This window comes from Micromys minutus (assembly GCF_963924665.1).
Source record: "Micromys minutus genome assembly, chromosome: 1".
Lineage (NCBI taxonomy): Eukaryota > Metazoa > Chordata > Mammalia > Rodentia > Muridae > Micromys > Micromys minutus.
Genome location: NC_137969.1, coordinates 225,377,724 through 225,521,902, shown reverse-complemented (window position 1 = coordinate 225,521,902; position 144,179 = coordinate 225,377,724). Strand labels below are relative to the sequence as shown.

The 144,179-nt window shown below is 45.8% G+C and overlaps 4 protein-coding genes and 1 pseudogene across 5 annotated transcripts; 3 read left to right on the top strand and 2 right to left on the bottom strand.

Annotated features, from left to right (window-relative positions):
- Window positions 1-15,434: 15,434 nt before the first annotated feature.
- CCDC177 (coiled-coil domain containing 177) lies at window positions 15,435-17,567 on the top strand (the record flags this gene model as incomplete). The annotated part of the gene is made up of 1 exon (XM_080925375.1): window positions 15,435-17,567. Exon 1 carries the CDS (start codon window positions 15,459-15,461, stop codon window positions 17,565-17,567), a length of 2,109 nt encoding a protein of 702 aa, XP_080781501.1. The 5' UTR covers window positions 15,435-15,458.
- Window positions 17,568-40,958: 23,391 nt separating this feature from the next.
- LOC308434536 (ribosome biogenesis protein NSA2 homolog) lies at window positions 40,959-41,716 on the top strand (annotated as a pseudogene). The gene has a single exon. The product of its transcript is annotated as a ribosome biogenesis protein NSA2 homolog (transcript).
- Window positions 41,717-53,652: 11,936 nt separating this feature from the next.
- Window positions 53,653-82,187, bottom strand: PLEKHD1 (pleckstrin homology and coiled-coil domain containing D1; the record flags this gene model as incomplete). The annotated part of the gene is made up of 13 exons (XM_080933646.1): window positions 53,653-53,819; window positions 54,060-54,209; window positions 54,497-54,641; window positions 55,313-55,445; window positions 55,865-56,043; window positions 57,710-57,803; window positions 60,344-60,438; window positions 69,216-69,268; window positions 70,190-70,281; window positions 71,031-71,107; window positions 71,292-71,381; window positions 71,731-71,824; window positions 82,039-82,187. 13 exons carry the CDS (start codon window positions 82,185-82,187, stop codon window positions 53,653-53,655), a joined length of 1,518 nt encoding a protein of 505 aa, XP_080789772.1.
- Window positions 82,188-91,892: 9,705 nt separating this feature from the next.
- SLC39A9 (solute carrier family 39 member 9) lies at window positions 91,893-127,480 on the bottom strand. The gene is made up of 7 exons (XM_080930640.1): window positions 126,596-127,480; window positions 111,294-111,402; window positions 108,755-108,955; window positions 102,475-102,543; window positions 100,103-100,188; window positions 98,375-98,509; window positions 91,893-95,711 (listed from the first exon to the last, which is right to left on the bottom strand). Exons 1-7 carry the CDS (start codon window positions 126,689-126,691, stop codon window positions 95,481-95,483), a joined length of 927 nt encoding a protein of 308 aa, XP_080786766.1. The 5' UTR covers window positions 126,692-127,480; the 3' UTR covers window positions 91,893-95,480.
- A 233-nt stretch (window positions 127,481-127,713) lies between these two features.
- On the top strand, window positions 127,714-138,681 carry ERH (ERH mRNA splicing and mitosis factor). Its single transcript, XM_080910428.1, has 4 exons — window positions 127,714-127,799; window positions 130,464-130,551; window positions 135,418-135,538; window positions 138,182-138,681. The coding sequence occupies exons 1-4, from the start codon at window positions 127,797-127,799 to the stop codon at window positions 138,282-138,284; spliced, it is 315 nt and encodes a 104-aa protein (XP_080766554.1). The 5' UTR covers window positions 127,714-127,796; the 3' UTR covers window positions 138,285-138,681.
- Window positions 138,682-144,179: the final 5,498 nt, after the last annotated feature.

The window sequence follows — 144,179 nt, the reverse complement described above, 5'->3', positions numbered from 1 at the left end:
CGACATTCTAGGCCCAGATTGCACAGAGCCTAGAAAGTTCTGGGACTAGGCTTAGGTTAACTGATAGAGGTTTATTCACTTCAAGACAACAACTGCAAGAGGAGAATGAAAGTTACTTTAACAATATCCTGGTCTCAATAAAATAAACTAAGAATGAAATGAGGGCATTCCTGCAGGGGTCTATGTAACACAGGCTGGTCCTGGACAGTGCGGGGACAGCCTGTCTACCATAGACTGTCCCAGACTCTCTCATCTAAAATGGAGCTGGTGGCAGAACATACTGGAAATTAAATGACTGTGTGGAAATTAAATTTCAATTTATTAAAGCTAAAACCAGAGCCGGGCCAGCACACAGGAAGCAAAATATAAGTGCTTGATATTATTGTCTTGTCCTGGACCCCACCTGCTAAACACCAAAGGTGTCCTCATCATCAACAGCCTAAAACACTCCCCCTGGGTATCCAAAGAGCCTACCTTGGTCAGGCTTTCAATATGTCAGGTGGCAAGAACAGCAGGGAGCAGCATCTTGCAATGCATTTGCTCACAGGATGCTGGGGAGTGCTGGCACCAGGCCTGGTGCTCAAAGCACTGAGTAAGACAACAGCTAAACAACAAGACAGGTACCAGCACAGCCCAGCATAACGGATTGTGTCTCAGGCCCCAACTTCCCACAGAAGGCTTGGATACACTTTGTGATTTGCTGTTTGTTTAGTCTCTTACTTAATTGCAAGTAAGGGAAAATAGAAAGGTTTCACATTTTTAAAGATTTACTTATTTATTATTTTAATGAGTACACTGTGGCTGTCTTCAGACACACCAGAAGGGGGCATCAGATCCCATTACAGATGGTTGTGAGCCACCATGTAGTTGCTGGGAATTGAACTCAGGACCTTTAAAAGAGCACTCAGTGCTATTAACCACTGAGCCATCTCTCAAGCCCCAGGTTTCACATTTTTGGAATCTAGTTTTTCTACTTCTCATTAAAAAAAAAAAAAAAAAAAAAAAAAAAGGTGGGGGCGGGGTGTAGATAAAGGTTGAATTCTATGATCAGGAGCCTACCCTTGTTACAACTCCTATCTGATTTTTATCTGGACCCTGAAGCTTGGAGCCAACGTCACAGGTCTATCTGATGACAGCTATGGGACCTTGAGGAAAACCCAAAGCTTCTGGACAGAGCTGATAAGTGGGCCTAGAGTGCTGCACAGGAGGCAGATAAAGTGGGCCTCGTGCTCAGAGACCCGTGCTATGAAGTCAGGCGCATGCCCAGGGTCTAATCCCTCACTGCCAGCCTGATACAACATGGGCAGCCTGCCACCAAGTAACTATGAGACAGGACCGAGCCTGAATGTTTGCGATGGCTCTAGCCGCTTCTGCTTCTCTGCAGGCTTGCTTGACATCAAAGCACATTTAAAATCCAAATAGCAGGACTGAGAGGCTATGGGACATGGCTCACAGTGTGCTTGCATCTGGGCTTGCCTACCCATGCCTGGGAGGACCTTAGGAGGTGCACAAGAAACAAGGAACATGGCATACATAGTACAGTATGGTTCTTGGGGTCTGATGGTTAACAGTGGCTGTCGACTTGGCAGGATCTAGAATCCCCTGAGGAGATGAACTACAGCAGCATCCCTTAAACAACCAAAGAGAGCCCAGCGTTGTCTAGAGATTGACATCCCCTAGCTTGCTCTTCAAGCTTTGGTGACAGGGATCATGTTAAAATGCAGATTCTGAGAGGGCCTGAGATGACAACCCTCAGGTCCATCTCAAGCAACTCATCGTGCAGGCTGTACCACGTGGTACCTAGAGCAGGGCTCCCAATTACAACACTGTTGGCATTTTAGATGTGATGAACCACCCCCAGTGGAAGTAAATTAATTCTTCATACAAGTGGGTTTTATAGAGGCCCCATTGTGGGTGCTTACTTAGTCTCATTCCCATCCTTGGCTATTATTCAAGCTGGCTTGGAATCTACTCTGTAGCTCAGTCTGACCTTGATCCTTTTGGGTGTTGGGATCACCAGACTGCCCTGCCATGCCCTGTGTAGATTTGTGTTTGTTTGTTTGTTTGTTTTTAAGACAGGGTCCCTGTGTAGCTCTAGCTGTCCTGGAACTCACTTTGTAGACCAGGTTGGCCTCAAACTGAGAGATCTCCTCATCTCTGCTTCACAATTGTTAGGATTAAAGGCCCATGTCACCACTGCATATCGAATGTAGAATTGTTAAAAATCTAAACTATTGCTTCCCTGGGATAGAGAGAGATTTCAAAGCCTAAGGCAGAGCTGACTACATAATTTGCAAGGCTTAATCCAAAATAAAAACACGGTGTATTGGTTCAAAGAACAAGAAATGGGTGCTCCTGCCGGTACTAGATCACAAAATTTGGCCTTTAAAAATATTTCCTCCTTATGAAATAGTGTAGTTCTGCAGGTCCAGATCACTGCACTGGCTGAATTCAGCCATAGATGTAGGCTTACACAATGACATTTGAAAGTTTCTTCTCACAGTTTCTGTAGCCTGTAAAAGTCACACAAGAAACTAAAAGTAGCTTCTGCTTTGATGTATAATTTAAAACATCCACTTACGCATTCTTGCTGCGTCTTCAATTACAAGAAAAATTAATTTTCAATTTTTCTTGTTAATAGTTGGTTTGATGAGGGCCTTGTGAAATTTCATCCATTGGATGCAATGACATTTAAATTTAATTTCTCCTGTCCTTGAACCTGATGTATTATACAGCCAGAGACAGAAGCAGACTTCCCGTTGTGCATTCCAGCTCCTCCCTCTTGGGTAGCTTCCTCTCTTGTGGTTGCTGCTGTTGTTCCTACATATGCCATTAATCTAGGGCCAGTAGTTCTAAAGACTGCCTTGGACATAGAGAGCATGGTGGCACATACCTGTCACCCTAGCACTGAGGAAACAAAGCAAAGAGGCTTGCTGCAAACTCAAGGCTATTCTTCCCGGCCTAGTGAGTTCCAGGACAGCCAGGGATACACACTGAGAGTTTTTTTTTTTTCTTCAAACAAACAAGCAGAGACTGTCTCAAACAGAAGTACCTATAGGGCCCGCCAGTCTCTCAATCTCTGCCTTCTATATGCAGCCTTCTATATGCAGGCACCAGGTGTCTTGGCTGTGTTCATTCATACTGCTGGAACTTACTGCATTGCTCAGTAACTTTGAACACAAAGTTCAAAGATAATAATGGTTAAGAGTTGAAGCGTGTTGGGTGTGGTGGCACGTGCCTTTATTCCCAGAACTCTAGAGGGAGAGGCAGGCAGATGTCTGTGACTTCAAGGCCAGCCTGGTCTATATATAGTGAGTTTCAGGCCAGCCAGGGTTATGAAAGTTGAGATCCCATCTCAAAATAGATAAATAAAAAGAATCATTTCTGGCTGAAGAAAGATGATTCCAGGGTTAAGAGCACTTGCTGCTTTTCTTTTCCTTTTCTTTTTTAAATATTTTTTTTTTTTTTTTTTATTATCTATAAGTACACTGTAGCTGTCTTTAGACACACCAGAAGAGGGCATCAGATCCCATTCCAGATGGTTGTGAGCCACCATGTGGTTGGTGGAAATTGAACTCAGGACCTCTGGAAGAGCAATCTAGTGCTTTTAACCACTGATCCATCTCTCCAGCCCACTGATTTTCTAGAGAACCTGAGACCGGTTCTTGGCACCCAAATCAGCAGCTCATAAACACCTATAACTTTAGTTCTTGGAGACCCAATGTCTTCTTTTGGACTTCAAGGGTAACTACATATTCACATAGTACACACACACACACACACACACACACACACACACACACACACACACATAACTGAAAATAAATAATTGAATCATGCATAGAGGAGTGTAATCCCAACACTAGGAAGACAAGTGGGAGAAAGGGAAGCCTGGGCTATGTAGTGAGATCATGTCTCCAGAAAAGAAAATGCTGAGAATTTCAAGGCGGAGAGAATTAAAGCTAGACAGAGCTCTTCCGAGCATGTCATCTACTATGTATATGTAGAATGTCCGCCCAGATACTAGCCATTCTCAGTAATGACAGCAGTACTTGAGACAGGATTCTGTGAGAGAAATCAATGCAAGAGTCTGTGAGGGAGGCATAGGGAAAGTGGGGCAGGGAGACAGTAAGGGCTGATCAGGGTGGGTTTCCAGATCAACACAGGTATCTCCTGTGCAGACCCATGGAGACCAGCTGCTATGCATCCTGGCAAGAATAGAAAGCCCTGCCATCACCAAAAATCTGTCCTTAGGGCTTGCTGTTTCCTGTGATTACATATGCAGTGGCCCACTAATTCTATTCATACGGTCATTTGTTTTGTACTCTTTTTGTACAGTTTGAAAGGACTCCCTGGGATTCCCATCCCTCAGGGAACTGCCTGGGCTCTTCCAGAAGCGCCTGACCCCTGACCTTTCCTCTCTGCCTCTGTATAGTGTCTTCAAGTCTTTTTGTTCCGTGGTCTCTGGAGGCGTTCAAGGCCCACAGTCCACGCTGGCTACCCAGCCAGCAACACGTGCTCCAGCAGATTAAGCATTTAAAAAGCTTCCCTTCCAAACTCTCCAGCCTGGCATTCCCCCACACCCCAGTAGCAAAGGGCCACAATGGCTTCACCAGCGATGGCTTTGTACGGTCTACCTCGCCGCTTTGATCACTGTGGCGCAGGGGAGGGATAGGAATGAAGAAATTGGCACAGAGTTAAAAGGAAGGCCTGCGTGGACTTGTTCTGGATCCAGCCTTTCAACCCCGCACCTGATGGCTCTGTGCAGCCCAAGAAGCAACAGGTGTGATTTATACATCTAACACTCAGCTTTGATACTGACCCTCGGGCAGAATTCCTCCTTAGTTCCAAGCAATATACTGTGGAATTTGGAGTTCAAGAGGGTGTCTCTAGAATGTACTTGATGTCTCTGGGAGTGTCTAGGAATTTATCTTTCTATCTAGTTTATGGCACATTTAAATATTTGGGGATCAGACTAACACAGACAGGATTTCTGCCTGGGTTTCTTTGTGGGTTATTCTACAGCACGACCCAAGGCTTTTTTGACAAGCTATGGCATGAACACTATACTCAAAACCAAGTGACTTGGCTAGGAATGTGGCTCCATGGTAGAACACTTGCCTAGTATATGCAGGACTCTGGGTTTAATCCTAAGCATCAAAACAAAACCACAAAAGTAATTTGAGGACCTGCAAGGTGGGAAAAAATACTGGCCACCAAGACTGGTGATCTGAGTTCAAACCCCCACACGGCACTGAAGAAGACAGGAACTGATTTTTACAAGTTGTCCCCTGACCTCTCTCTCTCTCTCTCTCTCTGTGTGTGTGTGTGTGTGTGTGTGTGTGTGTATGTGTGTGTGTGTGTGTATGTGTGTGTGTGTACACATGTTTCCCTATCCCATCCACAAAGGGCATCCATCCATCACAGATCTTGTCTGTGACCTTCAACCATCCTCTGATTTGCCAGTCTAATAAAGACAAGAAAATGAAAACAGCCTAGTTCCATTCCAGGTGACTTCGTCCTGATCTTTTGAGGCTCACCAACTATTTATTTGCTTTGGCCACACCCAGAATTGATCTCAGGTTTATTCTTCGAACTTGGCTAATGGCCCAGCAATGGAACACCTCTGTGCCCTCACCCTACATGAGACCTGACCTTTAGCTACATCTGAGCATGAAGGGCAGAGCTTGGGCTGAAGAGTATCACAATGTACAGAGAAAAGGCATCACCCCACATAAGGGCTAGGATGTAACTTGGTGGAGGGCTGGAGAGATGGCTAAGCAGTTGAGAGCACTTGCTGCTCTTACAGAGGACCTACCTTCAATTTCCAGAACTCAGGGGATTTAATATCCTCCCAGGACCTCAGAGCACCAGGCATGCATCTAGACATACACCAAGGCAAACCACCTACACACAATGGAAACAAAGGAGTTGGCTTACTCAAGTGTGTGGCACAGATCAGTGATCCCTGCTGTGATATATATGCTTGGCCCAGGGTGTGTGTGGCACCATTAGGAGGTATGGCCTTGTGGTAGGTGTGGCTTTGTTGAAGCAGGTGTGTCACTGTGGACATGGGCTTTGAGATGCCACGTTCATGAGAGAGAAGAAGAAGGAAGAAAGGAAGGGTGGAAGAAAAGAAGGAAAAATAAGAAGAGGAAGGGCAAGGTGTTATGCACCAATAATCTCAGTACTTAAAGGTCAAGGTAGAAGAATCATAAACTCAAGGCCATACTGGGCAACATGACAAGACTCTCAACACATATACACATATTACACACATATACACAACACACACAGCCGTTTATGTGGTCCTAAAGCCAGGCTGTGTCAGTGGAAGGGTGGCCTTGACAATCTCTCCCTGGTCCCCATTGCTGGGGGGAATGTCAACAACCACTTCCCCACTCACCTCTCTGAGAAAAGGAGGAAGGAGAGAAATGGGACCAAGTTATTAGTAAATATTTGCTTTACAAACCTTTTCTGAATATGTCAAACATAAGACCTGGGAACAAAAGGACATAAAGCTCAGGGCCTCCCCTCTCAAAGCTCATCTTCCAGTTCTTGAATTTGACAGGAAAAATGGCTACGGCTAAACTAACATTAGGGAAGTATAGATGGATTCTCATTCATTCGTGTGTGTGTGTGTGTGTGTGTGTGTGTGTGTGTGTGTGTGTGGTCCTGTAAGATCAATAATTTTGGTGACAGCAGCTGGAGGATTAGTAATCCAGGCTAGCTGGGGTTACATAGAAAATTGCAGTCCAAGCTGGAGAGATGGCTCAGTGGTAAGAGCGCCAACTGCTCTTCCAGAGGTCTTGAGTTCAATTCCCAGCAACCACATGGTGGCTCACAACCATCTGGAATGGAATCTGATGCCCTCTTCTGGTGTGTCTGAAGACAGCTACAGTGTACTCACATACATAAAATAATAAATAATTTTTAAAAAATTGCCATCCATCTTGTATTATGTAGTAAGATTATATAAAAAGAAAAAAAAAGAAGGGAAGAAAGAAAGAAAAAAAAGAAACTGACATTATATCTTATATATTTTGGCTCACTCAAACAGGTGCCCAGCCCAAACTGAATTCCTAGTCAATGAGTACCTCTCTGGGACAACATCTGAGGGGAATTGTGAGTACAGTCAATTCCACAATTGGAAGAAACGGGCATTGTTATCGAACCCCCTCAGGAAACAACCTTTGGGTATGATCCTCATCCTTGAACTGAAGGATCTGATTTGGTGTTAAGCCTATGTTGTTATTTGGAGGATCCAGACCCTCACTATGCGCCGATGAGCAGAGGACTGTCGCCCCCTAGCGGTAATACTGCAGAGCGCACATTGCATTGAGGTCCCAGTCTCGATTAGTCCTGGGTAACCCAGCTGCCGTTCCACTCTGTCCAAAGAAATCTCTCATTTCCAGCAGCAGCTGGGAAAATAAAAGGCAACATTTCCAAACGGAGCAGAGGAACTGAGCGTCCAGCTAGAGACATGGCTTATAAGTACAAAGAAACTTACCAAAAGAGAGTTGGAAAGTTTGGATTTGCTCATCATTTAGTTCAAATTTAGTTAACAGTAATAATTGCCTTTCGATATGTTACCAGATACATGGTATTTTGTGTTATGTGTGAACATATTTCATCTCATTTAATTCTCGGTAACAACCATGTGAGATGCACTATAGCCTTCTCCTTTTTAAAAGATGGACAATCAAGTGCTGGGGAAATGGCTCAGTGACTGCTCTTCCTAAGGACTCAGCATCAACATGGTACCCCTCAATTGTGTATAATTCCAGTGTCAAGGGACCCCAGACACCATCTTCTGGCCTACTCCAGCACCAGGCATGCAAGTGGTGCAGACACACCCTCTGGCAAACAAACAAACAAACAAAAAAAAAAACACACATATCAAAAAAAAACTATTTAAATGGTAAGCAACATTTATTGACAAAAAGACAGATTCCCTATTAAAGACATTCTGTAGTGATCAAATGGCTATTCAGAGAGGCTACAGACAAATTTGAACTCGGTTATAGACTCTGAAGCACATATGCATATCCGTAGGCAACCGATGGGTACAGCCACCAACACACTGAAGGTGGAAGTCACCAGCCTTGCCTTTCATCCTTCATTCCCAGCCTGAGTAAACAGCCCTACCCCCCCTCCACCCCAACTCAGTCTCTGTTGTTCAAGCCAGAAACCTAGGGAGTTTTAAGCACCCTAGAGTCTCTTACCAACTGTGTGTGTTGTCTCTCAGATACATCTCTATTTCATTACTGAAGATTTGACCCAGGACCTCATACATGGTAGGCAAGTCCTCTACCACTGAGTTACACTCCCAACCTCTCACATATACTTTAGATGTTTCCCTCTGCTCTCTGTCCTCACTCCCACAGCCTTAGTTCAGGCCCGCCCAGTGCTTCCCTGATGAGCCGGCAATGTGGCTGACTTATAATAGATTGTCTCTCTGATAAAAGGCTCTGTCACTGCTGTCCCAGTGATTGGCACCCAGAAGACACTGAAATCTGAGCCACTGAGGGTAGCCAGAGGTCCTTCCTTCCGTGTTACCAATGTTCTGTTGAGTTGTAATGTTCATATTTATTAAATCCCTAGACCCCAGGCCTTCATGTATGACTGAAGTCAGAGCTTCTCAAACATCTGTGCGTCACAGTGGAATTCCGGGTGTGGTTCTGCTTCCCTAAAATGTGTTCTGATCAGTGAGGACTGCAGAGAGGAGGGCAAATCAGTACAGTGCTAGTCGGGATAAAAGCATTCAGGACCTGAGTTTGGTCCTCAGAGTCCATATTTTACAAGCTGGTCGTGGTGATGAGTTCAGAGTTAAAGAAGTGGGAACGAGGAAACTTGGGGCTTGCTTTCCAGCCAGACTACCCTTCTCGACAAGGTGCAGGCCACCGAGATAACCTGCAGCAAACAAAAACCACTGGGTTCATCGTAATGGTCCCTCTAGGTCTCCTTGCTGACAGCTCTATGATGTAGGCTTTTTTTTTTTTTTTTTTTTTTTTTTTTTTTTGTAAACTGCATGTGATGTTTGATGTTTGTACACGTATGTAAGTGCAGGTGCATGCGTGCCATAGCACACATATGGAATTCAGAAGACAACCTTGGCTGTTGGCCTTTGCCCTTTATATTGCTTGAGACGGAGTTTCTTGCCGTTTGCTGCCTATTTCAGCCATGCTAGCTGAATAGAACAGAATAGAGTTTGATGCTATTTTGATTAGCATGTTACTTAGTAACATAGAAAACATGTTCTTTTGCCAAATATTTCCTTTACCTGCTGGTTTACATCTGAGATTTCTTCCTAATGCTTTAATTACAAAAAAAATTAGGAATGGCCATACTTTAACCATATTTGTCTAGATCCACTTGAGAGACAGAAAGGACCCAATAGTTTGAACAGGGGAAGCTTAATTCAAAGAGCCATTAAGCTAAGGAAAGAAAACGAATGCACACACACAGAGAGGTCTAAAATCTTCCTCAGCCTCAGGTGCTCAGGGAAGGACACTGGAGGGAAGGTCCTCAAGATCAAGGTTCATGACTTCCTGGAGAAGGAAAGGTTGCCATCTTTGGGACAGGCTGATTCAAGTTGTTCCACAGTTGTTGAACAAGGAGGAAACTGTCTTCATAACTGCTGGTGAATGAGGCTGGAGAGGAAGAGTCAGGAAGCCGGAACAAGGCAGGAGGCCTAGGCAGGCAGTGTCTACCTAAGGAGGGCAAAGGAAGGTGGTTCTCAAACCCAGCCATCACCAAAGGACTATTCTGGGGGTTCTGCTGAAGGGCTGTGCCACAGGAAGTTCCACAAACCAAGTAGCAATAATAGGAAACAGTCAATATCCAGGAAGAACCAGGAGAGGGCCCTCTGCTGCCCCCCTCCACCTCCCTCTCCTGGTGAACCTCCACAGGAGGCTCACTGTCCAGTAGAAAGCACTTAGTCTGTTTTGCCAGGACAGGTGCTGCAAGGTGGATTTGGAGAGGTCAGTGACACAGCTGTCATCAGCCATTAGAACAGGGGTTGGGAAACAGTTCTATAATAATTAGTTAAATCATGTAGTGTCTGCCAAAACTACTGATGTTGGCCATTGTTGTACAAAAGCGGTGCAGACAGTATGTAAGCAAATGAGCGTGGCTGTGCTCCAGTAGAACCCGATTTACAAAAACTGGAGCTGGCATGGGGTCAGCCAGTTCCTGATGTGGAACCTCCAAGTGGAGAAAAATAAACAAAACAAAAACCTCTTCTCTGCAAACAGGGGCGAATTTTGAGGGGGAACAGGAGGGTGTACAGAGTCGAGCAGAAGAGGGAGACCCAACAAGAGGAACTTAGTGCCTTTGTAGGTTTCTTGCTTCTAAGATAGGATCCCACAGCCTCAGATCCTTAAGCCTCTTGCCTCAACCTCCCGAGTTCTGGGATTGAGAACACACCTGGCGGCAAAAGAAACTTAAATAAAGGTAACAATGTGCACCCATATGGCGGTTCTACTTCCTTTGTTTTGTTTTTCTGCTTTAGTCTACATCAATGAGCTAATGTATTGAAAGACTTAAGAACCCAATAAACTATTTTTAAGGACTGGTGTATGGCAAAATAAATCTGTATTTCAGAAGATAAAACGCAGGTTTAAAAAAAATAACAACAACAGCTTATCAGAGACTTAGAGAGACGGCTTGGGATTCAGGAACCCTTACTACTTTTCCAAAGCATTCCCCACCTATGTGGGGGGCGGTGCAGGGTGGGGCGCAACTGTCTGTAACTCTAGTTTCAGGGGGTCTAATGCCTTCTTCTGACCTCTGTAGGTACACACACACACACACACACACACACACACACACACGCACGCACGCACACCATATATTCACACACATAACATAAAGGATGTTTTAAACTGGCTGACATAATACAGCCTCACTACTGTGAGCAGGCGGGTGTTGCTTTCTCTACCATGTGTCACAATGAGATTGGGTGCAGCATCCCAATCTTTGGGAGGTGGGGGATCTCCCTGGGACGGACATCAGCCCTTCACCTCTGTGTGCTCCCAGGAGTTCTAGGGTAATTCTCGGTAAATTCAAGGCTAACTTGGTGTGTGTGTGTGTGTGCACACTGCCCACTGAAAACGTTTGCTTTTATACTTTGCACACAGTCTTTCTGGTTCTCCTAGATAATTTAAGGGGCTTCTCTGTAAAACCCAGGTATGGATATACTGATTTTTCCACTTCACCATCACAACCCGAATCTGTATCTCTCCAGACAGAATTTAAAGTGTAAGAAAGTACAAATCATGGCATTCAGGATTAGACCGAGCCCGGTCCAAATCCCAGCTCCACCTCTTACTAGTCATGTGACCATAGGCTTGTTTTCCATTTCATGCTGCATGTCCTATAAAGCCTTTTGTGGACTTTATCACACAGATGTTTGTTGAGCAAACATCCTTGAACTACAGAGGCAGTGGCTCACTCCGGGTCAGAGGGAGGACTTCTTTGCCAGTCGGGATAACTAAAACAATGCCTCCCTTGGGATACAACAGAGCATGTTGGATATTAGGAACTCTTCACATTGCTATGGCCAAATATCTGATACAAGCAACTTAAGGGGAAATTTTTATTTGGATTCCTGGCTTAAAAGGAGAATGGTTCATCATGATGGAAGACATGGTGACAGGTCACATTGTGTCCCTAGTAAGGAAGCAGAGTGCAAATGTGAAGGTGTCGGTGCTTAGCCCATATTCCCTCTTCCTGTTTCTTTTTGAGACAACAGGGTTTTTATAATTCAGCACAGGCTTGCCTCCAAGTCAATATGTAGCTAAGGATAATCTTGAATTTTCTGACCTTTTTATCTCCACCTCTTGAGTGCTGGGGTTAGAGGGGTGCATTACCATGCAGGGCTTTATATGGTGATGAAACTCAAGCCCAGGGCTTTGAACTGGGTAAGTATTTTAAAAATGGAGCCACACCCGCGCCTCTCACTGCCTTCTTTCATTCAGTCCAGGACCCCAGACCATAGGATGATGCTCCCATATTCGGACTGGGTCTTCCCTTCCCAGCTAAACCTAGAAATGACTTTACAGACACCCCTAGAGGTATATCTCTAGGTGATTCTAAATCCAATCAAGTTGATGATGCAAATTAAGCATCATGGCCTCTTTGAAAGATTACAGTGCCTCACCTGTAACGTACGCCCATTTTATGTGTACTATGCACCGGGTCCCACTCTGATCAAGAAAACGAACCCCATGTTCTTTCTGTACACGAGTAACAAAGTCCTCTGTTTCTGGCCCAGGAGTCCTCTAGCAGCGTCTATGCACCACGGGGGCTAACCTGCTAGCTTGTGAGCAGGTTAAAGTTCAAATCTTACAATTCTTATCATCGCCTAAGAGTTGCATCGATACCTCCCACTTCCTCGACCACCACTTTGGCATCCGCTCCCACTACAACATGCTGGGGTTTTCCCGTGTTGTTAGTTTCTTTGGATATTTGATTCCAGAAGAACTTGGACTTCTGCACAAGTACTATTCCTCTGAATGCTCCCCCCATGTAGCACACTCTCCTTCTGTTCCTTATTGGTCTTATCGATGGGTCTGCCTTTTCTTTGAAATCCTATCAGTGATAGCCTGTCATCAACCCATTTTTCTTCTCTGCATGATCTCACATATATTATTCACTTTAAGAACTGTCTTAGTTGGGATTTCTATTGCTGTGATGGAACACCATGACCAAAAGCAATTTGGGGTGGAGAGATTTTATTCCTGCTTACACTTCTACATCACAGTTTCATCTTCGAAGGAAGTCAGGGCAGGAACTCAAGGCAAGAAGATGCAGAGGCCTTGGAAGGCTGCTGCCTACTGGCTTGCTCCCAAAGGTTTATCAGTCTGCTTCCTTTTTTTTATATTTAAAGATTTATTTACTTATTTTATGTATGAATACACTGTCCCTGTCTTCAGACACACCAGAAAAGGGCATCAGATCCCATTACAGATAGTTGTGAGCCACCATGTGATTGCTGGGAACTGAACTCAGGACCTCTGGAAGAGCAGTCAGTGCTCTTAACCACTGAGTCATCTCTCCAGCCCTTAGTCTGCTTTCTTATACACCCCAGGATCACCTGTCCAGATGTGAAACTACCTCACAACAGTCAGGCACCCCCACATCAATCACTAATTAAAAAAAAAACAAAACAAAAAAAAACCACAACACAGTCTTGCCCATAGAACAGTCTGGGGGTACATTTTCTCAGTTGAGGTTACATCTTCTTAAATGATTCTAGCTTTTGTCAAGTTGACAGAAAACTAGCCAGCACAGGAACCTTACATAGAGGTGACATCCTCAATCTAGTTCCAGTCCAGACCCCTAAGACGACTTAACCTGCTGAACAGTCTTGGGTCCTGCTCTATATTCAACTGATGGAGAGGGGTAAGTGCCCCAATTTGGCATTTCATACCAGCTAATATTCCCTCCTAGATCCACTTTCTGTGAGACATACCCACGCACACACGAACGCGCACACACACAGAGACAGCATCTCACTGTTTCAGGCAGCCATCTTTGATCCTTCACACACCAGAGCTAGGCTTTGAGCGTTGTTCCTTCCAGTGTATTTACAAGACCTACACTCCTCTTTTCCCTCTTTCACTCCCTTTCTGGTTCCGACTCTGTTGGATAGCTGCAGTGCCTGGCTCCCTGCTTCTGTAGTCTCTTGGGCTTTGCCCTTCATTGCTAGAGTTGTATTCCCAAAAAGTCTGTCTGTGGCATTTCCTTGTTCAAAACCTTCACTTTCAAAAACAAAACAAAAACTTTACTTTCCCCTTGTGGTCCTGGAACTCTGTAGCTCAGGCTGGCCTCGAATTCACAGAGACCCACCTGCCTCTGCCTCCCAAGTGCTGGGACCAAAGGTGTGTGCCACAGCTGGCCAGCCCTTCGGATTCTGTAGCATCATAGCTCACCACACTCCCTAATGCTAACCCCCCATTCCTTGTAGGGTTCTAATCTGGAATGTCTTTGGCACTGCCGGAAGAGGTGGGATGTCATCGAACAGCGCTCATCACACAGTGCCCATCAGTTTGCATTATATCAAACTAGCAACTCAGAAGTAGCATCATAACGAGTAACCATACTTTGTTTCCTTTGAGAAATATACTGAGCGATTCCTTCATTTTTATATTTATATGCATACATAAATGTGTAGCTACTGTATTTTTAATTGCTTTGTCGGCTTCGAAGCAAACACATGAATACCCTTAAGCGGCCACGAGGAGGCGCCAGGAGCAGCGAGAGACCTGCGGTACCTCGGCGATAGAGGTGGAGATGGATGCAGAGGCAAGGGAAGAACCCAGCTTCCTTTTTTAAGAATCCGTGTGAGCGAGGGAGCAGAGCCACGTTATTTTAGGGAGACTTTGTCGCACTCCCCCTCCCCTGGATGGTAGCGTCTGGGATGTGTGCACCCTGTTCATAGTCTCCTATGGAGAGACGCTGGCTGCAGCAGCCGGCAGTAACCCGATTCTGCCGGCGCAGGGACTGAAGAGGCGCCGGGAAGAGCAGCAAGAGGTGAACAAAAGCCCTCGGCGTGGGGGCCGGAGCCCGGACCTGGGGTAAGTGAACCCGCTCTGGGACCTAGCAGCTCCCAGTATGGGGCGGCAGGGTTTACGGCGCTCCAAGAGCCCACTCCCGAGATGCGCTGCGGGAACGGGTGGGCATCAGCGGCTGGTGTCTGAGTCCACCATACTGGGGTTGATGGTGCCTTTAACTGCACATTCAGCCTTGGAGATCGGGTGCATCTGGGAGGATTCAGGTGCCTTGTGCATCCTGGGCAAACACCCGGGTGGGGGCTGGAGGAAGAGGCAGGCAGAGCTCCCAGCAAGCCCCGCTGGAGAGGCTGGAGAAAGAATCCATCACTCCACTCAGACGAGCCTTTGGAGACTCTCCTCAGCCCTTCCATCTCCCGGGGGCCCTGCGCCCCGAGTCCTTTTGGCAGAGAGAAATCAACCATAAACTTCTTCCTAGGCAACTGGGCCCTCGCAGCAATGCACTGTGGCATGCACAGGCCTTTTCCCCTTTTGTGTTCCTGCAAAGCTGCATCCCAGCAGCCCGCCTAAGCTACAAACAAATAGCTAATCCTCCTGGGAATCCTCCAGCGCCTCCCTCGCTGGCTGCAGCCTTGCGCCTCTATTTTTGCAGGAAGGGGATGCATCTAGCGGGCCTCACACCAATGTAGTCTCCCGAAAGGCCCTGCGTTCTAGGACTGAGGGAGACTGAGGCTGCTGTCTGAGGCTCAGCGTCCCCCACCCCCACTCCAACTGCCCTGAGTTTTAGGATTTAAGTTCCATTAGGCCCCTGGGCCTAATCTGAAATCGGATTAAGTTGGGAGGGGTAAATATGGCTGAGAAGGGAGAAATAGCTCACAGATCCTCTATGTCCCCCCGCCCCCCTGTCATCTCAGGGACTCCAACAAAGGACGAGGCTCAGCTATGGTGGACCCGGTGCCAGAAGAGGAGAAAGAGGGAGCGGAGCCCGGTGGCTCAGAAGGGGATGAGGCCACAGCGTCCGTGCCCCCCGATGCTCAGGGAGCCCAGCAGCCTGCTGCCTCCTCAGCCTCCGCGGCGGCGCCCCGCAAAGCCGAAGTCCCCTGCGGGGCAGAAGGTGGCCGTCGGGAGCAGTCTCCCTTGCTGCACCTTGATCTCTTCAACTTCGCCTGCCCCGAGGCAGAGGGCAGCCGCTACGTCCTGACCAGCCCCCGCTCGCTGGAGGCCTGCGCCCGCTGTGCGGTCAAGCCAGTGGAGCTGCTGCCTCGGGCCCTGGCCGACCTGGTGCGCGAGGCCCCCGGCCGCTCCATGCGCGTGGCCACCGGCCTGTACGAGGCCTACGAGGCGGAGCGCCTGGCTAAACTGCAGCAGTGCCGCACTGAGCGCGAGCGCATCATACGCGAGGAGAAGCGGCGCCTGTTCACGCCGAAGGGACCTGCAGCAGCCCCGGCCTCGGCCTCAGCCTCGGCCTCGGCGCTGAGCGCGGGGAGCAGCAGCAGCTGCAGTAGCGGAAGCAGCCTCCCGGCCTCGCCCGCCTCGCGGGTTGCTCGAAGGACTTCTCCCAGTCCCCCGGCCAGGAGCCGGCCTCCGCCCGCGGGGTCTCGGACAGGTAGGAAGAGCCACTCGCTGGACTCGCTCTCCCGCCGGCGGGACGGTGCCTTGAGCTCCGAGTCCGGAGCCTCGTCATCATCCTACAGCGGGGAGAGCCTTCGGGAGCTTCGCTGGCCACCTCGAGCTTCCGCCAGGAACAGCTGCCCTGCGGGCTCCGCATCCTCTGCACCTAACCCACTAGGCCGCCCTTCGGCCCTTGCCCTGGTTCCACTCACTGCCCGCAGCTTCAGCCTCGGAGACCTGAGCCACTCGCCGCAGACCGCTCAGCATGTGGAGCGCATCGTCCGCCAAGTGCGCGCCGAGCGAGGCCTGCGCGGGGTACCGGAGCGCGACCGGAAGATCGCCGCCCTCATGCTGGCCCGGCACCAGGAAGAGCGCCTGTTGCTGGAGCAGCGTGCCGCGGCCCACGGCCAGTGGGAGCAACAGCGAGTACGCGCCGAGCAGCGGCGGGAGCGCGAGGAGCGCGAGAAGCAGCGCGCGCTGGAGCAGGGCCGGCGGGCTTGGGCGGCGCAGGTAGAGGAGCGGCGCGGCCGCCGGGGCCGGGAGGAGCGCGAGGCCGCGCGGAGACGGCAGCAGCAGTGCGAGCGCAGCGAGGAACGCCGGCGGGAGCTGGCGGAGCGCCAGGGTGTGCTGCGGCGGGAGCGAGTTGAACGCGCCGCGCGTGACGACCGGCTGCGCAAACTGCAGCAGGAGCAAAACCTGAAGCAGCGGGAGGAGGGCCTGCAAGAGGGGCGGGAGCGCGCGGAGCAGGTCCGCAGGGAGCGCGCCCAGAGAGCGGCGCGCGCCCGACAGCGGCAAGAGGGCCAGCTGCAGCGCGAGAAGCGGGAGCTGAGCAGGGCCGAGCGGGCGCGCCACGAGGCGCTGCTTCGAGGCCGAGTCCGGCAGCAGCAGGAGGAGCGGGAGGGCCTGCGGAGCTCCCTGGAGGCCAGCTTGGGCCGCGCGCAAGAGAACTATGAGCAACTGGTGGAGCAGCGCGCCCGGGAGCTGCGGGAGCGCGCGCGGAGAGAGGAGCTCCAGGGTCGGCGCGCGAAGGAAGCGGCCGAGCGCAAAGAGCGGGAGCATCAGGCGCACTTGGAGGCGCTGGCCAGGGCGGGAGAGCGACGGCTGCAGCACGCGGCGCAAGTGGCCGAAGAGGCGGTGCAGCAGAAGGCCAGGCGTGTGGTTCAGACTCGCCTGGAGAAGGAGAGGACCCAGCGTGCCAATAAGGAGAAGGTGGAGAGAGACGAAGACTGCCGCCGCAAGGAGCTGCTGCAGGCCATTGGGCGCAAGTTGGAGCGCAGCGAGCAGCTCTCTCGAGAACGGCGAAGTGCGCTGGAGAGTGCTCGCTCCACAGCCCGGGCCTCCTTCCACGTGCGGGAAAAGGTGCGGGAGGAGACCAACACGCGCTCTTTTGACCGCATGGTGCGAGAGGCCCAGCTACATGCCAGCCTGGACCGCAAATGACAGCTGCCCTGTGCCGGCCATGCTGCTCTGTATAGCCAGGTGTGGCCTCCCTGCGTCGTTTTGACCAAACTCCAGGCATCTCCAATCCAGGTGCCATACCATGAACTATCCAGACTAATGAACCATGAGGCACCGAGAAGCCAAACATGGTATTTTTTTTTTTCATCTGCCACCATTGTTTTACAGACTTACCCTTCGTTTGGAAATGACATGGCACAATCTACCCACATCCACCTGTGTCTTTGGGTTGGGATAGAAAGTAGCTGGGGAGGGGAAGGGTCCCCGTAGGAGAGAGCACAGAGGACAACGTGGGGTTCTCTCACCTCTTTCTTTGAAAATACAAGTTGCACAGAACTTAAAAGTTTCCCAAGAAAGCACAGCTCTTCTAAGATGTTAGTTCATGCACAAGTGACTACAAAAGCTATTGCTGCACTATGAATCGGACACGAGAACAAATGATCCCATTCCCATAATATTTTCAGTTGACTCCCTAGGCTTTCTAGATAGACAATCATCTACAGATAACAATCCCTTATTCTCCCAAGTGGTGTAGAAAATGGGTTGGATCGGCGATGCTGTTTAGCTTTAATGGAAGCCCTCCCCCCCCCGTCCTCCGCCTCCTTAGACAGCAGTGTTCCACCCCATGAGGCTTCCATGGAAGGTGATGTATTTCAGTCCAGGCAGTGTCTGATGCCCACTTCCCTGTGTGGGGCCAGCTCCTGTAGACACAAGCCATTGCCTTACGAAGCAGAGCTAGCTATTATTCTGTGCCTGCCTGGGCCGCTCTTGCCCAAAGCGCCAGCCTTGAATGTGGTCTGAAGGGTGAGCCCTGGAGTGTGTAGGATTCCCTGTGACTTAGTTCAGTTCTCCTTGGCTACTTGCCTGTGGTGGCTGAAGGGCTAGAATTGCCTCTGTGTTGAGCTGTGCAGTTGTTGGTAGGGTATCACTCTTCCCTGGGGGGCAGGGAAAATGACTCTTCCCTCTTTAAATGTCTGGAACCCTCTCACTTAGACCTGAAGTATTTAATCAGTCTCTTGGTGCCTCACCTTTCCCATCTGCTAGATGGGGCCATCAGAACTCTTCTGGTACCTCAAGGTCTCCTGGACCCAAAGTATCACTTCAGTGTTATTTGTTGGTCTCCTTTGTGCCTTTCTTGACCCGGAGTTGGGAGGCAGGAGGACTGCTCTTAGCCTAGTTTGCTTCTGGTAATATGGATTGCTGGCATTAGACAGGCAGTGCATCACAGACAGATGGCCATGTAGCATCCAAGGTGTGTGTGTGTGTGAGGTGGGGAGGAATACTTGTAGTACCAAGGCGCTCCCTGGTCAGAAGGTTCAGTCATCTCTCAGCAATTTTGACCTGTAGAATGGTTCTTCCCCTAACTCATACCCACCTCTCAGCTTCACCGGGGAAGGTAGAAAGTCAACCATCCCCTTGTACATCACATCAAGGTCAGGAAGTCAAAAACTTACCAAAAAGAAAGGAATCAGGGTAGAGACGTACTGCATCAGATGTGTTTTTGTGTATACTCTGCTGGTAGAATCATCCCTAAAATGACTGGCTGTTAGCCATGCCTTTCATTTACCCTACCCCATGACACACTAGGAAGTGTCTTGTGTAGAAGAAAGCTGTGTTTAGGTGTCACATGTGAGATAATGTGGAACCAGGAAAAGAGCTATGCACCAAGGCTTGTTTCTTGAGTTCTCCCTTCAATTTCCTTGTCAGTGAGCTGTAATAATGGTGTTGTCTCTAAGACAAATGCATTTAACTAAAAAGTTCATGTGATTACAGTCCTTTGATCTTGTGGTTCCTGGGTTGCTTCTGAAACTTCCATGGAGCTCTCCACCCCTTAAAAGTCCTTACTTCAGAGTATAAGCATGTGTTTGAAGGGGCAATCTGATGTTCTGAACCTAGAAAGCACACGGGCCGTCTCCCCTGCTCTCTTACCCAGGTTGCTTCCCACCTTTCTTAGTTCCCACAGGTGTAGAACTGAGCTCTGGTTTGTGCACACTGAGAATAACGGTGACGTTTCCTGTTTCTGTCACTCTGGAACTGCAGGTGCACTTGTTATACACAGGATCTCATGGTTCCTGTGTCCTGCTATACAGTGTTATATACCATCATGATTTGGTGCAGAAGGAACAGTCTTGAGAAGCTCATTCAGATCCAGAAGCACATGAGATGTAAGGGCCCAGGCCTGAATGTTGCCAAACTAGACACTGAAAGAACCACTGTGTAAAGAAAACAGTTTAGATTTTTACTAAGAAGTTCATGTTGCCACGTATAATTAAAACAAAAACAGAATTCAGACCCTCAGTAAGAAATGGTACCGTCAAGTTCCAGACCATCTACTAGGATGCTCTACTAAAGTTGGACATGGTGGTTCACATCTATACTCCTAACCCTGAGGATGCTGAAGAAGATGGATATTATATTGAGTCAGCCTGGTCCAGATAGTGAGAATGTCAAAATAAAAACAACAACAACAACAACAACAAAAAAAAAAAAAAAAAGGAAGGAAGGAAAACCACCTGTATATTTTAAAGAAATGTTTGTGTTTCTCTCTAAAGATAATGACTGTCCAAAGTCTCTTTGGGGTCCCTAATTTAAATTTCCACAGAGGAGAAGTTTTCTTTTACTCTGACATGCAGCAAGAGGACATTGGGGGAAGAGCAGAGATGATGGATGGAGAATTGTCTCCAAACAGCATTCTAACAGGCGTCTAAAACTGAGCTGCTGAAATTTCTTGCAGTCTAGGAGACCCCAGCCTTGAAGTGGCCACAGCCTCACATTCACTCTAGGAGCATTTGCTACTTCAAGAAAGAGAGAATGTGAAGTAATATGAGAGGGGACAGGAAGGGTTGGAAACGCTTTATTTAATTCAGTGGAATACCAAGAAAACAAGCCGAAACCATTCCAGAAGAAATTTTGATGAAGCAAGTCCAACGCTCTGCTGTGGCAGGGACGAGAGTCTACCCATCTGGACAGGAAAATGTAAATTTCCTTTTGGAAGCATACAGGCTGGGTACCAATGGAACAATAACAAGGACTTGCCAAAGGCAAAAGGTTTGCAGGGTAATGAAGATAGAGGAATGTCTTGGTCTATTTTATGTTGCTCTAACATAATACCCAAGGCTAAGTTAAAAATAAAAAGAGATTTGTTGCTGCCAGTTCTGGAGGTCTAAGGGCATGTTGCCAGCATCTGCTTGCCTTCTTATGAGGACTTCAGGGGGACATCACATTTCAGAGGCACCTGGGGAAGGGACACATGAGACAGGAGAAGCCAGAAGCACTTGTATGTCAACCCACCCTTAAAGGAGCTCAGCCACTCCCACAAGAAGGATCCCATTCTGCAAGACCAGAATTACATCTGTAATGGAATTACTTTTCATTAGGCCCCACCTCTTAAAGTTTCCACCACCTCAATACTATCACCATGGCAACCAAGACTCCAGCACATGAGTTGTCTGAGCAAACAGTTCTCAAGGTATAACAATGAGAATGTAGTCTGTATTCTGGATATTATGTAGCCTTTTCAAGCCTCTATTGCACACCCCTTCCAGACAGAAGCAACTCTGTAGAGGGGCTACATCTTATATACCATCAAATCCCCTGTAGTCCATGCTATAGGATCTCACCTATATACATAAATATTGGAAGCTGGGAGGATGGATGAATGGGTGACTGAGAAATAAATGATGACCAGAGAAAAATCTATATAGAACAGTTTGTTTATGCAGGCCTCCATTCAACCAACAAATCTTCTTTAAGCAATACTACATGACAAATACTAGTCTGCTTGTTTGTTTTTCAAGAAAGGGTCTCTCTGTGTAGTCCTGGCTGTCCTGGAACTCAGACTCTGGGATCCACCTGTCTCTATCTCCTAAGTGCTGGGATTAATGGACACCATCACCACTCCTGACCCCAAATACTACTCATAATGTTGGCAAAATTCAGTCTCTCAGGTCACTGACTTTAAGGGTGATTTGTGCTACAGTGTCACAAATATGTCTTTGTTTCCCCCACTGGGCTTGCCTGCCTTCCCACTTGGACATATACATTCTCAGGTAGCCCTGATTGTCCCGCAAGGCACTAACCCCAAGCCTCTTTACTCTCCTAGAGACAAGCCATCTGCCAATCAGCCATCATATAATCATTGTTGCTGTTTTTCCTTCCCGAAAGGCTTGGTTAATTGGGTCAAATTTATAATGCCATATCCTTACAGTTATGGGGTAAGGAAGAGAGAAAGAGAAAGATTGAGACTGTTGCCTCCCAGGGTGTCATAGGTCATGTTAGGAGGGGGGGGCATAAATAATCACTGTAGATCCAGAAGACCAAGCCTCAGGCCATACAGAGTCCCCGTTCACCAAATAGGGTATCTGCTCCATCGTTCAGCTGTCCTTGCTAAGACAGTCAACATTTCAGAAATATTTCCAATGTGAAAGTCCCCCCCACAAAGAAATTTCTGGTTAGGCCTAAATTGATGAGAAAGTTAAAAATACCCCATTCCTAGAAACCTAAGAGCATCTAGGCAGGTGAGCATGGTGGCACATGCCTTTAATCCCAACACTCAGGAGGCAGAAGGTGGATCTCTGTAAATTCAAGGCCAGCCTAGTCTACAGAGGGAGTTCCAAGACAGCCTGAACTGTTACACAGAGAAACCCTGTCTCAAACAAACAAAACCTCACACTACCCACAGGTTGCTCGGTAGACTTGCCTTCTCCCACTGTGTAAGTACAGCTCTATCTATCTGTCTTAGAGAAGTTCGGCAAGAGCATAAAGAAACAGGTGTTGGTAAATGTGTTTTTGCTTTTTAGCATGCTGCCACCTACCCCTTTGTTATGTGTTAAATTGAGACATAGATCCTACTTGGTAGGAAGTTGTTAAAATGGTTCTTGCCTTAAAAGTTCTGGAAAACAGCCCTCAATTAGTGGGCAGTTTTGGCTGGTCTTGGGGTATGGTAAAGGAAGGAATTAGAGTAGGTTGAGTTTAAGACAGGTTCAGGGCAGAGGTACCGGATTTGGATGGTATCTCTCCTGAGGTTGTCTGTGTCAATCACGTGTGACAAGACCCTAAATCTCAAAGAAAGGGGACTAATGATTCTTTTGGGGCTATGCATTAGTGTCAAGTTGGCTGAAGGTAAAGGTTTGTTTTTTGAGGTTTGATTTTCTTTATCTTTTTAATTTTATACATGTGAATGTTTTGTTTGCATGCATGTGTGTCCACACTCCACATGTGTGCCTGTGCCCTGGCCCAAGAGGCCAGAAGAAGGTATAGGATTCCCTGGTACTGGAGTTGCAGGTGGTTGTTAGCTGTCATATTGATGCTGGAAATCAAACCTGTGGTTCTCTGGAAGAGCTCTTAACCACGAAGCCATTTTTCTGTCTCCACAGATTACATTTTTTTTTAAAAAAAGATTTATTTATTTATTTTATGTATATAAGTACACTGTAGCTGTCTTCAGACACCAGATTAGGGCATCGGATCTCATTGCAGATGGTTGTGAGCCACCATGTGGTTGCTGGGAATTGAACTCAGGACCTCTGGAAGAGCAGTTGGTGCTCTTAACCACTGAGCCACCTTTCCAGCCCCACAGGTCACATTTTAAAGCATGTAATTCTCACAATGAGATAAGCACAATTTGTCCCATTCAATAAGTGATAACGTTGAGCCACTAAGCCATTTTTTCAAAGTCACCCAGCATGTGCAGTGCAGTTAGCATGGCTAGACAATACACATAGTTATCCAGTGTGTTTTGTTGCTTCCTGAAATCAGTGGAAACGGTATTTTATTATTGCGGTAATAATAAGAATTGGTTGGCAGCTACCGGTTCCCATGCATTCTCACTCCACACTGATCCTCAGGAGTTCCTCCATCAGGGAGCCGCACACCCTGGCTGCTTCTCTTCCATGCTATCCATGAACTGCCCTCTTCCAGCTGTCTCCCTGCCAGCCATGAACTTTACTCACATTCCTTGGTAAAATCAATAATCAGTAATTTATCAATCAGATTCATATGTTAAATTCTCAATCCACAATACATCCATACAATAAACTTATAACCAATTGACAAAGATATAAACCACCCACCTAGATAAGACAAATTGACCGATAGAAACCCTTAAAATTATTTATATCTACCTATTGTCAATTAAGACCATCTGGATCTAAATCCTCCTTCTCTGGCTCCATCTTGATTCTCCTGTGCTCTCCTCTCTCTTTCCTAGACTTTTCCTCACCTACCTTTCCTTCTCCTCCAGTAACAGGCTGGACCCACCTTGATACATAATGACATTATCCTACATTTTATAAATGCAAAAAGGCTTCTTTAAAGTGTCCTGATCACAGCTCTTTTAGCCCATCAGCAAACCTAGAAGACTCTGGGTCCTGTTGACAATGAGTTGGAATGAAACTCTCTCCCAAGAGACAAGGAGCCAGTTTACTGGTGGTAAACCTGACCACATCTGGAATGGTGCACCTTCTATAGCAGAAGTACTCAAAGGGTGGTCCCTGGACCAGTAGCCCAGCATCAGACATAATGGGTTGGACCCTCAGTTTGGATTTCAGCTATCTCTAGATGATTCCGATATACACTGACATGCATCCACTGCTGTAGAACTATTCCTCCCAATCGAGTGGTCACGAGGGTATGAGTCTGTTTAAATTTAAGCTAACTACAGTTAAATAAAATTTCTGCTCCACACATACCAAGTGGTCAGTAGCCACGTGTTGGAGAGTCTGTAATTTTGGATGGCACAAATCTAGAACATTACAGAAAGTTTTGCTGTGGTGGTAGTCAACCTGGAGAATTTGACCCCTTTGGGGAGTTGAATGGTCCTCTCACAGGATCCCCTAAGGCCATCAGAAGACACAGATATTTACATTACAATTTATAATGGTAGAAAAATTACAGTTATGAAGTAGCAATAGAATAGTTTTCTGGTTGGGGTTGACTACAACGTGAGGGACTGTATTAAAGGGTCACAGCATTAGGAAGGTTCAAATCCACTGTTGCTGGGGAGCACTACTACTGGGGAACACTGATCCAGCATCTTCTGCTGAAAGACATCCACAGACCACATCATGGTATCACTTGGGAGTTGTTTAGATATAAATAACTTGGGCTCCATCCCAGACCTTCTGCCTCAGAGTCTGGCTTTTTTTTTTCCAAGATCCCCAGTTGTTTCATGTTATATATTCAAGTTGAACTATCTCTGTTGCCCAAGACAAACCCAAATAATGTTCCATTTGCCTCTATGGTGAGATCCCACTGGTACATTCTCCCTACCTCCTAGCATTAGCTATTTTTGTGTCTCTGTGACAGGCCATGATAATGGAGAAGAGATTCATCTCAGCAGTTTTATAGATTTCTGTCTACTGTCCTTGCTCTACTGATTCTGGGACTGTGCTGGGTGGAAATATTATGGCTACAGGAGCATGTGGATGCAACTGTTCACCTCATGGTGAACAGGAAATGGAAAGCCAAACAGGGATCAGGGACAGATACAACCCAGCTTCTTCTCAAGCTATGCCCCACCCCAAAGTTTCTACATTCACCCACACTAGCTCTACTAGCTGGGACCCAATCTTCAGCACATGAGAGACATTTCACATTTAAACCATCCCTCTACCTCAGTGTTTCTGTGTAACTCTTCCCTGGCTGTCGAATTGTGTCTTCTGGAGCTTGACTTCCATTTTCTGGAATTCTAGATATTTTCAAGTTTGCAGGGAAGCTGGTGCTATCTGTTCATCCACTTAACCCTGAGAATGCTAGGATCAAGCCTCTGCAGCCACATGTGCCTGTGTTGGGAATTCCCACCCCAGACACTCCATGCACTGTGATGTATGGGGTGGCTGCAAGGATCCAGAACTCAGATTCCAAGTATCTCTAAGTTTTCTGGAAGACTTTGTCCTACCAATAAAACAAATCAATTAAATTTAATTTTTAAAAAGTGGCTACAGTATTTTAATAAAGAAACCCCTTTCCTTTGTCTCATTATTTTCAGGCTTGCTAGTACTCCATTTTACTTATTTTCTGGGTACCATAAGTATTGCCAGCCATAATCAGTTACTCCTTTAGATACAGGTAAGCACCTGTTTCCACTGTTATGTGAAGCCCAGGGGGTCTAGGTGGAAAGGCCTGGTGGAAATGTTTGCTTCCTTCCTGAAGTGGGGCTCCACAGAACTCGTCTACACCTCACTTGAGTCACATGTGGTACTAGCTGGAGAAGCCCTTCCTGCTTCTTGCCTAAGATTCACAACAGAAAGGGATGGGGAATGAAGCCATTTCAGCTCCTTAATGTGGGTGTAACCAAAGCTCTGGGATTCAAGGTCAGACTCTGTTGCCACAGGTAAAGTGAGGGAAAGAAAGAAGTGAGCAAAACTTCTCTAGCAAGAAAAGGGCTAGCTATGAAAGGTTACTAAATCAAAGAAAGGTTAGGGAAAAGGAAGGAAGGAAGGAAGAGAGAAAAAAGGGCTGGAATAATGACCCAGAGGTTAAAAGCACTGGCTGCTCTTCCAGAGGACCTGGGCTCTATCCTCAGCACCCATAGGGCAGGTCCTAACCCTCCATAACCGCAGTCACGGGAGTCCTGAGGCTTTTTTGGTCTCTGAAGGCAGTTGGTACACATGCGTGCTGACAAAGCACCCACACACTTAAATATGAGGGCGGGGGAGAAGTATCTGAACTTTTTGTGGCAGTACATCAATTCCAGGGCATTCTGGCTTACATAGCAAGATCTTGCCTTTAAAAAAAGAGGTCAGAGGGACATAGCTCATCTATACGTTGTATAATGTGCAAGTAGGAGGACCTGAACTCAACGCCCCAGAGTCTTTGTGGGAAAGCCAGGCATGGTGATACGTATTTGTCATTCTAACACTGGGGAATGGCCACAGGAAGTTCCCTGATGCATGTTGGCCGGTCAGCCTTGCCAAACGTCAAGCCCCAAGCTAATGGGAGATCCTGCCTCAAAAATATATATAATGAATACCAAAATGACACCTGAAGTTATCTGATTTCTACATGCACACTCACAAGTGTACCAGCTTGCACATATGCAAACACACACACAGAAATGAGTAATAAGATCTGTTAGGATGTCTCTTCTTTATTTGAGCATTGGAATGGATCTCAAATAGCAGAAAAATACCTAACCTCCAGGTAAAGGCATTCAGCTCTGTAACTCTGGAGCCATGATCTTCAATGTGCACATCTGCTTGGCACATGTGCATTGTACCCGAATTTAGAATCACTTAGAAGGCAATAAATTTCACTCATGGAGCAAGAGAAAATCTATTACTAATTTTATTTAATGTTATTATCTAATCTTGATATAATAAAGGTGTCAAGTGTCTCAAGAAATGAGGTTCAGCTGTTCCTGGCCTACAAAGCAACAGGCATAGGACCATCAGATGCTTCAAATGGGCTGTCCCTGTAGTAATTCAGTCTTGAGTAGTACATGGGCTGTCATACACCAGAACACCCCGGTCCGGTGAGAACCTGCCACAAACAGCATCATGGAATGCTTGGGTGAAGGATTCTGCTTGGTGCTGCATAGATTTTTTTTTGGTGTACAGTTGGCCTAATCCTCCCGGTTGAATTGCACAGAAACCCATTTCCCTAGAACCTGCAAACTTACTGTGCAGTCTGTGCCCTTCTGTCTGACACCGGCTCCCAGGAATTCTGCAGAAACCGAGGTGATTAGAGTGCCTGCCCAGAATGTCAAGCAGCATACAGCCATGCAGGCTCACATCTCTGCACACAGCCAGCTTCCTTGGCACCATCCTCCACAAGCTCTTTCTCTCCCTCCATGGTGGTTTCACTACAAGCCCACATGTTTCCAGGTGGCAGAAATATGATTGCCATGTTTCTGAACCTTTTCCATGACAACTCAGTGTGAGCTAGCCAAGAGAGGCCCTGGGGGCAGACAATATGCAGAAGCCTAGGGAATGCTGAGATTCTGCATTGATAGCAAGTCAGTATGGAGGATAACACAGTGAAGTGGAGATTGAACAGAGCAAGAAAAGCCAGCATGTGGGTGTGCCATAAGATAAACTAGAAGCCGTAGGACAACGGGAACTCTTTCCTTTAGAAAACTATTGTGTGGTTGAGAGCAGAAATGGGCTGGAGAGACGGATCAGTGGTTAGGAGTGCTTTTGCTACTCTTCCAGCAGACAGGGGTTCATTCAGTTCACAGCCCCCACATCAGCTCACAACTGCCTGTAACTCCAGCTCCTGGGGACCCAATGCCCTCCTCTTGTTTCTCTGGGCACCAGGCATGGACATGGCACACATACATATTTGCAAGCACTCACAGAAATATATAATACAAAAGAAATCTTTAAAGGAGGAGGAGGAGGAGGAGGAGGAAGAGGAGGAGGAGGGCTGGGTGATGGGGGTTCATGCCTTTAGTGCTAACACTTGGGGGGCAGAGGCAATTGGATCTCTGTGATTTTAAGGCCAGTATGGTCTGCAGAGGGAGTTCCAGGACAGACATGACTACACAGAGGAACCCTGACTCATAAAACCAAAAAGAAGAGGAAGAGGAGGAGGAAGAGAAAAAAGGAAAGAAGGACAGAAGGAAGGAAGGAAGGAAGGAAATTATGAGAGAGCAGCAAAGAGAAGTTTCTAAATAGGCTGCCAGTGCCTTGAGATGATAAATGTGTGCATGCATGCATGTGGTGTGTTTGAGGGTATATGTGCATGTGAGTGTGTATGTATGAGTATGTATGTGTTTGTGAGTGATTATATGTGTGATAGATGCGAGTGTGCATGTGTGTGGTATGTTTGAGGTTATGTGTGCATGTGAGTGTGTATGTGTGAGTATGTACGTGTATGTGAGTATATGTGTGTTAGTGTGTGTGTGTGTGTGTGTGTGTGTGTGCGTGCGTGCACGTGTGTGCATGAGCTCGTGCATGAGTATGCTTCTGGAGATTAAACCAAGACCTCACACACGTTAGGTAAGCCCTACCCACATCCCTGGATAAATGTTTTATAAATCTAAAGTGCTATCCAGATGGTGTGTCTCAGATATTGCCCCCCCCCCACACTCTGCACACCCAACTGCAGCTGATCTCACAGTGGCCTTTCCAACACAGAGTCTCTCCTTTCCCTCCCCCCACTATTTATACCAACATGAATCTTCAGGACAGAATGTCAGCACAGCAGAGATCACTGTTTGACACACAGCATCTACAGAGAAGTATTTTTGAAGACTACTAATTCTTAAGGCTTCAAGAAGTGGAGGCTTGGAGGGGGGGTCACTAAGAAAAAGTTATAAACAAGTTAGAACACCAAAGGAATCAGGTTGGAGTGCATCTGCACGCTGGAGAAGAGGTAGACACGCAAGAAAGACTCATTCTGCTTCAAAGCGTCACTCTAGTGTGGCTTTCATGCTCGATCTATACAGCAAAGGCAGAGAGGGATCCAGACCTCTGGACTCATGGGAAGCCAGCTGCCCTTTCTGACTGCTTCCTCTTCCTTGCTAACACAGTGCCTCCCATCTTCACCCACAGCTAAAAGGAGTCTCTTCGAAGCCTTGGCTGCAGTCAGTACAGGGGCCACTGAGGTCTTGATGTCTGAAGGTGTCATGTTATTATTAGTCAGAGTTCTCCAAAGGAATAGAACTGGTGGGGAAAACAGGTATCTGTGTATAAATATAAACCAGTGGTTCTCAACCTGTGGGTCGTGACTCCCTTGAAGTCACATAATAGATATCCTACATATTAGATATTCACGTTATAATTCATTACAGTAGCAAATTTACACGTATGAAGCAAGCATATTTTATGGTTGGGCTCTATAGCATGAGGAACTGTGTTAAAGGGATGAAGTGTTAGGAAGGGTGAGAACCACGGATACAGACCCCACGTGTTTGAATACTTGGTTCCCAGTAAGGAGGGTAGAGCTATTTGGGAAAGATTAGGAAGTGGGGCTTATTGGAGGAGGTATGCCACTGAAGGTGGGCTTTGAAGTTTCAAAAGACCTCTGACATTCTCAGTATTATCTCTCCCTCTCCTCCCCCTTCCCCCTCTATCCCCTTCCCCTCTCCCCTTTTCCCCTCTCTCCCTCATCCTCCTCTCCTCCTTCCCCCTCCCCCTCCTCCTGAAGACAGTAGTTGTTCAGTCCTTGAAGCTCGATGTCTCAGAAGTCCCAGAGGATTCTTAAAGAGCTACTGGTCTTCAGTCTGGGTTGGAATCCTAAAGAAGTAGGTTCTAACAGCAGTGAAGAGATCCCTCGGGGACAGGATAGACGAACTTTCTAGGGAGAGTGAGGACAAGCAGGCCAAATGCTCTCTTCTATGTCTTTTTAGATGGGCTGCTACCAGAAGACGTGATCTAGATTTGGGGTGGGTCTTCCGATTCAAAAGACCCAGTTAGAGATGCCCTCCCCCTCCCCTGGTTTCCATGAAGGTGTTCCCTCTTCCACATGCATTTTTAAAAGTAGGTTGTTGAATTTGTTTTTGTTTTATTTGTTTGTATTTTGTTTGTTTTGTTCGGTTTGTGTGCTGTATTGTTTTTTTAAAGCAGAGTCTTGCCATCTTGCTCAGACTAACTTTGAACTTCTGGGATCAAGTGATCTTTCAGCACTTGCTTCTAGAGTAGCTGTGTCCAGAAGCACAACACCATATCTGGCTTAATGCAGATAAGTCTAAAATTGAGTTCCGTTGGAACAGAAGTGTCTTAGTCACTGTCCTAATGCTGTGAAGAGACACAATGACACTGGCAACTTTTATACAAGAAAACATTTAATTGGGTGCTTGCTTACAGTTTTAGAAGGTGAGTTTATTATCATCAAGGCAAGGAGCTCCGTGGCAAGCAGGCAGATGCTGAAGGAGTAGCTGAGAGCTACATCTAGATCCACGGGCAGAAAGGGAGGGAGAGACTGGGTCTGATATGAGCTTTTGAAATCTCAAAGCCCACCTCCTCAATGACACACTTCCTCCAATGAAGCCACACCTCCTAATCCTTCTCAAATAGTGCCTCTCCCAGATGCCTAAGCATCCAAATGTATAAACCATTCTCATTTAAATAACCATGAGAGGTAATCATAGCTCAACTGTTTCTCCTAGCATTAGGTTTAAAAAGGGGGTGGATGAAGAGAGGCGGGCTGGGTGTGTCCATGGTAAACGCAGATCACAGATCCTAACAGTCCACTAGAGACACACCATTAATTTTTTATTGAGCTCATGAGTTGCTCTCTACAAGTTGAATAAAGGCACTTTTCCTCCCAAATTTTAGACAAAATAACTATAAATTATATTGGTTTCTCCCAATTTTTAAGAAGACTTTGGTGCATAGTTCTGGATATCTATTACAAATAATGACTGTTTTAGAGTCTAATAACACAAATTTAGGATCTAGAGAGCTCAATTGCATGGACTGTTATAAAGAAGGTGATGGTGGACTGTGGTTTTGCATGAACACTAGGCAATGTTCACAAATGAGAGTGAGCAGAGGGCATTTGTGGCCCAAGAGGACACCCCTGCTTTTCCTTTGTTAACTTTCCAACACTGTAACAAAGAACCAGAGTAGGGGAATCTATTGATAAGGGGAAATTTATTTTGGCCCATGGGTTTCATTCATGGACTTGGCTCTGTTTGTATGGGGCCTGTAAGAGAGTGCCACATGCCAGGCAGTGGTGGTGCACACTTTTAATTCCAACACTCAGTGGGAAGAAGCAGGCAGATCTCTGTGAGTTCAAGTCCAGCCAGGACTACATTTCAAGTTCCAGGGCCAGAGATATACAGAACCTGGAGAGAGAGAGAGAGAGAGAGAGAGAGAGAGAGAGAGAGAGAGAGAGAAAGAGAGGGAGAGAGGGAGGGAGGAAGGGAAGGAGGGAGGGAGGGAGGGAGGGGGAGGGAGGGAGGGAGGGAGGGAAGAAGGGAGGGAGAGAAGGAGGATGAGGAGGAAGAGGAGAAGGGAGGGAGAGAGGGAGGGAGGGAGAGAGAAAGAGAGAGAGAGAGGGAGGGAGGGAGGGAGGGAGGGAGAGAGGGAGAGAGGGAGAGAGGGAGAGAGGGAGGGAGGGAGGGAGGGAGGGAGGGAGGGAGGGAGAACCACAGGGAACATTTGCTGGAACAAAGCTACCCACTCACATCATGTGGCACTCTGGAAACACAGAAATGGACAAGAGCAAGAAAGGGTCCAGATAATCTCTTCAAAGGCATGCCCCCAGCATTCTAACTTTTATCCACTAGGGCCCAGCTCCTGAAGGTTCCAAATATCACAATAGCACTTTAAATTGGCAACCAACCCTTCAGCATATGGAGCTTGAAAGTCATTCTAGATCCAGACTATAATACGATGCTCTCCAGAATCCATATGTTGAAATATTCACCCTCAAGGTACAGTACTGAGAGGTGCTAAGGTCATAAAGAGAGATAGTGTATGTCTATCAGGAATGAGTTCTCTTTCTCAGGACTGGATTGGTTACCTTAAGAGTGGATTGTTATGAAGCAGCCTGCCCCTTTCGTACATGCCCACTTGCCCTTCCACTTTCTACCAGGACTTAAAGCAGCACAAGGGCACCACCATCCAGAACTATGAGCTGAATAACCTTTCCCTACATAAACTACTTAGCCTCAGGCATTCTGTTGTGGCCTCAGAGAACTAAGACACTGGTCTGTGAGGATGGACTTCCTAATCTCTCCTCCTCCTGGGTTTCACTAGATAGAGAATTTGAGGTGACAATCAAGGACAGGGGGACAGAGAAAAGAATAAAAAGAGAAGAGAGAGGAGGGAGACGCAGGGGAGGCTGTAGAGAACAGGAGAGGAGAAAAGAGAGAAGAGTCACAGATGTGTGGGATTCTGGTCCTAATGCATAAGTCAGTTAATTCTGCATAATCCAATGGCTTCCACAGAGGGTTCCCTTGGTTCCTCACCCTCCTAGGCCGTGAGGTGACAGCTGCATTTGGAGGTCGGTTTAGGGGTGTGGGACATGCCATGCTTTGAATCTCTACAGCAGAGACTGCAGGACAGTGGCAGACAGATTGCTCTTCTGACCCCACCAGCCACAGTGAGATTTGCTGCGTGCGGAGGATGCCAAAGGAGGATCTGGCCAAGACAATGAAGCTCTAATAAAAAGCATAGCAACCAACGGCTGCCAAGGCCAATGTCTTCAACGAAAGGCTGGCTGGACACCAGACCCTGGAGTTGCTAAGATCTCAGATCTTGGAGGGTACATGGCTCCTCTACAGCAACCAGAGAAACCCACCACCACAGACACCCATCCCAGATTTGAAATAGACCCCACAGTTCTGTACAGTACAAGTTATAGAGTGCACATGTCTCTTTCAGTTAAATTTGACATATACAGTCCCCCTTCTCTTCTGCCAAAATTTGTTGACTTTTGCCTAGGTCTTTAATCTAGTGAGGGAAATTCAAATTCCCACTACTCACAGAACCCTACCTGACCTCCCATTGGGGTAATGAACAAACATAATATTTTGAGACAGGGTCTTATGTACCCCCAGGTTATCCTCAAACTTGTAATGTAGTAAGTGGTTAGCTTGAACTTCTGATCTTCCTTCTTCTACATTCCAAAGCCTGGGAATCTAGGCATGTGCCACCATGCCTGTTTTGTGCAGAGCTGGGACTGAACCTGGGGCTTTGTGCATGCTAAGCAAGCACCCTACAAACTGAGCCATACCCTAATCTGGAACTCTCCCTTTCCAGGCCTCTTTTGTGACTGGTTATGCAGGGAGAAAGGAAGAAGAGAATGATACTTGTTCTTTGGTGTTTGCACGTAGGAGCTTGTAAAAGTGCTAGTTCCTTTAGGCAAGAATGAAGGCAGTTTGTATGCACTTTTACTGGTTTATTCTGCATCTATTAAGTGCCTACTGTGTTCTTGATCCTGAGAAACAAGGGCAGGTGGGATTGCAGTCCCTGACTCATGGTGCTCCCAGCCTTGTGGGTTTTGCAGACCAATGATGCTATCTTTTTAGGATCCTGTAAATGGATACTCCATGCAGGACAGGGTGGGCACTCACAGGAAACCTTGATCAAAGGAGGGTCACACAACTGTCACACAGACCAAGGCCTGAGGGAAGACCAGATGGCTGGAATGAAGAGGCATGCTTCCTTTTACTTGAGTCTACAGGTGCTCCGGGCTGGGTAAAAAGCCCTAGCTGATCTGAGGTTTGACTTTAGCTCCCTTTGCCGTCTTCTGGGATACCTTCCAACTCACCAGCACCACCTGCTCTTCCTAGGAGAAAGGATGAATATTCAGGGGCAACCATTTCTTCTTGTAGATGGATGACAAACCACCCTTGCCTACATCCTATTGGCCAGAACCTTAGGACAGGACAACTCAGGGCTACAAGGTGGAGAAAGAATGCGAAAGCAAACAACCAAGCATCAAAGTACTTACCACAGAGCTCAGAGCCTAGTTCGTCTTCTGTTGTTCTGTCGTGTCTCTTGCCCTTTTGTGGACATTCTGATTCACAGACTTTCTCCCCCTCCTAAGGCCTAAGTTTCTAATTGTCTGCTAGCAACCACCTCCTGTGCAGAAAAATGCCTCTGGTTCCCTAAGGCTCTTCTGAATGGTTTGGCACTGGGAGGACAGGTCCCCATTAGTATAGTGGTTTGATGAAGCCCAGATGTCTGCCCATGTGTTAAAACCACCAATCCACGGGCTAGAGAGTTTGGGGAGGTCAAGGGTTCCCACTCAAGGCCAAGCAGTGCGAATAAATCCAGTTTCTTCAATGCCGTTCTTGTCCCAAAGCTGCAGGGGCACGGGGCCTCTGGACGGTGATATCAGACAGCATGGCTTACCTCTGTTGGTGTCAAGTGTAGGCATCACGCCTTTGCCTAAACCCTCACGACTACAACCTTGAGGGAAAAAAAATCATTCTGAAATTTGCAGTGAATCAGGCCTATGAATAATTCAGCAGAGCTCCTGACTGGGAGGAAGGATTCCGTTTCTGATGCCTCTTAAGCGGCAGAAACAGTAGATAGCACGCTGAAGCGTGGCATCTGCTCCGATTGGAGGCAGTGGATGGAGGAAGCAGGGAGGAAGAGAAGATGCTGTGGGAGCCGGAAGTAAAGATAGGGAATAAATAAAGAATCCTTCTTCCATGGGTCTTAGGCATCCCCAAGTTCTTTATCTCACTGAGAGATGCTCTGTGGTCTAGTTGACTGACAGGTCGCGTTACCTCCCACCCAGGCAACCACAGCTGGGTAATAGCTACGTGCAAAGGCCTGGCGGCCAAACAGAACCTTGATCTGAATGGAGGAGGAACACGGTGCCTGCGTGCAGAGACCCTCCCAGGTAGCACAGACCACCGGACCATCTTCCCCGTTCCTGCTCAGCATTGTTTCAAGACTCTAAGAGGTTAGAGAGGGGCAGGGGATATGCGGACTTCGGTTGGAAGCTCCAGCCCCAATTCTGCCTTTTGTGGGAGTAGGATCATGGTATGTCACCCTCCTATGGTGTGAATGGGGTAAGGATGGGGTCTGACCAGGGATCCCGAATTGTCCCAGCCTGTCCCATCTCAGGACAAAGGCAACACTTATTAGTAACGTTTGTTTCTGTTTTGTTTTTGTCTGTGTAGACCAGGCTGCCTTATGTAGGGGACCTTGATATATATGGGACTGACTGAGGCACCTTAGTTTTCTTTGCTGAATCCCAAACCTGTTTAAATTTCCCATCATAAGGAAAGGTGAATTCTAAGAGGAAGCAGGCTGAGAGAAATCCATCAGGGGCAGAACAGCTTCAAGAACTCATCTCATACTCATGCAGGGAGAAATGGCCCCCGACCTACAGGAGTAAGGATGCTTGCTGACACATGTCTTCTTCACCAGTCACACGGATGACTCATCTGGACTTTGCTCCTTAGGGCTAGGAGACGAAGGTGGACAGGGTGAGGATGGAGTGGTACTGAGGCTCTTTTGGAGCCAACATTCTGACCTCACCTTTCAAGTAAGAATTATAAAAGATAGTCCTGCTTCCTCAGGGGTGATGAGGAAGCAGAGTCTATGCAGGTTGAAGTGGTGTGAGCAACAGCAGGGAGCCCCACTATAGTGGTTATAACACACACACACACACACACACACACACACACACACACATACACACACCTGGGACTTACTGTATGGGTCACGGCTACACCTCCCAGGGACAAACTGTATGGTGCATGGTCCAAACCTGCAGGTTCCTAAAATGCTATTGAGAACAAAATGCCCCTGCAGCTGCCCGAGGGAACAACACAGAAAGTGGAGTCTAGGACTGGCTCACTGCAGACAGTGTGTGCAAGTCAATTTGGACACCTTCCAATCAGGTGGTGTCCTCCGTACTTTGGTGGGGTTGCAGTGACTCACAGTCTTGTCCTTCACTTTGTGGCCCATGAACCCCAAAAGACACTGGTCAACCCTGAGACAGAGATCCACACTAGTCAGCCCCCAGTCTAGAAATAACAGTGTGGTGTTTACCCAGGAAGCCCTTCCCCTCTTCTTGTGCATAGAAAATACCTCCTCCCCCCGCCCCCAGAATTAAAACCACCTCAGAGTGATTCTAAGAGACTAGAAAATCCCCCTATAAAGTGGATGAGACCATAGAGTATTGAGACACGAGGGCAGGGGGCTGCCTCCAACCTGTCTCATCCTCTCTTCTCTTTGGGGACCTTGGGGTCACTGGACCCTCCTGTGGATAAGAACACTCATATTCCTGACCATCTCTTGCCTTTTTTCCCCTTGTCCTTTGTAAGCCATCTGCCAAGAAACACTCAGCAAGTTAGTAGGCCTCAGACACTGGTTTCCCTGGGGAGGCCTTTGGATAGGAACCCCACTTTTGCCCCCTGGAGCAACATTTTCTCTGTGGATGAACAAATTGTGATCATAGTCCACAGATCAACCATGGAACTTGCTAGCAAATAGTCTCCAAGACTCTCTCAACTTTTGCATTGGGGGTGAAGCCCTGACTGGAGCTCAAACCCAGGAAAAGCACCAAACAAATCTCTTAATGGAACCACATTCCAGGCTTCAATTCTTTTCTTCTCAATTCTTGCCCACAGAGCTCTATTAAGATTTACTACCTGTGGGCTAGAGAGATGGCTCAGTGGTTAAGAGCACTGACTGTTCTTCCAGAGGTCCTGAGTTTAATTCCCAGGAACCACATGGTGGCTCACAACCATCTGTAATGGGATCTGATGCCCTCTTCTGGTGTGTCTGAAAGCAGCTACAGTGTACTCATATAAAGTAAAATTTTAAAAAGACTTAAAAAATTACTACCTGAAGTTTGAATGACCAAAGAAGTAAATAATATAAATAAGGTGTATTAATTCATAGTATTTCAAATTGTATTAAAACATTGGAGGTAGTTTCAAATTCTGTAGTGTGGGTCCCCTCCCAGGAGAATGTTTCCTTCACCCATCAAAATGGTCCTTTCTTGTACTATGGTGAATCAATCCCTTAGGCATCATGGGTGCAAGACTCTTAAGTGTTCACACCACACCGCCTGTTTGTGTATAAAATAATTACTATGCAATTTAGTAACTAAAGTGTAAATCTACCCAACAGTGCTTTGGGATTCTGAGGGTGATCTGGAGCAAGATCTTACTATGCAGGGAGCCAAGCCAATACCTGAAAAGCCTCGCCTAGCGCCCCCTAGAGAGCACAGACGGTACAACACATTTGTCAATGAGGTTTAAGCAAGCCCTTTCCCAGAGACAGCCCCAGCAGTTCCCAAGGCTTTGTCCATCTGGGATTGAGAGACAAGCGTTGAGCCTGTCTTCGTGAGGTAGGAAAGAGTCAAGTCCGTTTCCTGTTCCCCCAATTCATGTTAAGTCCTAACCCCTCACTGTGAAAGTGTTTGGGCATGCCTCTACAAGGTAATAACTAAGATGAAGGAAAGTCACGACCACTAGGGCTCGCATCCTTTAGGAGAGAGAACCTGACGTTCTCTCTCACATGTGCAGGCACAAAGAAGGTCATGGGAGCACCCAGTAAAGCGCCAGCCACCTACAAGAGAAAGGTCCGATAATGCACTCTACCTCACTGGCACCGTAGAACTCCAGCCCCCAGACCTGTGGCCCGCAGTTTCTATTGTTCACACAGCTAGACAGCGATATTTTATAGCAGCCCTGGCAGACTGACTCAAAGCAGACCCTGCTTGCCTAGATTCTGTTGCCATGGCTCACCCTCCCTTCTCAGAGTTCCTGAATGCCTTTTATCTACATTTTCTATTTGCCACACCTTTTAATATACTACATAATTACTTTTTTCTTACCCCTGTCCCTCCCCTGCCCACCACAGGAAGGAAGATAAACTCAATGAAAGCCTAAGGGATTTATTTTTGTTTCCTTTTATTGTTGTTATTTCTGCTGCTTCTGGGGTTTGTTTATTTTGTCTAGTTAGAACAGGGTGTAACTAAGTAGTCAGGCTGGCATTGAACTTGAAATCTTCCTGACTCAGCCTTTCAGGATTACACGTTAAAACATAACTCCCTCCCATTGTGACTGTTTGAATGAAAACGGCCTGAATACTGGTCCCTGTTAGTGGAACTGTTTGGGAAGGATTAGGAGGTGAGTCCTTGTTCAAAGAGGTATCACTTGGGGGGGGGCAGGTTTTAAGGTTTCAAAGACCATTTCACCATCCAGTCCCCCTTTCTCGGCTTCCCACTTGTGGATCAGGAAGCAAGCTCTCAGCTGTTCCTGATGCTTTAACATCATGAACTTGAGCCCCCTGGAACCATAAACTGTCTTCTTTTATAAACTGTATATTGTCTTATCACAGCAATGAAAAATTAACTAGGACACTCACCTTAGGACAGAAGTTTTAGCTGGTTCACTGTATGTCTAAATACTTGGTACATCATGGGCTTTCATTAGATGAAAGAGATAAATCACCCTCTGGACAGGGGCTTGTCTTAAAGGGAAAGCTGGTTAGCCAGGCAGGCAGAGGCAGAGGGTTGTGCACACTGGGCCTGGCTGCAGGCAATCAGGGGGTGGGGAGGGAACTGACTTGGGAGGCTTAGGACCAAGTCCTGTGGTTGGTATTCTGCCATCTGAGAGTCCTTACACTACTGGAGAGGTCACACGTATTGCCTGAAGAAGACACTGCACTGCTTCAGGGGCAATGGATGGGAAGATATCTCCAATATACAGTGCTTGTGAAGACAACGCTTCCCTGGAATACAGGCTATCAAGGTATGTAGGTGAAAGAGAGGGGTGGACAGCCAAGAGCCGCAGGGAAAGATGAGATCATGTGGCCAAAAAGGCCAGGCTCAGCACTTTCCTGAGCTTTCTTCTGCTGGGAATCTGGTGTCCTGAGGGACTGCAGCAGGAAAGCAAGGTGATGAGGTTCACTCTTAGAAAGATGGCTTGAACAGCTGCTGGAGGAGGCGCTGATAGGGGCAGAAAAGCCTCATAGGGGAGGTAGTCCACAAGCCTGGCACACCCATGTGCCCTGTGGCTGTGTGCTCTTCCTCTCAGCACCCTGTGAAACCGGTTAGGTGCGAAACACATCTTCTTTAACCCCTGGGACTCATGCACAGGCAGCTCCTCCAGCCTTGGGGGAAAGGAAGCCAAACACAACACTGTAGCACCGCCAGCTCTTCTCCCGAGCCAGCCGAGTTGGCCTAAGTAGTGGTGTCATCCTTTGTCTCAGCAAGAGAAAGATGGGTGTCCTTAGGTAGCATCCTTCAAAACACTCTCGCCCCAGTCTTTTTCTTGAGACCTTCCTCCATTAGGCTGTTGCCATGACAACCGTGGCTGGCCCAGCCTCCAGGAAGCAGCAGCTGCAGTCCAGAAAAGCCATGGTCCTGCTGCTGCTCCAAATTACTCAGCTTGTGATGCAACCATAGCAGGTTGCAGATCACACCACAACACACACACACACACACACACACACACACACACACACACACACCTTCTGTACCTATCCTTTGTACATATTTCTCTGGCAATACCCCACCCCCAGCAGTATGGGCAGATTGCTTGAGCAATTATAGCAGCTCATTCTCCCCACCCGCAGCAGTGATTTAACCAAGCAGTAAGTAAGCACAGGACCGACCCGAGGAACAGGGACAGTTCATTCCCCAGGACTGAAAACCTCAAAAAAGAGGCTTCCTTCCTCCCAGGGGGTGCCATACTGGGGCTTCCCATAACTGTGCCATCACTCCAGATGTCTGCAGTGGTAATGAGCAAGGTCATCACACAAAGATACAGAGGCAAACAGAGCCAGCATCTTCATGGTAGCCAGACCCTGCTTTTGAATCCTAAGCCCCAGTTCCTGTGGCTAACATTTGAGGTCTGCTCTGCCTCAGCTTCGGGAGCCATTGTGCTCTGTGAGCAAAAGCCCAAGTGGATTCATCTCAGTTAGCTGCCATCTGCTCCTCAGCATCCTCTGAAGAGATCACATCATTCTGTGTGTCTTCCACAGCCCGGACAATGGTTAGAATGCATCTTGGTTCCAGCTGTCTCCACTCTAGATGGGGTGAGGAAGCAGGAGCAGATGGTGGAAGGCTTCAGGTCAGCAGCAGATCAGGGAATTGTGGAATGAACAGTAGAGGCCGAAGGGACCTCTCTAGAGAGTTGGCCCAAGGCCAAGAAATCAAGACTGTGTTGCCACACCTGGAAGAAGACACCTCCTGGCACCGAGAGGCTGCTGCCAACAAAGAATGCACAGAGCTGGCCTGCTGGAGAGGACATCCCCACGCCAGCCTTCCTCCTTCCCAGAGAAGTCGGTGCTCATAGCAGGTCTCTGTTACTGAGCTCTGACTCACACTTTATTCCAAATGGCAAAAGGATTAGCCCCACTATGCATGTGTGTATGTAGACATGTGTCTATGTAGGCATGTGTGCATGTAATGCTTGTACATCTGTACAAACATATGAAGGGGCTCAGAAGGAGGGGAGAAAGGGTTTGAAACAAGTGGCTGATGGGCCAGGCAAGTCTTTGGGTCTAGAACTTAGGAAACAGAGGAAACTGAAATGCCGTGAGTTTGAGGCCAGAAAAGGCTATATGGTGAGTCCCTCCCTAAAACAAAACAGAAATAGATGAGATGTGATGAACCTGAACAAGGACGAGGTCACTGTATTCACTGACTGGTGACAATACTTGCAATCCCAAGATTTGCCATCGCAGCACTGGGGAGAGTGGCGGGTAGTGGGATTGATCTTGGGTACCAGGCCCTTCAAAGGATCCCCAGCTGACCAGCATCAACTTTTAAAAATTCCTGGGTGTTAGAACTGCTTGACCCTATCATCTTTGGTGTTGGTTGCCTTGTGGATTTCTGGGAACAGGATAGGATATAACAAGACATCTGAGGCTAAGAAAGGGGATGGGGACCCTTTCCTGTTCCGGCCCGAGCGAAGCAGGCTCGTGGGCCAGTGACACCCAGAAATTAAGAGGGTTTTGGAACCCAGGAGGTCGCGGACTGCTGTTCCCGGCTGTCATCATGCCACAGAATGAATATATTGAATTGCACCGCAAACGATATGGATGTTGTTTGAACTACCATGAGAAAAAGAGAAAGAAAGAAGGTCGGGAGGCCCATGAACGCTCAAAGAAAGCAAAAAAATGATTGGCCTGAAAGCTAAGCTCTACCATAAACAGCGCCATGCAGAGAAAATACAAATGAAAAAGACTATTAAGATGCATGAAAAGAGAAACACCAGGCAGAAGGATGAGGAGAAGACTCCACAGGGAGCAGTCTCTGCCTCTGCTGGACAGAGGGGCAGTCAAGAGCAAAAGTACTTTCCAACATGATTAAGCAGAAACAAAATGAAAAGGGAGGAAAATGGGAGGTTCCTCTACCCAAAGTTTGTGCCCAAGGAGAAACAGAAGTATTGAAAGTTATTCAAACAGGAAAAAGAAAAAAGAAGGCATGGAAGAGAATGGTTACTAAAGTCTGTTTTGTTGGTGATGGTTTTACAAGAAAACCACTTAATTATGAAAGGTTTATTAGGCCAATGGGTCTGTGTTTCAAAAAAGCCCATGTCACACACCCTGAGCTGAAAGCTACCTTCTGCCTGCCTATACTTGGTGTGAAAAGGAATCCATCATCCCCATTGTATACAACCCTGGGTGTGACCACCAAAGGCACAGTTACTGAAGTGAAGAGATACAAGGAGGCAGGTGATTTGGGAAAAGTACGCCCAAGTTACCAACAGTCCTGAAAACAATGGGTGCATAGATGCAGTCTCACTGGTTTGACAGTGACGTCATACAAGTCATTCCACTCACTACCAAAGACTACACACTGTCGGGAAAACACCGCTGCTGTGACCTTTTTGAACTACCAAGCAGCCTTACACCATGTGCAGTTATCAAGTATTTATTAAATTGTAAAGGAAAATAAAACACTGCCCAATTAAAAAAAAAAGAAAGAAAGAAAGAAAGGGGATTGGGCTAGCAGAGTGAGGAGAGAAGGCAGTTGGTGCAGAAGACATTGTTTGGGACTGAGCCAGAAGAAGCTGAGCTGAGCAGGTAGGCTGGAGTGTTGTTATAGTTTGGAGCTGCTAGTGTTGGGAAATGGGAGCAGGGACTGTTTAAGTGGGCTGTTGGCAGGACCACTCTGTTCTCCATGCTGGGGCTGACTGGCTAGAACAGCCCTGCACTGAACAAACAGTGCAGCCTCTCACAAGCCCTCTCTGAGCTGGCGGAGTAGGTGTCAGCTGGTTCGGACCCTGCTACTGCTGCACTTCTGAAAACCCTCTTCCACCCAAAGATGTCCCCAATAGAGATTCCTGGTTTAAGATAGACAGCGAATCTCAGGGTCTGTTAATCACACAGAGCTAGTTTTGTGAGTCTTGAGCATCTTATTCAGGACGCCAACCCCAAAGAGACCAACAAGATGAATAGGTTGGGTTTTTTCTCCTCTGGAACATTCCGGGTGTTGGGACTTCTCCGCTCCACAGAGTTGCTTCCCATGTGCATCACTTGTGTCTATCGTGTTCCTCGGCCAGACTACATTTCCCAAACTCCCCTGCAAAAAGATGTGGCCACGATTCAGCCAATTAAATGAGAACAGAAGTGCTCTGGGCCACTTTCTGGGAACAATGAACAGGAAAAATTATTATGAGCAAGATGGACCCCAGCGGTAACTTTGGAAACCTAAGGCTGATCACTGAAAAGTGACTGTTGCACAGGCCTCTGGATGCTGAGTCAAGGACTCTGTACAGTTAACTTGGGTGTGGCCTCATTTATGTAGCAGTGTTCAGCCCACAGAACTTACGTACCATCCAGCCCAAGACACCACAGAGGATATGTCACTGTTTTTATGTATCCATAAGAAATAAAAATGCTGGCAATTAAATTATAACATGAAATCTTCACTTAGAACTGTCTTTCTTTCTTCCTTCTTTCCTCTCTTCCTTCCTTTCTTATTTTTGTTTGTCTCTTTGTGTGTTTTTTCAAGACAGGGTTTGTCTGTGTAGATCCTGGCTGTCCTGAAACTCGCTCTGTAGACCAGGCTGGTTTCAAACTCAGGCCTGTTACTGCCTCTGCCTCCCCAATTCTGGGATTAAAGGAACCTGGCATATGAAAATTAAAACAGTCACGACTCTCTAGAGAAACCTGCACTTGGGTGTGGTTATCCTTTCCCTAAGAGTCTTTTTCTATTAGTGCCCAAGGTTAAATGCTTAAATCTCTTTTCATTGCACTGTTTCTAGGATCTGGAGAGGTGGCTCAGAGACTAAGGCATTTGCTGCTCCAGAGGACCCGAGCTCAGTTCCCAGCACCCACAGAGGACCCAAGCTCAGGTCCCAGCACCCACAGAGGACCCAAGCTCAGTTCCCAGCACCCATGTTGAGTGTCTCAAGGGAGACTCTATTTTTAGAGACTGAATTGCAGGGGAAATGGACCAGAACTCTCAAAAATATGCTTTTGATCCTCAATGAATATTCATTGAAGGAATGAGTAGATGTCGCTAGTTTCTAATCTGTGGTTGAAAAATGCTTCTTGACTATTTTAGGGCCAGAGCCCTTAGCTACAGGAACGACATCAGTAACTCAGCAATTCTGGAGGGACCAAGGCTCCCCACCCCTGTCTGGCCATCCTGCATGCAGTGGCCTGATCCTCAGGTCACTTTTTTTCACGTGCGATAGCTAAGTCAGGGCAGAGTCGGTGGGTAGAAGGGGCTATAGCTTCCCTTTGGTGTGCTTTGGGGAGAAAACCGTTCCCAGGAGTCCTCTGGCTGACTTGGGTCTTTGGCATCCTCTTGGCCCTGTGCCTCCTCCCGAAGCACTATCTCCAGCAGAGAAGAATAATTGCCATGATTACATTGGATCAATTAGGAAGTGTCACTGAGCTGGAATCGAGTTCACCTTCCTCTAGGGGCGAATGCTTGGAAGTCAGCCAAGGCTCTGTTCCTGGGAGAGAAGTGACCGCTTGGCGAGTGGTACCCATGAGTAGGCACCAAACGTCTGGCTGTAAAGTTGCTTTAGTACCACTCCTTCCTATACAAGGCCAGCCTGGCCTATAGAATTCCAGGACAGCCAGGGATGCACAGAAAAAGCCTTTCTCAAAACCAAACCAACCAGGAAAAAAAAAAAAAAAGGACAAAAAACAAAACAACAAAAGAATGTTCCTCACATGATTTTTGTTTTTCTTTTCTGAGACAGGGTTTTTCTATACATATACAGTTCAGGCTGGACTAGCACTCTCTAAGTAACCCAGGCTAGCCTTAAACTTGCGGCTAATCCTCCTGCTTCAACCTCCCAATGCTGGGATTACAAGTATGCACCATCCAAAGGATTTTGATTTAAAGAGAGCGGTGAGGGGCTGGTCAGTGGCTCGGTGGCTCGGTGGCTCAGGATACTTGCCGCTTCTGCAGAGGAGCAGAGTCCTGTTTCCAGCACCTACTCTGGGTGGCTCAGATCTGCCTGTGACTCCAACTCTGAGGGACCCAATGCCGACTTCTGACATTGCAGGCACCCACATAAGATCACACACACACACACACACACACACACACACACACACACACGGACATGACAGCCATTGTCAGGTGGAGAATGGCCATTAAGCAGCAGTGGGTTTGTGCCGAATGCTAATTGAGCAACATGAACGATTGTGTTAAGATCCTGAAATACAGAACTGAAGTGGTCACACCGACACATGATTTTAGTACATATTTGGAACACTGCAGCACACAAATCTACAAGGACAACAATGGGCACCTTCCTGTGGGTTCTTTTGTACCCACACTTAGCTTGTCATTGCTTGTTTTGTGGGGCAACTTCTCAGGTATGTTCCAGGTCAGCCTCAAATTTGTCAGGTAGCTGAGGATGACCTTGAGTTTCTGGACCTCCTGCTTCTACTTTCTGAGTCAGATAGCAGCCACTCACACCTACTTCTGGTTTATACCATAGTGGGGATTTGAACTCAGGGCTGTGGGCATCCTAGGCAAGCCCTCTTCCAGCTGAGCCACATCCTCAGCCCCCACAGGCACAGTCTAAAGCATCTGTTTCACACGAGGTCTCTTTAACATTGAAACCTAATGCTCCCTCTTTGCATCGATAATCATTCATCAGAAGCACACTCTAGGTAAAGTCAGAGGCCACAATGGAATTTTCAAATGAGAAATGTGGTCAGTATTTTCCTCTGCTACAGAAAGGGGGAAAGAGTGGGTTTTATTATACCAGCCTTCAACCACATACTCATTATCAAATGCTTAGCAGAAGGTGGCATCCTGTGTCTTCACCCTGGATGGCAAGCCCAGGAGCACTCAGCCACTTTGTCGAAGGGCTTATTGAGCTCATTTGAAGAGAATTAAAGGGTATTTCTCCTTCATTATATAATACAACTAACAAATTTACAGTATTTACCGTCTTAACACTTTACGCCCACAACAAATCATAGGCAGACTTCTGCCCTACGCCCTCTTGCCTCATGCACTCTCGACACAGTTAGGACAATTCAGGACGAATGGAATCCCTTGAGCTAGAGCCTGGTGTCGGTGACTGTGGCTGCTGTTTGTTTCCTGAGAAGGTGACATTTTCCCAGAAAGCATCTCCAGGGGCCAGAAGCTACAATCTACACCAGGACTGGGGGAGAGTTGAAAAGAGCATCCGCAGTCACTCACATCATAATAATGTTCTAGTTTGTTATAAAATGCTCTGTTTTCCAGGTGGTGCTTGAAAGAACACTGACCTTGAGCTCAAGCACCTGCACTTCCATTTCCAAGTCATGTGACCTCGGGCCAGTCCTTAGCCACTGTGGACCTTACTTTATAAACCCAGGAAAGGGATGTTGTGAGACCACAAACGGGAAGCCAATGTGAAAGAGTCTGGCTTATAATGTACTAGGTATTCGATGGTCAAAGCGGAGCCTTTGTTTTCTATTCTAAAGAAAGGCATGTACAGATCCATCCAAACCAATCATTCAACACCGTTCAGTCACAAAGCCCTCCCACTGCTGCGGGAGCCCCAGCTCACTTTCCCACCAGAATCTGCAGGCCTGCTCAGAGCGTGCTGCCATCTGCTGGGCAGAAGAAGGAAGTGACCTAAACCCGCAGGAAGCCAGAGTGAAGAAAAGAACTGGGCAGTAACCCCTTTGTTCTTTGAGACAGACAGGGCCCCCTCCACTGGCCAACAACCTGTCAGAATAATATTTCAATTAGCATTTTTTTAGTGATAAGATATTATTTTAGGAAAGAAATACTGACACATGTGAACCTCAAGGATATTATACTAATGAAGTAAGCTAGGGGAAAAATCTGGTTAAGAACATTGGGTGCTCTTGCAAAAGACCCTGGCTTGGTTCCCAATGCCCACATGGTGGCTCAAGACTATCTGTGATTCTAGTTCCAGGAGCTCCAATGCCCTCTCCTCGAACCTCTCTGGCACCAGGCATGTGCGTACTGTACACGTGCGTGTTCAGGTAAAGCAGCCATACACAATAAAATAAATCTTTAACAAGACAGACAAACGAAAAATGGGCTCACAAGATTGCTCACTAGTGGAAGCAAACGCAAAGATTGACAATTTGTGTTTAATCCCAGGAACCCGCGTGGTGGAGAGAACTGGTTCCAGCCAGTTAATCTCTGGCAAGTGTGCTGTACAGCATACATTAAACAAGGGTAAAGAAAAGGACAGATACTGCCTCATTCCACTTACTTGATCTGTGTCTAGAGTTGCCACAGATACAGGAAGTAGAATGCTGTTCGCCGGCACAAGGAGTGAGGAGAGGGAATTATTTCTTAATGGGTTTTGAGTTTTGCCAAAGGAAGCATCCTGACAATGGATTGCACAACAATGTGATTATATCTAAGGCACATAGGTAGAAATGGTTCAAGTGGCCAGGAGAGAGGCAGGCAGGTCTCTGAGTTTGAGACCAGCCTGGTCTACTACAGGGCAGGTTCAAGGGCTACACAGAGAAAACAAAATGACAATAAAAGAAAAGAAAGTAAGCAAAAAGGAGAGAAAGGGAGTTTGAATAATGTTATATTTAAAGTAATAAATTTTGATTGCATATTTTACTACAATAAAAAGCCCAATAAAAGACAATGGAGGTGCACAACTCCACACCACAGAATCATAATAAATCCTGACAAAATAAATATGGGGGGCACGTCCTCAGACATGGGGTGAAGGCGGCAATCGACATCTTCCATTGATTATTTTTCCCTTGAGCTGATAAATTGGTTGTCTTTCTTGTTCTCATCTTGAGGCCAAAATTAACTAATTAATTAACTAATCGATGAAGTTGGAGTGTTTCACTGTGTAGCTCTGGCTATCCTGGAACTCACTATGTAGACCCGGCTGGCTTCAAACTCACAGAGATCCACCTGCCTCTGCCTGCCCAGTGCTAACACCAAAGTCCTGTGCCATGCCTGGCTCAAACTTTCCTATTTCAGATAATTTGGAAGACAGTGTGGCACTTAGGAGCATCCTCTGAGAGGCTGGCTGTCCTGACCTCTAGTGGCACTCAGAGGCAGCTTTCTATAGGCTACAGAGCAGGAAAATCCTGGATTATGGAAGTCTATACTCTAGAGTCATTCGTGTGCACTTCTGAGAGTAAAGAGGCTTCTCTACTGCAATATAAACATACATGGACACATAAGTAACTACAAATAGTGGCTCTCCTATGCCACATTGCCAGCAAGGGACCAGATGCTTCACCTTCTTTATCAGAGCCACCTCTCTACAGGAGTGGGGAGAGAGGCACGGTACTCCTGAGGTCTTGTCAGTCTCTTTTGAGACACAAGCCCACCAACCATGGCTGGGATAGGGTAACAGGCGTCCTTGAGTGCTCACAGCATGACTAGCGGGTCTCATGTCCTCTGGGACCATGAATCTCAAAATGTAGTTTGCTCTTTGTTACCTGGGTAGCACCCTGGAGCCCTAGATGTACATACAGCTTGTCTCTGAGAAGCCCTTAGTCACCTTGGCTTCACCTGATCATCCCCAAAGCAAAGCCACAGAGACACAGGACAGGTTGCATTTCCAACTGTGAGGATATGGGGAGACAGTCACCAAGGAGTTTGGTTTATTAAGATCTATCCCAGAATTCCTGAGCTTGGCGTGTTCCCTGAACCTTAGAAGGACCTTTGTTCAACCCCACTGGATGAAGTGGCTTTCACTTTGTACCAGGCTGAACAAACCACTTTATCCTTCCTTAAAAGTCTTACTGCTCTACCCCCTTCATAAGAAGTGGGGTGAAGGAAGCCATTCACTCTTTCCTGAGTCAAAGCTGTGGGGTTTCTGACATTAGGGAGACTCTGCAGAGGGCTGGAGATCTGAGCAGCTTCCTCTGGCAGGAGCACAGGGCTCCACAGTCCACTGCTTTGCCCTGTGGTTTACCAACTTCAGTCTGGTTAGATTACAATGGACACCCTAGGCTGCTCCTGAGACTGGGGCATGTATCTGTCCTCCAAACAGGCTGCCCAGATCACACTAAGCTGTGAGTGATTAGTGGTTTGGGAGTATTGCCTCCTTCCAGAGATCGAGACTGGAGACAGGCCACAGGAACATTTGTGCTCTCCAAAGTCTCTTGCCTTCTTTAACATGCCTTTGGTGGTGGGGGGTGGGGTGGTATGCTGGCTAATCTTGTCAGCTTGCTGGGATTTAGAATCCCCATGGAAACAAACCTCTGTGTCTGTTCAAGGTGATGTAGATTAATTCACAGAGGTTGGAAGAGCCACCTGAATCCACTGAACGGTGGGTTGGGAATCATTTTACAGGCTGGGGTCTGGGGCTGACTGTATAGAGCCAAACTATAGTGATAGGAGCAGTAAAGACTTTGTGTCTGGCTTTGAGTGAAATGTTTCAATGAGCCCTTTGTTATGTTTGGGTCAATCAGCAGAGACTGATACATTGTTTTGAGACTGTTTGAACCTTGAAGAAATGTCTCTCTAGAGAATCTGCACTTGGTGCTACATGAGAACTCGAAGCTGTACTATTCTTGGTCCTAAGACGCTCCTGGCAAACCTGGAGCTCTTACTTTTGATTATGGCTAGATCTGTGTGGGTTATCTGCTTTCATGGGCAGCAAGGGCAAGATAACTTTGGTAGCTGGAACCTTTCCCAGTCCCAGTTAACTTTGTATAGTGTTTGAGTAAAGTAACTGGAGTGAGTTAGCTGGGTGCCAATCTTTTACAAGAAGGCTGAATCCTTTTGGTCCTTCAGAAAATGAAGGCTTAGCATCTTGAGCCTCTCTACTGCGCCATATGACCAACAACAATCAATACTAAACAGTAGCTTTCCTGACTCCCTGCTTCCTGCTACAAAGGCAGTGGGAACAGAATCTTCTGAAAACTCCCTTGTCTTCAGAGACTAAACTTTTGCTGGCCTTGCAACCAAGTTAATAATATGCCTGGAGACCTCTTAAAGCTATGTACTCAACCTGTTTCCCACTGTGTATTCAGCCTGTTCGTCTTGTATTAAGAAATCAATGTAGCCCACCTTAAAAGGCCTTGGACATGCACTTTTACAAGCTAAACTGAAGAATGCATGACTTTACTCTCGGACCACATTCCCTCCCTCTCTTTTGTGAGTATTCAATGTCCCTGAACCAGAACAGTGCAAGTGAGTGTGTGTGTGTGTGTGTGTGTGTGTGTGTGTGTGAGAGAGAGAGAGAGAGAGAGAGAGAGAGAGAGAGAGACAGAGAGAAAGACAGACACACAGAGATAGACAGAGACAGAAACATAGAGACAGATTCGTTTAAGTCATCAGATTAAAAAATGGCAGCACTGGAAACAATTCTTTAACTGTCCAACATAAATGTTGGAAACAACATGTGGATATCGGTTGGTGACATCTGTTTGCAGTTTTGAGTGCTATTCTGGGTCAGTAAGGTTCAATAAACTAAATTAAAAAAAAACTTGTTTATGAGTGCACTGTAGTTGTCTTCAGACACACCAGGAGAAGACATCAGATCCCATTACAGATGGTTGTGAGCCACCATGTGGTTGCTGGGAATTGAACTCAGGACCTTTGGAAGAGCAGTAAGTGCTTTTAACCACTGAGCTATCTCTCCAGCCCAACTAAATTCTTCCCTTGTAAATGCTGATTAAAAAAAAAAAAAATACAAGTAGAGCTGGGCTGTGGTGGTATATGCCTTTCATCCCAGCACCTAGGAGGCAGAGGCAGGTGAATTTCTGAGTTCCAGGCTAGCCTGATTTATAAAATGAGTTCCAGGATAGTCAGGGATACACAGAGAAACCCTGTCTCAAAAACAAAACAAAATAAAGTCAGAAGACGCCTCAATCTTTTCCTATACCATGTTTCTGTATTTTTTAATAAATATGGAGCAAAGCCCTTGTGGATAGACTATAGACATAGGGAGAGAAGTGGAGAATTCCAATTGTGATCGTAGTAGGCAGAGATGGCCCCATGAGGAAGACTCTCATTTGAAGTGGCACCGTTACAGCCAGCCACCTCAAGCTTCCTTTGCTATGGCTTCCCCACCATAAGGGTCTGTACTCTTGAACGGCAAGCCCAAATAAGCTGTTCCTTGTTCCATATCTGGTCATTGGTCACAGAAACAAGAAAAGCCATTAAAACTGTGGTAAGGCATTAGAGACAACTGACCATTCTGTGAATATCCTCAGGGGGACATTCATGATAGGCAAATGGGGAACCTCCAGATATGCTCAGAAATAGTAAACACCGGGGCAGCCTGCATGACACACGTCCTCGGCTAGGGAACTAAATGAATAACAGTAACTCGTTTCTGCAGGACGCCAACAGAATAACAGGAATCTAGAAACCCATTTCTGCCTCTCTGGTTATGAAACAAAGCATGATTATGAAACAGAGCTAGCAAGACCGACCATCCCTGGTCTAAGTATTGAAGTGAACAGGCACATTGTCTCTTTCAGGCTGTGCCTTTGGTGTATACTCAAGTCAGAGGAAAATCCTGATGGTTTTATAACATGGAGACACCCAGGACCTCAGGGCGGAAACTTATATTTCAGTTAATTATTAAGTCGGTCAGTCACAGGTAAGCTGTGGGTTCTTCAGCAGGACTGTGCAGGATAGGACTATACAATTACAAAGGTGGCCTGCAGGGGGCAGCACATCTCTAGAAATGACTCCACTGCCTACTTGGCAATCACTGCCAAGAAGTAATGTACTTAATTAATTGGCCAATAATTAAGAGTTACTTTTAGAAAGTGCTATATAATATCAATGTTATAAGTGTTATGACAGTGTTTCCAGTAAGCAATTTGTGCCCTCCACATTTCATATCATATTGGTGTGTGTGCACATTTGTGTGTGTGCTGTATTAGATGTGGCTGGAGGTAACCTAGACTTACCTGAAATAGTGGGTGAGAAGGGAATGAACTAGGGAACTGAGGCTTGTTCTCAGAAAGCATGGCTGAGATTTGAGTCTGTCTCCTCCCAGATTCATGTTAAAATTTAATTACTGCTGGCAAATGGTGGCACATACCTTTAATCCCAGCATTCTGGAGGCAGAGGCAGGTAGATCTCTGTGAGTACCAGGACAACTAGGGCTACATAGAAAAGCCCTGCCTCAAAAAAACAAAAACAAAACCAACTCAATTGCCATTACAATAGTATTAAGAGTAGGAACCTATCCCGTGAGGGTGGCACACACCTTAAATTCACACACTCAAGAGCCAGAGGAAGGCAGATCTAAGTCCAAGGCTAGCCTGGTCTACAAAGCAAATGTCCATCCTTCATAAATTACTGGGCCGGGTATTAGCTAGCTCAGTTGGTAGAGTATTGCCTCGTTTGCTTGAAGCCCAAGGGTGAAAGCAGGTCACCCTCAGAAACACTGAGTTTGAGGCCAACCTGGGCTATCTAAAATTCTGAATGAATAAACAAGATACAATACAAACTTGCAGGAGTTTTTGTACAGCAGTGCTTCTCTTTCTGGTTTATAGTTTGACCAGAAACACCAGTGCATTTGGAATTTTCTCCAAGAGCAAGCCATTATCCGTTCTTTAAAGACAAACAAAACCATTAATCTGGTTTTATATGTCTTCATTTCAAAGTCCGTTCCACATACATATTTTGTAGACAAGCTCTGGGTTTATGCAGGTTAATACACATTTAAAGCTTTCTATTTATACTCAGATGCACTGATTCCAAAATACCCGACCTAAGACCGCCCCCACCAGGAAGGGACCATGGAGAACAGGGAAGCCCAGACCCTGACAAGGATTCTACCCCAGGGCTACTTCTGTCCTTCCCTTAGAACATGTTTGTCTTCTGAACAGAAAATGGATGTCTCTGATCCAGCACTGTCTTAGCACCTAGCCCTTTTAAACATTTTATTAAGAATTTTATGTGTGTATGTTTTGTCTGCATGTATGTTACAGGTACCACGTGAGTGCCTGATGCCTGTGGAGGTCAGGAGAGGGTGTTGGATCTCCTGGAAAATGAAGACACAGATGGTTGTGAGCTACCATGGGGGTGCTGGGAACCAAGTCTGGGTCCTCTGCAAGAGAAACAAGTGTTTTTAACCACTGTGCGCACCTCTACCCTCCTGTCCAAGCCTTGTTTGGAAAGACTGACAGACTCAGGCAGCTTCTCAGGGATGAGCCCAAAACACTGTCACAGATAAGGAACACATTTCTCAGGCCTTGGCCTGCTGAAGGGTAGTGGTCTTTCATAAAACACGCAGGCTGGTATTACAGTGTCACTCTGATAACACTGAACCAACTAATGGCTACTGGCTCCCCACAGGCCCCCGTTCCCATGTGGTGGGTTCCTGGCTGCACTGGTTCAGTGAGTGAAGCCACTGCAGGGAGAGGAGGCAGTGAGGTGAACCAGCTAGGAGCGAGACAGACCTCTGTGATCTCAGGGCAGCAGGGTCACGAAAGCCTGAGGTAGCTACAGCTCTGCCTGCCTGGGGATAATACAAACGCCTCCTCACTCCTGATCTGGCTGTGTGTACTTTGGGAAAACCCTGGCGTCAAGCACTCTCAAACAGAACTAGCAAAGAAGAGAGTGGGGTCACACAAGTCTCCAGCAGGTTGCTGGGGCTACACATGGAGAAACCCATTTGTGAATAGAAGGCCTGGGTGGTCTTACAGCCAGGGCAGCTCCCAGAATACTGCAGAGAGGGTGTGGGGTGCTATGGTCCTGGGGTTGTATCTTAGGGCCCGCTCTTCCCTCTCCAAGGACATGGAATAAGAGCAGGGCCTTGACAAATGTTGTATTGGAGGATCGGGAGCAGAGAGAGTTAGGGGGTGTCATGTGACCAGGGTCAGCGCAGCAGAGTATGGGGTGGGGGTATCAGAGGAACATTTCAGACTTCATGGAATAGACAACGTCTCTTCTTGACCAACAGGTACCCCACAGAGCCAGGCCTCATTATGACAACCCTGTGTGGATCCACACCACCTAGGGTAGACCCAAGGTCAGGGCTCGGGCCTGGAGAGATGGCTCAGTGGTTAAGAGCACTGACTGCTCTTCCAGAGGACCCAGGTCTGATTCCCAGCACCCACACTGTAGCTCACAACCACCCACAACTCCAGTTCCAGGGAATCCAATACTTTCCTCCAACACTGTCTTCTGACCTCCAAGGTCAGGGCTCCCGGTGAGGCAGCGGGGTATCACCTCCTTTGAGAATGAGGGTGTCCCTCTTCCAGTAGTGCTCTGGTTGAAAGGACCAAGGGGAGTCAGACCTCCCTGCTGCCCCACCAAGGAAAGATAGGAGGTGGGGGAGGAATTGCCACTACTTTCCTCCCCGGGGAAGTGCAGAGGCCCCAGGCTGGGTGGCCATGATATGATAGATGGACTCCCGGAAGCGCTGGTCTCTGCTTAGCCGCTTGGCCACCTCCTTCAGCTCCTCTATGTTGTTGGCCTCTAGCTGGGAGGTCATGAAGGACTGGGATGGCTTCACTGTGGAGACGAGAAATCATTGCCCCATGAATGGCATTCCCCCACGCTGAGCCCACCCTTCCTCCCTCATCCCAGCCCGTCAAGCTGCTGGGTTCCACTTGGTTCTTCCTGCCCCAGGCTGGTAGTGCCTCGTAGGACATACCGTCCAGCCTTGTCTACTTGGTCTCTAACTTGCTCTCTTCCTGCCTCGTCACCCACAGCCCGTTCCATCTGACCCCACCAGGGCACGTGGGTGCTCACTGTCATTCCAGGAAGTGCTGGACCGGCGGCGGTGGAAACGGCAGCTCTTGATGCGGCGAGTGGCCGCCTTATGGATATACACGGAGTTCTTCATGATGACTGGCATCTTGGCCTCCAGCTCTGCGTTCCGGATGCACTCCTCAAAGAACCCTGGTGGCAGGAAGGAGCAGTTGACTGTGTTTTTCTCTGGGCCTGTCCTCCTAAGTGCTGGTTTGATCTGGTGGGAGATATGTTGATCTATCCTTTATAGAACATAGTTTACCCCTCAAACTACAACCTGCAGCTATCACAGGGAAGATCCACTGGGAACCGAGCTCTGAGTGTCTGAGGAGAAGGACCGTCTCACATGTGCTAGACCTGTTCCAGGCTCTGGTGGGCCTGGGCTTATGGGGGCTGAGCTCTGGGATTAGGGCTGAGCCCTGGAGGGAGGGTCTTACTTTTCAGGTGGCTCACATCAGCCCGCATCCTCTCTTCTTTCTCCTTGTTCCGAACCTTGGAATTGAGGCCTTGTTCCAGGCTCCGCAAGGCCGCCTCTGCCTCTCGAAGTCGCCTCTCAAGGTCCATGCGTACTTTCACTTCTGCCTACATGGAGGGATGAGCAAGAGGGAAGAAGAGTCCAGGGAACTGTCTCCACGCCCTCCCTGCTCCCCGAAGCCTTCTGTGATGGTCAGTCTTCATTGCTAATCACACGGGATTTAGGATCACCTAGGAGACACATTTTAGGATGTATCTGTGGTACATCTCCAGAAAGGTTTAACTGAAGGTAGAGGATGCACCCTGGGTGTGCATGGCACTTTTCCACGAAAGCCAGGACAGACAGGAAAGAAGGTATGAATTCACGCTCTGTTTCCTGACAACAAACAATGTTGCCAGCTGCCTCATACTCCCACCACCACTGTTTACCATGGTTTCCCTGTTACGATGGACCATGAACCTTCCTTCCTTGGGCTGATCTTGATGAGTACTTTCCCACAGCAATGAGAAAAGTAGCTAGCACCCCTGCCTGATCACTGTGCGCTCCATAGGCTTGGATGGAAGTTTCCACATCTTGCTTCCCTGCCTTACCCATGACCCAGATGACCGGGGCTAGGCCCTATCTTTCAATGGTAAACTACTACCCTTTTGATAAACTCATACCTGGACACCTGGACACACTGGGAGAGAGGATTGGGGTGGCTATAAAGTGCAGGGAGGGGCAGGAGTCCCCAGCAGAGGGAAGGCTCCAGAGCACAAGGCCCACACAGGTTACACACCTTGAGTTCCCGCTCAGCCTGCTGCTTTTCTGCGGTCAGCTCCTGCAGCGAGTTCTGCAGGGCTTGGGACTGGCTGGAGTAGAACTCCCGTTCCTCCTCCAGGGCCCGTGAGCGTTCCTCATTCTCCTTCATCCTGTGGGCAGGAGAGGTGCTTACCCAAGGCTCACCTACAAAGGGGGTAGCACCTGCCAGAGACATGCTCAGAGAAAGGCTGAGATGAGAGGGGCGGTGTGGAGTGCTGAGAGCCCGAGACGGAGATGTTTGGGGATTGCTACTTTTCTGACCTCAGAGAAGTGCCCCAACTTCAATGATGCTGTTTCTTCATGGGTTGGGTGATAGAAGCTAAGGGAAACTGTTGGCTGGCCAGGGGCACTGCTTTGATGATACTCTATATGATTGGGTAAGTCAGCTTTGGGAAAGTGAGGCATAGGCGGAAAGGAAGTAAGTGACCCATCTCATGAATGACAGCTACAACTTGAGCCCAGCTGTCTAACTGGAGGGCAGACATAGCTCCTGGGATGCTGGAGGATCTGGCCACCTCAGGTGCCTCACCGCTTCTCCGCCAGAAGCTTCTCTGCCAAAAGCTCCTGCATCCGCTCCTCAATCTGCCTGAGGTTGCTATGGAGACCATCACTGGCCGGTGGCTGCTCACTCTGATTGGTCAAGGGTTGTGGCTGGTTCTTATCTTCCTCCAGCATCTCTAGGGTTTTCTTCTTCTCTATGGAGAGTTCCTGGCACAAACACAGGGAGGGTGAGAAGGAGCAGGGGTTAGCTCTCCAGCATGGCTGCCCTGGTCTTCTTATAATTTCAGGGAGTAAACTCCTTCAATCCTCCATGAAGGACATTTTACATGTCTCGTTCTAAGACCTCCTTTCTTAGAATATGGGCAGGTTATTCCTTCATCAAAAAAAGACAGACAAGGAGGAACACAATGTGACTTCCAATAGATGGCACCTGTCAGAGCCAAGTGAAAAGGCCTAAGGGCAACATGACTGTTTGAGGCCTGTACTGGCTGGTTTTGTGTCAACTTGACACAAGCTGGAGAGAGAAAGGAGCAATCTGTAAGGCATTTTCTCAACTAGTGATCAAGGGGAGAGGACCCAGCCCATTGTGGGTGGTGCCATCCCTGAGCTGGTGGTCCTGGGTTCTATAATAAAGCAAGCTGAGCAAGCCAGGGGAAGCAAGTCAGTAAGCAGCACCCTCCATGGCCTCTGCATCAGCTCCTGCTTCCTGACCTGCTTGAGTTCCAGTCCTGATTTCCTCTGGTGATGAACAGCGATATGGAAGTGTAAGCTGAATAAACCCTTTCCTCCCCAACTTGCTTCTTGGTCATGATGTTTGTGTGGGAACAGAAACCCTGACTAAGACAAGGCCCTTGTTCCTCAAAGGGAAAGAAAATGTATTGGGCTCATGTGAAAATGCCCAAAAGTATCAGTCCATGAATACATTCAGACATTCTCTACTTTTATCAACTAAGACCTTAACACTATGATGAAATTATGCCGTTGAAAATATCCATGGTAACCACTCCCCATGACAGGAAAAGTGAAACAAACCAAGGCTCCAGTTACTAGGGAAACTAAAACTCTTGCAGCCTTCATGACAACTCATGGATTCAACTAAGATGTATGGTCCCACCCTCTCTTCAGATGCTGGACTTTGGGATGCTGTTCAGACATGGTCAAGTGAAGCCCACAGTTTTGAAAATATGACCCAGAGTGTTAATCCTGCAACCGATGTGCAAAATGCTCAGCAAATGTCTACCTAGAAGAATCAAGGAAGTTTTGACTAAGGAGAGTCTGAAGCCAAATAGTTCTCCAGAAAAAGAGATGAAAAGGCTATGTGGCCTAGAAGGAACCGCGGGGCTGAGGTGTGGGGGCTCAGAAATCTTATTTTCCTTGGGGATATGCGCTCAGTGGTTGGAGCAGGGAGTGGAGGGGCAGTGGAGGGGTTGCTGTGGGGGTGTGTCTGCATGCTGTGCTAAGAAGTTGTTCTCTGTCCTTGGCACAGGCTGCTTGCCCCTCCCCCCTCATTTTCTTGTATTAGATGACAGTGACCTGGAAGTTGATTTCCCTTCGTGCTCAATTACACTCAGGAGCAGCTAAGTTAAGAACCACAAAAGGATGTGGTGGGTGACTCTAATTGATCCTATAAATAAAAATACCAGCACCACGGAAGGCCAGTTTCCGGTAGCCATGGTAGTCACAAGGACAAGCTGGAATTTTTTGTTCTGATTCTGGGAAGAACCAGTCCATGCTTTGGGTCTCATGTGCCATCTAGACAAAGAAAGCCCCATAGGTAAGCTCCTTCCATGCTAATTCACCTGTCAGTACCTTCCCTGGGAAATACATGAGAATCCAGAATCCCGTACCCCAGCCAGCTAGCTTGGCTCCTCACCTCCAGTGTATGCTGTAAGGATTCTGTGAGATGCCTCAGCTCCTTCTTCTCTTGTTCCACACCCTTGAGGCATCTTGCAGTGAGCTCTAGCTCCCTGTGGGGACAGAGAGCTGGGTTGGCAGTGTGCATGCTTCCCAATCTCTGCAACCAGACACGTCTCTGCCGTACATGATGTGGCTCGGTAGGACTCTCTGATACCCAGTGTTGCAGAACACTGGGTACTGAAAACAGCCACAGAGGCAGGGCAGCGAGAGGTAGATTCCCTTACCAGATAGTGAGATTCTGAAGTCAGAGGATGTATCTTTTGATTCAGTGTCTAATGAATGTCTGGCTTTTTTAAATTTAAGTAGATTCTCTTATTTGGATGCTAAGTTTAAAACTTAGGAAAAGAACAGTCTCTTTAATCTACCTCCCTCCCCAATACATATCTGATTCCCTTTAATAAAGTCTTCACCAGTAAGTTTCGCTGGGCTATCACTGGTGGTCCATGGGTGGTAGAGATGATGGTGGTGGTGGTAGTGGTGAGTGTGGTGATGAGGGTGTGACACCAAGCACTGTCAACTTCAGCAATAGTTTCCAAATTCTGGATAGACTACACTGAGTCACCTGGGTTGGGCATTATATGAGATTATAATTCAATTGATGCTTATAATGGGCAACTAGCTCTGTCCAAATGAATCAGACTGAAGATCCCAATGTGTCATTAAGTATAATGTGAAAGGACTCCAGGAGAGACGGAGAGTGTTGGGATCTTCGCAGGCAGCCGTTCTAGGCCAGGGCAGCTTGTTGCCAGTAACCTAGGTAAGGGGCTTTCACTAAGATTGGAGGGGCTTGTTCTATGAAGAGGCTGGCCTGCCGTGACCTGTGTCCCACAGTCTTGTTCACGGCATTGAAGTGACATTATCAATGAACAGAAATGACCCGCTGGGGCTGGAGAGATGGCTCAGTGGTTAAGAGCACTGACTACTCTTCCAGATGTCTAAAGTTCAAATCCCAGCAATCACATGGTGACTCACAAACATCTGTAATGGGATCTAATGCCCTCTTCTGGTGTGTCTGAAGACAGCTACAGTGTACTTATATATAATGAATAAATAAATCAACAATCTTTAAAGAAGAAGAAATGGTAGCAAGCCATAAGTGGTTTCCTGGTAAAGGCCTAGTCTGGCTGAGCACTGGCCGGCCAGGGCCAGGGCCAGGGCATCCCCCCTGTTGCCCACAGCCAGATCATCCCCCCCCATTGCTCTTCCTAGGGCCATATCTTTCCCCCCACTGTCCCTCCCAGGGCCAGGGCATCTCCCCATGTCCCTCCCAAGGCATTTCCCCACTGTCCCTCCAAGGGCCAGGGCATCCCTCCCATTGTCCCTCCCAAGGCATCCCCCCACTGCCCCTCTAAGGGCTAGAGCATCCCCCACTGTCCCTCCCAGGGCCAGGGCATCCCCCCCCATTGCTCTTCCCAGGGCCACAGCATCCTTCCCACTGTCCCGCCCAGGGCCAGGGCATCCCTCCCATTGTCCCGCCCAGGGCCAGAGCATCCCTTTCATTGCCCTTCCCAGGGCCAGGGCATCCTCCCACTGTCCCTCCCAGGGCCAGGGCATTCTCCCACTGTCCCTCCCAGGGCCAGGGCATCCCCCCCCATTGCTCTTCCCAGGGCCAGGGCCAGGGCATCCCTCCACTGCCCTTCCCAGGGCCACAGCATCCTTCCCATTGCCCTTCCCAGGGCCAGGGCATCCCTCCACTGCCCTTCCCAGGGCCACAGCATCCTTCCCACTGTCCCGCCCAGGGCCAGGGCATCCTCCCACTGTACCTTCCAGGGCCAGAGCATCCCTCCCATTGCCCTTCCCAGGGCCAGGGCATCCTCCCACTATAACTCCCAGGGCCAGGGCATTCCCCACTGTCCTTCCCAGGGCCAGGGCATCCTCCCACTGTCCCTCCCAGGGCCAGGGCATTCCCCACTGTCCTTCCCAGGGCCACAGCATCCTTCCCACTGTCCCTCCCAGGGCCAGGGCATCCCTCCCATTGCCCTTCCCAGGGCCACAGCATCCTTCCCACTGTCCCGCCCAGGGCCAGGGCATCCCTCCCATTGTCCCGCCCAGGGCCAGAGCATCCCTCCCATTGCCCTTCCCAGGGCCAGGGCATTCCCCACTGTACCTCCCAGGGCCAGGGCATTCCCCACTGTCCTTCCCAGGGCCACAGCATCCTTTCATTGTCCCGCCCAGGGCCAGGGCATCCTCCCACTGTTCCTCCCAGGGCCAGGGCATTCCCCACTGTCCCTCCCAGGGCCAGGGCATCCTCCCACTGTCCCTCCCAGGGCCAGGGCATCCTCCCACTGTCCCTCCCAGGGCCAGGGCATCCTCCCACTGTCCCTCCCAGGGCCAGGGCATCCTCCCACTGTCCCTCCCAGGGCCAGGGCATCCTCCCACTGTCCCTCCCAGGGCCAGGGCATCCTCCCACTGTTCCTCCCAGGGCCAGGGCATCCTCCCACTGTCCTTCCCAGGGCCAGGGCATCCTTTCATTGTCCCGCCCAGGGCCAGGGCATCCTCCCACTGTACCTCCCAGGGCCAGGGCATCCTCCCACTGTTCCTCCCAGGGCCAGGGCATCCTCCCACTGTCCCTCCCAGGGCCTGCCATCACCTCTTGATCTGCTCCTGCTCCACTCTCAGCTCTTGCACCACCTCCTCAAACTGCTGTTTCTCGGCCTCTAGCACTTGGTTTAGGCGTTCAAGCTCCTGAAGAGAAAAGGAAAAGAGGGAAGTCACAGCAGACAGAGCCCCTAGGCTCCCTTCCTTACTCCAGGGGACTCTCTGGGATTTGGCTCAGTTCAGAGCATAAAGCCACATTCGTGAGAACTGAAGAATCTAGGCTGCAGTGGTGCAACCTCAGCTAGTCCAAGAATGTGATGACTCTGGCCCATGAAAACTGTTACCAGAGAAAGGACAGGGCTAGACACGATCCCAGTAAGGGTTCTCTGTCAGATGTGACTAATCCTGGATGTTGCTCTGGGTAACTCTAGGGACTAACCTCAAAGTGAAGTGGCTATACCTCGAGCATGGAACACACACAGACATGCACAGACACACAGACATACACACACACACACACACACACACACACACACACACACTGATTACAAAAACGAGGAGTTTATATTTCCAGGTCACTGAGTGGCATCAGATAAACTGTCAAAGACAAGCTATGCCCAAGCCAAGAGTCAGAGTTAAGCGGTTCTTTATCTCAAGGCTCCTGTGAATCAGATCTACAGCTTCCCTCTCCTCAGCCCTGTGGGAGTAGGAATGTCAGGTGGCTGAGTACAGGTCTCAAGGTACCAGACCTATCCCTTCAGGGAAGCCACGCTGCCTGAATGTTCCCCCCATCAAGTTGGACCTTCTGGGTTAGGGTCAGTAGAGGTGGTATTAGGGATCCGCCAGTGTTTTTATGTTAAAGGCTTTGTTTCTGTATCTTTCTTGTTGTGGTAACATTGTTTCTGCATCTGCTGTTTACTTTCTAGTTCCCGGTAACTCTCTAGTCACCCTGGGCTTTGTTCTCAAGCATAATGGGCGTCCTTGCACGGAGGTGGCACTGCCTATGGACAAAGATTGTTGCCATTGGTTTTGAAGAGATACAGAGAGGAATACATTATAGAGGGAGGACTCTGGTTTCAATTCCCACTCCTAGGTTTCCTACTCAAATAAGTTACTTCTCATCTGATCTCGCCTGGTACAAACTGCCTCTGTTACGTGTGCGCTCACCACCAGGGCTGCTCCCTGGAGTTCTGGTGCTCCTGAGCACACGGGTGGTTACAGTATGCTGGCAATAGGCAGCTGAGCTTGTGAGAGTGGCTGAGGCTGATAGGATACAAGCAGATTTCTTTTGAAAAGACATGCGTGATGGGCTCTGGCCCCTTGCCCCTGACATAGGTAGGGGTCCCTTTAGCCTGGGCTTCCAGGAATAGGACACATAAAACCGAGTTCCAGCCAGCTGGAGGAGCAGTATGGGAAAACACTTTTGTGCTGTTAAAAGCCACGGGCACATGGGGGCTTTAGATTACTACAGAGGCCATGATCTAGCCTATATCTACATTTGATGCGTCTTACTTAGACAGAATAGAAATAAGATTAAACGTATTCTTGTACATCCCCCTTTTTACAATTCAAGACAACTTCAGACCTTAAAAACAAACAAACAAAACAAAGTATGAGGCTTTAATATGCATGGTGTTGCTGGCGCTGACAGCCTCCCTGGCCCCAGAGGCAACAAACTTGAGAGGCTCTCCTCTGCTGTCAGTTAGTCAGCAAGAGCTGTTGAGAGGCCCACAGAACTTACTGGCTACAAGCACCTGAGCCCCAGGATGGCTCTCACAGGTCCCACAGTCATCCAGCCCCCCCCCCCCCCCCCCCCGCACAGGACTCCATCCCACAGCCTCGCTTCACCTTCCTAGAAAGCTCCCTAGAACTGCAGCTCCCCCATTGACCGCTTCTGTTGCCCTGGGATAATCACACTGGAATAGCTTTTGCTGAACTGTCAGTCAGTGTCTGAGACTTAGGCCTTCCCTCCCTACTACTCAAGCCCCTCAGGATACCTGGGCCTCCAAAAACCCAAAAAGGAAAGAAACTTTGAGCATAGCAGGGCAATTAATAACAGCCCAGCTGTTTGCCTGTTTCTTCTCTCAGTGGTCAGGAAGGAATGTGATAAGATGTTTCTACTTGTGTCAATGACTAGTTATGCCCAAGCAAGCATTTGCAGTTGCCTCCAGGGGGCCAGGAGACTGGGTGTGATGAACCAGAGCCCTCCAGGGCCAAAGCAACTCTAAAGGAAGTTCAGTCTTCACAGGTGGAGTGGGTGGGTGATGATTTTCTGCCAGCAGGTGGCCAAGCTCAGCTTGAATGACTCTCAGGGTAGGAAAATCAGAAAGTCTGTTTCAGTTTTGAACAGCTGGCAAAAAGCACCCCATCCCCTCCACAGCCATAGACACAAGAGCGCTGGCGAATGATGAAAAACTTTTGTGGAAATCTTCACATGGACCCAATAGCAGCGGGGGCTCCCCACCATTCACGCAACAAATCTGCTCCTATCCCAGTTCCTCAAGTCATCTCTGAGGGATCTGTCCCTTCAGCAGCTACCTCACTCCTGATCTTTATCACACTTTCTTCCATGGTCTAAGTCTCTGAGACCTGTGGATCCAGACCACAAAATAAGAGCGAGCAAACAGTCTCAAGCCACACAGAAGACCAGCAGGGCCAAGGGCAGCAGCCAGCATCTGGGCGTTCTAGGCTATTCTATCGTGTTCTTGGAGAAACAAGCAACCCATGTTGTCCACCAGTTCCATTTCTGCCCAAATCTGCCTCCCTGCCAACTCCCCTCACCAAATACAACTTCCCCTTGGCCCATTGAACAAGCCTAATTTCTTTTCCCTTTAAGTATTTAAAAAGAAAAGTCTCTTCCCAAGTTTCCTGTCCTCTAAGCTAAACTCATCATGTTTGCCACGATTCATAGATCACGGTTTTGTGTCCTCAATAAAACTAATTATTCTCATAAGAGGAACAAAGCGACAGGGACTCCTGATTGGGAACACTTGATACAGGGAGTGTCCTCTGCAAGTCATTTACAGGCTCAATGCAGTTCCAGGAAATGGCCCAGTGAGATTTTCCCCCCTCATAGTTCCATTCATTCACGCTACATCTATTTACCAAGTGCATAGTATGTTCCAAGCACCTGCTGGGCTCTGCATGGAGGATCTGAAGCTATTCTTGAAGAGTCTGTGGTCTAGTGTAGCTACTAAAAAACCCAGACCAGGTTTTTAAACCAAATGCAGGAATCCAGTACACTAAAATAATCAGGCGCATCAGAGAGCAGTACAGAACAAGACACATGTCCTGCAGGACAGGGACCCAGTTCCAGGTCAAGCTGTCTTGGGCAGAAGTAGAGAACTCCAAGGAGGTTGATTGCGACAAGAGTTGGTTCTTGAGCTGAGAGACAAAGGGAGATCGATACACGGGTTAGAGATTTAGTTACGTGGCCTACTAAGTCCAAGGCCCCCGGTTAAGTCCTCAGCACTGAAAACCAGCAAGCAAACAAAAATGAATAAATGGAAGGAAGAAGAAAGAAGATTCTAGATAGAAGAAACAGTACCTACAAAGCCCCTTTGCAAACCTGTTGTCTGGAAGAACCAAATCGTGCTCGTATGAGACGTGAGAGGAAACATGCCGGGCAAGAGGCTGGGGTCGGAGAAGCAGAGAGGCTGACAAAGGAGACACCATACCCACACAGGGCTTAGGTGAGGATCTTGTGGGTTCTCTTTTTCCTGCACAAGAAGCAAAGAGTGTTTGTCGGTTGGTTGGCTGTTTAGAGTCTCACTTAGAGCATGTCCCAGCCCAGCCTCAAATTCTCAGTCTTTCAGCCTCTGCCTCTGAACACAGGGATCGCTGCTGTGCACTCTCACAACAGGGACAGCAAAAGATCTGAGCGCAGAAGGTCGCTGGCAGGCAACAGGATCTGTTTTCCCTTTAAACACAGAGTTGGCTGCAGTGTGGAGGGAAAAACAAAGGGGTAGAAAGAGTTTAAGGACCCCACGCAGGAGGAGTCAGCATGTTAGGTAAGGCTTGGTAGCAGGACTAGGGAGTAGAGTGGGAAAGAGAGGAAGGAGGAGGGACAGGGTAAAGCAAGACACCTAAGTTCCTGAGCCACACAAGCCTTGGGTGGTACATCCCGAGATGGGTATGTGAGAAGAGAAGACAACCAACCCTCAGACAAGATGTGCTCTGAGCATCTTTGGATGTCTGGACAGGGGTGTGAGAAGGATGGGAGGCAACAGAAAGAAGGGACTAGAGGTGTCACCCTGGGAGTTAGGGATTGTAGTCTAGACAGTAAGATCTAGAGCAGGAAGAAGAGAGGGAGGTTCAAGAACTACCCGAAACAAGAAAGCACTGTTTTGTTGACTTGATTCACACAAACTGCTTGCAGTGTAGTATGTGTTTAACAAGCACCTCCAGGCCAGGCTTTTAATCTTAGGCTTCAGAAGACAGAGGCAAGTAGAACTCCGTGAGTTAAAGGATAGCCTCATCTACATAGTGAGTTTCAGGCCAGCCAAGGCTACATCGAGAGACCCTGTCTCAGACAAGGTATAATACATACTTTGAATAGATAATCAAAACCAGAGTCAGATGGTGGGCCTGTTAAAAATGATCAGGCAAGGAATTAAAAACAAAAAATAAACTCAATAGTGGATTATATGCTAAAGGCTTTAATGGAAAATCAAATATGTAAAAATCGATGTCATATATAGGGAGAATGGAATTACACACATACACATAAACACATACACACACACACCCCAAATGCAAGGTTCAAAACACAAGACAACTGGACAATGGCCAAGTGTGAAGGTATGTTCTTGTTATCTCAAAGAGACAAGAAGGAGCAGGAGTTCAAGGGTGGCTTAAACTACACATCACCCTGCTTCACAAAGCAAACAAGCAAGCAAACAAAAAACAAGCAGAACAACAAAACCATGCTATGAAAGAATACAGAATGTCTTTGCTAAGAGAAGCTTCCAAATCCACCAGAGAGCTTGCCCTTTATCTCTTCCTATGTGTGGAGGCAGGGTATACCGTGATCTGGCCATGGAAGGGGCCTCAGAATACAGCACGCCTCTCTGACAAGTTTGATCATGAATTTTCTACTCTCCAGAACTCTGAGAAATAAATTGCTCTGGTTGAAGGCACTTGGCCTGATTTTGTCATGGTAGAGCAAACTGACTAGGATCTATAACCCACACCACCCAACAATGATGTATTCTACATTATTCACAAGCTTGACTTGAACATTCACTAATATAGGCTGGAATCTGTAAGAGGAGACACACCTTTACATGTTTATAAGACTAGAACTCATATAACGTTTGCTTTTAGTAATGAGATTATGCCATAAACTAGTAACAAAACAATGGCAAGAAAATCCACAGAGATTGGAGATTTAAAAAATACATTTATGAGACTGGAGAGATGGCTCAGTGGTTAGAGCACTGACCGCTCTTCTAGAGGTCCAGAGTTTAATTCCCAGTGACCACACAGTTGCCACAACTATCTGTAATGAAATCTGATGCCCTCTTCTGGTGTGTCTGAAAACAGCTACAGTGTACTCACATGCTTAAAATAAATAACTCTTAAAAAATACATTTCTGACTAACATGGGTTAAAGAAGTGATTTCGAGAGGCGCCCCCTCCCCCAAATTAAATATTGAGACCTAAGTCTGTAAAGAGAAACATTCCTTGTTGTTTATTCAAGTGAGCTGACAGTGTCTATCCACACCAAAACAATTATCTATGGACATGTATAGCAAATTAATTCATAACTGCCAAAACATAGAACCCAGAGGTCTTTGAGTGGGAAAATAGATAAACTGAGGTATATACTCAGGTAAGGAATTTATTCAGCTATGAAAATAAGCCAGTGCTCAAGCCATACAATGGCACAGTGGACATTCAAATGCACCTTATGGAGTGTAAGACACAGTGTACATGGTATATGATTTCAACTCTATGACGTTCTGAAAAATGGAACATTTTGGAGATGGTAAGAAGGTCGATGGTTGTAGTTACTGTGTTAGTTGGTGAGTGGGAGAGATGAATACATGAAACACAGAATTTTTAAGGCACATATTCTTTGTGATATTACAATGGTGACTTGGTGGCATTTTACAGTTGTCAAAATCTATGGCATGTGCTACACTAAGAGGGGAGAGGTGGATGGCCCTGGCAGATGTGCCCAGGCAGCTTTCTCTGCATTCTCTCTTAGCTTCCTCTTACGCTCAGAGTTCCAGGCTCTTTCTAACACATGGAAAATGCCACGGGTACACCATCACATGATGCATTCCCTGAATTCCAGCCCATTCAGCCTCTCGGCAACCCAGAAGAAGGTAGAGCAGCTGTTACTTTCATCAGACATTAGCGAAGAGGAATTTGAAGTCCAAAGGAATCAGATGACATCCACACAGTCAGCACTGAAACAGATTCCACCGGAGACCCTGGCTGTAGGTTCTGAGGTTCCCTACAGGTCAAAGCTGTCACCATAAAAACCTCACACATAATTATGAGAATCGCATTGTCTCTGGGATACAGTATTTTTTTTATATGTGGCCCCAAACCCCTCTGCCAATCTCTGATTGAGTACAGGATGGGGAAGGTATTGGGAGACAAGGACACCTACCCTATGGATGAGGAAACTAAGAGAGAAAATCACCTAGGCAGAGTGACTCAGTGGCTTGAACCTGGTGTGGTTCTCTTCTGCTGATGCTTCAAGCGGCCTCCACCACATTAACAGCTGGGCTTGCTCCTTGTTCAGACTTTACAGCTGCCAGCGTCCCACTTCAGTAGGTGGCATTAAGCAAGGCCCATGTGCCCTGGGTCTCCGCTGCCCTAATTTCCAAGCTGAGACCTAGATAGTGTGTCTAAATTTTCCTCGGGCCAATTGCTGCCCCAGATTCAACCTCTGTTGGCTAAATCTCCTCTCCCTGTTGGGGGGCTGTGTCTCCCACTCCAATCCATGCTAGGCCTCCCAGATCATCCATCTTTAAGGTCTCTGACAACATACCAGAGTCTCTCTCCAAATGCACAGGATGCTATGGAGAAAAGGCCAAAACTTTAATGGGATCTAGGTGCAAGGAGTGTGGACAGTTTAGAGCTCAAACTCTGGGAGGAAAAGAGGCCCAACATTATCATGAGGCCAGTTTAGGGGTCCTACTCCTTTATTTGCTCTTTCTGGGTACCAGGTACACGTGTGCACAGACATGCAGGCAGGCACAACACCCATACACATAAATAAAATACTTTAAAATACACATAAGATACTAAACCCCAATCTCAACTCCATATCTCCAAATTAAAATCCTTAACCTTGTTTTTCTTTTATTTGTAATCAGTGAAAAGAGTCTATATCAGGGGTTCTCAACCTTCCTAATGCTGCAACCCTTTAATACAGTTCCTCATGTTGTGGCAACCCCCAACCATAAAAGTATTTTGTTGCTACTTTACAACTGAAATTCTGCTACGGTTACATATCGTAATGCAAACATCTAAACATGTGGCTAGCTGGTTTCCACAGGGTGAGAACTGCTGCTGTCTAATTGGAAGAATAGACTGGCACAGGAGGTGAGCTTTTTGGAGGAAAAACAAAAGTGGATTCTCCTAGTGGTTTTTAAGTTAAGCCACAATGTAAAGCTGCAGGAGTCAAGTCAGCCCAGTCTTGATTCCTTCTAGGGTCACCATCTCTCATCTTAAGCTGGGTGCCGGGCCAGGACGTGGAGGGTTTGGGTCCAAAGAAGACATGTGTTTCTTGACTTCAGGGTATGTTTTAGAGTCCCATCAGGGGTGATAGGGAAGGTGCTAAGTTCCTAAACTGAGTTATAGTAGGACTCTGAGCTATAGCCAATGACCTCACCCCTGTTGCTGGCCTGAGAGAGGACAATGAAAGTGACAAGGTTAAAGGATGTGGATTGGGTCAGTCTCCATATGCAGGCTCCTCTGAGTACCACTCTTCAAAGCCAGACCTCACCCATGCAGGCATGGCCAATAGTTAATCACATGAGCACAGTACTAAGAAACAGCTAGTCACTAAGCACACACTGTGCGCACTGTGTACACACAGTGCGTCAAATGCTTTTGATGTAATATCTTGTTTAATCTATATAATATCCCTTGATAGGTAGTGGTGCCACACACCTTTAATTCCCACACTTGGGAGGCAGAGGCAGGTGGGTCTCTGAGTTCAAGGTCAGGCTGATCTATAGAGTGAGTTCTAGGACAGCCTGACCTACACAGGGAAACCCTGCCTCAAACCATCAGCAAACACAAAACAAAAACACAAACAAAAGGATGGCCCTCATTATTTTCCTCACTCTTTGGGTGAGAATATTGACATTCAGAGAGGTTGAGTAACTTGTCAGGATCATACATTCGGAAGGGCTAAGGTCAAATACAAGCACAGGCAGTCTCTCTCCAGGTTTCCCTCTGCTCACAACCTGCCCTGCCCTTCAGGTGTGGGGATGAAGTAGGTTCCAATGGCTCAAATAACACAAGAGTCCCCTTGGTTTAAGGGGGTTTAATCCTGTGCTGAGTGTCTTGTATTGTTGAGTGAAGGGACCGATCTCTGAGGTCCTCAAACCCCATCACCCTTATGAACTGGAAGTCCCCACATCCCCTCTGACCCCCCCCCCAGTCCCTGTGGATAACTGAAGCCATTGCAACTTCTTGTGGAAATCAGCACGCCGCTTATGAAAGTGTTGTTGCTAAGACGTGTTTCCTGAGGGTTCACAGGAGAAAAAAAACTTCCCACCAAGATGCTACTTCAAGGTGTAGGCACTGTCACCTCAGTGGCCTTATTGCGCCAGCCCTTCTGAAGTATCTTGGGTAGATTTCTGGATGCCCAGTGGGCCCACAGACATGCACATAGATCCCTTAATGCCAGCTGTGTCTGGTCAGGGCTGAGTCAGCACGGGCACGCATGGGTTTACCTCTCTCTGCTCCCTCTGAAGGCACAGTTCTTCTGTCTCCTCCATCAGCTTGTCTGTCAAAGCAAGCACACGTACACACTGAACACTTCTCACCTCTGTCACCTGAGCCATCTCCTTGGAAGAGCTACTCCTAGCCTGGGGTTGGGTCCTGCTCTGCTGAACTGAAGCTGTCTTGCTGGCCCAAACTGCCTTTCAAGCTGACTTCCCTGTTTTGTGCCTTCATGGATCCACACAGGACTTGTACACAGAGGCTCAGATGGCTCTTTGCAGCTTGTGTCTCTGCAATCTCCTACTACCTGAGCTAGTGCCTGGTTAATCTGGGAGGCCATATTCCTGCCAAGGGAGAGATGTCTGGAGCAGGCAGAAAGGAGCCAGGGTCTTAGATGCCTCAGCAGGCTCCCAGGAAGGGGATCAACCTATTCTTGTCATCTCTCCCAACCAGAGGGCATTTAGCAGACCAGTAAGGCATGGGGCGTGGATCCTTGTAGCTAGGCTCAAAGTGGGTCTGGTGAGGAGAGAGGAGAGGTAGGTGCAGGACCTGGAGCTCAGGCTGGATAATACTTTTTTTCCCATTTCTAGATCTTTCAACTGAAGACCCGATGCAGACACACACCCAGGCATTTTCCCTTTAAGCTGATCTCCACCCCACCTCTAACACCTGAGGTCATTTTGCTCTCTTCTTTAAGGAGTCCTAACTTGAGGCTTACAGAGACTGAGTGTCAAACTCATCCACACAATGAACAGGTAGGTGATACCACTAAACCCCAAGTTCTGGCCATTAGTGGCTCCTGCTTCAATCTCCCTGGCCAAAAGGGCATTTATCACACCATTAAGTTCTCTAGGTGCCAAGTGCCTTTCCACATCCCAGAGAGAACTCCCATACCACTCCCACCAGCTCCCTTCCTGGCTGCCACTCAGGTCCCCAAGTGCCACCATCAAGAAACTTCAGATTCCAGTTTGTATTGGTCACCAACCTAAATATTCCTGTTTTTCCTTAGCCAGCTGTAACCCCTGTGCCTCCAGACTTTTGATCATAGCTTCTCCTAGCTGGGCATTTTTCCAGGTCCTGGGGAGGAAAAGCAGTCGGGAGAAAGGAAATGAGAAAAAATACAAATGGTTAAACCAGAAGGAAGGCCCAGGGAGAAGGAGAGTGTACATTTTTTGCATTAGCACCCCCGCCCCCCACGGAATCTCAGCTCAGTCTGGCACCCATGGCTTTGGCGCGCCACCAGCATTGATTAGTTACAGTAACTGGAAGCTTAGGTTGCAAAGTGGGCCACCGGGACAGAGCCAAGAGCACTCACAGAGGAGGGATGGGACTGCTTCCCTGGGAGCTGCCTATATCACTGCATGCATGCCTACCACCTGGTGCAAGTGGGTACTCAGTGTTATTGGCTGGGTTAGAAGTGTGGACTGGCTCGAATGGGAACAGGCTGTGTTGGTCAGGTGGTTTCTGGGACCTGCACTGTGATTTGTAAACACCATCTTTGGACCTTGCCAGGGTTCGGTACAGGTCTGGGAAGGGAAGGTGGATGTACTAAGGTGCTGAATATGAGGAGCAATGCTCGACTCCCTCCCAAGAATTGGAAGTAAATAGTGTCCACATCTGCCACCTGTCATTAAGAACACCTTCCCAAACTCACCACTTAGGGGACCCTCACAGATGTTCTACAGCCTGAGTTGTCTTCCCCCCACACACCCAAGGTAGTTCCCACAGTCCTGTCTCAGGACCCAGCAGAGAGGCAGGTAGGCAGGACTACCTTAGCCCACCCCACTCATCTGGCCCCCTCAGATGCCCTGCTGGGAGACACTTACACCTTCCCAGACTCCTGCAGCATCTCAAGCCATTGTGTCTGCTCAAACTCAGACTCAGCAGCCAACAAGACATTCCCCTGCCGGGAAAAGGACCCAGAGTGAGAGGTATCCAAAAGAGAGAGGCGATTTCTTCTCTTCCCACCCCATCTTCCATAGGCCCTGACAGCCCTTTCAAGCTAGATCACAGAGGGCTGTTCCCAGGGGACCAAGATGAGCTGCTTTGTCCCATGGACCCTAGGCTAGGGGAGGGTCCCCACTCACATGGAAGTCCTGGTGTGAGATCTTCATGGCATAGGGCATACTGGGCTCTTCTCTGGCCTCCACCAGGCAGCCACCCAGCGGGATGACACCCTGAAGAACAAAGCAGAGCAAGCAGCTCCCACCCTACCCAGCTCACATCACCTGAGAGTCCCAGGAACTTCCTGGAGAAAGCCAAGGACTTTGCCAAGGGCCTCAGGCTGGACCACATCTCAGGATTATGTCATTAAAGCTAGGACTGACTTCCAGACTGAAAAAGAGCTACAACTCAGGAAGTGTATGTGGAGGGAAGGATCCAGCCCAGAGGATGGGGACAGGGATGGTCTTGAGCCCTGTGAGGACTTGTTCTCCAGATTCTAAACTACATCAAGACAACAGAGAGTTCTCTACCATCCTCAAATGTCCCCAGTGGGCCCCCTCAGCATGGAAAGCCTAACCTCACCTTAGGATGAATGTTGAAGTATTTGTTGGTTTCAAAGCTCTTCCTCTCACTCTCAGAGTAGTAAAGCAGAAAGCTCTCTTTGATGATGAAAAACCTGTAGAAAGCCGTGAGAAAACGAAAAGATATTGTGAATCAACAGCATTCTTGGGGGCCTGGACTCACACGGGAGCCCATGGGGATGCTAGTTCCCACTGCCCATCGCATGGAGGCCTCAGAGGTCTCCTGCTCAGTCAGCGAAGGAGGAGACTCATGACTGTCTTCCCAGACTGCTCTCTTCAGCACAGCAGAAACCTGTTGTCCTCCTTGGGTTACTATATCCTCTGAACGATCAGCTCTGGTCACGTGGGAACTCCTCCAGGTCTGGAAGGAGGATTCGACAGATTGATTCTGGATGGGCATTATGGTGTAATCAAATGGGACTGCTCTCAACTGCTGAGGTCTGCAGTCCTGGTACCCCAAGGTGAGATCTGCATTCTCGTTTGTCTCAGAGTACTCACATCCTTCCCGGGACTCAAGCCATGGTACTTTCTGGTTACTGGGGAGGCAAATCCTCAATGCTAAAAGGCTTGCTTTGAGGAATTTTACAGTACTAGCAACAGAAGCTTTAAGAGACCAAGTGTGTTCCAGGGGAGCCCCAATTAGGCTTCAAAGCTCCTGAGGCTCAAAGACACTAGAGTTCTCTCTCCTCCAGGGACACTGCTGTGGTATGACCTGAAAAGGAGCTGAAGGGGTCCTGAGTTATTGAGTATGTGTGTGTGTGTGTGTGTGTGTGTGTGTGTGTGTGTGTCTGTGTGTGTACATATAAGAGAACGTTCAGAGCAGCGACGTGTTGGAACCTTCTGGGATAGACTCATGATTGCCAACAGTGTGACTTTCTTATCTGCTTAACCTTCTATGAAACGACACAGGCAACTTGCTACAGGCCATGGCAGGAGAGTTTGCCCTGTGAAAGTCAAATTCTGCAGAACTCCCCCAAGAGCCCCTTATTAAACCATTGCTGGACCTTCTTGAGAGGAGCTTGAAAAAATGTAAGTAGCATCAAGAACTCACAGGATCCCTGCGGGTTCCCCAACTGCACAATCTTCCTGGTCACCACGGCTGCTCTGGGGCAGAGCGGAGGGACAGGCGGAGGGACAGGCTAGATGTGCTGCTCCCTTTCTGAAGAAGGGACCTGAAGTTCAGCTCTGTAGTTTGTATGAGTTCCCTGGTTTTGTCTCCCCGCCCCCAACACTCTTCTGAGGTCTGTGTGTTGGGGCGGGGCAGGGGGTGTCTTGCTATGTTGCCCTGGCTGGTCCTGAACTCATAGACTTGAACAGTCTCCCTCATCTCAATTTCCTGAGCAGCCGAGACTACACAACTATAGCACCATGTCCGACTTAAACTCATTTTCTGTATCCGAGCCAACAGAACAAATGCAGCCCTAGTGGACACTGTGTTTGAGTTCTTGCAATTAGCATCCATATAATAATACCCATTGTCACAATGTACGATTATTTATCCAGAGAGGGCCCCCGAGCTCCTGAAGGCTGGGGTCCTGCCACATCAGTCTCTGGGGAAAGGCAGATGTCTCCTGACAGTTCCAAGAGAACATCACGGGGAAGGTAAGAGCTCAAACCTCCCATTTGCCAGCTTGGGGATGGGGAGTTTAGGTAAGGATACTCAGCTCCCTGAGCCTTTGTCTCTGTTTGAGGCACAGAAGTGATGGCCCCAACATTAGGGGGTGGCCGTGTGGACTGAATGAGACTGTAGTTATAACCTAGCCTGTGTGTGAAGCACCCAGGGTGGAATGTCCTATGGTCTGGTAAAGTCCCTCAGCAGGAAAGGCAGGCAAGCACAATAGTGCTCATGATCCCCTTAATATCTGGACACTGGATTTTTAGGAGGTAACTATGGTTCTGTGAGCTAATAGTTAGGCAGGATCATGATCTAATGGAGCCGTGGCTTTATAGTTGAGGAACCTGGGCTGGGGTTGGGGGTGTCATTATGGGTAGAATGCTTGCCTAGCATGCACAGAGCAATCTGCTGTACAACATAAAGTAGGTATTGTAGCACACACCCATAACTCCAAATATCCAGGAAGTAGAAACAAGGTCAAAGTCATTGTGATAGTTTGTATATAGTTGGCTAAGTAGGTAGCACTATTAGGAGGTGTGGCCTTGTTGGAGTAGGTGTGTCACTGTGGGGGTGGGTTTAAGACACTAATAATCATAGCTTCATGGAAGTCAGTCTTCTATTAGCAACCTTCCCATAAAGATGTAGCACTTCAGCTCCTTCTGCACCATGGCTGCCTGGATGCTGCCATGCTCCCACCTTGATGATAATGGACTGAACCTCTGAACCTGTAAGCCAGCCCCAATTAAATATTGTCTTTTACAAGACTTGCCTTGGTCATGGTGTCTGTTCACAGAAGTAAAAACCCTAAGACAGTCATCCTCAGCTATGTAGTGAGTTCAAAGCTAGCCCAGCCATGAGACTCCGATCTCAAAAAACAAAAACAACAACAACAAAAAAAAACCCCTCTCTAGTAGCACACGCCTCTATAATCTCGGCATCCAAGAGGCTAAGCACAACTCTGAGGTAGTCCTAAGCTACATAGAGGCCCCTATATCAAAAAAATAAGAGGAGGTAATCTTTGAAGAGAGGGCAGGTATCTCAGACACAGAATACACAGGTACCGATGTCCTGTGTTAAGGAAGGAACCAGAAGGCTGAAGCAAAACTCCAACCATGGATCAGACTGCACAGGCTGCCGTGGTTACTGTCATAGCAACGATGGCAGTGCTTACAGTCTCTGAGCCCTCACCACCCCAACCTACCCTGACTTGCTTCTGAGATTTCTAGCTAGGGAAATGGAGGCAAGAGGTGGCATGAGGAGCCAGGCCCACTTGGTAGCAGCTAGCTTTCTCTCCGAGTAAGACGGCCATGGGAGGGTTTTGAGCAGGACTGACACGGGCACCTTTGGCTGCTGCATGGGCAGGAGGTTGTACTGGCATAGGCCGGGGATCTGCTAAAAGCTATTGACACAGATCAATGGGGGCAAGAGATATGGAGAGTGGACAGAGGCATGTAGAGCTCCCAGGATCGTCCCAATACAAAGAATGTCCCCCAATGCCAATCCCCTTCTAAAGCCGGCACAAGAAGGCAGAAGAGACACTCTGGATAGCCTTTGCTCCATGGGAGCCACCCTTCAGCAGGCTGAGAGTCATCATGAACTGCCACATGAGCCATACCTGGCACAGTCCTGGAGGCGGAGAGCAAGCTCCTACCCACCATGGTTCATCAGACAAGATCTCTGATTCCCAGACTGCATTGACAGTGACCACTCTGACTGACACCTTTTCGCTTCTACTCTGCAGCTGGGGCCCTTGCAAGTCTATGTCAGATTGCAAAGAGGGTCTTTCCTCTTCCTATACCTTCCTCCAGAGTCCCCGTGTTCTAGACACCCTCATTCGGTATGCAAGGCTGGAACAACCTCCTCTGGACCCTGCAGAGCTGGGCTGTGAGTGCAGGGGCTGGTCACAGGCACCATTTTCCTGCATTAGCTTCTGTGAGCCAAGTTATGTGGGGATCAGAGAACCTGTTCTTTAGAACAATATTGGAGGCGGAGCCTTTTACTCCCATTTCACAGATGAGGAAAGAAAGGCTTAGATGTGAAGTAACTGTGGAAGAAGGATTGGAACGGAGAACCACCAGGCCCTTCTCTTGCTCCCTATATGGCTCATGGAGCTGCTATCCTGGCTGGAGCCACACACCAGGATAGAGGCTTAGGTAGCCAAGTCACAGTAGCTGAGGTGGGAGACTCATCACTTACTAGCAGAGTTGGGTGAGGCATCTAGTCTTCTTAGGCCTCGAGTCCCTCGTGTGGAGCTTGAGGATGATGATCAATGTCTGTTTATCATTCCTGGGAGGGAAAGGAGTTGGATCACGGGAAGACAGCTCATAGTGAGCACTCAGGAAAGGATCGGTACTGTTCTGATCACTGTTACTCCTTACCGTTGTGTTCAGCATCCATCCGGTCACCCTGCCTGCCCTCTTCCCATGTGTGCTCACAGCAGCTACAGAGAAGAGCATGGCTGCCGCCCAGCTGGCTGGCTGCCTTCTGGACAAATACGTTCACCGCCCTGTCCTCCTCCCATCCAGAAGTCTTACTAGCAGCTTTTGCTTTTAGCCCCCCTGGGTTATGGGAGGCCTGGAGTATGTGCATAGTAAAGGTTTCATTCAGCCCCGGCTTCCTCTTCACTCTACTACTACTACTATAACTGCTAGTACTACAACCACTACTACTACAGCTACTATTACTACTATAACTACTATTACTACAACTACTATTACTACTACAACTACTACAACTCTACTACAACTCTACTACAACGACAACAACAACTACTAACTACTACTACTACTACTACTACTACTACTACTACTACTACTACTACTACTAATTTATCTATTTTAAAACAGTGCCTCAGGGCTGGAGAGATGGCTCAGTGGTTAAGAGCACTGTCTGCTCTTCCAGAGGTCCTGAGTTCAAATCCCAGCAACCACATGGTGGCTCACAACCATCTGTAATGAGATCTGATGCCCTCTTCTGGTGTGTCTGAAGACAGTGACAGTGCATTTATATATGATAAATAAATAAATCTTTAAAAAAAAAAAAAGACAGTTCCTCAGATGGCCTAGGCTGACCTCAAACTCCCTATGTAGCTGAGGCTGACCTTGAACCTCTGATCTTCCTGTCTCCACCTCTTGAGTGCTGTGATTATAGGCATGAGTCACCATGCTTGGTTTCTGAAGTGCTAAGAATTGAACCCAGGTCTTTATGTATGCTAGATAAGCAATTTATCAAGTGAACCATATCCTCAGCCCCCTGTTCTGGTATTTCTACCTCCAGGTGAAAGAACAGTTAGAAGCCAGCAAGGTGTGCCCTTTGCTACCCGTACTTTATTCCATCCAACCATCCATCCATCCATCCATCCATCCATCCATCCATCCATTCATCCATCCATCTATCGGTTTTTTGAGATGGGATTTCTCTGTGTAGTACTGGCTGTCCTGGAATCATTTTGAAGACCAGGGTGGTCTCGAACTCACAAAAATCTGCCTCTTGAGTGCTGAGTTTAAAGGCCCGTGCCACCACGCCCAGCTATATAGTATTGCCAGTACCTTATTTAAATGACTCTAAGTGATGGATTATTTGTTTTTTGTTGGGTTTTTTTTTTTTTTTCCTAGCACAGTGGTAAGAAAACTAACTGAACCACATCAAGAGTAAGCAATTGGTAAGTGGTAAAGCCAGAGTTCTGCTGACGAGGCCAGGTTCCCAGCTGCTGGAACACTGTGTTGCTAGCCCTACACTCACCACTAGTCCCAGCTGTCTGTCTCCCTTGAGCAGCTGGTCATTGTAGGACAGATATGGAATGGGTGAGAGAGCTGCTAAGGAGGAGTTACTTGGCCTAGGCAGGCACTGTGCTGGGCCCTGTCAGCTTGGTGAGCCCCTGCCCTCAAGGACCTTAAGAGATAAATGTAGAAGAGAGCATGTGGAAAGATAATTTTTAAAACTCAGGCTCCTTCTTTGCACCAGGCCCTGTGTGAGCTGCAGCCATTGGTGTAGTAACACATTTGCTGCTTCACCAAGGTAGGTGACGTAGCCGGAGTGCAGAGACATTAAATAGCACGCCCCAGATCACACACCGGTAATGGGGAAGCTAGAAATGCACAGCTTTAGGATACAGGGTGACACCGTCAGCCAGGGGGATGCTTTGACCCTGGGAGGCACCATGATACCTTACTTATCATAACCTAGCAGGGTGCATTACAATGCCACACAGTGCCCAGAGAATGCACAGCAATTACAGAGCACTAGGACACATAGCAACTCGGGGACGTTTGTGTGAAGAGCAGAGGCGTGAGCCCCAGGGGTCGAATGGCTTAGGGTCTGACCAAGGTCTGAGAGGAGGTCCCAGGTGATCAGGGATTTTAAAACATAGGAAATGTTTTAAGAAGCTGGAAGGCAGTAGAAGATGATATATTTTCTAGATAGAGAAGGACATATGTGGAGAACAATGTGCTCAAGGTCATCAAAATGTCCCCAGTGCTATGTGCAGGCAGGTAAGTTATGTGCTAACCCTATGTGGCCGGGGTATGGGAGAAGGACAGGAGAGAGCACAGGTTTGTGAGCTGGGCCTGAGATGGGCAGCCCACCCCACCCCTCCTCCACACCTTGCAGAGATATCAAACAAGTACTGGGAGGTCTTAGAATTAGAGAGGAGGTCACAGCCAGGCAAAGGGTGAACCGGAGTTATCAGAAGGTTAAAAATCAGCAGAGCATGCTGAATAGTTAGACCGGGGCTGGGCAGCCTAAGTCTCATGACACTGTGGCCAGGACTTTAGCTTGAGTGACAGGACAGACACAGATGTCACCTAACATGGTAGTGTGGCTTCCCTGCACCCTTTGCTCTGAGTATAAGGGTCCAGCCAGAGCTTAGTTAACACTGGTTCTCATGAGATAGCTAGTGGAGGCAGAGGAAAATGTTGTTCAGAGCACAGATGCAGTGCACACCATCAGTTCTTGTTAAAGAAGGACCAGCCAGGGGCTGAGAAGATGGTTCAGTGGTTAGGAGTGATGGCTACTCTTCCATAGGACCAGGTTCAAATCAGCGTATTACTAATAAGCTCATAACTATCTGTATTCTAGTTCTAGGAGATTCAATTCCCACTGTGGGCTCCGTGAGCACTGCATATACATCATGTACAGGCAGAACACCAATATGCATAAAATAAAAATAAGTACAATCTTAAGAAAAACAACAGCTAGAACTAACACCACCTGCAGCCAGTCAAGTCTACGGAGATCTTTGATGTTTGTGGGTGTAGACTGGGGTAGGGGAGAGAGAATTTGGAAGTTGGGAACATCCTGGAGGACAGAAAGGAAGAGATATGACGGATAAGTGTAGAGAGAGAGATCTCAGGAACATGCATGAGTTTGGGCCAAAAGAGGCATTGCACACACATGGTGTGTAGTGGTTTGAATATGCTTGGTCCAGTAAGTGGTGCTATTAGGAGGTGTGGCCTTGTTAGAGTAGGTGTGTCACAGTCCTAGCTGCCTGAAAGCCAGTCTTCCCCTAGCAGCCTTCAAATGAAGATGTAGAACTCTCAGCTCCTCCTGCACCATGCCTGCCTGGATGCTGCCAACCTCGATGATAATGGACTGAACCTCTGAACCTGTAAGCCTGCCGTAGATATACATTATCCTTTATAAGACTTGCTTTAGTCATGGTGTCTCCTCATAGCAGTAAAACACTAAGACACATGGTATCCGTAGAAACTAGCAGGCACACACACATAGATGTAAATTAAAAAAAAAATAAACAAAATCTAAAATCAATACACAAAAACTGCAACAGTCTAATAAAACAGGCTTCAGAAAACAGAGCAGAAAGTCTACCTGAAGGAGCTTGCCCTTCCACGATACTCCTCAGCCTCCATGATGCCCCTCACCCTTCCATGATGCCCCTCGGCCTCCATGTTACCCCTCACCCTCCGTGTTGCCATGCTTTCCCTTATGTGTAGCTTCCTCTGCCCACAAAGGCCATGTGTGAGAGATTGAAGGTATGAGGCAGTAGAGAAGGCTGGGCTGGGGCAGCGAGTCTGAGGAACTGCTACCTAAATTATAAAACCTGACACAGGATACCTCTTGGAGATCAGTGAGGACAAGATGCAGGATTTAGACTTCTGTGGGGTCTGATGCTGAAATCAAAGTTACTTCACTCTCAAGAGGGCAGTGGGGACTTACCCATGGATGGATAGGGGTGTAGGTAATGGGTTCCCAGCAAGGACAGTGAGCTGAGTCCTGGATGGCTCCATGGCGGTCTCAGTAGGACATCCCATCTACCTCTTGCTGACCCTGGCTGAAGCCAAGACCATCCCCGTTCCCTCCTCCTGTTCAGAGGACTCAGGTCTTTATATCTGTGCTTCTGTTACCCCAAGAGGAAGAATAAGCCAATTTAACCTCTAGACTCCTCTCAAAATTCTCTTTTCACTGTTGGTGGCCACTTTTGAGTCCCTTCCCTCCCTTTGCCCACAGGAAGGTAAGGTAACAATGAGAACATCTTCCTACTGCTGCTTGGGCAAGGTGAGGGTAGAGGTGGTGGGGTACTGGAAGCTCAGCTAAGACAGACCTGAGGAAGGGAGTTTTACAGAACTCAGCCAGCCACAGCCAGTTCCATCCTGCTCAGTTGTTATCTATGCAGCATGGAGCCTTTCCAGGCCTCTTCCCAGCAGCTGCCCACTAGGGCATCGATCTCTCTAATGGCAAAGCTTTGCAGTGGTGGGTATTGGCTACCCTGTCCCAAGCTTCCACGAATTGTCTGAGGTCCAGAGACTGCACTTCAGAAATGGGAGAGTGGAGCCCAGAGGCCCTGCTGGGCAGCAAGAGGAGGCTGTCTGAGCATCGCTCTGCTCCTCTGTACCCAACTCTCTGACAGGCTGTTGCTGACTCAAGGGAAAAATGGTGTGTTAGGTGGGGAGGGTGGGGAGGGTGGGGAGGTATTCTTGCAGAGGAGGGGCCATGAACAAAGACCTGGAGCTGGCAGGTAGGATGTTTTCTGAGACTCTGAGGAGGGTGTGCCTGCACAGGGAGCTCTTGAGCAAGGAATGAGACAGAGGTGATGCCCTCTTTCAAGGGACACAGAGCTAACTTGGCCCTGGACTTCCTGTTTTGACTTAGACTGACTGGTTTGTTTTGGGCAGCTGTGGGAACCCAACTCCAAGTGCCCTGAGCTATCAGCCAGGAGATTAACTATGCAGGAGCCAGGTCCCCCTCCCCCATACTGTGGAAAAGGGAGCAGGAGATTCAGCCTGAGGGGTCCGAGGCACCTACCACATACCGGATGCAGTTGGGTGAAGGTGCCTGGAAGAATAGTCTTAGATGAGGATTCAGTAGAGAGATGGCCGCCTGCAGTACTCACTTAGGATACCAGCTGGGAGTCTACAATAGCCCTTCCCCCCTCTTACACATACTCAAATGTGACAGAGATAGGATGCTCCTGGCATCAGTGGCTGTATTCCAGACAGTTCAGCCCTGTGAGCCTTTCATAGACCCTTCACACTGCTCAGAGCCTTCACTTAAAGCATCAGAGAAAAACTCAACTTGGGAGGCATTCAAGGGAGCCTGTATCCCATTAAGTCCCCAAGAGAAATCAGGAAGAAGTAATAAAAGTATGTGAAACCAGCTCTGCAAAACCTGAAATCCCATCCACACCTCCATTTGTCCTGAGGTCTTACAGGAATATTAAATTATTCATCGAAATTGAACATCAAAACTAACCATTACCACACGCATGATCTGCAGTTCAGAAAACACCAGAGGCATTCAGACTCGTGGTGTGTGTGTGCAGGGAGGGGGAAGGGGCCATGCTTCCAAGAATGTTCATACCCTCCAGGGAGGGACCAGGACAAAGTCTGAGCCTTCTAGACACTGCAGGAAATCTTTATTGACTTAAAGGCAAAAGCTGTGCAGAAAACAGCCTCATTGCACTAGCAGCCAGCTGTGTGATGCTCCTGCAAGCCCAGGTCTGGGAGTGGCCCTTCTCCCAACACTTGTCATGACCATAGAAAACCCTGTTGATCTCTCGACTTTCATTTGGAGTTGGGGCAGAGAGCCTGCTACTGAGAATAGGACCAGGGTTGCTCTGTCTCTCCAACACCTCCCCAAACATAAATCCTTCGGACAGGACCAATACACCCTCTCTCCCATTCCAGCTTCAGTGATGGCAAGACACAGTTGGAGGGGTTTTCAACACAACTCCTTGGAGGTTTGTGGTTCTCCTTTCTCCTGAGTCCTTCAGAACGGCAGTGGTCTGGCTTGCTTAAATGCCGTGTAAGGTTGAGGATGGATAAAGGAGAGAGGCGCCCATTTCCCAGCCCACTTAAAGCCTCGATAAAGGGATGAAAGTGGCTGTGGAGGTCTCTGGAGAATCTCTGGGGGATGGGATTTCTCCTTTTGCAGACTGGCCCAACTTAACCTCAATCTCTAGCCCCCATGCAGCCTAGCCACTTGGGACTCAGTTCATTCCACAGAGAATTCCTGGCATCTACTGGCCGGTGATTCCATTCTAGCTCCAGTGACCAATTAAAGTCGCATCTTCTAGGTGGGGAACAGCATAGAGAGAAAGGGGCTGGGCAGGTCAAGGTCACAGCGGAAGGCTGAGGCCCCAGAGGTGACTAGATGAGTAGGAGGGGTTCTAAAGCCCTGGGCTCCCTCCCGAGGTGGGGAGGAGAGGTCTGTTTCCCAGGATGCGGGGGCACAACTCACCGCCGGGACCACTTGGCCGATGATCTCCCGAACGGCCGCTTCCACAGAACCCCATAGAGCTGCACTTTGGTGCTGATGTCCAGCGCGTCTGCGTCGGCCTGCTCCAAGGACGGCGATGGAGACACGGAGTTGGACTTGGATGTGAACATTGTGTCTAGAAGACTCTGCCCCGGCAGGGCCCACTCCCTTCGTGAGACTGGAAGGGATAGGGAGGACAGTGGGAAGCAGTGTGCACCGCGAGGGCGGGCAGCAGGGGACGCCGTCGGGGCACGAATCCCGACAAGTGGAGCGAGCGGTGAGCCGAGGGGCGCGGGAAGCTTAGCCGGCGGCTGGGGCGAAGCTCCCGGGCGCCGCGGGCCGGGCCGGGAGGGAGGGAACTCCGTGGGGAGGGTAGCTCCGCCGCAGGCTCACAGCATCACCCCCCCTGGTCTCCCCCCCAACCTCGCCTCCTGTGCGGGCAGCCTCAATTCTGGTGGCCTGGATTGGCTGGGAGTGGCAGGTGAGCCGCTCAGGCCGGCTGCGAGCGCCAATCAGTGCTGGCGCCGGCTGCGGGAACTAGCTCAGTGAGTCTGCAGGGGCCCGGTCGGTCACTCGGCCCGGGATTTGGGCACTGCACCTCTCCACCCCCACTCAGGCTTCCTGCGCTCCCCCAGTTCCTTGTGGTCCGTCGTGCCTACATCAAAACAGTGGCCAGGTGTGCTCCGTGATAGGCAGGAGTCACTCCGCTGCCACCTGCTCGCCTCTGGGCGTGGTGTTAGGGAACTGAGCTTGCGGTTCCAACTCAGGCTTTAAATGGCTCGGCTAGCTGCTGAATCGTGTTTTTCTCACCTGTAAAGTGGAGACTTTCCTACCTCTTGGGTGGTAGGCCGGTGGCCAGCTAAGACTTCGGTAAGTGCTCAAGGACCTGCCTCGAAAAGAGGTTCCAGTAAGATTCATGGCCCTTTCCTGTCCCCGCAGGTGGGTTTCACTTTGTGCTGCCAAATCTGTCTGGACCAGATCGGATTTCTTTTCCTGACACTTGGCAGTCTGTGTTGGCATTTGTCACTCAGTGTTAAGCTCAAACGGTCAATGCAGTTTGTGTTCATGATTTATCTGTGCGCCTCTTGTGCTCCCCAGGGCTACCTGCTCTGTCCACTTCCGCTCTCCGTGTCCTGTAGACATTTGTTGACCGCATCTCTTTATGGGCCAGGCCTGGAGACTGCCTCACCTCCTTCTCTCTAAGTGGAAAAGCACTTCAGAGGCTGGCGGGTTTGTTTGCATTCTGGAGCGGCTCCCTCCCTCTCCTTCTAGACTCTTCAAGGTTGGAAAGTTACTGGCTCTCTGAGGCAGTCTTGATTGACCTGTGCCCTTAGTGAAACCTCTTTCCTCCCTCAGGATCTGTGATTCCTGTGTGAAACCGAGAAGTTAAAATGCGACAGAGCTTGCAAACAAATGGGTAATCTGAGGGCTAAATCAGTTTGCTCAGACTTTCTGAATTTGCCCTGTTCAAGCAACTCTAAGGTGTAATAAGTATACCAGATCTCTCAAGGACTCATTTGAGAAATGCATTCGCGGTAGGACCACCACTCAAGATAAAAAGATCTTTCTGGTCCCTGCACCCTTCTCCAGTCATCCCACAATCACTTTTCTCAGTTTTCACCATTTGCTCAACGTCTTGAAATAACTGACCTGTGTTGTGGTAAATATTACTTGGGGGTTTCTACCCACCTCAGATCATTAAATTCCCATGTAAAAGACACAAAACCTTTATATCTATATTTATAATAAGCCTCAAAGCACTAGAGTTTGGCAGATATCAACCCTCTGTGTTATTTTGTCTACTTCCTTGTCAATAATCCAGAGATACCATTTGTTATGTTCTGCCTGGGCCACTCTTACTCCAACTGGCTGGCCCTCAGGACCATGTGCTCATGACCACCCTAACCCCTCCAGTTCCCCCACCCCACCCCCCACCACCCCAGGTTTTCTCTGCCTCAAATCCCAAGCCCTGGGGAACCAAAGTACCACCAACTTAGCTACAGGCTGTAGGCATCTTTATTAACCAATGATGTAACCTGGAGGGCAAGGGTTATACAGCAAAAGCTGGTACCTGTGAGGATCCTGTCTTGAGGCAATTAGACCTTGGGGTACAGAATTCTGCATCTGAATACAAGCAAGCAGCTTCAGACCAACCCACCCACTACAGATCTGAATGCCCTAAAGGACATCCTCAGAAGACCTCGCCTTCACAGTCAAGTCTTAGCTGCCCAGCTTTTCTAGTCTATGAGACTATACAGTCCTACAAGGATTAAACCTGGGGCTTTGTGAATGCTAGGCATGTGCTCTACTACTGAATTACATACACCTCTGGTCCCTTGCTGGTCCTTAAGTTTATAATCTTGATGCCTAGACACTTTTCTTACTTTAGGAATCTATACAAACAAACAAAAACTTGCACCAAGAATCTGTGGCCTTTGTTCTCTGGAGCAGGCCAAGGGAACAGAATGCATAGGCATGCACTTTTTCAGGGAAGGAGATGGCTAAGGTACCTGATTTGCTCTGAATAGTCACTGTGGCTTCCTGGTGCAGCTGCAGTGGTAGTCACTGGGAGTCAGACCTGGCTGCATGTAACAGCAGCACCTAATGCTCTGTGGCACTGAGCAGGGCTTGAAGTATTGTTCTGGAAACTTCCCCCCAAGCCCGGCTCTCTGGCCGTCCTGATATTCTTTTAGCAAATTCATTCTCTCTTGAATCAGGTCAGTAGCAGCTCCGGCCTTGGAGTAAAGACCAGTGACACTTGTGAGCTGTGGCATGAATAGAACCATTCATGAGAAAATTGTCAAGGGAAAGGGCTGAGCAAGCCCAGGGGCTCCCGGAAAACATTCTGCATGGAAGAAACAGCTTGGTTTCTTCAGTGGCAGAGAAAAAAAAATTGGTCATTTCATCTGCATCAGCTAACCGCAGTTAATGCTGAGTAGAAAAACTGTAAGAGGCAGGCAATGCGGCACTTCCGTTGTTCGCAAACAGCCTTGATGCCAGCTTAGGCATGGGCAAAGCTTTTCCATTTCTGTGTGTTCTCCGGGAGTCTTAATGTGGAAGACAAAACAAACCAGGGCTGCAGGCCAAGGGCAGGGCCTCCTAAGCATTATTCTCTCTCTTTCTCTCCCTCTCTCCTCTTTCTCTCTCTCTTTCTGAGACAAGATCTTGCTGTGTAGTCCAGCTGATCTCAAATTTGTCATCCTCCTGCCTCCACTTCTGGAGCACTGTATTTACAGGACTGCCCAGTCTTGGCAATCAAATGAGGCCAGGGTGGAAACCCAGGCTTCCTAAAGGTGCCTCCAACCTCCTGGTTAGATGTGGAGCTGTTGTTGTTAAAGTGGTGTTTGCTGTTTTCCTAATAAAGCTAATTGTGACGAGAGACTAAGGGGAACATTTTTATTCTTAATTGCACCAACGAGAAAACTCAAGATTAAAAAAGTTTATCTAGCTCTTATTTAAATTTGGTGAGTCCTATGTCCCCAGGAATTTATCCATTTCTTCTAGATTTTTCCATCTTTTTGAAACAGAGGTTTTAAAATACTCCCTCAGGATCCTGGATGGCACTGGTATTTGTTGGATCAGCACCACACTTCTATCCCCATGCCTTTCATTTTTAACTTTTTTTTTGAGACAATGTTTCACTGTGTAGCCAGACTAGGACTTTACTATATAAACCCCAAGCTAGCCTTGAACTCACAGAAATCCTCCTGCTGCTGTCTCTAGAGTGCTGGGATTAACACTATGTGCCCCTTCCTGATTTATCTGCATTGGCATTTGCTTGCCTGTGTCTGTGTGAGGGTGTCAGATCCCCTGGAACTGGAGTCACAGATGGTTCTGAGCTACCATGTAGTTGCTGGGAATTGAACCTCTGTTAGAGCAGCCAGTGCTCTTCAATACTGAGTCATTTCTCCAGCCCTGGTCTTTTCTTTTTGTGAGTTTGGCTAAAAGATGTCAATCTTGTTTGTCTTTTCAAAGAACTCTTAGGACAGGGGAGATGGCTCAGTGGGTAAGTGTTTGTTGCTCTCTTGCAGAGGATAAGAGTTCAGTTCCCAGCACCTACACAGTAACTCATAACCACAACCACCTGCAACTTCAGTTCCGGGGATCCAGTGTCCTCTTTTAGCCTCCATGGGCATCAGGCACACATGTGGTACTCGTACATACATGCAGCCAAAACATTCACACATATAAATAATCTTTAAAAATTTAAAAAAGAACTGTCTCACTTTTTATTATCTTTTTAGTCTCTATTTCATTACTTTCTGTCTTTTGGTTTGGAGTTTGGCTTGTTTTTGTTTTCTAAGACCCTGAGGTACACTGTTCAGTTGTTTGGGGTTTTTAAGTTACCTAGCACTCAGGAGAAAATACTTTCGTATTCTTAGTATTCAGGAGCCTGAGGCAGGGGAATCACAAGGATCAGACCTGGCTACATGAGACACTGTCTCAAAGGAAAAAAAAAAAAAAGCTTGAGGTTACATAGTGAGGCTTTTCCTAACATGGTGGACCTATGCATGAGGACAAGCAGCCAACTGGACATCTTGGTTTGTTCTGATCTACACCTTCCCACTGCACAAGGCTGTGGTAGCTTCAGGTGACTATGGTTGACAATGGATCTTTGCCCGTTCCTGTATTTCAGCATGCTGTCTGCTCAGTTTGGAGCTTCTCTCCTGTGTCTGCTGCTCTTCTGGACATGAGCTACGTCAGGGCAGGGACAGAGCATGCAGTAGGCACTCAGCAAATGCACACTGAACTGATGCATCTTTGCTCAGCTCCTGGTCAGGTGCTGTGGCTTTCTGCTTTTGTTGGCCAACCAAATGGAGACCAATGCCTGTGACGATTGACCGCCTCTCCTCTCTAAAATGGAACCTGCAGAGTGTCCGAGAATGGCTGTGGAAGCCATTGTTCAAGGCCAGACTTGGAGTGTCTGTCACAACAGCAGAACTTTGCCTAGCCACTAGCTGTGAGAACTGAGGATAAACACTGAGCTTCTGAGGGCTCGACACTCAGCTTCCTTACCCTGCAGTCCCGGCTGGACACATGCACTTTTTCACTTGAACTCTCCCCCACATTAGGGTCCTCCAGAGTCCAGGCTTACTGGCTGTCCCTCATCTGATCTCAAAGCCTGAAGCCAACACGTTGGCATATCCTCTGCTGGTCACCACTACTTTGACCTGTTCCCCAACTCCTGACCTTTTGCTGTAATTCCTCTCACATCCTGGCCCCTCTATACCCAACACCTCCATCGGGACTCACCCAACACTCTCAGGCCATCATACCCGTTTCTATCTTTTCTCCACTTGCCCCTCCTCAGTCTAGAAGTTGCCCTTCTTCCTTCTTTGTCCTGCTTAGACTCAGGTCAAATGACTCTGGTCACACCTTCCCCCTTGTCACTCCCCTGGAGTGTTCTATTTCTTCTGTGACTGGACTTTCTGTCAGGAGGGATTGCTGAACAAGGCCTGGCTGCCTCCAGAGTAACCTTGAAGAGATGCTGCATTCTAGTTTCATTCCTGTTGCCACGACAAAATACTTTGACAAGCAACATGGGGAGTTATTTCGCTTATAATTCCGAATTACAGTCCATTTTGGGTAAGTCAAGGCAGGAACTCAGGGAGCCAATCATGTTACGTCCACGACCAAAAGCAGAGAGCATAACTGCTTGCTTGCTCAGTACTCTGCTGTCTTTCTCTCTCACACAAGCTAGAGCCTAGCCCAGGGAAGAACAATGGTACCACCCACCACCACTAACAGGCCAGCCTTCCACAGGAATGCCTACTTAGGTCAACCTTATCTGGATAATCCCTCACTGACTTTGCTTCCAGATGATTCTAGCTTATGTCAGGTTGTCAGAGTTAAGCATTGCAGGAGGTGGAGTGGGGTCCGTGCACCACAGGACAGCACGGAGCCTATAAACTGAAGGTGGGGGAGACAAGAGCATCATATGGACTGACGGCCTTGACTGGGTGACGAGGGTCCCACGGGCCCTGCAGGAAGGCTTCCCTGCCCAGGAGAAGCTCACCTGATCCCACTCTGCTACCTCATTAGAAGCTCCCTGCTTGGCTCCCTTGCACTAGTCTGTCATTTGTTATAATCTCACACATTCCCAAAACATCCCTGAGTGAGAGCCAGGGGTTGGTTCCTTATGTGGAACTGAATATAACATGCCAAATAGCAATGATTAGCCACCAGTGTTAGCTCCATCTTCACCCAATAAAAAGGTTGAAAGTGAGTTACTTTGAAACCCTTTAGAATGCATATATCAAAAGGCGGCCCTGTAGCAGGGTGTGGTGGTACATACCTACAGTCCCCAAAATTGGAAGGCTAAAGCAGGTGGATCATGAATTTAGGGACAGCCTGGGCAACATAATAAGATCCTGCTGTAAGTGGGGAGAGGGCCTTGCAACACTCAACACAATATTAGCTTGGAGTGTTGTGCAAGTCCCAGAGAAGGTTAATTTCTGGTTCTCAAAGTACTGCACATATTTGTCTATGGCCAACATCAGGCTAACTCACCAAATGCACCCAATCTTGTTGAAGTACTGAGTAGAACAAAGGCAGCAACACACTAGAATAATCCAGGCCTGCTTTTTCTGCCCCTTCATACCTTTTGTCCTGAGCCCAGAAGACCCACCTAAGCCATGGGCTGGAGAAATGCCTCAGTGGTTAAGAACATTTGTTGCTCCTTCAGAGGTCCTGGGTTTGATTCCCAGCCCTGACATGATTGTTCATGACCATCCCTAACTTTGGTTCCAGGGGATGCAAAACCCTCTTGTCCTGAGAGTAACAGAAATGCACATGGTGCAGACATACATTCAGACAAGGCATAATATAAAATAAAATCTTTTAAAAAAAAAGGATTTTTGATGAGAACAGAAGTCTATGCAGAGAGGGCAGTGGGCAGGGCCTTCAGAAGAGTGCAGGAAGACTGGGGAGAAGGTGAGAGGCAGGGTGCGCAGACTGCTTGTGGTGGGGGAGCAGGACTCTGCTGAGAAGCATGGAATGATAGAATCCTTAGTTTCCTGTTAGGAATTTAGGGAGACAGGAATTCAGGGATGGGGAGGAAAAAGAAATCACCCAATAGCAACTAGAGTGAAGAGACACAGAAATTTCCAACTATCCTCTATCACCCTGCAGTGTGATACCTTCTATCACCCGTGGTGGGTCACCCCTGTGATGACCAGGCAGGACTGTACCTGGCAAGGGACACTAAGCAGGTCCTGTTATTTTCCTCTGCATCCCATCTCTCTTTGGCAGGGTGGCAGGGATCATTAACAGCATGTGTTCTTCACTGGTTTTCTTTATGTTTTCCAGAAATCTGGAGCACCCTGGGCACCATCTAGCATGTAGTACCCAAGATTCATATGGGGCTCTAATGGTGTACAATAATAGCACGCCCTTCCTCAGAACATTACCATATGCAGCAATCTGCGTGCCAGTTAAAAATTATCTGAGCTGGGCGTAGTGGTCCAACCTTTAATCCCAGCACCCAGAGGTAGGCAGGTCTCTGAGTTTGAGGTCAGCTGGATCTTCAGAGTGAGTTCCAGGACAGCCAGGGTTACAGAGAGTAACCCTGTTTTGGGGAGGGGGTGAGGAGAAGATCTGAACTCCAAGACCTAAGCACAGGCAACAACTTTAGGAACAGTTGTCTAAGGTCCCATGAAATAATAGTTAAGAACCAACAAAGGGACTGCATCAGACTCAAAAGCTGCTGAGTACAGAGACCGCCTACAGGTCAAACAACCTCTTGTCTCTTCATCCGCCAGACAGTTAATATCCAGAATATATAAATACTAGATAAAAGTGTCCAAAAAACAATGCCACCAACAAAGGAACAAAGAACTGTAGAGATACCATAAAAGATGTGCAAATTGACAACAAATTGATGAAGAAATATTTGATCTGAAAAACCGGTATCTGTGGCCATCAAGAAAATAAATCTAAACACCAAGATTTCACCTTACCCAGTCAGAAGACCATCATCCAGAAGAACAGACTGTGGCAAAGATGGACCAAAGGAAGCCTATACTACTGGTGGGAACACAGATGGTTAAAGCACCATGTCAGTCAGTATGGAGGTTCCTCAAAAATACTTACCAGATGATCTGGCTATTGCCAGTCCTGTGTATACAAAGGAAGGAAATAAACTCAACATACTGAAGACATACCTACATACCTATGCTTACTAAGGCACCATGCACAACGGTCAAGTTATGGAGTCGCTTTAGCCACTTATCAACAGATGAATAGTTAAAGAAAATGTGTGTGGAACTGGCAATGGTGACATATACCTTTAATCCCAGCTCTGTCTATCCTGAGTTCCAGGACAGTCAGGGCTACATAGAGAAACCCTGTCTCAAAAAATCAGTCAATAGATAGGGAGGCAAGGGGGTGGGGGTGGGAATGAATGTCTGTTATTTGGTCATAAGGAACAAAATTATGTCCTTTGCAGGAAAATGGGTGGAACTGGAGATCATGGTGCTATGCACAATAAGCTAAGGCAAATACTACATCTTATCCCAGCTCTGACCTCAATTTTAAAAAAGATCATCTGCTCCACTGCCCCAGTCCCTCGGCACATACCTTTAATACCAGAACCAGGTGAAGCTGAATCTACAGCCTGATTTTCATCTTGAGTTCCAAGGAAATTAGGAGTATATAATGAGACCTTGTCAAAGAGAGTAAAATGTAACAAACACACACCATGAAAGCAGAAGGCAGATTGGGAAGGAGCCAGGAAAAGGTGGGGGAGGGACACAACAGATGGTAATAAGGGGCAAATGTAACTAAAGTACATTGTATATACACACACAAACATCTTCCATTCTTTTGTGCAATTAATATCACTAGTAGTTTTTGAGTTAGGGCTCCCATGCAAACAAGGTTGGCCTTGAACGATGGGGTGAAGAATGACCTTTAACTCGTGATTCTCCTGCCTCCATGTCCTGGGTGCTAGGATTACAGGCCCCACCTACCAGTTTTGATTTTAGAGGCAGAGTTCCACTCCATAGTCTACCTTGAACTAATGGCAGTCTATCTGCTTCTGCTTCAAGAGTTCGGAGTCATGAACAGGCCATTAAAAATAAATATGTTATTAATAGATTCAATTTTTAAAAAAATAAAAAGTTCCACATGCCCTGATGACTCAGTGGGTAAAAGTACTTGTGGCTTGTCAAGCAAGTCTGGCAGCCTAAGTTTGAGGTGACCCAGGGTAGCAGAGACTTCTGAAAGCTGTTCTCTGACCTCCATGCTGTGGCATGTCTCTGCTTGTCCCCATCATCCCCTCATGCCTAACTCAAAAGTCAACACTCCTATTTAAGTGTCTTGCAGACACAACTATCATGACACTTCTATGCTCACACAACATCGCTGCCCTTAGAAAAGGCAGATGCTCTACTTGCTTCTCTCTCTGGCAAAGCTGCTTTTAAAAATTATATCTGCTATGGCAGCAAGAGAGGTGGTGGTTATCTGGATTTGTCTTTTGGAGCAAATGGCATCCTGGGTCCCTCATTTCCCCTCCCTCTCTCCTCCGCTGTCTAAAGGGTACCTTTCTTCTGTCCTTCACAACTTCCCATTACTTCGAAATGTTTAAATTACATTTTTATTTTGTGTGGAGGGGGCATGCATATCCTATGGTACATGGAGGTCATAAGTCAACTCATGGGGTTGATTCTCTCCCTTGGGTTTCAGGGACTCAACTCAGGCCATTAGACTTGGCAGCAGGTGCCTTCACCAGCTGAGACACCCTGACACCCAACTCTTTTGTGTATCAGGTTTGGTTGCCAAACACAAACATTGCCGATGTATATAAGTAAAGAGCCACTCACTTAAGGTATGCACTAATAAAAATTTAATATCATAAAACAAATCAGAAACAGCAATTTTTAAACCATTCACAATTAAAGTGGAAAGACACAAAATTATAAGGCAGCCATCCATGGAATGAGTTTATGTGTACAAAGGATCCAGAAAAGGAGACATTTAAAATCACCATTTAGGCCACCAAACCAGGGGAATCGTCCACCCCATTGGAGTCAGAAGATACAGCAGAGAGTAAAGCCAGTCTCTGTGCTTAGCTCTGTGAGAGGCTGAGCACATGTAAGGAAATCCTCCATGTCTGCCAGTCCTTTCCCACCGGCCCCCATCCTCAGGCCTCCTGAGCTGAATGAACTGCCATGTCTCAGGTACAGAAAGTTTGCAGTTGTATGTATGGTATCTTGACTAGTGTTCTTCTGTTCTTCTGCACTGAACAGAAGCCTGCCACAAGGACTCTCCTGCCGAATGACTGCCTGTGTGAGCCCCAATACTCTGGGGCTCTGAACCAAAAGGCAGGGGCATTTTAAAGGCTTGTGCTATTGACATACAGCCCCATGTCCAGAATTTCACTAGCATGGGGGTCAGGGCTTAACTGTCACTGCTATGTCCCTCCTAGCTCTAATCCTTGAAAAATAGAACAAGCCAGTGGTGACAGACCAGTTTTTAAAAAATCTATTTTCTCCTTTCTTCTAATGATCCAAATCTCCAGAGCTGGCTGACTTGGCTGTTCTGAACTGAGAAATCTGGAGACTAGGGTGAAGCAGGGGAGAGAACACACTGCCTCAGTGGGGAGTACCATTCCAACTGCTGGCATTTCCAGGCCAGAAAGTTTGCCTGTAAGATCAAAAGCTGGCAATAGCACACACAGGAAAGCAAATCGAATGGGACGTCACTGCCCTGTTGACTCGGAGACTCACACACTGGGACCTGGTGAAGAGAGGAGGGTGCTCCGAATCTAAAGACCATCTAGATTCTGGGGGAAAGGGACTCTAATCCAAAATAAGACTGCTTTGGTCATGAGGAAGGACAGCCCATGCTTTTCATCAGTTGCTTCTTTGGTAGTCCATAATTCCACTTGTAATTGTGGCAGCAGCTGAAGTATCACCGGTGTGTTGAAATGTGTTTGCACACTAAGGCATCCACACCTCCAGAGGGAGTTAGGAGGAAAAAACAGAACTGAAACATGTTGTGGAGCAATCAAGGTGGCTGCTTTGGGGGCACTGCCTGCCACATGAGCAACCTCTCCCCCACTAGACAGAGGCCTCTGCATGGTTCCTGCCGCCTCTAATGCATTTGAGCCCTATTAAGAGTCATATGGCTATCTGAGCCTGCGGAGCAGGGAAGGGACTTGCAGTCCCTAGGCAGCAGCTCCGGGCCTGGAAAGGCCCCAGCTTTGGAAAGCTCACTGCTACTGAGGCCCAGAGGGGAAGGCAGATTTCGAAGTTTGATGGTTCAGTCTTTACCAGAGGCCAAGGCCCTACCCAACATGATATTCTAGCCAAACTTAAGAGTGAGATGGCAAGGCACTGTGAACAAAAGAGGCTCTGGCCAGAACAAAAAAAACTGACCACTGCACAAGGCGAGATGACAAACCAAACCAGACAAAGTGAGCTTCTAGAGATAAGACATCTGTACTCTGGAAGGACTAGATGAGCACAAACCTTTCTGAGTCACTTGCTTGTGTCTAATCACGAGAGTCACCCGCACTCCCATACTGCACATATTAACACTTAGCATGGGATGCAATGGCTACCAGCCTCCACACAGAACTGTATCACATTTCTGCTTTCTTCACTACAGCCAGCAGAGGGAGCACAAATTAAGTCCCATAGCTGCTGGCTGATCTAGTGACAATTGAGGAGAGAAGGAAACTACAGGCATGCTGGCATAGATGTCACAGAAAAATACAAATGACTGCACTCACTGCTCTGAAGAAACTAGCCTTGGCTCTAGATTTATGTAAAGTGTTTTTGAAATGGTACAGAAAATATAAATTAATACAGTATTATACACTTATCTGACTAGGTTTTATTCAGATTTTGGCAAACATGGAAGTACTACCTTTATTGAACACTTTTGCTGTCCCAGTTTCTTAAATTATCAGAGTACTAGTGACTGTCAACTCTATGAGTAGGTGACATTTTTGAGGGTGTAATAAGGTTGTATTGGGCACAAAGGTAACTTAGTTGAAGGAAGTGAAGAAGAGACAGCACTGTTTTTACCATGGTTCAAGAAGTGGTCACCTCACACAAGGACTGATGTCACCAGGAGCAGTAGTCGTACACAGTGGGGGTGGGGTGGGGAGGGAAAGCACAGGAAGAGTGGGAAGAGTGGGCTGCAGACATGATTGCAAGGTGACTGAGGACAGCAGCAGACACTCCCTTCTGTACAGCACTGTCTGCTGCTCAGGAGCTAAGGAGCTGACAGAAACACTCCCCACTCTTGGGTGTTTCTGGGTAAGGGTTCAGCCAGAGGGACAGAGGCTGCTTAAAAATACTTAGAACAGCGGTTCTCAACCTGTGAGTCATGACGCCCACATATGAGATATCCTGTTATCAGACATTTACATTATGATTCATAACAGTAGCAAAATTAGTTATGAAGTAGTAACAAAATAACTTTATAGTTGGGAGGGCACTATACCATGAGGAACTGTATTAAAGGACTGCAGTGTTGAGAGGGTTGAGAACCACTGACTTTGAAAAGGACAACATACTTTGTAATAGTGTTACTTTTTAAAAGGTTACTACAAGATATCAGTAACTATCCAAATTCCCAGAAAATTTAACATCCCTTAATTTCACTGTGATCATACTGTTCTTTACAGAAATCCTGCACCAGAACAGAATCTGGCTGCTAAGTAAGAGTGTATTGCAGACAAGTATTCTGCAAAAGATACTTTTTAAAAAATGCTATATATATAACAGATCCCTCTTCAAAAGCCAGTCCCACCTCCATTGCTCTGCTAGAACGAAGGGCAGGCTCTATTTAGGGAGGCATGTGCAAAGGAATTGTTGAAGATTCTAGACACCTCTTTCAATGGGTATTTCTTCTGGGTTCAGTTCAGCTTATGTCTCCTGTTCTTATTTTCCTCATTCTAACCTCCAATTAGTTGCCATCATCTTTAGCATCTAAGGGACGGGTGTTCCCACCTTTTCTCAAGGCGTGTGGCACAGATGCTAAAGCACCAGTCTTACATGGTGAGGACCATGTTAAAAGCCAATGGGTAAAGTGGCAGAGCCTCTAAACTAAGGGAAAAAACTTTAGCTTAATTACAGAACACTGAAGTTTCATAATTACTATTTCATTGTATGAAGTTCTCCACTTTTCTTTAAAACTAAATTCCATCTTCCCTGAGAATAGGGTTAAGAGAAACATCAAAACTCAATACATCCAAGTCCCCTTTAAGACAACACAGAGTCTCTGTCTAATTCTGATGTTCCTGCTATATGCTGTCCCACTTCTCCACAATTGACTCTCATCTCCCTTGGACTCTAGGAACACGGGTGGAGATGGGCAAGGTGAGACAAGACACTGAGGAAGTGAGGAGCGTCACACGCTAGCTCTTCTTCCCAGATGGCAATGGCCGCAGACTGAGGCTGGAACCTGAATGGTTAATGCTGGTGTCCTATTGATAGGATGAGTGGTATGAGGCAACCCAGAATCAGGGCTGCCACCTGAAGGCGGCTGAGGCCTCTCCCTCCAGTGGTGTCAGGTTTGTGGCTGTGCCCCATTCCACCCACCTCAGGGAGGACATGGACGGTGGCAACATAAAGAAATGTCCCAGCAGAGAAAAGCATGGCCACTCCAGTGGCATTGACCTCTGAGAGGGCTTCTTTACTGCTCTGTGAATTAGAAGAGATTAGAATTAGAATTAAAACAAGTCACATCAAAGTTAGAGACAGGATGATGTCCCAACTAAATCTGAATATTTATACCTTGTGCTGTTTGGTACATGAAAACACCTTGAGATTGGAAATTTTGTCATTTATGGGAGGTCTTAAATAAAGTTTTAAGATCACCAGTGACACATATAATCACAGCTTAAATTTTATTTGAAATTCACAATGTTTATTATTCAAATATTATGATTTGAGAAAATAACAAAAATAAAATCAAGCTAATTAACATATGTTCATGATTTGCAAGGAGAACATTTAAAATATACCCTTACATTTTGAAATGAAAGCTTTATTAATTTGAGATGCTTTCAAAGCATCTTTCAAGTACTTCCTAGAAGTTTCACTTGCATCTCTGAGATGGAACCTCAACATTTTAGGCATCAATTCATTTGTTCTACTATTTAACAAGTATCCTCTGCATTACCAAACCAGGTGCTTGAGACACAGACTGAACAAGATGCAAAAGAGACAGTCATCTCTGAGTTCAAGGCCAGCCTGGTCTACATTGTGAATTCAGGTCAGGGCTACATAGCAAGACCTTGTTTCAACAAAATACAACAAAAAAGATGCAAGAGCTACCTTCATAGCACTAAAATACGCATTATTCACTAATCTGGGTTTTGATTATTTAAGACAAGGTTTTATAGTATAACCTGGGCTGGGCCTGAACTCCAGACTCTCAGCCTCTGTCTCCCAAGAGCTGGGATTATAGTGTCTTTATACCTGTCATCATTTACTAATCTTTATACAACTAGCCACAGCCTTTCTGTTAAAGAGTAGACCTGTGAGCCAAGGCAACTATTTAAAACCTCACAAACGTGCCCCACATGCAGCACATCACTCTATGCTTCCAGAATTCCAGGAGCTTTCTCCATCAAGTTTTAAAGCACAGTGGTCAGTGAGGTGATGGTGTCATATAATTTTAAAAGGAACTATCAGAGGTAGGGAGGTAGCAGAGTATTTGCCTGCATGTGCAAAGCCCTGTACTTAATTCTCAGTATCAAAAGCAGGTGTGTGTGGGGGGCAGCCTATAAAGAACTATCCATTGCTTTTAAGACAAAGGCCCCTGTGTAAGACTCATTTGTTAAGCTCAAGATCAACAATCAACAGACCCTAGTTAACAGAATCTAACCACTTGTTAACCATCTCCTTATCCATATAAACTTTCTTAAATCTTTCCCTTTCCTTCCTTTTTATTTTTTAAATGAGAAAAGAGCAGAAAGGAGGAAGAAAGAAACCACGGTCTGCGGACACAGTTCAGTGGTAGAGTGCTTTGTATGGATGTGGGAGACCCTGGGCTTATTCCCACCAACCAGCCAACCAACAGAAAACCAAAAGAGTCAATATTCCTTTTAACACATTTATTGTTTTATATGATGATGAATCAATGACCTTCTGAGAGGGGATGGGGAAAGCAGTTTCTTTCAACCAGCCCTGGTTAGTCTGATACTATGATTTTCCTCAGCTTCTACTCACTGACTTTAGGTAAACTAGGAAGCGGCGGTTGCTATGGACAGAATTATAAGGCTTGGAAATGGGAGCATGTGAGCTCTAAGCTGAAGACTGACATCTCAGCTCTGAAGCTATGTTCAGGTATAAAGAACTCAGAGGACTGGAATCCCAGCTGCCTACAGCCATCTTTGTTCCAGCTCTACTCCAGGCCCCTGAATGGCTTGTCTTGTTTGCTTCCTGTGCCTGTCTCAGCATTAAATGTTGGGTGATGGGGCTGGAGAGATGGCTCAGGGGTTAAGAGCACCAGCTGCTCTTCCAGAGGATCCAGGTTCAATTCCCAGCACCTGCATGGCAGCTCACAACTGTAACTGCAGTTCCCAGGGGTCTGGCACCCTCACACAGATGTGCATGTAGGCAAAACACCAAAACACATGAAATAAAAATAAGTAAATAAAAAAAAATTGGATGATTCTGACTACTATCTGCCAAACAAAATAAGCATGGCTGGTTAAATGATACTATCTTAAACACTGAAATGCTACTATATATTACGCAAATATTCTTAGAACTGATATTCAATTTGTATGAATATTAAAGTCATAAAAGAACTAACTTGAAATTAAGACACTTATTTAAGGGGCTGGAGAGATGGTTCAGCGGTTAAGAGCACTGACTGCTCTTCTAGAGGTCCTGAGTTCAATTCCCAGCAACCACATGGTGGCTCACAACCATCTGTAATGGGATCCGATGTCCTCTTGCTTCTGGTGTGTCTGACAGCTACAGTGTACTCAAATACACAAAATAAATAAAAAAATTTTTAAAAGACACTATTTTATACAGATTTTTACTTTCAATTTTTGTCTTGGTTTGAGAAAATACTGTCTATGAAAAATTCAATCTGATACCCTACCAGATTTGTTGAGCCTTTTGATACTGTGACAGAATGTTGAGACATACATATGTGACATACACAGACAACAATACAATTGAGTTTCTAATAAAATAGCATAAAAAATAAAAATACTGTGTCATGTTTCAGTAGGTCTATGATTTGCGCTGGGTCACATTCATAGTGCTCAGCTCCATGCAGCTCCCAGGCTGCAGATCTAGAACTAGACACACATGACTACACAGTAAGGGATGCTCACACTTACCTTACTTAATCCTAAGTATGTCAGCATGGACATGGCTGGTGCTGCCAATGCGAAGACCAGCAAGTGCTTTCTGATTCGATTCCGCTCCAGGCCAGCATGCATCAGGAAGGAAACCAGCCCAAATGCTGCTGGAGCCTGGAAGTGACAAAGTAGCCCCTTTTATCACTTGACAAGCAGGACTTGCTTCCACATCAAGAAATTCGTGTGCCAAAGTGTGTGTGTGTGTGTGTGTGTGTGTGTGTGTGTGTGTGTGTGTGTGTGTGTGTGGTGGTGGTGGTGGTCAGAAGACAACTTTTGAGAACTGGGTTGTCAAACTTGTTTAGCAAGTACTTTTACCTGCTGAGCCATCTAGTCAGCTATGTGAACAAAACTGTATGAAAAACAGAAAGTGAGGGCTGGAGAGATTTGGCTTGTCAGTGGTTAAGAGAACTGGCGGCTTATTCTTCCAAAGGCCCTAAGTTCAATTCCCAGCAACCACATGGTGGCTCACAACCAACCATCTAGAATGGGACTCTGTTCCCTCTTCTGGCATGCAGAAGTACATGCAGACAGAGCACTCATAGATATAAAATACATAAATAAATATTTAGAAAATAGAAATCAGTAAGCATTTAGCCATTTGTGTATATGATGATACAAAATAAAAATAAATAAATAAAGCCCTTCCAGTGAGTTTAAAAAATTAGCAAAACCAAAAGCACTGAACACACATATTTAATTCTCCTAAATGGATAACAATTAAAAATTTTAAAAAGGGGATGGTGATATAATTCACAGACCACATGAAGCTCAAGAAGAAAGAAGACCAAAGTGCAGATGCTTCAGTCCTTCTCAGATGGGGGAACAAAAATATCCACAGGAGGAAATATAGAGACAAAGTTTGAAGCAGAGACTGAAGGAAAGGCCATCCAGAGACTGCCCCCACCCAGCCACTCAGACAATATTGCTGATGCCAAGAAATACATGCTGACAGGAGCCTGATACAACTGTCCCCTGAGAGGCTCTGCCAGAGCATGACAAATACAGAGGCAGATGCTCACAGCCAACCACTGCACTGAGAACGGAGTGCCCAAATGAGGAGTTAGAGAAAGGATTGAAGGAGCTGAAGGAGTTTGCAACCCCATAAAAGCAACAATACCAACCAATCAGAGCTCCCAGGGACTAAACCACTATCCAAAAAGTACACATAAACAAACCCTTGGCTCAAGCTTCATACGTAGCAGAGGATGACCTTGTTTGGCATCAATAGGAAGAGAAGCTCTTGGTCCTGCCAAGGCTTGATGCCCCAGTGTAGGGGAATGTCAGGGTGGGGAGGTGGGAAGGGTGGGCACCCTCATAGAAGCAGGGGGATGGGGGATGGGATAAGGGGTTTATGGAGGAGAAACCAGGAAAGGGGATAATATTTGAAATGTAAATAAAATATAGCCAACAAAAAATGGGGGGAGATGGTGGTGGATATCAGATGCTATAATGGATCAAGGTGTTTGCTCTGCAAGACTTGGGACCCCAATTCAAACCCCAGGACTCAGGTAAAAGTAAAAGGAGGGAATCAATTTCATAAAGTTGTTCTCTGACTTTATTATGCTAATGGTGGCATGTGTGCTTATGTGCACACACACACACATATAAAATATTTTTAAAGCTAAAAAGATACCACAGTTCAGAAATGCATCAAAGATCAAGACTAAGTTTAATTATAAATATGTTCAATATCCAATCTTGGCTTACCTTGTGTAGCATTATTGCCACAAACACAATTAACTGGACACTAGTCTGTGAAGTAGAGGCTGCTGCTCCCAAAGCTACACCATCAGCTAAATTGGGAGACAAGGAAAAAAGATGCTATAAAGGGAGGCAGTGCTGGGCTGAGTGCACAGGCTTCAAAGCCAGGCAGAGCAGGACTTGGATCTGGAGAAGCTACTCAACCTCAATGAACGACTTCTTTAAGATGGGGTCAATAAGTTGGGTGGTAGTGTACACACTTTTAATTCTAGCACTCAGAGCAGAAACAGACAAATCTCTGAGTTTGAGGCCAGCCTGGTCTACAGAGTGAGTTCCAGGATAGCCAGAACTACACAGAAAAATCCTGTCTGGAAAAAACATAAAAAAGAAAAAAATAAAAAGATGGGGTCAATAAAATATGCATTCTTAGGGCTTCATGAGTGCTAAAGGAATAAATGCAAAGAACTTAGCATCTGGCCCTGAGTCACCTATAAGTTAGCTGTCTTTATTGCTTAAAAAAAAAATGTATGAAATACAAACATCTATCAATGAGCCAAGTTGTAATAAGAATGTGCTAATGAAAAGTTTCAAAGAATGCATCTTTCTGTCTTCAAGGCTTGAGGCCTCAATACAGATGATTCACACATGATGGGGACTCTCTTAGTTTGGGTTACTATGCTGTGATGAAAAACCATGACCAGAGCAAGTTGGGGAGGAAAGGGTTTATTCAGCTTACACGTCCATGTCACTGTTTATCACTGAAGGAAGTAAGGACAGGAACTCATACAGGTCAGGAACCTGGAGACAGGAGCTGATGCAGAGACCATGGTGAAGCGCACTTACAGGCTTGTTCTTCAAGGCTTACTCAGCCTGCTTCTAAAACTCAGGACCACCAATCCAGGGATGGCACCACCCACAATGAGCTAGGCCTTATGGTGGCATTTTCTCCACTGAGGTTCCTTCCTTTCATATAACTCTAGCTTGTATTTAAGTTGACTTAAAAAGGTCAATGAAGAGCTGGAGAGATGGCTCAGTTGTTACGAGCACTGACTACTCTTCCAGAGGTCCTGAGTTCAATTCTCAGCAACCACATGGTAGCTTACAACCATTTGTAATAGGATCTGATGCCGCCTTCTAGATTTGTCTGAAGACAGCTACAGTGTATTCATAAAAAATTAATTAATTAATTAATTAATTAATTTTTAAAAAAAGTCAATGTAGGGACTTTGGCTATGTTGGGTTGAATGGCTATGTTGGAATACAATCTAGAAATGGAGTCCTATGAGGAGAATTCTGAGTGCTCATGAGAACACTCCAAGAAAACAAGATAAATCTTGTAATCCCAATTTCTTTCTCAGAATGTGTTTTCATGCCCATCCCAGGTATAGTGGATGGGAGTGAGCTTTCTTCAGAGTGCGCATTATTGTTTACTGACATTATACAATTAAATGTTTTCCTTTATATATCTTTATTGACATGTTTTTGCCATATGTAGTTCATCCTTGTGATTGTATACAGCCTGAATTCACGAGAACTTTAATTAGGTGACCTTTCTTAACCCTTGAGTATAAATTGTCTGGGGCTCTGAATAAAGTTGGTTATTGTGTGAGATTTTTAGTCCACCTCATTTATTGGCTTCCTACTCCCAGGTCCCGCTGCCTGTGCAGTGACATGGATGATTTTGTTAGAAAGCAGAAACAACAGGTTAGGAGTGAGCTACTTTCCCCATGCCTTGATCTAGACCTCACAGAGTCTTACCTACCATCGGCCCAGGCTTGGGTTACCGTGCTAAAGCAAGCCCCATTGGCCACACTGAGTCTTCCGCTTACTGCCTCAGCCTACACTGGCAGCTGCGCTGTGTGGTGCTGACTGATGTGCAGGCTCTTTTCCAGACAGATCTTAGGGCAGAGGTCAGCAAACTCCTTAAAGCCCAGACAGGAAATATTTGTAAGTTACTTAGCCTCTTGTAACTACTCAACTCAGTGACTACTGTACAAAACAAGCCACAGGTGATATATAACATGTGGGCATAGCTGTCTTCCAGAACAGCATTATCACTCTAAATACCACAGCTTTCCAGTGACATGAAAGATCTGCGTGGTAGTGCTGAGGATTGAACACAGGTCTTTCACACACTTGACAATGTTTTGTCATTGAGCTACAGCCCCAGAATCTTTTGAATGGGGCCTAGATATGTAGCTCAGGCTAAAATTAAGTAGTCAAGTTGGTCTTGAACTCTGGATCCTGTTGCCGCCTGGATTACAGGTGTGTGCTACCAGGCCTAACTTATATTCTATGTGCTCCAGCTAGAGGGCTTTGTTCAGCAACACTCCCAAGAGCACTCAGTGTGGAGCAGCCTCACTGTAATGCTGGCTTACCTGCAGCATGGACGACTAGCCCCAGTGTGGTGGTGATTTTGGAACTGCTGGGCCTTGCTGTTTCTGGATCTACAGAGAATAAGAAAGTATCACTAAGTAAAATGACATAAAAGCAAAAAGAAACACCTGTCTGGAGATGATCCATTTCTTATTATCATTGTTATTTTAGAGTTGGAGTCTCACCAGGCACCACTAGCTGACCTTGAACTCCAAATCCACATCTCAGCTCCTCAAGCCCTGGGATTAAGGGTATACAACACCTCATTCAGCTGTACAGATTTTGAGAGCTCTGATTTTGAACTCTGATGTGGACTGTTTCCCCACTGTTCTTTTATCTTCTATGTTCTCCTTGAACTAAAGAGGTGGGTGTGAGGGAACTCTTGACTGGTCTTCCCTGCGTTGTTCTGAAAAAGCAAACCCCAACTACCTGAACTTCCTCAGTCTGCAGAAAGTGCTCTATGGGCTCTGGTAACTTCTTTGCAGGCTCATCTAAGTCCTGCAAGTCTATTTTCATGCAACCTTCTCCATATTTTTCCTTCTCCTTTATGCAGCTATCCTCACCAATTTAAACCCAAAATCGCCTCAGCCGGAAATGTCAAACATCTTTTAAAACAACACCACCCTTCTGCTGTCTCTTTTAAAGAGCTCAGGTCAGGTGCAACTACACTACTAGGTAAGTATTTCCTTTGGCACTGAGGATTGAACCTAAAGCCTTGTCCATGCATTTGAGTCCTCTTTCACCGGGTTATAATGCCTAGCCTTCTTCTTACTTTTTTTTCCTTTTTTAATTCTGAGATAGAGTTTCACTAAGTGCCAGACTGGCCTTGAACTCATTCTAAAGACCATATAGGCTTTAAATTCGTGGCTTCCCTTTCTCAGCCTGAGTAGCTGGGATTACAAGGCCCATGCCAACCTGGCCTGAGGAAGGTTCATAAGCTATGTTATCAGCTGTCCCCAAGTATTTTTCAGTTATCTAGACCAGTTAACAGTTTCTCTAGTACTTTCTAATTATTCTTACTCTTCTGTCCCCAAATCTCCCCTTCTAGTTCTTGGTAAGTATTAAGCTTCCCAGATTATCCACTTAAAACCTAGACACCATTCCAAGTCAAATCCTAGGACCATATCAATCAAGAAAGGATCAGAGAACAATCTTATCTCAGAACAATTGTTCCCTGGCTCAGCTAAGATTCAGTGTAGCTAGGACCCATGTTCCATGCCAGAGGTTCTTCTGTTATCACTGTCCTCCATCCCCAGGTCCATCCCCATGTCGGCTGTGACCAATACCCTGTACATCTTTCTCTTTCTTTTTACATTCTCACAAAATGTGGTGCAGCACTAGGCACCCCCATGTTGCTTTATAAGCTTTCTCAAAGGAGATGTTACTGTCTTTATAGGAAATGGGTAGGGGTCGAGGTAGGGCATGAAGTTCCATCCCTAGCTAAGGAGTTATTGGCGTTTGGCAGTTCCTGGGAGAGGAAGGGTCAGTTTTCTTTAAGGGCATGACTCCTAGTAGGTGGTGAACTACTCTCCAGAGCAGCCTCTACATCCTACACCCAAGAGTACTGAGCAATATAACCAGACTCCTGGAGGAGGAAGGAGGGAGAAGATAGGGGTGAGAGGGCAGAGAAACTGTAAGATTTTGGAGAAGTTGAAGGGATGAATATGATCAAAATATATTACATAAATTAATCAAAGGATTAATAAATTTTTTTAACATTAGATATTTAAACATAGTGGTTTTGGAGCCAGAGATGGCTCAGCAGTTGACAGCACCCATTGCTCTCAAAGAGGACCAAATGAAGTTCTATTCCCAGCATCCATGTCTGGTAGTTCACAACAACCCACTCCAGGGGGATCCAATACCTCTGGCCTATGTGGGCACCTTCATGTGGACAGACAGACAGACAGACAGACAGATACACACACACACACACACACACACACACACACACACGGGGCCAGGGGGGAGAGAAACATGTAATTCTTTTTTTTAAATAGATTTTTTTAAAAGATTTATTAATTTTATGTATGTGAGACATCATTGCTATCTTCAGATACACCAGAAGAGAGCATCAGATCTCATTACAGATGGTTGTGAGCCGCCATGTGGTTGCTGGAAATTGAACTCGGAACCTCTGGAAGAGCAATTAGTGCTCTTAACCACTGAAGCATCTCTCTAGCCCCTCCCCGCCCTTTTTAATCAAGCAAGAAAACCCAATAGTTGTCATAAATCTATAGGAAGGAATTGCAGTTTAGCATAATTTTGATAAGTGAATTAGCTTCTGCTGACACTTGGCAATACATGAAACCAGAGCTATGTATGATGCCATACAGGAGTAATCCTAGCACTTGGGAAACAAAGGCAGAGGGACTGTGTGTTTGAGACCAGCCTGGGCTACACAGAGAAACTCTGTCTTCAAAAAACTTAACTGAAACTAAAAAACTGACAGTCAAAGATGCACACACATAAGGCTAGAAATAACAGTACCCTTCAGAGAAAACAGAAGGGAGACTGAACACATGCTACATTTAACTCTGAGTAAAGGGTCACAGGGTACAACTGGGCCTATATAATTTATTAAAAATTCTTTTGGGGGTGAAGAGGGTTATGGAGATATGGTTCAGTAGTTAAGAACACTGGTTGTTCTTCCAGAGGACTTGCACTCAATTCTGAGCATCCACATAGCTGCTAACAAATGTTTGTAACTCAAGTTCCAGATGATCTGACATTTTCTTATCTGATTTTTCTGCCTCTGTGGGCACTATATGAATGTGGTGCACTGGTATACCAGCAGACAAAATGCCACACACATAACAGAAATAAAAGTAACTTTTAAAAATTCTATTTGTTCAGTGTTTAGGGTCAAGTCCAGGTCTTACATGTGCCAGACAAGTATTCTGAACCCTATCTCTCATGGCCTGCTTTAAGTTTTAAATCTATACTTCCCAAATATCACAGCATAGACTCATGACTAACTCTGGCCAACTTAAGACATGTTACACTGTGGAGAGCTCTTGGTGCTGCTTCTGGAAATTTGGCAAGAATTTGACCTTGGGCTAGGACAAGGAAGTAGGCTCAGTTAAGACTTTGATATTGGGCTAGGTCAAGACTCAATATGAATACAGCCAAGTAATGTATCGTATTCTTTGAATCTTGGTCATCCTGATAAACCCCTAGACACAGTGACCATGGGACTTTGTTTATTGCCGTGTTTGTTCCTTGGCTACTTTGTCTTTGATCTAGAACTGACTCTATTCATATACCTAGAATGGTATAAAAGCAGACTGAAAAAAAAATAAACCCGCTTCAGCCTCAGCACTGGCTGGAGTCGTGTTATAGTGTTGTCTAATTGTCTTTTTCTTTTCAGTCGTTACTCTCTACCTTGAGACTGTTGACTGACTGAGGGGGTTTGGTGATTAAGTATCCTAAGGAAGTCCATGTTGGGTCTTTCTTAAATCATTCTCTACCTTGTTTTGTTTTGCTGAGACAAGGTCTTTCACTGACCCTTTCATCAGTTCAGGCTGGCTGGCCAACAATATCTTTTAGGGCTCTTCCTGACTTCCTGTCCTCAGCACTGAGTTTACAGATGTATGAGAGTATGTTTGCCTTTTTACTTGGGTATTAGGCACCTATCTCCCCAGCCCTAGCAAAACCAAAACAAAACAAAGTGTTGGGTTTTAGTTGTTTAAGATAGAGTCTTACTATGTTAGTCCTGGTTTGTCTAGAACTCATTATGTAGACCAGACTGGCCTTGAAGTCATGAGATCAGTCTATCCCTGCCTCCCAAGTGCTGGGGTTAAAGGTGTGCTCCACTAGGATGAGGAAAATTCTCTTTAAAGGTGTAGTATGGATTTAGTGGCACATTCCCCACTTGGGAGATGGTAGAGGAAGAAGAATCAAGAACTAAAGGTCATCAACGGCTACATAAAGAGTTTGAGACTAATCTGGTATATATGAGACTTTATCTCAAAGCAAGAACAGTAAAAAAGATACAATAAATACCAGGAAATGTTTTGTTGACAGCAAGAGTTCTGCTTCTGACAGTATGCGGGGTGTTACTATGCTCCAGTCTAAGCCTCCCGAGAGCCCTGATTTTATCATACGTCACACCTGCCTATTCAACCTGCTTTTATTTTGTTTTAGTACATTTTTTTCTTCTTAAGGTTTGGGACTAAATCTTGCATGCCAAGCCATGCCATGTTCAAACACAGAGTGACATCAAAAGCTCTGTTCACTTATTCAGTTCATGACTAAAACAAAACAACTTTTATTTGGAAATAATTTTTCATCTTGAAAAAAATCTACAACAATAGTTTAAAGAAAATAATCACATGTCCCTATCTCTGCCAGACCAACTACCCAAACCCTTGGAACCATTTGCTCCACAGCTTGCATTCATACTTCCCATACACAAGTCTTTACCACTTAAGAGTAAGAGGTACCCATCATAATCAGATACTTCCTTGCTAGGAAGAGTCAAGTCTAAGATCACACACTGCATTCAGTTGAGACCTAAATTTTTGGAGAATACATTCTTCTCCTTGTATCCACATTTTTGTTTTGTTTCTTCTTCTTTCTTCTTCTTCTTCCTCCTCCTCCCCCACCCCCATCCTCCTCCTTCTCCTTTTAAAGAATAATCCCCCCTTTTAGAAAACTATACCTCTGCTGACCACAGGTGTTTTTCATGTTGGGTCATATGCTAGACATTGTTACTAGTACTATCTCATGAATAATCTAGGTTCCGTTATATTTTCCTACAGAATTTATGTTTTGCTTTATGCAACTTAGTTTGTCTCATACTATAACCTGTTTTTTGGACAGCTCAGTTTAATTATTTTAGCTTAATTGCGTGGAGTTTGTCCAAACGTGCATGACTCGGGAGTCAGCAAGAGACCTGAACAGCTTACTCACACAAACTAAGGCTGAGTTCTAGTGTAACGGATCCCAGACCTTAACACAGCTGACCTCATGATGGAAGTACCATGCAGGTCTTGGAACCCAGCACAGAGACAGTACCACTTGCCAAATAATGAACAAAGTCTTAATCCATCAAAGTTCATCATTCTGGGGAAGTCCCTAAACATACTAGCTTTGCCTTTGGCTTCTACAGTTCTGCTTTTGGCTAAATGTTCTTGCTGGTTGAAGTGTGTCAACCCAGGATGTGATTTTGTGCTTAAAAGAGAAAGGCCCATGACTATACTATACTATACTAGTATCCCCAAAACCAAAGTGTAGTCACCTGCTGGCTAATGAAGACTTTCTATTGGCTTAAACCTGTGTCTGAGTAGTCTTCTCCAGTGGATGTCCCATAACACTAGGATTCTCCCTTCTTTTCAAGGCTCTGCTTGTCCTAAGTTCTGTCCCACAAACACTGAGGACTTTCTGAGACAAGGTCTCAAGTAGTCCAGGCTGGCTTCAAACTTGCTATGTAGTAGAGATGAGTCTGGATTCTCCTGACCTCACCTCCCATGTCCTAGGATTACAGACATGTAACAATGCTAGGGAAGATGGAGTTTCTATCACAGAGACGCTGTTACTAACCCTATAAAAACTGACATTTCTATTTCAAATATTGACACTCTGCAAAATGTGCTTGTTCTTAATGACTCTCTGCTGTCATTAAGACATTAGATGGTAGTTTAAAAAATTTTATCCAGGATTTAGAGTAATCTGAAAGGAGGCTGGTCTGATGGCTTCCTGAGCTCTACAAAGCAGAATGCTGGTGACATTGCTTTAAGGCAGTGCTAGATTCCTTTGTTTATTTACTTCTTTCCTCCTTGTATCTTCTAATAAGCAGATCAGAACTTACTATCATTTTTTTTTTTTTTGCTTGATTGGTTGGTTTGCGGTTTTTGTTTGTTGGTTGGCTAGCTTTTACATAGCATCTCATTGTGTAACCCCTGGAACTCTACACAGAAACTAAGCTAGCCTCAAATTCTTGTAGCCTTATGTACCAAGCTTACATATTTAAAGAGCAACATTCCAATAATTGGGCTATAGGCTTTAGACTGCCTGAGGGCTCTACAGCACAAAACAGGCTAAGGACTTCTGCCCTAGACTCTCACTCAAATGTGACTGCTTTAAGTCCAGCAGGGTTAATATGTCAATAAATAGTTTTGTCATACCACAAATGACTGGCTCCCACAGTTGAATAAAATACCCGAGAATGCCTGAGGAGAACAGGAGTTTGGCATTTGAGTAAGGTTATTGGTGTAGACTTTGTAAATTTCCAAACTACAAAAGTGCCTGCACAGCCTAGGAAGCCTGAGAGCTACTCACCTTCAGTGGAATGCACATGAGAGCTGCCAATCTGGTCCACTAGCAACATGAAAACGAAGCCCAGTACAAGGGACACACCGATGTAGGCATGCAGCTGTGTGTGGTCGTGGCTGTGCTCATGCTCATGGACAACTGGTATTTCTGCTGCTTTGTCTGATGCAATCACATTCTGCTTTGTTTCACTGGCTTGGTGGTGTTTTCCTGGAACAAAACAAACCACAAAATGTGATGGCTCACATTTGTATTTTAAGTGCTACTTAATTTACTATAAGGACACCTAATTTCTACACTGTAATCTAGGCAACCATAAGCCCCTTCACTTTAAAAGGTTGTAATAAAAATAGTCCCAAGATAAAAAACATTCTTGTTTGTGGCATGCAGACCTTCTGATTGCCTATCAACTCTTAGACACAGAAGCAAATCACCATGCAAGAATGCAGTGATATTTCAAAGGGCCCCAAATCTAAATCTTTCCTTTTCCCCTCAGGAGAGCACATGAAGCTTCACTCTGATGAAACCAGGTAAAGAAAGAACAGTGGCAATGAAAGCAGCTGTAGTAAAAAGTCACTATTGTTATACCCAGGTTGATACATAATTTAAAGCAAACAGAATGGTAACCGCTCAGCTTTTATAAAATATCAGCCAGCAAGCAAACACACACACACACACACACACACACACACACACGCACGCATACACACAAACAAGGTATTGAAAAGGCACATCCTTCCATTTAAATTTAGTTCTAGATCATCAAATCATCAAGGTAGTTGGGACACTGAATTACAGTAACTAACAACTAGTCAGAAGATATTCCTAATTTATAGTCACATGTTTGATACTTCAAACATCAATAATGCTTAAAAGCTAAAGCTTTATATATAGATATAAATAAATATAGATATGCTGTAGCTGTCTTCAGACACACCAGAAGATCTCATTACAAATGGATGTGAGCTACCATGTGGTTACTCAGGACCTCTGGAAGAGCTGTCAGTGCTCTCAACTACTGAGTCATCTCTCTAGCCCTTATTGAAAAATTTTATACAATATATCTTGGTTAAATTACTTTCCCTCTTACATCTCCTCCCAGATCCTTTACCCAATTTCATATTCTCTGTAAACAAAACAAAAACATCAAAACAAACTATATATCTTGATTAAATTACTTCCCCTCCTGCATTTCAAAGCCTCTCCACTTTACCAACAACTCTACATTCTCTGTAAACAAAACAAACAAAAGACAAAAAAAATCAAAACAAACTAAAAGGAAAAAAATCAACAAGATAAAAAGATACAAAATAAAAAACCACAAACACACACACACAAAAAAAAAATACAGGATCTATTTTACATTAGTTAACTCCTGGGATGAGGCCTAGCCTGGAATGTGTTTGACCGTTTCCATTGGAGAAAACAGATTTTCCCTTTCCCAGAAGGTTTCAATTGTAAATAGCCTCTCGGTTAAGGCTGGGACTTTGTGTATATTCCCCTTCATGGTGCTGGAATTTTGCCTGGCTTGAACCTGTGCAGGTCCTGTGTCTGTGGTCACAACTCTGTGAGTTCACATGAGCGTCGGCCCTGCTGTGTCTGAAGATACTGTTTTCTTGGAGTTGTCCATCTCCTCTAATTCCTCTAACTCTCTCTTTAGGCCTCCTCTTCTGTAAAGATCTCTGAGCCATGAGGGGAGGGCTTTGACAAATTTATTCCTTTAAGGGCTGAGTTCTTCAGTCTCTCACTCTCTGCATTGTTTAATTGTGGGTCTCTTTGTTAACTATTATCTACTGCAAGAAGAAGCTTTTCCAATGAGGGTTTAGCCATGCTCTCAACTATGGTTATAGTAATATATAATTATAAGTCATTATAATATAAATAATGTTCCTTCATCAGAATAGTAGTAGGCGTTCGCCTAGGCCCATTACTTAGCTAGTCTCAGGTTCTTGGCCACTCTAGCAGTGTCAAGTATAGGTTCCATCTCATGCGGTAGGTCTTAAATTTAATCAAAGACTGGTTACTTCCATAAATAAGGCTAAAAATCTTTGTATGTTTGTGCATACATGTATGTGTTCAACTGTATATATATGCATGTAGAGGTCAAAGGTAAATATCAGGTATCTTCTTCTATGGCTTTCCACTGTATTTTCTCATTTATTTATTTGTATGGGGGGGGGGGTTAATGCACATGTGTAATGCTGTACATGTGGAGGTCAGAAGACAACCTGGGGAAGTCAGTTCTCTTATTCCACCATGTGAGTCCTGGTAATCAAACTCAGGCTGGACAGCAAGTACCCTTAATGGCCTGCCACCTTATTTTGGATACAGGGTCTCTCACTGAGCTACAATGGCTGGCTAGAAAGCTCCCAGGATCACATACACATAAATAAAAACTGTTATACTTAAACAGACTGAAATTATTCAGTACTGTAAACAAATATTAGGTAGTGTTCACGAGTTAATTACGGCATTCACAAAACTGCTAAGGATGTGCACAATGTCTAAGATGTCCAAAAGTGTCTCTTAAACACTCTTTCTCTCTCACCCTCCAGAACCTCTTCATAAAGTGCATGCACCCCTTCTGGCACAATAACCGCCAGTGCAGTTCCACAGAGAAGACCAGCACCCAACACCGTCACCAGCTTCAGCCGCTCCTAGAAAAACAACAGAAGAAACTATTAGAGGACAGACTGATGACTAGAGAATGTTTTCTACTCAGGAAACCAACAGCTGCAATGGCCAGGAAGCATGAAAAATGGATGGCTTCCTAAGTAATGCCAGCTGAGAGATGAGAGGCTGCATACACTTGCTTCTGAGAAGGCCGACAGAACAAAGACTACTTGGGCCCAGAAGTTTGAGGCAACCCAGGCAACACAAGATCATGACTCTTTGTGTGAAGGCAGGGTTTTGTGGAGCCCAGGCTGGTGGGGACCAACCTGAAGGTCCCCACAGTCTACAAGCTGAACTACATCCCCAGTCCATCTGTTTGTTTTATAAATAGCTGATTTTTATTAGTTGAAGACTTGCATACAAAGTAACGAGTCTCACAAAGCACTGCTCCAGCATGGAGGTTAACCTGAGCATCCTTCCCTCCCCATTTCAGTGCCACTTTCCTTTCCTCTTCCCAACTAGCCACTCTGCCACTTTCTTATCTTTTTTTTTTTTTTTTTTTTTTTTTTTTTTTTTTTTTTTTTAACTGATCCTGTCAGTTTTGTCAGGGTAGCTTACAGCATATGGGTGAGGGTTTGTTTACAGAGCACGAGCATCTTACCAGTGACTACACCACTGAAAAAAACATCTCAGGCTAGAGAGATGGCTCAGCTTAAGTACTGCTGCTCTTCCAGAGGACCCAGTTCCTTTGCCAGCACCCACAACTGTCTATAACTGCAGCTACAGGGGATCTGGCTCACTCTTCCGGCCTCAGCCTGCACTACACACATGATGCACAGACATACATGCAAGAAAAACACCCATACAAATAAAATACAAAGTAACAATTTTTAAAAGAGAAATGTCTCTTCCTCTCAGAACATTAACTTCCTCTGGGGAGTGGTAAGGTCTGGAACTGACCTGGCCTGGAACTACCTACCAGCTTAAGCAGGCTTTAAACTGACAGCAATCTTACCTCAGTCTCCAACTGCTGGGATTACAAATATCAGCTGCCAGGGAGACCACAACCCTTAACGTGAAACAAGAAAATTGGTAATGACATAGGAAAAGAGTGCTCATGAACAGGGGTAACAGGTGCATTTCCCTAAACCTGTCATGAATGTAAACTGTTACAAATTATTTGGACCACAATCTAACAGTTTAGGCTTAAAAGTCTCAAAGATGTGAATTCTTTTAAGAAACTTGCTGTATAAGTATTCAAACTCTGGTTCAAATCTCAGCAACAATGTAAAAAGCTGGACATGGCTATGAGCCTGCCTAGAACCCAGTGCTGTGGGGAGTTAGAGAAGGATCACTGGGATTTGCTGGCAGCCGACCAGGTTTAGTGAGAGACCCAATCTCAAAGGAGTAAGGAAGAGAGTAAAAGAACAGGACACCTGGTGTCTTCCTCTAGCACCTACACATCTATCTCTCTCTCTCTCTCTCTCTCTCTCTCTCTCTCTCTCTCTCTCACACACACACACACACACACACACACACACACACACACACACCAACTGTAAGTTCATACAGCATTAGCATGCAGCTTGATGATCTCCATGAGCCTGTTGAAGGTGACCAACATTACAGAGGCAACACTCTGAGGACCACCAAATGACATAAGTGCCACTGCCATAAGCTGCAATGACAATTTTTATTAGAAAAAAAACAAAAACCAAAACAAAACAAAAAACCTTAACTGTCTTAGTTATTATTTATTACTATTGTTAATAAAACACCATGACCAAATCAAGTTGGGGAGGAAAGGATTTATTTGGCTTATACTTCCATGTCCATCACTGAAGGAAGTGAGGACTGGAACCTGGAGGCAGGAGCTGATGCAGAGGCCATGGAGGGTCTGCTTACTGGCTCGGTTGGTCTGTTTTTTCATAGAACCTAGGACCACCTGTCCAGAGGTCACAGCACCCACTATGGGTTTGGGTGCTCCCACATTCATTAAGAAAATGTCTTACAGGTTTGCCTACAGCCCAGTCTCATGGAGGCATTTTTCTCAGTTGAGGCTCCTTCTCTGATGACTCTAGCTTGTGTCACGTTGATTAAAACTAGCTAGCATACCACCAGAATCATTTTAGATGCAACATAATTCATTTCAAGCCTAGACACAATGGCTCCATGGTGTCCATATGGCTGTATTCTTTCATATAATGTTACAACCAGGGATTCAATCTCAAATTATGTGTTTATCAAAAGTTAACAAAGTGCTGGCAGCTTCTCTCCTTTGCCTGTGGCAAATCATTAAGAGTATATTTAAATGAAGAACTACAAATTCCAGGTATATTTCAAGATGTGAAGAGAGCTCCCCAAGCAATAGTTTCTGTCAGAGTAATGAACTATTTTCTCAAGAGAGGCATGAACTGTGCAATGCCATTGGTTTTGTTGCCTCATTTTAGAACTTCACAGTTGTAGCTGAGTGGGCTGAAGAATCAGCCAGCTGTATTAATTAAAACAACAGCTTGCATTCAATGCCATTAACTATCAGTGCAAAGCTTTGAAGTCTTTTTAATTTTCTTTGCAGACAGCAAGAAAATTAAATAGTTTTTCTTTTCCTGCTCATAAAAAGTCAACAAATTATTCTGTTCAACCAAATACAAGCCATCGCTTTTAGAAACTTTTGATACTGAAAATTCCTGTCTCAATCCTTGTGTCCAAGCCCACTTTCGTAATCAAAGCATCAATAGTGCCATAAGAAAGGGGCAAATTTGTTAGAGCAAAACTGATTTGATCCAAGCACTGAAGAGAAATCAAGGGATACAGAATAATTCTTGTTCAAACAACAAAGCTTTTCTCCATACTCTACAAAAATGCTTCAAAGAGATGTTTCTTAATAGTAATTTAGTCACTACATGATCTGCCATTAATATTAGTAACTCAGGTCTAAATTTTGTTCAAGTTCTTCTGTCTGAAACAAAGCGCCCCAAAGCTCCCAAGCTCTAAGAGGCAGCTGTATGAAACTTCCATGCTTCCATGTCCTCTGTAAGTAAACACTGCGTAGCAATAGGATGTTGGCACACTCCGCAGAGACTCTGCTAGTTCTTATCCTCAACATCATCTGCTTCATGCACAGAAAGCTTGTAAGAGTAGGGTGATGCTTAGAGCAGCTTACATGAACAGTGGCCAAGAGTATCTAAGACTTCTCTTTCCTAATTCACAAGGATTAATGAAGTCTTCCAGGAAGTAATACTAAGCATGCACCTCATTAAAGCCACTTGCCCCAATCTTGAAATAAAAGACTAATCTGTTTTTCTTTCTAAACTTTTACACTTAAACATGCCAGTTGGTGGTGGCATATGCTCAGAAGCAAAGGCAGTCAGGTTTCTGAGCTTAAGGCCAGCCAGGGCAGCAAGGGCTATACAGAGAAAACATATCTCGAAACACAAAACAAAACAAAATAAAACAAAACAAGAGAGAACTGAACAGAAATAAAAATCCTATGTAGATTCTTTCAGGTGACCATGAAAACAAAAGCAGAAAGCTACTAGCAAAGAAGCTAGGAAAAAATAGGCAATAACTGTAATATAAAAAAGTAATATAAAAGTGTCCACTGAATAGACTAAAACAATAAAAATACTTTCCCTATCAAAGTTATTTTAAAAACAAAAAACAATAATATGGAAATAAAGTGTCATTTGCATTTGTTGGCAAATACATCCTCAAATATTGAGAAACTTCTTAAGAGACATTTATGCCCTCTGACTCATCATTCTACTTTCTCTTTTCCCTCCCGCCCTCCCTCCCTGTTTGGAGACAGGGTAGTTAAGTAGTCCTTCTGTCTTACAACTCACAATGTACACCAAGCTGGTCTCTGACTCACACAGATTCACCAGCATCTGCCTCCAAAGGGGTGAGTGAGCCAGGCCACTACACCTGGCTCCATTATCTCACTGTTTTTGAGAGAGAGTTTCTCTGTGTAGCTCTGGCTGTTCTGGGACTCCCTCTGTAGACCAGGCTGTTCTGGAACTCACAGAGATCTGCCTGCCTCCCCAGTGCTGAGATTAGAGGCCTGTGCCTCAACCACCCAGCTTCATTAATTCCATTCTGAAAATGTAAAATATGGCTACAGTTTTAGACATAAAGAAATTCACTTAATCTAGCATGTCAAAAACAAATGAATAAACAACAATTTTAGTATAATAAATGATTGAATGAAAAGACATGTGAAAATGGCTATATTAAATTTGAACAATAAGGGAAAGTAATAAGGAAATAATTCCCAAACAAAAGGAAAAATATAAAATTATACATGTATCACCTATTCCAGAGGTCCTGAGTTCAATTCCCAGCAACCACATCATGGCTCATAACCATCTGTAATGGGATCTGATGCCCTCTTCTGGTATGTCTGAAGACAGTGACAGTGTACTCAAATAGATAAATCTTTTTTAAAAAATTAAAACAGAAGGCTGAGCAATGATGGCAAACACCTTTAACACCAGCACTCGGGAGACTAGGTGAATCTCTGAGTTCGAGGCCACCCTGGCCTATGCAACTGAGTTCCAGGACAGCCAGAGCTGCAGGGAGAAACCCTATCTTCAAAAGCAGGAGGAGGAGGAGGAAGAGGAGGAGGAGGAGGAGGAGGAGAACTGGTATGTAATTCAGTATAAGTCATTAAAATGATTGTGCTCTGGTTGAATCAGAGGGTGCAATGCCCTCAATGTCATCATTAGATCCACCTCCAGGTGAGGGTGGATCAGAATGGAGCTGGGGTAAATGTGATCAAAAACATTGAATGAAATTCTCAAAGAATCAATAAGAATATTTTAAACCTTACTTTATCCATATGAATGCTTTCCCTGTATGTATGTATGTATATACGCATGTATGCACACCAGGTGCATGTCTAGTACCTGTGGAGGCCATAGGCAGCATAATCCCCCAGAGCTGGAGTTAGGAATGGTTGTGAACCACCATGTGGTTGCTGGGATCTAAACATCTGCCAGAACACACGCTGCAAGAACACTGTGCTGTCTTGCTAGCCCCTAAATATTTATTTTTAAAAGGTGTTTTCTCCTTTGCACTTTGAGGTTTTGTAATTCTCTGGAGTGCTTTTCAGTCTCTTGCTCTTTGTCACTGCATTTATCTCCTCTCCTAGGCCCTGCTTTCTGTCTGTAGACAACTGAGGAAACTGTGGGACCCCTCCAGAGGCTCCCTCAACTCAAGTGTAGGTTGATAATGTGTAACTTTTAAGTCACAAATAACATTTGGAAGGTTTCATACAAAAACCCAGATTTATAGTTAAAAAAGAAAGCTTTGGCAGTATCTGGGACTATGTATCAAATAATAGGTGGTTTTCAGTTTCTCTCAGCTCTCATTACTACCTAAGGATTCCATAGCAGACACTAGAGGTCAGCTGCTATGCATTATGGCACTAGACTGATTTTTAAGACATGGATCTTGCTATGTTGCTACAGCTGGCCCTTCTAGGCTCAAGTAATCCTCTTGTTTCCGCGTCCAGCATTGCTGGAGCTACAGGAGCACACCCCTTTGCCCCAGATAAAAGGCTGGATCTTATACCAGACCAGAGTGACTGCTCAGCCTTGGTGATGCTTGAATTTATGAACAATTGCCTAGCTATATCAGTCAGAGTCTAACCAAGAAAGAGAAGCCATAAAGTCATTTGAACAGGCAAAGTTCATATAAAGAACTTTTAACAAGGGACTAAAATAATAAATGGCTATTTAGAAAGAACTTTAAAGAATATACAAGTAACAAACACAAGGAGTGGCTGCGACCCAAGGACAGAGATAAGAGTACCTCCAAAATAAACAGGAAGACTGAGGACCAAACCCTGCTGAAGAGGGCACAGCTGGAGTTCAATGAATAGCAGGAGTTTCTGAGCTCCCATGCTGGTAGAACTCGCTGGAAACAAGTACTCCAGGGTGTTGGGAAAGCTGTTCATGGTGTCTCACTGGAGACTGTTCCATAAACACCCAGGAGAGGTGCCAATGGGAACTGATGCCTGGTGAGTGCCCCAAAAGCCTAGACTGAACAGCTGGCTTGATGTAGGAGCTGGATGCATAGAAGCCTACCCAGAGGGGTTAGGACTCCAGGCACAATAGGACTGCCAGGAATAGACATTGTGTGGGGAGGCTGGCATGCTAAAGAAATCAGTGCCAGAGAAACTGCCCAGGAGCCTGCTCAGCAAGCGCGCCAGAACCAGAAGGGTAACACCACCCTCTTATAATTTCTCTCCAGCCTCCTCTACTGACAAGAAGTTAACATCCTGCCAGCAGGCAAACAAAAGATTTAAAGGACTAGGTACACGTTTTTTGCAGAGAGGATGATGAAGACTGAATTTGGAACAAAAGGCACTCAACTGGTATCTAGCCCAATAGTTTATGAGAAAAAGCAGAAGCTACGTGAGTACAAGGGCAATAGAGAGCAAACAAAATGCTTACTCTCCGAGGTCTGACAAATCAGACTTGCTGGTTCTTTGGACTGACTAGGTTTCTGTAGGTTCCCAGATAGTCAAGTTCGAGGCAGGCAAGGTGCCACCAATACTCTGCCTATCACTACATAACTAGCAGCTGCCAAGTAAGCCACAGGTCCTACTATAGTCCCTTCACGTGTGTCAGCTCAGTTAATCCTAGCAACAGTCCTATGAGGTAAGAACTTCTATTATCTCCACTGAACAGGTGGAGAAACCGAGGCCTAAAGTAATTTGCCTAGCCTCACATAGCCAGTAAGTGGCAGAATAATGACTTGGACCTACGAAGTCCAACCCCAGAGTTTATACTCTTAATCACCATGCTAAACTGCCTGCCGGCAAACTGTTTTATTGTTTAACAATTTTTTGCGGGGGCTGGAGAGATGGCTCAGTGGTTAAGAGCACTGACTGCTCTTCCAGAGGTCCTGAGTTCAAATCCCAGGAACCACATTGTGGCTCACAACCATCTGTAATGAGACCTGATGCTCTCTCCTGGTGTGTCTGAAGACAGCTACAGTGTACTTAGATAGAATAAACAAACAAACAAACAATTTTTTGCTTTTAGCAAGTGTTCTCCCACTGTGTCAAATGCATAAAGAAAGGAAGCTGAGTGTACAACTCGATGGAGAGCCCGGGATTAGCTAGACTATAATAAATACACAGGATCAAGGCAGCAAGGAGAACCTGCCATGGTGGATATAATCATCTAGACCTTGTCACTTCACAGGATTCCTAACCCAATAACCCAACTACTTCTGGCTCAGGAAACTGGAAATCAAACACTAGTATTCAAGGATAAATGAGAAGCTCTCTCTTTTCTTTTCTCTTTCTCCTCTTTCTTTTTCTCTTTCTATGTAGCCCCAGCTAGCCTGTATAACTCACTCTGTAGATCATGCCAAGCTTGAACTCACAAAAATCCACCTGCCTCTGCCCATCATGGGCTTGGGCCTGGCATTTTTTTTTTTTTTAAGTGAGTTTATAGTACACCTGAGTGCTTTGAACTCAAATCTGCCTTTGAGCACCCATCTCACCTGGGATGAAAGGGATGTAGTACCTCACCTTGCAGAGGCTTCTAAAATTCCACCATAGGGTTTAAGTACCACACTCACATTTAGCCCAATTCTTTATTACCTGGAATTTCAAACGGAGCCCTAGTGGATGCTAAATCTCATCACTTCAAAAAAGCCTCATTTCTAAGTTCTTCAATTATGGAGTTGGGGGATATGACTCAGGATTTGGTAAAATGAAGATCTGAGTTCAAATCCTTAGCACTTAATATACAAATTTGGGGTTTGAAATCTTACTACACCAACTAAGACCATGGCAGGAAAGAAACTGGGAAGGCAAAATGTTCTTGGTGTTGAGATGTTCCTGACGTAGTGGGAAGAACTGACAGATGCTGTTCTCGTGCCCTCTTTACAGTGCTCCTCAGGGAAGCAGTGTCGCTCAGTGGACAAACACTCTGACACCGGGAGTCAGTCTCTTGCCACCAAAGAGTGTGGCTTCTCCTGCCAAACTCGTTATTTGTAAAGCTACATTAACACTATCTCTGGATCTTTTCCTGAAGCTAAAATAAGACAATGCACACCAGTGCCTGAAATATAGGAAGAGCTCAAGAAGCACCCAGCAAGGCGGTGGTGCACACCCTTGATTCTAGCATTCAGGAAGCAGATACAAGTCTCTTTGAGTTCTAGGACAACCATATATAGTGAGGACCCTTTCTAAAGGAAAGAAAAGAAAAGAAAAGAGAAAAAGACTATTTTATTATGCAAGTAAAATTTAACTATGCATATCCATCTTACAAAAAATAAATTTTTCATAAAAATATTGGATCTGATTATATCCTAATTTTGTCTCACTTAAACTTAGTTTATCGGCCATAGAGCCTTACAAAATAATCATCTGTGAGGAAAGACATGGTACTGGCTGCTTTCCAGATAATAGTAAATCCACTGAGGTAAAATTTAAATAAAAGAGGGGCAAAAGCTACTGCATTCTCATAAAGAAATAAGAGTAAGACACCAGACAATGCATAAAGTCCTTGAAATGACACTTGGTCAAACCTACCCTCAAAGGGGACCAACTGCCAAAGAAAATGCAAACTGAGCAAACTTGTTCTTTAAACACATAGCCTTGTATTTGGTGATAAGTCAAAATACCCAGAGACACCTATTTCAAATGAATCACTTATTATAATCAAACACAAAAGAAAATTCCAAAATGTGAAAGGACAAAACAAAGCTTAACACTGATATTTAACTAAATAAAGAAAAAGAAAGTTAGCACCAAGAACACTGCCAAGGGAAACATGAGCCATAAAAAGCTAAGGTGAGCCATCACCACAAGTCCTCTGCAGTACAAACTAATGCTAAAAAGTTTCTGTGATTGTGAAGGAGATGAGAGGGGCAGCTCCCTCGCTGTCAGAAGTTTGTTACCATAACAAGTCCTCAGAGAGGGTGAGGGAAATGGGAGGGGAGGAAGTGTAGAGGGAAAGATCAACCAAAACTAAGCATATATGAACAAGCCAGAAGGGAACCTAATTAATGGCAAGCTAATAAAAAATAAAGTTTAAATGGAAGTCACCTATGAGGATAAATAAAGTTGCTTTCAGAAACCATAGGTTATTAAATGAAAATTCCTATACCAGGGGTAGGACCCTAAATAGTTTTATGTCAACTTATCAGAGAGGAGGGAGCCTCAATTGAGAAAATGCCTCCATAAGACTGAGCTGTAGAGAGGCCTTTAGGACATCTTCTTAATTAGTGACTGATGTGGGAGGGCCCAGCACATTGGTGCTACCTCTAGACAGGATGACCCCAGGTTCAATAAAAAAGCAGGTTGTTGGCTGGAGAGATGTTTCAGCAGTTAGAAGCACTTGACCGTTCTTCAAGAGGTCTTGAGTTCAAGTTTCAGCAACCATATGGTGGCTCACAAATATCTGTAATAGGATATGATGCTGTCTTCTGGTGTGCATAATATACATAACATGTGAATAAATAAACCCAAAGAAAGAAAGAAAGAAAAAAAGGAAGGAAGGAAGGAAGGAAGAAAAGAAGGAAGAAAAAAAAGAAAGCAGGTTAAGCAAACCAGTAAACAGCACACCGACCCTCCCCATCATGGCTTCTGCATCAGCTCCTGCTTCTAGGTTCCTGCTCTGTTTGAGTTCCCCTCAATAACAGTGACATGGAAGCAAAATAAACCCTTTCCTCCCCAAGCAGCTTTGGTCATAGTGTTTCATCATAGTAATAGTAATCCAAACTAAGACAGGTGGGATACCTCTCTATTAATGGTTGGTCAAGGAGGTCTCTGAAGACCTCCAAACAAAATAAGCATTTGTCATGGCTGTTGGTTGTCCACTAGAACTAAATGACAGCATACACTTTGGTTGCAGGAACATATAAACCAAGCTGGAACTAAGCTGGAAGCTTCTTCCTGTTAGCTTTTACATAGTGCTGCAGAGGGAGAATCATCACTGATTATTAACTTTGTGTGGTACAGCATCAACCATCCAGGCAAGAAGTACTTGCTGGTGCAATAGTGGCAAGCCAATAATGAGGGTAACCAACTACTCCTGGTCTGAGTTAAGACCTTCTCCAGAGGAGATAAATATACATTCAGTACTGTAAGCCTGGTCAAAAGCCCATGGGTGGGTATGCCATAGTGAAAAAGCTACGGCTACTGTTTTGCTAGATGGATGTATGTGTCCATTAAGTTGCTAACTAAATAATTATGTTTACACCAATAAATCTGCCTGCTGTTAGCTTTGCTCAGAAAAGCCCCTTTTATCAGTGTTCAGTGGTAACTACAGAAAGCCTTAAGTGCTGAGAATAAGAAACTGTTCAGTGACCTGCCATAAATGGGACTTTTCTATCACCCTCTCTGAAGTTCAGGAAACATCAAGGAAGACAGGGTAGAAAGAATTTAAGAGCAGAGGAAGGAGTGGAATGAGGTAGAATGCTGCTTTCAGAACATCATATCTCTTGATCTCAATACAGCTGTGATTACTGCACAAATGGGGCTTGTCAACATCCTGTCATGTAAGGGGAAAAAGCTCATGAACCATCCCCTCCAAAGCTAACTCCTGTAGAACCTATAAGCAAATAATGGCAGTTGGAGAAGGGGGAGCCTCAAAAGCCACAGCCCCTCCTTGTCTATTTACCTAAAGATAGTTAATGGCCAGTGGGGGAGGAGAGAAATTTCAGTGGTATAGTTACAAGAGTAAGGAGTCCACACTCCTACAAATAACCTCTCACCCAAATCCTGTAACCAATCATAATGAAATCCACCAGGTCATTAAAATACAAATATACAAATAAACACATAAAATTAGGTAGAGGAGGGACTAGGTAGGAAGAGGAAGGGGGTGAGCGGGAGAAGAAAGGGAACTGGGTAAATATGATAAAAACACATGCATGTATAAATATCCCATAGTGGAACCCATTATCATGTCTAATTAACACATTCTAATAAAACTAAATTTAAAAAGTATATATCATGCTCTCTGCCCCTCCCATTCCAGAAACACCTGCATCTTCTTGTCCAAAGCCAGCCTCATCTCTGAGACATAATGGTCAAGGTTGCAGTGAACAGATTTGGCCATATTGGGTGCCTGGTTACCAGTAATACCTTCACCTTTGGCAATTTGGATATTGTTGCCATCAATAACTCCTTCATGGACCACAACTACATGGTATATATGCCCTGTAAGACTCCACCCACAGAAAGTTCCACAGCACAATAAAGGCTGAGAACAGGAAACTTGTCATCAACAAAACAATCTCCATCTTCTGAGAGAGAAATTTCCACCAACATCAAATGGGGTGATGCGATGCAGTATATGTTGTGGAGTCTATTCATGTCTTTACCACTATGAAAAAGGCTGGGACCCACTTGAAGGGTGGAATCAAAAGTGTCATCATCTCTGTCCCTTCTGCTGATGCCCCCATATTTGTGTTGGGTGTGAACCATTAGAAGTATGACAACTCACTCAAGCTTGTCAGTATGCTTCCCGCACCACTGACTACTTACCTCCCTGGCCAATGCCATCCACGACAACTTTGGCATTGTACAGGGATTCATGACCACAGTCCATGCCATCACTGCCACCCCGAAGACTCGTCAATGGAAAGCTATTGCATGATGAATGTGGGGCTACCCCAAACATCATCCTTGCTGCCACTTGCCAAGGTGGTGGGCAAGGTCATCACAGAGCTGAACAGGAAGCTCAGTGATACTGCCTTCTGTGTTCCTACATACAATGTGTCCACCATGGAGCTGATATGCTGCCTGGAGAAAGTTTCCAAGTATGATGATGTCAAAAAGCTGTTGCAGCAAGATTCAGAGGGCCCACTAAAGGACATCCTGGGCTACAGTAAGGACTAAGCTGTCTCCTGGGACTTTATTCTTGATGCATACTCTTCCAGCTTTAATGCTGGACTGGCATTGCTCTCAATGACAATTCTGTAAAGTTCATTTCCTGATATGACAATGAATATAGCTATAGCAACATGGCAGTGGACTTCATGGCTTATATGAGTAAGAAAGAAGCTTTGGGCCTCACAACCAGCAAGAACGTAAGAAGATAGGTTCTCTGATGTTGAGGAGTCCCTGTCCCAGCTCAGCCCCCAACACTGTTCATCTCCTCTCACAATTTTCATTCTGAACCCCAAAAGAGGGGAAGGACTCAGAGAACCCTACACTCTTGAATATCAACAATAAAATTCACTGTACCCCACCCCCCAAAGAATTATAAATCAAATAAAGATCTTAAAGGCTTTATAGGGGGCTCAGCGGGTAAGAACACTGACTGTTCTTCCAAAGGTTCTGAGTTCAATTCCCAGCAACCACATGATGGTTCACAACCATCTGTAATAGGATGCCCTCTCCTGGTGTGTCTGAAAACAGCAATAGTGCACTCACATACATTAAATAAATAAATAAATAAATCTTTGAAAAATAAAAAAGGCTTTATAAGCAGTACTGAAAATCTTCCCCCACATTTTCGAAGTCCTTACGTCCAAGGCCCAGGTTACACTTACTTCATTTTATCCTTACAACAGCCTGTAAGACCAGCACAGATGAGATCTGAGTGGGGAACTGCTGGCTCAAACAACATCGATTTGGGTTTTGTTGTTTTGAGATTATAAAACAGTTCCAACATCTCTCTTCCCTTTCTTCCTTCCAAATCCTTCCATATATCCCTCCTTGCTCTCTTCAAATTCATGTTTTTTTCATTAATTATTACATGTACATATGTATAAACATGTATATTCCCAAATATAACCTGCTCAGTCTGTATAATGTTGCTTCTATGTGTGCTTTCACTACTGACTATATAGTATTGAATAACCAAGTGGTGTGTACTCTTCCTTGTTTTGCTTTTTGAATTATGGTGTCTCTAGCTCAGGCTTGATAGAAACTCACTATGCAGCAGAGGCTGGGCCTCACACTGTAATCTTCTTGCCTCAGTCTCTGAGGGCTGGGACTGCAGACTAGCCCTGATGATACCCTCTGAGATCGGTGGTTAGTCAAATGAGGCTCTGACCTCACCCTTAAAGCAGTACCCTCCTCATTTGCCTACTACACCCAGTCTCTACAGATGAAAATCCAAACTGCTCTCTCACAGCACTAAAGTCCCCAAGCCGAAAGTCTTCGGAAACTTTTGTAATAGTATGATTACCACAATTTCAGGAATAATTCTGTCTGCTATGCCTTTTTCCCACTTCATTTCACTTTTGCAAATGTATTGGTCTGGATTTGAATGGAAATTTAAACCAAAATAATCCTCAGCAATCAAGGTAAAACTCCACTCTAGCCATCTGTATCTACTTCATTCATCAACCAGGACAGCGGTGAGTGTGAACAAGGTAAACCAGGTTCAGTCTGTTTCCACAGCATTGTTACTAACTGCCAAAGAAAACTGCTCCTTAGCAACTGAATCTAAAACACAAGATGCCACACAGGACCTCAAAGTGAGCTGTGGCTTCCTTACAAGTTCACTTTCCCATATGCTAAGAAAGAAAGAACAAATGGAAAAAAAACATGTTACAGGGAAAATAGGAGGCTCAGAAAGCCTAGGCAGAAAAGTAACCCAGAAGAGAGGTTACACCTGCCCAGCTCTATCCAACTGCTACCTTGACAGAAAACAGGAAACAATAACAATGTAAATACACTGACAGAGTCTGAGCTGGATTAGTCCATGTGCTACACAGTACATGTACTATGTACCCTTGCCACGGTGGACAGTGGCTGAAAACAGCTCTGACTCAGACTATCTCATTCCAAGATACTTAATGAACTTTTTCAAGTTACACAGCCTGCTTCCTTGTCTGTAATATGGCTGAATGAGTGTTGCTGGGGTTTTGTTTGTATCAGGGCTAGGAACCAAATTTGGGCTTTGCATATTCTAGGCAAACACTACCATTTGGCTATATCCCAGGCCTTTCAGTGAGTCACTATATATATATAAAGTGTTAGGAGCTGGAGAGGTGGCTCAGCAGTTACAAGCACTAACTGCTCTTTCAGGCGACCCAGGATCAATTCCTATCACTCAACTCACATGGTGGCTCACAAGACTTCAGTTTCAGGGGACCCCACAACTTCTTTTGGCCTCCAATGACACCAGGATTGCATGTGGTACAAAGACATACATGTAGACAAAACACCCATAAATAAAAACAAAACTAAGTAACTTACTGTATCATTAGATCCCAAAGAGCACATGTGAAAAAGGAAATAGAAAAGGAACACACACAAGCCAAGGTGAAGACTTCCTTCTGTCTGTCTGAAGGCTTATTTCTCCTGCCTACCTAGGCTCGCCACTCTTTCCACCACAGGCTGTTCTCTTCACCATCAATGCCTTTCCTTCACAGTCCTTTTGAGGCCTACCTCATGCATCATCTTTCCTCTGAGGAAGTTAGTCCTTTCAGGAATACAGTTGAGGCAAAGATTTATTTTACACTAATCTTGAGGATGAAACTATGGAATTCCCTTGCATGGAGAAATTTTTGTCCCTAAACTTTTGAGCACAGTGCACCTGGGGAACTCTGAGAATCTAAAGAATAGATGTGCACATCGCTTCTTTAAAAAATGCAAAGTATGTCCTTCTCTGTAGACCAGGCTGGCCTTGAACTCAGAGATCCACCTGCCTCTGCCTCCCCAGTGCTGGGATTAAAGGTGTGGGCCACCATGCCTAGCAAAAAGTTTGTCTCTAAACAAACAGATTTGAAAATAATCTCAGAATATCCATTCCAGTCCTTGGCTTCTTTGAAAGGAAATGATAACAACCTATTTTAGGTTTTATTTTCCCCTCACACAGATTGTAGTGCTAACATACTTAAACTTTCCTCCATAAACATTTGTCATTTTTCTCAAGAAATTGTTACACTGATTTCACCTCAGTGAAATAATCGTCTCCATTTGGTTTTATCTGATATCTTGATTTCCTGAAACCTCTGGGAATCACCAAAACTCTAACTGTGGTTCCTGTCTCTAGAAAAATGCAGAGCCCCAACTTTTGGTAGTGGTGGGGTATATAATTTTCAGAGGATTCTGAACACTCCAGGTTCCCCAGTGTATCATTTATCCACCATCACTCTTGGTTAAGATTTATAGGGCTGAACGTGAGCTTTGTTTCTACTGTGAAATGTTACATCTTTTCCTTAATGAGTCCTTACAGATCAAAAGCAGCTTCTTTGCAAATATCACTGTCTAGCACCATCCTAATGCTTGGCAGAAAATAGACGATTTCTTACCTCTGAGAAATTAACAGCCAAAGGAATGATTCCAGCCACGTAACATCCCACCAACATTGCCAAAGACAGCAGACTAATGGAGAGAAAATCATCCATTCTGCCCTCCTGTAGTCACCTCTCCACCAGGCTTTAAAATTCCAGCAGTTTCAAAAGGCGCTTAGGCTTTTTTAACGTGTGGTCTTCCAAGAAAACGGGAATGTCCCCACTTCTTTCAGCCTTGCTACCAGCCAATGTGTTCACGAAGCACGCCGCTTTCTTAAGAAGCAAGCTCCTTTTGCTGATACTAGCACCAGAGAAAACTTCGCGCAATCTTAGGTACTTGGTTGTCAGTCTCTGGAATTCCGATAGGTAACAGATGGAGAAATTGTGCGAAAAGAGATCTCCTCTTTCAATCGTCAGAATGAGGATGACACAACGACCCGCTCCCCTAAACAATGTCCCCGGAGCAGCAGGAGAAAAGATGAACCCAAGTGTCTTCTCCACTCGCAGTACCTGTTCCCAGCAGGTGATACGCCCCCAGGGAAGGGACCAGCCCACCAGTCCCAGCAAACTACCTTCCGAGTCTAGAGTCGGGAAAGATGTACTGCAAGTCTCTAACAATGGGCCGGAGGATTCAACAGCAAAGTCGACACAATGCTGTCTCTGCCCTACACCTGGTGCTACCCATGGTACTTCCCTCAGCCAGGCCCTGACCCTGAATCGCCAATACTACAGCTGCCATGGCCGCCAAGTGGCACCTCTTCATTACTCCCACTTCCGGATTGTCTCACCGCCTCCTCTTTAGCAGGGCACTTCCGGGTTACAACCGACCTATAGGCCGGGGTCCTTATATTGCCGCCATTTTTTAGAAAGGCTAAAAAAAGGTGACTGGTGTCGCTTTTGTAGTTCCAATCACTTTAGCTGCCTATCTGTTAATTAAAGTACAAAAGGCAGCGCCCAGAAACAAAGCGTCCTTTCTAAAGCTGCGAAAGATTCTCCTACACCTCTCGGCGCCCTTACCCAAGATGGCTGAAACAGAGTCGGTATCCACTCTAGAAACCGGAAATGTGTGAATCTCTATGGTCTGAAAGGCTATTTTGCGTCGCGCTTCCGACGATTTCCGGCGGCGGCTCTCGCGGGATTGGCTGTTGGCGGCGTTGCGGCTGAGCTCGTGTGCGGCGGCGGAGGTGTTAGAAGCGGCTGCAGCAAAGCGTTTGGCGCGATGGTGAGTTCTCAGCAGTTGCCGGGATCCCCAACTCCGATGGCCACCCCTGCTCCATACATCTTCCCATCCTGCCCGCCCCCGCCCATCTAGCGCGAGCGAGCGGCTCCCCGCCTCCTTCCCCCCAGCTCGCGGGTGGACCCTTCCCCTTCCCGGCGCTAAGCCGTGGGGCCTGAGTGTAGGCCCGGGACCTGTTCCTTCCTGCGGCTGCGCGACCTGATGCTAGGGGCGATGTATGCGGTGGGCAAAGGATGGGCTGTCTGCTGATCGCTGCCTGGAAGAGGGAGGCGTGGGGTGCCGTTCTTTCTCTTCAGATGCACTAGCGGACTGTAGGAACAATGGCCGGGGAACGTGTGTCAGACGTTTCCTGAAACTGACACAGCCGTCACCTTACTGATCGCCGTTATGTCGGCCTGGGGGTGTCGGTTTGCTTTGCAGTGTGCGACCTCAGCTACCCTGTCCCCGTCCCCGAACTTCAAAAAGAAAGTATTTTCCCTTTCCCCAGTGTCCTTAATAGTCCTGTGTTGGCGATTATGTCAGCATTCAATCTTGTTCTTACATTCTCCTGGGAATGGAGCCTGAAAAATGACTCCAGTATGGCCCCAGAATCCGACAGGGAATGTTTTGTTTAGTTTGTTATGTGTCTGTGTTTGCACGTAAGTACAGAAAAAGGAATAAGATCCCCAGAATCTGGAGTTAAAACGGGCAGTTGTGAGCGGAGAGTGTGGGTGGGTGCTAGGAACCAAACTCATGCCCTGTGTAAGAGTAGCACGTGCTCTTAACCACTGAGCTATCTACACTCTCGTTGTTTTGCTTTTGGGAATCTTAAGAGGTTTCCTTTTTCATGTATAGTGTTTTGCCTGCATGTCTTTTGCCACTTGCAAGCAATGCCAGCGCCAGACAGAAGAGGGCGTCCGATCCCCTGTTAATAGAATTACCGGTGATTGTAAGCGACCATGTGAGTGCAGGGAATTGAAAACCGGTCCCTTGGAAAAGCAGCTTGGGCTCTTAACCACTGAGCCATGTCTCCAGTACTCCAGCCCTCCTGCTTTTAAGTAAACAAAAGGGAAATGTTGGGAGCAGGTGTGTTTGTACTTTTTAGATGTTATTATTATTTTAAATTATTTCTTATTTTTGCCTTAAAAATTTAAAGAATGTGGCAAAAATAAATAGCTTGTCTAGGATGAGCCATTACAAGAAAGCAAATATGGTTTCCATGATACTGATTCAGACATTCTGGAAGTACCGTTTGAGTAGCTGACCTGTGCAACAAACCATGCTTTCTTTTCTTTTCTTTTCTTTTTTAAATTTATTTTTTTTAAGATTTTATTTTCAATTTATAAGTACACTGTTGCTGTCTTCAGACACACCAGAAGAGGGCATCATATCTCATTACAGATGGTTGTGAGCCACCATGTGGTTGCTGGGATTTAAACTTAGGACCTCTGGAAGATCAGTCAGTACTCTAAACCTCTGAGCTATCTCTCCAGCCCCAAACCATGCTTTCTCTGGCTGCTGATCACTAACAAAATACTGTTCGCATCAGTACAGGTTTCTTTTGTTACCAACTTAGACTTTTGTCTCAAGTCACCTCAAACTTAATCAAAATAGCAGATCTTTCTGGAGGTGGAGCAATAATAATGCTCTCTTGCTATATGAAATTTGAAGTTCTTTTCTCTTTTAGTCAAGAAAGCCTAGATCTCAGAATCTCAGTTCAATTTGTTGATAACTAAATTTTTGGATTGTCTTAATAGTTTGGGCATCCTGACGTTAAGAATTTATTTTTTTAAGCAGAACTGGTGTTGCAAGTGAAAACAAAGTGAATAGCTTGGTTGAGGATTAGCCTTGCAGTGGGGTTGCATCATGCTTGCATTTATTTAATTCATCATTCACAAGTGCATGGGAGACTACGTAAGACTGCTAATCAGGATTCCTCCTAGTCTCATTTAAAGAGTTTCGGTTTTTGCTACTTTGAAGGGAGTTGGTGTTAGTGACATCTGTTGAGGAGAGACCAAAGATGCCACAAAATATTCTCTAGGCACAGGACAAAACCAAAGAATTCATTTCTGTCCCAAAATATAAGAGAACTCTGAAACGTGACTGCACTCCCCAGTGAGCAGGAGAAGAAAGCTTTCAGTGCCCTGCTGCCCCTCTGTAGTCAAAGGTGAAGGATTTGGGTTTGAGCTAGCCCCTCAAGGCAAGCCACCTAGTGGGTTCAGTGGATGGTTTTAGTGTGTTATTTACTGTATACTTTGTGTGTGTGTAATTTATCTTACACCTTGATGTATAAAATGTGGCTCTGCTGTTGTTCTCAAGTCAGAGAAGACCTTAGGTTGGTAAAGTGATTATAGTATTTCCTTTTCGCTCTCCTTTGATTTCCCCATGTCTTAGTTTTTATTGAGTTAATAGAGCTAGAGGCTAGTGGAGACAGAAAATGGGTTCTAAAGGTTAGTAAGAAAAAATACAGAAGCAGGTATATCTGGATTTTGAGAAATGACTTGGTTAAGGGAATTGTGAGCCCAACACTGATACAGAAACATGTACTGCAGGATAAGCATCCTAGCTATGCTTTAGTAACTACCATCCCTGTTGTGTCAGGGCTTGTGTCATGATGTAAATTTCTGAGTCTCGTGTTAGAATATTCATTGTAGTTGTTTTCCCCTTCAGTCTCACACCATTTTGCTGGTACAGCCTACCAAGAGGCCAGAAGGCAGGACTTACGCTGACTATGAGTCTGTGAATGAATGCATGGAAGGTGAGTGAGCACAGAAGGTAATGAAGGGGAAACACACAGACACCATTCTCTTGGGAGATAAGTAGCATGTGAGAACTGAATTCTTGAATTTAATTAAAGCTTTTATATACATCCCTTATATACTCCGCTAAACTTTAACACCTTTGAGTTGTTAGGGTCAGCTCTTAGAATGCCTTCTGAAACTAAGTTAGCTCAGGAAAAGTCATGGTTCACAAAAGCAGGTCAGTAGGATTTATTGTGCATTTGCTAAACTCACACCAGACTCAAACCCAGAGAGCCAGTGGAGCACAGACTTACTGTTCGCTGGTAGGTGGGTTTGTTTTTGGCTTAATCATTACGTCATATTAACTGGTTGTGCTGCCTGGTGTTTCTAGAAGATTGTTAGTTCTTTGCTTCTTCCTATCAAAGTTACATAGTTGGTTTGGCTGCACAACGGGTCCCTAAAACTGTTGGTTATTCAAAACTAACTGGGTCATTAGCCTCCAAGTCAAACTGATGATACCCGTGAAAACAAAAGCTGCTTATAATTAAAGATGACTTCAAGACAGCGAGTGCAATGCTGCCATCAAATTCAACTCCTAATGATGAAAGGGGGAGTCAGGTGGTGATAGCACACACCTTTAATCCCAGCACTTGGGAGGTAAAGGAGGTGGATATTTGAGTTTGAGGCCAACCTGGTGTACAGACTGATTTCCCAGACAGCCAGGACTACACAGAGAAACCCTGTCTCAAAAAACAAACAAACAAGGAAAGGGAAAGGTGGGGTTTTGTGGGGGGAGGGGAGAATGTCTTCAGGGCCATTCTTCTCCTAACCTTTTGTTATTAAGGTCAACTACACAAAACTGCTGCCTCTGGAGCCATGCTGTCATGTTTAGACTGCAGGTGGTGGCCTTTCCTAACCTTGATTAATCTAACTTTAAGTCTAACTTTATTGTCTAGTTATAACAGAGTCTTGATACCTACCCAGGCTGAAACCTGGTACGCAACCTGAAATGCAAGCTTACCCTACCGTGGCCTCCTAAGTACTGAGATTGTAGATGAGTGCCACCATGTCTGCCTCTGATATTTTTAATTAATTGTACTTTGATATATGGGTTTGAGCTTGTAGAAAAATTGAACAGAATATAAAGGTACCTGCCTCTATCCCTTATTAACATCTTGTGTTGATGCAGTAGGTTGTTACAGTGGTGAACTGGAGCTGACACATTGGTAACTCTGTTTCTTGGTCTATATTAAGGTTCATTCTATGTTGTTCAATATTGTGAATTTTGCCAAATTGATTGGCTTGTCAATATAGAGTCATAAGGAAGGTCTCATTGCCCTAAAATTTATGCCTGCCCTGCTCTCTAACTAAACCCATGGCAGCTACTAGTCTTTAGACCTGTGATACCTAATACGGTGTAATATGTGTAACCTAACACAGTGTAAAATGTAATATTACACATTATTTGTTGGAGAAATGAGAAAAAAGTATAAATGTTTCCAACCCATGGTTAATTAAACCTATTAATGCTGACCTTACACACAGGCCCAGTGTGCTGGTTGTAATTAAGGCAGACAAACCTTTTGTGCTGGTTTCTGCAACATTACAGTGTGTATTTAAGGTTTTTTTATTACAAATTGCAGTTTATGTACTTAGGATGTGGCTCATTTTATAGAGTACTTGCCTAACATGTACAGAGCCTCAATTTATTTATTCCTTGGCACCACATAAACAGGCATAGTGGTCCGAACCTGGAATTCCAGCACTTGGGAAATTAAGGCAAGAAGATCAGAAATTCAGGTTTATCCTCCATTAGAGTGATTTTTTTTTTTTTTTTTTTTTAAGGCTAGCCTGGGCTACATCCTATTGAAAAGGGAAAAATGGTCATTTATTTTCCATATTAAAAAGTGTATTACCATTGTGTGTAATTCCAGCAATACTGAGGTAAGGTCAGAGGACCATGAGTGTGAAGCCAGCCTGAGCTACACAGTGAGTTGCAGGACAGCTGGATACTGGGGTGCTTGCTGACCATACCTGCTGGGTAGGGTGTTGAGAGGTAACTGAAGCTGGGTTATAGCTCAGTAGTAGAGAATTTGCTTGGCATTCATGAAGCCCTAGGTTCAAGCCTACCACTGCCAATAGCAAACACTAGCTTAAAAATCTGCCTGTATATCCTTCCCTTCCTCCCTCCATTCTTATATAGAGTTTAAGTTTCTTTTCTCTTGGGGACTGGTATATAGAAATAGAGCTGGTTTTCATGTATTGATCATGTATGTTAGAGCCTTGTTACATCGTTTATTAGTTCTAATCATATCTTGGTGGCTTCATATCTACAAGACCACCTCATTACAAATAGACATGGTTTACTTCTTCCTCTCTGGTCTAAATGCCTCTTAACTTTGTGTCTTTGTTCTGGCTACAGCCTGTAATAAAGTGCTGAGTGAATGTTCATCCTTCCTGATGGTAGCAGATAAGCATAGTGTGTCCACTAAACATGACAGTAGTGACAGGGCAGGGCCTTTTAGAGATGCACAGTGAAATTACCTTCCTGGGCTTGACAATTCTAATGGATTTTTTAATTTCAGTGTAGTGTGCTAGTAGCAGTTAAGGGGGAGGGGTAGCTCAGTAAAGGCATAAGCACCAGTGAGTTGAGAGCCCAAAACCTCTGTAAACAAGCCAAACCTAGTAGCCTGTGCTTATGATCTGACGCTGAGGTGTAGAGACAAGTGGATGCTAGAGGCTTGATGGCCAGTCTCGCCTTAGTGAGATGCAGGCCAGTGAAAGCACTGTCTCAAAGGTGAAGGAAGAGAAGATGGCATTTCACTTCCATTTCCTCTGTGTAGCCCTGGCTGTCTTAGAACTCGCTCTATAGACCAGACTGGCCTCCAGCTCACAGAAACATGCCTGCATCTGCCTCCTGAGTGCTGGGATTAAAGGTGTGCAGCAACCCCAACCCCAGCTTTTAAAATCTTATTTTAGAGGCTTCTTGAGAATTACAAATATAGAGCATGTTACCCATGAGGAACTAACATTGATATCACTTGCCTCTTGGGCCGTTGTGCTAGCAGTGGACTGAAGAGATAAATTCCCCCATTTGTAGAAGCCTTTACTGGCTGGAAATTAACAGGTAATATGCTGATTGATCATTGATAATGTTAACATTATTGGTTGTGGAGTTTTGGGTTGGGTTTTTAGAGACAGTTTTATTTATTCTGAAACTCACAATATAGTTGAAGATGAGTGTGAACTTTTAAAAATAAAACTGCATCTTTATTTTGCATGCTTTTAGTTTCAGAACAAAATAAAACAGAAAAAGAACACAACACACAACCCTGCAGTTCTTTGGGAGGGGATCTTCTTGCCTTAAGGTACAAGGACAGGATAGAAGAGATTCTTGTAGACATGAGCAGACCCAGGTGGGTCAGTGCCAGTCAAGGCTGTTGGGGGAGCCACAGGGATACTATACAGAGGGCACAGGCTTCCCAGGGGCTTTTAATCTGCTTCTTCCATTCCAGAGGCATCCTCCTCACCCTCCAGTGGGGGGGATCTCATCAGGAACAGCAGCATTGGGCTCTTCTGCGGTGACCTCCTCTTCATCAATGCCCAGGCCTAGTTTAATCCTGCAGAGGATGGGGTTGGAGTGAGTTTGGGGATCTCAAGTGAGAAACCAGAGGAGAGCAGAGCAGTTTCAAACAGCAGCACCACCAGGTCCTTAACAGCTTTGTCGTTTTTGTCTCTGCTGAAGGGTCTCCACAATGGGGTGGTCAGAGTTTATCTCTAGGTGTTTCTTGGCCGCCATGTAGCCCATTGTAGAGCTGTCTTGCAGTGTCTGGGCCTTCATGATCCGTTCCATGTTGGCTGTCCAGCCATAGGTGCTTGTCACGATGCAGCCGGGTAAGGACACAAGCCTTTTGGAGATTGTTACTTTTTCAACCTTCTTAGTCAAGATCTCCTTTGTGAGCTTGCAGAGATTCTCAAACTTTGCCTTGCTCTCTTCCGTTTTCTTCTCTTCATCCTCTGGTAGCTCTAGGCCCTCCTTAGTCACTGAGATCAGGCTCTTTCCATCAAAGTCCTTGAGCTGCTGCTGCATGCAGTACTTACTCATCAATATAGGCCCAGTCATATAAACCACCTCAAAGCCCTGTTTCCGCACAAGCATGAACTTCTGATCCTCCTGCCTTAGCTTCTCAAGTGCTGAATTACATGTGTGACCACCACACCTGACTTTATTTTCTTCTTATAGTGGAATATTTACAAGCTTTGCATGTGCTAATGCCTCATGTGTGTTACTTCAGATAATCTGTAGAACCCTATGGGAAGGATGTACTGTTTGTCAGGTAAGGTTTTCTGGGTGGAGGTGTTTGTCCTCTGTTGTGTGATAAATAGCTCTAGATTCCTTGAGTCCAGCATCTAGGCTCTTCAGTGCCATATTAGGATAAGTTCCAACTTTATCACCAATTACTTTTTCCATCTTATCAAATTTTGAAGGTAAAGTAGGACATTTCCGTGTTCTGTTCTCCAGCTTTAGAAAGATTTACAGGGAACCCTGATAAAAGAATCACACCACAAGCTGGGCATGGTGGAACACACCTTTAATTCCAGCGCTTGGGAAAAAGAGGGAAAAAAAAGACAGCCCACAATACTGTCTAGGAAGGGTTGCTGCTAATGGCCAAACATGGGCCCTAGATGCTAGCCCAGACCTTTAATGTTCGTTCAACTCCAGGGCTTTGAAGTAGCCATCTAATTATAAAGCACAAAATCAATACTCATAAATTTAAATTACTAGTCACAAAAATTAAAACAAAAATGACCAGCCTGTCATCCTTTTCCAGATCAGTTTTCCTCACAGTGCAGCACTACTTATGTTCTTGTTCTCCCCATAGGTGTTTGTAAAATGTATGAAGAACATCTGAAGAGAATGAATCCCAACAGCCCGTCCATCACATACGATATCAGTCAGTTGTTTGATTTTATTGACGATCTGGCAGATCTCAGCTGTCTGGTGTAAGTATTAGCCACTGTATCTTTCAATTTGTCTTGCTGGGTTTTGTTCATTTATATAGTTACTAGTGTTTCACTTACATATAAATAAAAGGCTAAAATGACACTCTAGAGCTGATAGAGTAAGTGTGCCTGAACCCTGATGGTTCTTTTCTTGGGTTCTCCTCTTACTTTTTTCTAAAGTAAATGTTTTCAGATTGAAACCAAAGTTTGATTTAGTCCTACCCTGTGTAAACAGGTTTGGTTTTGTCTTGTTGGTGTGAAGTTTTAGATTCTAACATGTTATTATAGTAGTATTTACATTTTATTGTCAGCAGGATTAATGTAAATACTGTACTGTAGACTACACCGTTAAGTAGACTAGATTGGCACTTACTTAATTAGGTTATCTGAACAGAGCATGATCCTAGAAAATTATTCACTTTTTGGAATATTTCTCATAAAAGGGCGTTAGTAAAGATTTGTATTTGATTAAGCAGGCATGTTAGGCAATGAGAACCTTGGGCACTTATAGGAAACCTCTGGCCTTACCTCAGAAAAAAATTGGTGTTGCTTATATGGAGCATTCCTTCTTTAGAGTTTATTTTTCTTATTGCAGATTGGCCCCGTGTGTGGGGGTGTAGGCTTGTTATCTCAGCTAATCGGGAGGGTGAGGCAGGAGGATAGAAAGTTTAGTTTAAGACTAGACAACTTAGTGAGGTCCTGTCAAAGGGTGAGCGTAGACTTGGGTGTGTAGCTCAGGGTAAACTGCCTGCTTGGCACGAAGCCCCATTTCAGCCGTTAGTGCCGTGAATCATAATAGCATGTAGTTTTTTAGCTTAGTAGATGCTGGTGAGGGTTCTGGTGCCTGGGATGTTGAGCTGCACTATGTATGATGGTGACAAGATTTATCATTTGAAGAAGAATGAACCTTGCCCGGCATCACTTAGCTATTAGGTTGCTTCACTTTACCCCTGATTTCCTTGCTTCCTTTTTATTTTTAAAAACAATTGTAGCTACCTAGAGGGATATTTTTTAAAAGGTAAAGAGCTAATTCAGATACTTGAAATACTTGAAGTAATAATCCATACTTAGTAACAATTTTGTGGGGTTGAGGCAGGGTTTCTCTATTTAGCTCTAGCTGTCCTGGAACTCACTCTGTAGTAGACCAGGCTGGCCTTAAAGTTAGAGATCCATCTGCTTCCCAGGTGCTGAGACTAAAGGTGTGTGCCACCATCTGGTTAGCTTTAATTTTAATACATATTATCACTTGTCTAATTTTATTTGTATGAGTGTCGTGTCTGCGATTTGTGTCTGTTCACTACATGCATTTCTGATGCTCTCAGAGGCCGGAGGGGGCGGGGTCAAACTTCTGGAACTGGAGTTACATACAGATGGGTATGAGCCATTGTATGGGTGTTGGGAATTGAACCCAGATCATCTGGAGCCATCTTTTGAGCCAGATTGTCTGGGTGGGTGGGTGGGTGGTTGGTTGGTTGGTTGGTTGGATGGATGGAGACAGGGTTCTTCTGTGTATCCCTGGCTGTCATGGAACTTGCTCTGTAGACCAAGCAACCTCAAACTCCAGTCTGCCTCCCTTGACCTCCAAGTGCTGGAAATCTATACCACCACACCTGGTGCTTTGTCTGCCTTGTTACATTACAGCTTTTTGTTTGATATTTCTGTGTATAGGTGTTTTGTCTGCGTGTATGTCTGTATACTCTGTACTCTGTACATGCAGAAAAGGACATTGGATCTCCTAAAACTGGAATCATAGACCGTTGTGATCTGCCGTGTGGGCATGGGGGCTCCTCTGGAGAGCAGCCAGTGCTCACACCACACCCCTGCATTGCAGTTTTAGTGTGTGTTACTCTACAGAGTTGAGTTTTAGGCCACATGGGAAGCTCCTCTGTTCTTCAAGACCCATAAAGATACCTTGACCGGCTACTCTGAAAACCTTCATTATCAATAGAGTTCTGCTGCTGTGAGTCTTCCTGCCTTGCCCTTCTCTTCTGAAAGAGATGCTCTTCTGAAATTTGGTTTTTATCTTAAAAAGAAAATCTTAGACTATGAGCTCCTTTAACAGCAGGAAATCATTGTTTAAGTAATATTCAATTAAAGAGTTCTTAGTTGATTCGGAATAAATTTAGAAAATTTAAAGCATGTTTTGGTGTTTAGTATTTGTTTTTAATCACTAAAGGAATTAAGAAAATATTTCAGTAAAAATAGAAGCTTTATAGTAGAAAAACACAGGTTTTTGGTCAGTAGATGTGTTAACTAAGTGCTTAAGGGTTCTGGGCCTCGGCTTTTACCATCATAAGACTGCTAAGTGATGCACATCTGTTTGTTAAAACAGTAGCATTGGGGTGGAGAGATGGCTCAGTAGTGAAGAGCACTGACTGCTCTTCCAGAGGTCCTGAGTTCAAATCACAGCAACCACATGGTGGCTCTCAACCATGTGTAATGGGATCTGATGTCTTCTTTTGGTGTGTCTGAAGACAGTGACTGTGCTCACATACATGAAATAAATAAATCTTAGAAAAGAAAAGCAGCATTGTCCACTTGATTCTCTTCATGTGTGAAAATGTGCAGGTTGAAGCCACTCCAGGCAGTTCTGTGGGGCTCTAACTGACCACTATAACTTTGAATGTTTCTTTCTGTTCTCAGTTACCGAGCTGATACACAGACATACCAGCCATATAACAAAGACTGGATCAAAGAGAAGATCTACGTGCTCCTCCGTCGACAGGCCCAACAGGCTGGGAAGTAACTGAGTTGGAAGCATTAGGGGCTGGGGGTGGACTTGGAGCAGGTGCATACAGCACGCTGTAGTGAACCTTTTGTATGATAGCGTCCTGTTTCCACTTTATTACACTCGAGCCAAGATTGAATGTCTGACATGAACCGTGAACGATCTTTTCTCTGAAGCTACCGATGCCCCTTTGCTCCTTTACTTTCGTTTTTTTACTTAAACATTTTTATGATAATTCAGATAGAAAGCATTTTTTGCCATTTTAAGGTTGGTTCCAGTCCTTGAAACTGTCCAAATCTGCTTTATAGCAGTGAACGCACTAACCCTTCGTGGGGGGTGGGGTGGGGACGAGGTTAGTTATATCCTCTGGGAAAGTCTTAGTGGAAAATAAAGAAATGTTCTGTAGTTGTATTTTCTCACTGCGTGGTTTTATTTGTTTGTTCTTTGTCTCTAATATTGAATTGTCTGACAGTCAACAGCTTTTACACAAAGAACTTGAGTTAACATTTGGAAACATTTTGCTGGGATTTCTATGACAATAAGCCTTTACTCATTTTTTCCAGCAATCAATAAATCTCAATTGTAGTGCCAATATTTGTATCTGTTGTGGATACAAATAGAAGATGCTTCTATACTCAATAGTAGGAGTACATCCCATGACAAACTGTAAATAGTCTAAGTCCAAATGAATTTGGTGCTCCAACCTAAGCACAGGACTCTGGGCCCATTGCTTCTCTCCTGGCTGCCTGGTGGCTGTCTCGCCTCACTGCAGCTTCCCAGCATTTATGGAGAGTATCTAGACCTGGTATCATTGGCTTAGGACAAAGGCAGAATTCAGAATACAAAAGAATGTCTTTTACACCATCCTAAGTTAAAAACCATTTATAACATTCTCTGGGAGGGTATGCCCTGGGAATCTTTAGTGGAAGTATCACTGTACCAGAGAATTAATAAAACAGGAGGGGGGTGTGTTTAACGATTCTCAGTGATGTTCACTAGGAATTAGCCCTGACATAAGGCTAAAAAATCTCAAATGGCTGCAGAGCTAAGTCAGGTGGGCCTGTTTTTAACAGCGTCTGTTCAGCTGCTAATCGTGTTTCTCTAGCATGATCTTTGTTTAAGGTATAGAATCTGAGGGAGTGGCACCCTTCTTTCTCCAGCTTGATTGTAGGTTATGATAGAAGTTTAAAAGTTAGCCTTTTAAGGTGAGGTCTATAGGTGCTTTGGCTCAGCTGTTAACACTACCACCGTGTTGGCAAAGATAGTTTGTTGGTTGACTTTTTCCATGAGTAAAACAGGTTTGATTTCTACTGCCTAAAGCAGGGACTTGAAGGAAAATTACTTCTGGCATAGGCCAGGGAAGTGGCTCATCTGGTAAAGGCACGTGCTGCCAAGCCTGACAACATCTCCCAGGACATGTGGTGCAGGGAGAAAACCAACTCCCAGAAGTTATACTCTGGTCTCTACATGTATGTATGTGCTCACTCAGATCAAAAAAATTGGAGAAAAACTCTAGTGAGTCACAACCTAAATAAGCTAGGTGTCTATTATGGAAGTGTTGGGTAGGAATGCTTGTGAGCCATTTTACATGCAGCAAGGCACATGCAGCTCTGTTGTAAGCAGCAAGACTGAGATAGGAGGAAAGTCAAGGTGGGGTTCATCGTCAGCTTGTATGAAGATGATCTGTATCACATACTGTTAGTATTGACAGTTGAAATGAGAAGGGCTGTCACATGTGCTGTCTAAATACTCATTGGTAGGAAGACCCTCAGGATGGTTTTGAGGGTTGATGAGACTAATGTTAGTACTTAGGACAAGTTTGTTACTATTTTAACCTCTGTGTGTGTGTGTGTGTGTGTGTGTGTGTGTGTGTATACACACTTGTGCATGTAGAGATCAGAGTGCACTGGGAGGTTCCTAGATTAGGAAACAGTCTTGTAGTCATCCCTGCAATACTTCCAAGTAGGAATAATTGGTCTTTTTTTTTTTTTTTTTTTTTTTTTTTTTGTTTTGTTGGTGTGCATTTTACAGTGTTTGGTTGATGTGGTTTTTGTATTGGCTTTTTTTTTTCTGAGTCAGAGCCTCCCTCTGCAGCCTGTCTCATCCAGCCTCATGCACCTAGACTAGTATCAAACTCAGAATCCTGCTTCAGCCTCTCAACTGCTAGGATTGCAGGGATATGTGAGCATGCTTGCATTTCTTTCCATAAAGGATGAAAAAAGGCCAGACACCATGGGTGATTCACTCTCAGATTGCATAGCAACAGAATTGCTGAATGGGAAAGATAAAATTTTAATCTCAAAGATCTTCGGGGCCTGGGACCCCCACAAAATGAATGGCTGTAGACTATGCAATGCATCTGACTGCTGTCAGACCTGACTAGACTCGATTCACAAGCCTGACAACTCACATTTAGCCCTGGTTAACTCAACACACAACTTGCTGATTCAACTGTCTTAGAGTTACTGTTTTAATAAAACACTGGCCAAAAATCACTTGGGGAGGAAAGAGTTTGTTTGGCTTATATATCCCGAATCATGGTTCTTTGAGGGAAGCCAAGGCAGAAATTTAAGATGGGCAAGAACTGATGCAGAGGCCAAGGAACAGTGCTGCTTTCCTTAAAGGACCCAGTACCACTGCCGGGGAATGGAATCACCCATAATTATCAGGAGCCTCCCAAATCAGTATCTAAGAAAATGCTCTACAGGCTTGCCTACAGCTAGACCTTTTGGAGGTTCTGTCCTCTCAGGTGACTCTGGCTTGTGTCAAGTTGACAGAAGTAGGCAGCACATCAGTCAGGCAAGCGTTTCTCTTTCCATGGTAGTAATCCTTATGGTGGTTCATTCACATTTTCCAGGGATTATCCTCATGCACAAGTACCAATTCTCATAGCTGTGTGTCTTAGAGCAACAGGTGGGTGCACCTCTGTTATGAGTCCCTACCTTGGACCTGTAATCTTTCCCTGTTTGGGTATAATTTGCCATATAAGGGTCACTGCTTAAATAATCCACAATCTGGCCTAGTAGTATATCATTACATTCTCTCAAGAGGAAAACTGAAAAGTCATCCCACACTCAAGTTGTGGAGCAGAAGCGTTAAGCCTTTATCTGCAGACATGTAAGAAGTTTAAGATGGCACAGAAGCCAGCTGCATGAAAGGAAACACCTCTATCTAAATTTGGGTCATGTGTTTCTGAAACATTCTCATTATATTGCCAACCTGGTCTCAAACTCCTGGGCTCCCCTTATCTCCCAAGAAGCTAGGCTCATATACGGGCTAAAGGGCAGTCTAAGATGGACATAGAAGGACAGCAGGAAGCTAGGCCAAGCAGTATGGGGTGTACTGCTGGAAGTATTTGAAGGGCAGTAGGCTACTGTATTTGGAGTAGAGAACATATAACAGAATAAAAACCAGGAAAGCTATGACCACAATGCCTTAAACATCAAACTAAGGCTTAGCCTTAATTCCGTAAGCTACAGGTATCCTTAAAAGATTTTCATAACCTGTCAAATCTTTGCATGAGAAGGATTAGGCACTCTGCTTTGTAGACTAGATTGGAAAGCCAGAGAATGTAATATCCTCAAAGCCATGGGAGTTTTGCAGTAAAACGGGTTAGGTGAGAATTACAAAAAAAAAGGTTCTTGATTTGCATTTCAGGAGGTCTTTCCAGCAGGGTCCTATAAAGACACGTGGCACAATTGTAGGTAAAAGGGGTGGGAATATGGGGTGATCACATCTGATCCTAATGTTTGGGGAGGCAGGGTTTGAGGATCTCCAACTTGAGATTGGGGATGGGGGCGGAGGCTTCACTGCAACATCCTATTATAACCAGGAACATGCTTACTCTCCCTGTCACTGTCCCTATGTCTCTCCCTCTCCCTCTCTTCTTCCCTGTCATGAAGGATTTTACCCTCTACATCCTGTTGCTTTTTGTCAGGGATTTTATAGCAATAGGAAAAGTAACTAAGACAACAATGTTCACTGAAAACTTAAAAGAATGTGGTGATATGGAATGGTAACTTTCTAGGGTAGGTGTGTGTGTGTGAGAGAGAGACAGAGAGAGACAGAGAGAGAGACGGAGGCCTAAAACTTATCAAATAGGCTAGAATGCTTGACCAGTGAGCCCTGGGGGTCCACCTGTTTCCTAAAGCTGGAAGTCCAAATATTGAACTTGTGTCCTCATGCATGTCAAGCAAGCCCTTTACTGACTGAGCTGTTTCTAGCCCTGCATTTGTTTTCTCTTTTAATGAGGGCAGTTTAATCACATGTGTAAACAGAGAAAGTATCTAAGGTTTTTATTTTTATTTGTTTAATTTTTTTGAGATTATAATATAATTGCATGATTTACCCTTCCCTTTTCTTGCTCCAAATCCTCCCATGTATCCCTCTCTACTATCTTTCTAATTCATGGCCCCTTTTTTCATTAATCATTGTTACATACATGCATGTGAATAGATACATACAAAATCTCCAGGTCATAAAGACAACCTGGAGAAATTGTAAGAGCAAGAGGAGCAAGGGCTTTTGCTGTGAAAATGTCAGAAGCTGCACCCATGAAGTCTCACCAACATGGCTACCTAAACATGAGCCGAACCGCAGCAATAAGCTGGCAGTAGTGGCACACACCTTCCAGCCCAGCACTACAGAACTAGAGGCAGATAGATCTCTGAGTTTGAGGCCAGCCTGGTCTAAAGGACAGCCAAGACTACACACAGAGAAACCTGGGAAGTGCTTGCAGGGTGAGGCATGACCAACAGTAGACAGCTTAATGTGTGTGGGGAAAGTTCCCGAGGCTTCAGCCCTACACAAAGAACTTACAGGCAACTTAGAAATGCGGAGGCTGGGAGAAATAGTCTTCCCCAGGGAGGAATGCACCAGTTATCAAATACCAAGGGGCCATCCCTGAAAACAAACACAATTAACATTATACAGACTCAGGGTTTTGTTTTTAATATATTGGTCTGCACACTGCAATTTTTCAAACCCCAGAAAACTGGATTCAGTCAGAGTTTGGACCAGAAAAAATAAAAAACAAAAAATTACCCAGACTTGCACCGCCACAACAGAAAAATAAAGCCTAGACTAACAAAATACGAGCTCTTCCACTCTAGAGTTGCTAGGCAACAAGGCAACGCAGAGCTGTGAACTAGAAGGAATTAGAGGAAGTCCCACACCTCTGCCTGGATAGATTTCTCTGGATGGCAGACATGGGGAAGACCCACATAGGGTCAGCCACCTTGCAAATGAGGGGACCACTTAGAATCCAAGTGAAACTGAAGCAGCAACTGGAGTCATAGTGGTGTGATGGTTTGAAAATACTTAGTGGTTAAGAGCACTGACTGCTCTTTCAGAGGTCCTGAGTTCAAATTCTAGCAACCACATGGTGGCTCACAGCCATCTGTAATGGGATCTGATACCCTCCCTCTTCTGGTGTGTCTGAAGACAGCTACAGTGCACTTATATATAATAAATGAATAAATCTTTAAAAAGAAAATAGCCCAGGAAGTGGTGTGATTAGAAGTTGTGGCCTTGTTGGAGTGGGTGTGGCCTTGTTGTTGGAAGTGTGTTACAGTGGGGGTGGGCTTTCAGACCCTCTTCCTAGCTGCCTGAGCGTCTTCTATTTGCCTTCAGAACAAGCTATAGAACTCTCAGGTCCTACAGCACCATGACTGCCTGGATGCTGCCATGTTTCCCACCATGATAATAGACTGAACCTCAGAACCAATAAGCCAGCCCAATTAAATGTCTTTTATGAGTTACCTTGGTCATGGTATTGTTTTACAATAATAAAAACCCTAATTAAGACACGGGACAAAGATTGGAACAGGAGGAAGCTGAACAGAAAGATCTCCCAGAGTCCCAGAGAGCAGGAGCCATGGAGGAATCTACATAATAGCTTGTTCCTCAGGTTCA

Bases quoted from the DNA above. Each gene is read 5' to 3' on its own strand.
- ERH (XM_080910428.1), top strand. The intron at 130,552-135,417 runs GTGAGTGAGCAC...TTCTCCCCATAG, and splicing joins TGTGAATGAATGCATGGAAG to GTGTTTGTAAAATGTATGAA. The intron at 135,539-138,181 runs GTAAGTATTAGC...TTCTGTTCTCAG, and splicing joins GCAGATCTCAGCTGTCTGGT to TTACCGAGCTGATACACAGA.
- SLC39A9 (XM_080930640.1), bottom strand. From the start codon at position 126,691: ATGGATGATTTTCTCTCCATTAGTCTGCTGTCTTTGGCAATGTTGGTG. The intron at 111,403-126,595 runs GTAAGAAATCGT...TTGTTTTTCTAG, and splicing joins TGGCTGTTAATTTCTCAGAG to GAGCGGCTGAAGCTGGTGAC. The intron at 100,189-102,474 runs GTAAGCCAGCAT...CTCCCAATTTAG, and splicing joins GCTAGTCGTCCATGCTGCAG to CTGATGGTGTAGCTTTGGGA.